The 114,423-nt window shown below is 42.2% G+C and overlaps 2 protein-coding genes across 9 annotated transcripts; one reads left to right on the top strand and one right to left on the bottom strand.

The window, feature by feature from the left end:
• Positions 1-8,844: 8,844 nt before the first annotated feature.
• Positions 8,845-91,606, bottom strand: LOC140905309 (dol-P-Glc:Glc(2)Man(9)GlcNAc(2)-PP-Dol alpha-1,2-glucosyltransferase). 4 transcript variants are annotated; one of them, XR_012156816.2, is made up of 4 exons: positions 91,118-91,605; positions 88,085-88,282; positions 84,817-86,354; positions 72,957-75,994 (listed from the first exon to the last, which is right to left on the bottom strand). XR_012156816.2 is itself a non-coding variant. In XM_073328386.2 (3 exons), exons 1-3 carry the CDS (start codon positions 91,280-91,282, stop codon positions 10,500-10,502), a joined length of 417 nt encoding a protein of 138 aa, XP_073184487.1. In that variant the 5' UTR covers positions 91,283-91,606; the 3' UTR covers positions 8,845-10,499. The 4 variants fall into 4 exon arrangements, 2 of the variants coding, with proteins under 2 accessions (XP_073184487.1, XP_073184488.1); XR_012156817.2 differs by lacking the exon at positions 91,118-91,605 and adding an exon at positions 89,851-90,114; XM_073328386.2 differs by lacking the exons at positions 72,957-75,994; positions 84,817-86,354 and adding an exon at positions 8,845-10,553 and having other exon boundaries at positions 91,118-91,606.
• Positions 90,710-98,651, top strand: TPRKB (TP53RK binding protein). Of its 5 annotated transcripts, none has more exons than XM_073328389.1 (5): positions 90,710-90,823; positions 92,988-93,131; positions 93,925-94,047; positions 95,732-95,908; positions 97,237-98,651. In XM_073328389.1, exons 1-5 carry the CDS (start codon positions 90,794-90,796, stop codon positions 97,321-97,323), a joined length of 561 nt encoding a protein of 186 aa, XP_073184490.1. In that variant the 5' UTR covers positions 90,710-90,793; the 3' UTR covers positions 97,324-98,651. The 5 variants fall into 5 exon arrangements, with proteins under 5 accessions (XP_073184490.1, XP_073184492.1, XP_073184489.1 ...); XM_073328391.2 differs by having other exon boundaries at positions 90,738-90,823; positions 92,938-93,131; XM_073328388.2 differs by lacking the exon at positions 90,710-90,823 and adding an exon at positions 90,869-91,365 and having other exon boundaries at positions 92,938-93,131.
• The last annotated feature ends 15,772 nt before the right edge of the window (positions 98,652-114,423 follow it).

The raw sequence follows: 114,423 nt of genomic DNA, 5'->3' as shown, positions 1-114,423 counted from the left end.
ACCACAGAAAAGATAAATTTCAGTGTAAGCAATATATAATATACTTTTTTTCCTTTAGGGACTGATTTTCAGCCAGGCTTTTGCCTGGCCTCAGATTTTGCAGGAGCCGTTTTGCACTCAGATTCTTGTGGCATAAATAATTGCATCTATAAATCTGGTAGTGAGATGTATTACCAGTTATCCCCACAGTTCACTGGGGATGCAAAACTGCATGTGCAGTTATTTGCATACTTAACATAAAAAACCTAAAACTATTAAGCAAATTGTAAATGCAGGAAGACCCTGTGGAAATAAATTATTGCTAAGATCAGGGAAGAGAACGTATACAGACAGGCTTATCTGGTTGATATTATTCCAAGGTTTTATTTTTAATATTTAAAAATATATAAGGATCATAAAAACTATTAGGCATTTATCTGCTTTCAACTTTAACAAATTACTATGCCATTTAGACATTAAGATAATGAAATGCACTACATACAAATAAATTATTATTATTATTTCTCCAGTGAATCACGCCTTCTCATGCAACTCACAAAAAACTATTAACAAAATAATTGAAATCTTTCATCTCACATTCCCATCATTTTTATGTACAGCACATAATCATGAGTATCACTTTCTCATACCTTTCTAGGCAGAGTTACAGATTCATTATTGTTGCTGGCATTTGCTGTCCTTTTATCCATTTCCTCTGCATTAATATCAAACAAGAAGCCTGTGATAGACTGTTGATCCTCAACCTCATTTTAATTAATTTATTTTTCCCATGGATCAGTCTGCTTTTCCACAACTTCAGCCCTGGCTTCTTTCTATTTAATGAAATGTTATCATTACTAAAGTCATCTTTCAAGTCACGTTGTGATGGTCTTTTCTCTGGCATCTTGTTTTCTCCTCTCTATGCCTCTAATTATTTCCTGGAATAGATATGTCTGATGTATGGTATTTGATTGCTTGTCACCTAAATAATTAAAACATTTTATATTTTTGGAGGGAAGGAGAGAGCTAAATGGGATCAATTTATAGTAGTGAATATTTATCGTTAAAATTCATAAGCCTTACTTGTCAAGCTAGAGTCTGATACTGCTTCCCACTCAAGTAAAACAGGAATTTTTATCATCGATGTCAATCCCCACATCCTCATTTATGTGATATTCTACAAAACCTTGTAGTATGTTTTGCGAAGCTTTGTGCTGTTTCTGTAGAACAGTGGTTCTCCAACTATTTTTTTGTGGACCACTTGAAAATTGCTGAGGGTTTTAGCAGACCACTTAATGATCTTTCCAAATGTTGTTTGTACCGTTAGCTAACTATTGTAAAGCGCTTAGGATAAAAGCACTATATAAAAAAACCCTTCATAATAAACGTTTTTTTGTTCTACAAATAAAAGCACACTACTCATTTTAATATCACTAGTCTTACCTTTCTAATGAGATGGATGTGCTCTCTCTCCCCCACCGCAGCAGCCCCCGAGCTGGGACTGGGAAGGAGCGGGGTCTCTCCCCCACCGCAGCAGCCCCCGAGCTGGGACTGGGAAGGAGCGGGGTCTCTCCCCCACCGCAGCAGCCCCCGAGCTGGGACTGGGAAGGAGCGGGGTCTCTCCCCCACCGCAGCAGCCCCCGAGCTGGGACTGGGAAGGAGCGGGGTCTCTCCCCCACCGCAGCAGCCCCCGAGCTGGGACTGGGAAGGAGCGGGGTCTCTCCCCCACCGCAGCAGCCCCCGAGCTGGGACTGGGAAGGAGCGGGGTCTCTCCCCCACCGCAGCAGCCGCAGCCCTGGAGCTAGGGAAAGTCGCCTGTTTCTCTGGCCGCCGCAGCCTTGTATGTCCCAAATTCCCCCCACCCCCTCTTCTCACCCCACTGCCCCCTCCCACCTACTCCCTATTCCCCCCCAAGGCCATCACTTCAGCTTACATGTGTATCTTCTCCAGGGTCCAGGCACCTAATTAGTGGAGCCATGCCTGTGTGGCTCCACTAATTAGGTGGGCAGCCCTTCATTCTCTCGTGTGCAGCTGCCCAGGCACGCACCTTACAGAGAACTATCGGCGGACTGGAGCTTGCGGACCACTGGTGGTCTGCGGACCACAGTTTGAGAACCTCTGCTGTAGAACAACAGGACCTTGTAATGGGGTTGCCACTCACTGCTAGTGCACCTCCTTGTGTCTATATCAGAGAATGTATCTCTTGCTATTAGGTCTCACTTGTTGCTTCCTCTGCAACAGCCTTCTGGCAACTTGGTTCTCAAGCCAGGTCACCATTTAGTCCACCCCTTCCAGGGTTACAAGGTCCAACAACAGGACCACTGTCCTAATGCTTCTCCAGACAGTGTTCAGCCCCAGCTTGCGGCTCTGTGCCATTATACCAGTGGCTGGCAGGGGAACCTGGGCTCACCCACTACCCCAGGTTCCAACCCATGGACCCTACAACCAGCAATCCAGGTCTTCTCCATCCTCGTCCCTGTTGCTGTTTCCCTGGGCTCCTTGCTGCCCATCCCCTGCATCTTATCTTACCTGTTTCTGGATTTACTGTGGGAGCCTACTCTACTGTCCATGGTTACTTCCCCTCCTAGCCTCTGTTGAGACACCTTACTCCAGGGCAGGATCCCAGTGCTCTCTCTGTGGGCTTCCTTCTTGCTCCTGATGACCTCCATCTGGGGAGTGACTGTAAACTCCTTCCCTTACAGCCCCCTTCTGCTTTTTTAGCCTCTTGGCTTTATAGTGCTAGGTCAGCCCTTTCCCAGCTGAGCTTCACTCTCAGTTAGCTCTGACCCTCCCTCTCTCAGGTGATGCCAGGTAACTTAACTGGTCTCTCAGGACCTCTTTAACTCTATTAGGGCTAGTGTGGGGTGTATACCCCATCACAGATCTCAATAGGTTCCATCCTATGCTATTTATGTTCTTATACTGCACTCATCACCATGGTATGTGACCCCCTGAAATATGGATAAGACAAGACAACAAGAATGGCCATACTGGGTCAGACTGTTACCATAGTTTTGGATTCAAATAACCCAGGGTAACTAGTTTTTGTTTTCCAGGTGTTGTTGTTAGGGGAGACATTGGCAGTGCAGCAAAATGCTTAGGCCACTGCTAGCACTGGAATAGCAATTATTATACTTATTGTCAAAAGCAGCTAAGCTAGTAGGCCTTTGTACCAGCCTTAGCATAACTAAGGCAAAGCTGGGAGGGAGGGGGGCAGTGATCACAAGGAGTGAGCCTGACTCCACGTCCTCCCTGATATGCTGGGGTAAGCATGTGTGAAAAACAGGAAGTCTCTCTCTTTATGACTTGTGTGTATGTGTATACCTATGAGACTCCAGACTGCAAAAACACATCTGTATAACTAACAGCTTAAAAAGTGCTTGCTTAATGGTTTTTCTTTGATTGACGTGTTGTTGATGTAATTGTACCAGTTACTAACATAAAAGGGGTAGACAAGGCTAAGAATTTGGATTTGACCTTCTGGACGTTTCTCGGAATCCCCAGCAATTGGCAGATAGCTGGCCAGTTGAACCTTGTTTTTAGATCATTTGAGACCTCTCCAGACCATAGGTAACTATTGTGTATTGTGTAACCCATTGTGTTTGTATGTGCTCGAGATTAAATAAAGCAGAGACTTTTAGTAAAGGCATTCTTGTGAGAGTGCTGGAAACTAAGTAAAGGCTTTAAGTGAAAGCACTTGACTTTGTGTGATTTATGCCAACCACCTAGCAGATGGATGTGCTGCGTCTCCATTGATTTATTTCTTTATACTGCCTTGCAGAGAGTAAAGTTACCAAGAGCTTTGAGTCTGGGGAATCCAGGCTAACAGTGTCAGGACATAAATCAGTGGGGGCACAGTTCCTCCATCTGATAAATGATTGGTACACACAAGAGTGCTTTCACTCAAAAATCCTTGCTTTCATTGAGTCCAAAGCACACATCTAAAATAGTAATAGTGTAGAGTATCCCAGGTATAGTTACTCAAAATCTGAGATGCTGTCTACTGGTCAGCAGCCCGGTTCCAGTGGCCAGCCTTCTTCCTAGCCATTGGGGAGTTGGAAGTCCATCTCTTAGCTCGCTGAAAACCTCTCTGAAACGTCTCCAAATTGCACACTCTGAACTAATCTATTATATGTTGTTCAAAACAAAGCACATCACTCATCGTGACCCCAATGGGGTAACAATTTCCCTAGCAACAGCATAGTATAGTTTCTACTTATCAGCAAAGCAATTCCCAGCAAGAAACTTACAGACACCCAGATACAAGGTCATTTTTCCACACTCCCTTTCATTCTCATGAATCTGTCACTTTATCTATCTTTGTTAGCTATCTTTGTACTGAAGCTGTACAGCTGTTTTGTCTGCCTAAGCAAAGGACAAATTATTCCTGACTACATGGTATTTGCTTCCAGTTTATGGTGGGTAAGTACACAAAATGGCTGCAGTTCTGTCAAGTCCAGTTCTCGTAACAAGACCAGTGGTCAATCTAGCTCAATATCCTGTCTTGTGACAGTGGCCAGTGTCAGATGCTTCACAGGGAATAAACAGAGCAGGGCAACTGAGTGAAACATCAACTGTCATCCGCTCCCAGCTTCTGGCATTCAAAGGTTTAGGGACACCCCGAGCATGGGATGGCATCCCTGACTATCTTGGTTAATAGCCATTGATGGACCTATTCTCCATGAACTTAACTAATTCTTTTTGAACCCAGTTATACTTTTGGCCTCCACAGCATCCACTGGCAATGAGTTCCATAGGTTGGCTGTGCACTGTGTGAAGTAGTACTTCCTTTTGTTTATTTTGAACCTGTTACCTATTAATTTCATTAAGTGACCTTTAGTTATTGTGTTACTTAAAGGGGTAAATAGCACTTCCCTATTTCTTTTCTCCACTCCATTCATGATTTTATAGACCACTATCATATTCCCCCTTAGTTGTCTCTTTCCTAAGCTAAAAAGTCCAAGTTTCTTTTAATATCTCCTCATATAGAAGCTGTTCCACACCCCTAATCATTTTTGTTGCCCATCTCTGTACCTTTTCCGATTCCAGTGTATTTTTTGTTTAGATGGGGTACAGACGCTCCCCGGGTTACATAAGACCCGACTTACGCAAATCCGCACTTATTGAAAAAGTTCTGTAAGTTAGAAATAGGAGGGGTTTTGAGGTGGGGTTTTTTTGGCATAATGGTCAGGTATATGTTTCCAATTTATGCAAAATTCAAGTTACACAAGGCGTTCCAGAACGGAACGATTGCGTAAGTCAGGGAGCGTCTGTACTCAGAACTGCACGTAGTATACCAAGTGTCAGTGTACCACGGATTTACATAGCAGCATGATGATATTGTTTGTTTTATTATCTGCCCTTTCTTAATGGTTCCTAACATTCTGTTCCCTTTTTTGCTTGTCATTGCACATTGAGTGGATGTTTTCAGAGAACTGGTAACAGCCACTGTGGACCTGATCATTTTGTATGTATAGTTGGGAGTATGTTTTCCAGTCTTCATTACTTTGCACTTAACAATGAATTTCATCTGCCATTTTATTGCCCTGTCTCCCACTTTAGGGAGATCCCATATTAACTCTTCACAATCAGCTTTGTACTTAAAGATCTTGAAGAATGTTGTATCGCCTGCAAATTTTGTATCTTCTGCAAATGTTGCCACCTCACTGGTCATCCCCTTTTGCAGATCATTTATGATTATATTGAACAGCACTGTATCCAGTATACAGTGTTGGGGGACCCTGATATTTAACTCTCCACTGTGAAAACTGGCCATTTATTCCTACCCTTTGTTTCCTGTCTTTTAACCAGTTACTGGTCCATGAAAGAACCCTCCCTTTTATCCCATGACTGCTTATTTTACTTAAGAGCCTTTGGTGAGTGACTTTGACAAAAGCTTTCTGAAAGTCCAAGTACACTACATCAACTGGATTACCCTTGTTCACATGTTTGCTGACACCCTCAAATAAATCTAATAGATGGGAAATCATGTCTCACCTTTTACAAAAGCTGTGTTGACTCTTCCCCAACGTATCGTGCTTATCTGTGTGTCTTAGAATTCTGTCTTTATTATAATTTCAACCAGTTTACCTGGGACTGAAATTAGGTTTACCAGCCTGTAATTGCCAGGGTTGCCTCTTGGATCCTTTTGTAATAATCAGTGTTACATTAGCTATCCTCCAGTCATCTGGCAAAGAGGCTGACTTAAGCAAGAGGTTCTACACCATAGTTAGTAGTTCTGCAATTTCATACCTGAGTTTCTTCAGATGAATATCATCACAATACCACCTGGTCCTGGTGATTTATTACTGTTTAATTTATCAATTTGTTCCAAAAACTCCTCTACTGACAACTCAATTCGGGACAGTTCCCCAGATTTATCATCTAAAAGGAATGGCTTGGGTGTGGGAATCTCCCCCATACCCTCTGAAGTGAAGAGTGATGCAAATAATTCATTTAACTTCTCTGCAATGGCCTTGTCTTCCTTGAGTGCTCTTCGGTCACCCACACACATATGGCAAGCTTCCTGCTTCTGAAGTACTTAGAATTTGAAGAGCAACTAGTTAAGGACACAAAAATCAAACAGAAAAAAAAGTTCTTGGCCTGCTTTATTGTAATTTTACACTTGTCAGAATTTATGTTTCTTTCTATTTTCTTCACTAGGATTTGACTTCCAATATGTAAAGGATCCTTCTCCCCTCACCAACTGCCTCTTTTATTCTGCTGTTTAGCCATGGTGTCATTTTTTTTGTTTTTACTTTTATTGTTGTTTTCTTTTGGTTTTATTTGTTTATTTTTTTATTTGGGGTATAGATTTAGGGTAAGCCTCTATTTTGGTGTTTTTAAATAAACCCCAGGCAGTTTGCAGTCATTTTATCCTTGTGATGGTTGCTTTTAATTTCCAAGAAACAAAGGTGGAGGTGGTGAGATAATCTCTTTTATTGGACCAACCTCTGTTGTTGAAAGAGAAAAGCTTGAGCTAGGCAGAGGTCTTCTTCAGGTCTGGGAAAGGTGTCACCGCTAACTCCTTATGTGTTCCACACTGCATTTAACACATGCAAGAGATCATTCAAGATGAAGTGGGCAGCCAACACCTCTACAGTCATAAGACCAAGGAGGGTTAGTGGGTTACAGATTGCTGTAATCAGCCATAAATCCAGCATCTTTATTAAGACCAGGATTTGGGGTGTTTAGCAAAGTTATGAATTTAAGTTTCAAGACTTGTCTTGAAGGTGGTCTGCAGGTTCCCTTTGAGGATGAGGACTGAGAGGTCAGATATGGAGTGGTCACTTTGTGAAAAGTGTTTGCCCACAGGTGATATGGTGGTTTTGTCTTATTGTTTTTCTGTGTGAGTTCATTAGAGAGTGTAGAGGTTGTCTTGTGTCACTCACATAGTCAGTTATTGTGGCATTTAGTGCACTGGATGAGGTACACCACATATTGTGATAAGCATGTGTAGGACCCATGGATCTTGAAAGGTTTGTTGTAGGGGCTATTGATTATTATAGCAGTGGAGATACATCTGCAGGTTTTGCATCTGTTGTTCTGGCAGTTACTTTTGTTTCAGTTTGTTTTCATTTCTTCTGCCACTTCTACCAGGCCTATTGACCTTGACATTGGTTTGACACAGCTGTTACATGGAGTACAAGTTCATTTTCTAACCACTCAAGGACCACAATTCTTTTCCATCTCACTCACAGCCATATTTAATTTAATATTTAGAGTTTAATATTTAGATTAGATAAGATAGTTCAGCAATACGTATGGTTTATCTACAAAGTTCTAGAATGTATGCGTCAATGCCAACTTCACCGCATTTCTTATCCCCCTCTCATTTTTTCCAAACAGAACCATGTGCTTTTAGTCTCAATGACTAATTTTTAGTTTTAGAGATACCACAAATGTAAACTCTCCATGAGAGAGCAGACTATTAAATGATGGAGAACTACTGAATGTAGAATATGAGTACCAGAAGAGGCTAATGAAAATGTCTTGTTTTTCAAACCCATCAACCTAATTTTCCCAGAGGAAGTTGCTATCTGTGAAATGATGAAGTACAAAGAGTTCAGAGATACAGATTACAGGTGCTATGTATCACCCAAATATTTGATCACATCATTACTGTTTATTTTTTGTACTGAGGTATGATTGAAGATTCTCAGTACAGGGCTTTTAGTCTCAATGACTAAAACTTACTGTGATTGAAATAAGAGTGTTTGTCAAACTGCAATTAAATTAATAAGCTGCAATGTATTTAAAGGAGCAACAGACTTAACTTCTGTGAGTGTTCCAAGAGAGGGCTGGACAGTGTAGGGACATGGCTCTGGGGAAACACAGGAGTTGGGGTTCATTGTTTGTTACCTCCAAAGGAAGGTTTGGCCTGGCACAGTGCTGAAGAGTTTGCTGGCCAGGCAAACAAACAATCTGGTGTGTCAGGGAATTGTCACACATCTTAGCAGTAGCAAAACTCTCACTTTTTGAGGCTGAGAGGGCTACCACAGTAACTCCCAATTCTGGGAACCTCAACAGATTGTCATAGTGACAGATGATTTTGGGGAAATTTGGGACTGGGAGGGTTAGGTGTCACTCTGCAAACAGTAACTGGGCAGTGGAAGCCAGTGTGTCATCTGCATGCTTATATGCTAGCTGTTGGTGTCAGAGCTGTGAGCCACAGTAGCATAGCATTTAAGGAACACAGTTGCAGGGAAGGCAGCAACACAACCTTGTACTGGTCTGCATTGAACACCAAAGCCTCACATCAACCAGTAACTGTGGAGACTGAAAGGGAGGAAGAAAGAGACAGAAAGGAAGAGAAGAAAAGAAAAGAAATACAAGGAACAAAGGAGGCTGTCAAAAACTTGCCATTTATGCATACTCAATTGTGTTTCATTGCTGTATGGTGCTTAGATATTATGGAGACAGGAGCCTTAGAAATGCATGTATATTTAGATACATTTTTTTTAGAGTTGCTGGTAACAATATAAACTGCAAAAGCTTCACCTTATACATACATTTTATGCACTTTTTTGGATTTCCATAAAATGTATCTATCCAATTACGCTAGAACAGGTCAATTAATTCAAAATAAACCAATTAGATATTAATTCGTCTCACCTGTTGTGATAACTGGGCTTACACATTTACCCTAATTGAGCTCAGTTGTAAAAAGTGAGTGAAGATTTATAAAAGTCACAAAAATATGTAACAACAAATGTTGATGGGAAAAAAGGGAAAAGGAAGAGAGACTGAATTAGTCCAAATAAAAGGCATACTGATATAATTCAAGGACTGTGTTAAGATAATGCCTACTAAACAAGAAAAGCATGGGACCAGAAATCAATCTACTAAAATTGGTGTGTTGGAAATTAGACCTAATGGTTGAACAAAATAATGAGGGGATGACTATTCCACTTATCATCCCCTTTTCAAGTTCTTAAAAGACAACTTTTGGAGCAAAATTAGTAGAAGAAGATGATGGCTGCCAACAACTGCTGCAGTGAGATTTACCATCATGGTTGCCACCCCCACGGTCTTCTGGGTCCTTGGGATCCACCATAACACTATGAGCATTTGTCATTCTGCTCCTAAGAGATTTCCTTACTAGACGGGGCCAGAGAGAGAAACCAGATGACATCATGACCTCCACTATCTCTGGCTAGCTCCCGAACACCAGATGGGATGTGAGACTTTGTTATTAAACAGAAGAAAAAAGAAAAGGGATAGAAAAGAGAAGAAATAGGGTGGGGAAGGAAAAGAACACATAGGGTGTGGGGACAATGACAGTCTGGCTTACCTAGCCAAGACTGTATTTTGCAACACTGCTCAAAGCCTGTGGCTAGAAAAGCAATGTCCTAAACAGCCCAATGCTTGTACAAATTGCCAGGTCTTAGAGTGGTGGTTTCAGGGAGACGAGGAATAAGCAGTCAGAACAGGAGTCAGGTCCAGTGGTCAGAGTCTGAATGCCAGAGCCCAAGGTCAAGAAGAGTCAAAGCATAGGGTCGGAGCTGAAAGTCAGAACCAAAGTCAGAGTTCAAATGCCAGAGCCAAGTGTCAAAGCAGACTCAGAACCAGGGGCTGAGATCAGAAGCAGATTACTGGAAGTCAGGAAAAGCAGGATCAGGCTGGTTCCAAGGCAGGAGCAAGGCTGCAACATGATTGGAATAAGGCTGGGCGCAGGGTAGAATCTAGGCTGGAGAAGGGGTTGGCACACAGATAATCCATGGACATGTGCATTAAGCAACTGCTGAGCCTCTGTAGCTGCTGGGTTGAAGAGCAAGCCACATGACTGCCTTGAAATATCAAGTGGTTCTGCTAGGGCACAGCTGTGTTCATTGACTGTCTGACGGCTGGGCAGGAGCACCTGCCGACACTCATTCCTGATAGGTGGATAAGACGAGGGTTCTGGTGTTTCTCCAGGTATGAGGTTGCAAATGAAAGTTAACAGAAGCTGCTTTTTTTTCCTCTTTGATGTTCTTTTTTCTCAGCTCTTGTGTGTTTGTCTTGTCTTTTAGGAAATGGGATCAGATTTCAGCAGCAGCAGCTCCAGCCCATTTCAGTGACCGTCTTCTTTTTTTCTGCAAAAAGAACAATTATTACCATCTTAATACCATCTGACAGACTGTCAAATTGGGGGGGTCCTTTTAAAATGCCTTCCAGTTAGAGGGAAAGGAACCAAGGAATGTTGTTAAAATGAAAGATTTACATAATATTTTACATTGTAAATGCTTTAGCTGGCTTTCCTTCTTTTCTGTATCTTTAATAAAATGTTTAAAAGATTTGTAATGATGTGTTTTCCATGATAATAAGCAGGATTAGGTGCTGTATATCAAACTCTGAACCTCATTTAAAACATGTTTACTGTTGGATGTTTGACAGGTTCACATTAACACCTTTGACTTTGGGGGCCATTTATTCCATCAGACATTAATACAACACTCCCTCCTGCCCGTTAGGCTCATTAGGTCTGCCCCCTCTAAAATCCTTTGTATCCTACATAGGCGAGCTACCTTTTGGAAACATGGGGAAACAAAGAGGCCTTGAAAGTCAAGACACTCAGGCTCTATCATAGCAAGGGGGAAAGTGAGTTCCAGAGTTGTGAGCCTGTTACAGAACCTTCCATTGAGCCAGGGAACCAGCAACCTCAGCCAATCCCAATTGTAGCTTGTAGGGAGATTACATTCCGATTTCATTTATCATTTAGACAAAATCAATTTGAAGTCTGTGTATGTACCATTTGACATGGGGATGGGGCTATGGGGTAGTGGTTTAAAAGTGGTTCCATTTACCATTGAAATTCAAGGTGCAAGATCAGTAATAAAATCTTTCTTTAGTGAACTTAAATGGCTATTTTGGATTTTTTTTTTTTTTTTTTTTTTGCTGAATCCATCAAACTGTACCAGTCAGTTATTTTTCAATTTGGTTATATTCAGTTTGCAACCCTAACTGAAGTGCATTTGGTGATTTCAGCCTTGGTTTTGGATGGCATCCCAGAATCTAGCAATTAGGCACTATGGTCAGGCAGCATGTTGACTGAATGTCCTATTATCACTGCAGAGAGAAAAGGTTGGGGAGGTAATATCTTTCATTGGACCAACTTCTGCTGGTGAAAGAGACATGCTTTCAAGCTTCACAGAGCTCTTCTTCAAGTCTGGGAAAGATACTCTGTATTTAGCCACAGCTAAATACGAGGTGGAACAGTTACGTAGTCAACACATATTTCGAGGGACTATTCCAGGTGAAGTGGCCTGTGGTCATAGAACAAAAAGTGGGGTTAGTGGGTTACAGATTGCTGTAATAAGCCATAAAACCAGGATTTTTAGTGTAACCCCTTGGGGTTTAGAGAGCATAGCCCCTTTAAATCTTTTTCCTATTGGGGAGGGGGAGCAGTGAGAGAAAAGAGGGAAACTTGGGGGTGTGGCTCTGGAGCCCCGGAAGAGAAGGGCTGCAGCAGGGAGGCCCTGGACAAAGTGAAGGAGAGAGAACCTGCCTGAAGCCTGGGAAGGACAGGGCGGCTGATCGGGGACACCCTAGGACAGGAGCCAGGAGGAGCACTGTGCTAGGGAGGAATGGCCCAAGAAGGACAGGCCGGAGCTGGACCCAGTATCACTGCTGCCCAGAGCTGCATGGGGCTGTGAGTACTGGGGCTTGTGACTCTGCATTGGGATCAGGAGGGAGGCTGCTAGTTAGTTAAGTGGGGAGGTTGTCGCTCTGTGTGGCTTTGCAGAGAGCGGCAGAAGAGGGCACCGGAGGGGTTTGTTGAGGAAAGTTCACTGGCGCCGAAGACAACCAGGAGCACCCAAGACTCAGCACTGGACTCCTGAACTCTGTGTGCAGACACATTGCTCAGTGTCTGCCCTTTCAGACTGTGCTACCACTGGGCCTGTGGGGCCTTGGTTTGGATGCAGCCCTATTCTACTGCTCCCCCTACATTTCCCCTTGTTGTTTTTTTCCTTTCATCCATCTGCAAATAAATATCTCCCTTTGTTATATCCATTGTACTTTTCCTGTGGGTGGGTGTGTTTCACTTTGGGGGGTTTAGAACAGGTGCTCCTGGGGTGGAAGGAATTTTTCCTGCTGCATTCCTGCATGCTTCATCTCTTGGCCAGCGCTGCCTGCAGAGCAGACTCCATCTTGGTCACGAGGGCGCTAAAGTTACATTAGTGTCTAGCAAAGTTATGAATTTAAGCTCCCTCGCTTGTCTTTTGAAAGTGTTGTGGAGGGTTCCTTTGATGACGAGCACTGAGAGATCAGATATAGAGTGATCGCTTTGTGAAAAGTGTTCACCCACAAGTGATGTGGTGTTTTTGTCTTTCATCATTTTCCTGTGTGAGTTCATTCGAGAGCGTAGTGATTGTCTGGTTTCACCCATAGTTGCTATTGGGGCACCTCATTACTCCAGTGTGGGATTCCCTTGTTTAGCATCCCAGGATCTCATTAGCTCTTTTGGCCATAGTGTCACACGGGGAGCTCATGGTCAGCTGTTTGTACACTACAACTCCAAATTCTTTTTCAGAGTCACCGCTTTCCAAGATAGCATCCCTCATTGTGTAAGTGTGGCCTACTTTCTTTGTTTCTAGATATGTACATTTACATTTAGCCATATTAAAATTCATACTGTTTGCTTGTGCCCAGTTTACCAAACAAGCCAGATAGCTCTGAATCAGTGACCTGTCCTCTTCATTATTTACCATGCCCCCAATTTTTATGTCATCTGCAAACTTTCTCAGTGATGATTTTGTGTTATTCCAGGTCATTGATAAAAATGTTAAATCGCGTAGGACCAAGAACCAATCCCTGCTTGACCCCACTGGAAACAAAACCATTTGATGACGATTTCCTGTTTACAATTACATTTTTAGACCTATCAGTTAGCCAGTTTTAAATCCATTTAATGTGTGCCATGTTAATTGTATATTGGTCTAGTTCTTTTGTCAAAATTTTGCATGGTACCAAGTCAAATGCCCTACAGAAGTCTAAATATATTATGTCAGAACTATTACCTTTATCAACCATATTAGTAATCTCACAAAAAATTGTTAGTTTGACAAGTTCTATTTTTAATAAACCCACGATGATTTGCATTAATACATTACCCTTCTTTAATATTTTATTAATCGAGTCCCATATAAACCACTCCATTATCTTGCAAGGGACTGATGTCAGGCTGACAGGCCTATAATTACCCAGGTCATCCTGTTTACTCTTTTTAAATATTGGCACATTAGCTTTCTTCCAGTCCTCTGGAACTTCCCCAGTGTGCCAAGACATATTGAAAATCAACATTAATGGTCCAGTGAGCTCCCTGGCCAGCATTTTTAAAACCCTTGGAAGCAAATTATCTGGACTTGCTGATTTTAAAATGCTTCACATTAGTAGCTGGTATTCAACATCCTTCAGAGATACTAGTGGAATGGAAAGTGTTATCATCACCATATGATAAGACTAGATCATCTGTTTTTTCCCCAGACACAGAACAGAAATATTTATTGACCACTTCTGCTTTTTCTGATTTATTATTGATAATTCTACCATTTCCATCTCATCATGTACCAATACCATAGTCAGGATTTTTTGTTTCTAATATATTTTAAAATCTCCTTATTATCCTTAACTTTACTGGCCATAGATTTCTTATTCTGTCCATTTGCTTTCCTTTTTTATTTTCTACAATTCCTATCTTCTGATTTACATTAATTACTATCAACATCCTCTTTCTTCCATTTGTTTTATAATACAATATAATTAATAATATATCTGCCTTCACTTCCCCTCTAAACTAGCTCATATTTTTAACCAGCATGGACTTCTTCCTCAGATGTGGGATTGTGGCTTTGTGAAATTGGCCATGTTAAAGCACCAAGTATATATATTACTGTTCTCAACTTTATTCTGCTTGTATATTATAAATGTAATCAAGTCATGATCACTTGTACTTAAACTCCCATTAATTTTTAGTTCTGTGATCTATTTCTCTTTATCTGTTAGGATATGGTCTAGTACAGAATTCCCCCATGTTGGCTGCAACACTTTTTGAGTTACGACATTGTCATCTATAATGTTTAGACGTTCCAAGGATGTTTTAGTGCTGGTAGCATGAGCTCTACAACGTGTGTCATTCAAACTGAAGCCCCCATGACCCTGCAGCTTTTCCCCCTACACATTAGAGATAGGTGCATAAGGAGGCAGTCATCCTGTTCTCTAGTGTGAACTGGTGATCTAGAGCAGACTTTATTTTAATTTGTGTCAGTCAAATTTAATCTGTGCCAGTCACCGAAGACCTATTTAGCTTAACTAAATTCCTATCGCTCAAAATCGGAGGCCATTCAAAATGCTACTTCTCTGAACAAGGATTAATGGAACATTCCATTGGTTAGATGACAGCTTTTGGCTTCAGTGAGATCAACTAATTAACTCTTTTCTTCTATTATCACTTCCTTTTTGGGGTAAATATTTCTATTTTTATCTTTTTCTTCACTCATATCTTCTTAACCATTTCCAGTTTTCACATATAATGGTATTAATACTTAGCATTTATATGCCATATTCCATCTTCACAAATATTTGATATTTACTCCATTAAGCTAACTAAACTAAGGAACTATTTATTGACATCTAGCTAAAAGGACGATGGCCAGTTGCCTATGATAGTGCTATAATATGAATATGTGCCATAGAGGGTTGCACATAACATTGTTCTCCCTTCCAGACCCACAGTGGAAATTTCAATTCTTTCTGAACAGCTGCTGGTTCTAAGCCCGAGAAATTGAGCCCACTCATTGCTTGACCTTACATTTTGTTACATTTCTAAGCTATTCTTTCCTTCAGCTTTTGTGTATGTGCATATTTTAAAAGCTCTAGCTGATTTTAAGGAGTACTTAAGGGAAGGGTAATTTTGTGTGAAACTCCTAAGAGCTTTAGAAAAAGTGAATTATGTGGGTACATTTGACTGCGAACACCTGCCAGTTATTGAGATTAAGCAGGTACAGCTGGTACGAAGTATGTGTAGAAACTGTGGGAGGGGAAGAGGTGCTGACTGATTAGATGTCTTTGCACATTGCATTTCATTCTTATTTTGGGCTAGGCTTCTCTAGCTCGCTCGCTCTCTCTCTCTCTCTCTCTCTCTTTAATTTTTACAGACCTAGTTAGCTGAAGAATTATATCTAAAATGGAGGGGAGAGGGGTCTCATTTGTGAACAGATCAAGAAATGATGTTCAGGGAACATGTGCCTAGTGTATGAGTGTGCTAATCATTTTGAGAGTAATACTGCCATGCTATGAAAAGTTTAAGAAAAAAATCAATATTTTTTCTTTGTATATTGTATAAAGGAGACATTCAAAACACAGCAGGAGTTTATATTGTAGAACACAGGAAGCTGAGTTTCTGTGGGCAGAACAGATAAAGAAAGGTAAAGTCACCTATAGTAGAAGGGTCAGACAAATGATAATTACATTGTTTAGTAAGTGGCAATGTTGGGTTTGGAGATGGACAAGACATAGAGAGAAATCTGGACTCTGCCCCAAGGAACTTACAATCTACATAGACAGACTAGTAAACACATAAACACACTGGGACATCCAGCCAGCGGTGCTTTCTTAGGCTTGGTCTACACTACAAAGTTAATGCAAGGCAGCTTAGGTCGACCTAGTTGTGCAAGTGTCTACACTTAAATTGGTCTCCCACAGCTGTAAGCGCCCCATTATGCCAACATAGTAACACCAGCTCCCCAAGTGGCGTAGAGCCATGGTCAATGTACGTAGGTCAACACAGTGCATGTGTAGATCCTAACTGTCCTCCAACAGCTGCCCCACAATGACCGCTCTGGTCACCATTGTGAACTCCACTACCCACGGGTCACAGATACCAGAAGTCCCCGCTCCCCTTTAAAGTCCTGCAAATTTTTGAAATTCCTTTTCCTCATTGCCTGGTTTGGCGATCACACCTAGCAGCTCTCCATTGTTGACTGCAACTGCCCAGACGACCATGCTGGCTACATACTCCAGATGTGCTGCTGCCTGGAGTAGACAGGAGATATTAGATTGACTGGGCCTGTGGGGAGAACAGGCTGTACAGGCACAGCTCTGAACCAGTCATAGAAACATTGACATCTACAAGCAGATTGCTCAGGGGATTCAGGAGAAGGGCTATGACAGGGACCAACAGCAGCACCATGTGAAAGCCAAGGAGCTGCAGCAGGCATACCAGAACCAGGGAGGCCAACAATCGATCCCGTGCCAAGCTGCAGACTTGCTGCTTTACGAAGAGCTGAATGCCACGCTCAGCTGAACCCCCTCCTCCCCTCTCCCCGATCCTGCCACAGCACAGTGGATACCTCCGAGAAGCCTGAGTCACAAACCCCTGCTGTGAACAGCAGGGAGGAAGAGGTGGTGGACATGGAAAAGGAGGAGGAGAAGGGGGGACAGACTCTACAACAACATATATTATTCTGGCTCATTGTGAAAATGGTCTTTTAAAGCCTACCTGAGCCATATAGGTCCACGCTGAGCTCTTCTAATAGCCCTGGTATCTGGCTATTCAAATTCAGCAGACAGCTGCTCCACCTCTGCCTTCCACCCTGGCAGAAACTTTTCCCCCTTTGCTTCACAGATATCATGCAGGACACAGCAGGCAGCTATAACCATTGAGATATTTTTCTCACTGAGGTCCAATCTTGTGAGCAGACAATGCCAGCAACCCTTCAAATGACTAAAGGCACATTCACCCATCATTCTGCACCTGCTAAGCTGGTAGTTAAATAGTTCATTGGTGCCCCCGCCCCCTATCTGACCCCCCCGCTTCTCGCCCCCCGACAGCCCCCCCGGACCTCCCCCCAACCACCACCCCCTGCTCTCGGTCCCCTGACTGCCCCCAGACTCCCCGCCCCTAACTGCTCCCCACCGCCCCATCCAAAACCCCTCCTTCCTGACTGCCCCCCCCAGGACTCCTGCCCCATCCAACAACCCCTTCTCCCTGACCACCCCCGGACCCCTCACCCCTAACTGCCCCCTGCCCCTAACTGCCCCCACCACCCCATTCAACCCCCCCTCTCCTTCCTGACTGCCCACCCAGGACCGCTGCCCCATCCAACACCCCCCGCGCCCTGTCCCCTGACCGCCCCCCCCATCCTGACTGCCCCCCTGGGGCCCCTGCCGCCATTCAACCCCCGTTCCACGCCCTCTGACCGCCCTTTAATTCTTCACTTGCAGAACAGTTAATATAGAGACTAAGGGTATGTCTATGCTACCATCATGAAATCTGATTGCAGCTTATGTAGACATACATGAGCTAGTTTTAATCTAGCTAGTTCAGGTACTGGAGCAGTGCAGCCACAGCAGCATGGACATTAGTATGAGCTAGCCCCAAAAGTAATTACCCAGAGTTGTACATCCCAGACTGAAGCCTGTGCTGTTGCGGCTTCACTGCAAGTGGTTCCTGAGCTAGCTAGATAAAATTAGCTTGGGTATGTCTACATGGGCTGCAATCCTACCCCATGACTGCAATGTAGATGTACTCTAATTTACTGTAGCAAACGAGAAAAGTATTCAGAGAGAAAAAAGTGGAGTGAAACTTATAACTTAGTCAGAATGGATGTGACTCAAATGAGCCATGTGTCTCATTCCATCCTAAAATTTGATATACAACCCCCTGAGCAAAGTGACATCTCAATTTGAAGATGATTTATTGATTCCAGTAACTCCTGTCTATTTCCTCCCAGATGAAAGCCTCCCACAAAGACGTGATTCTTTGCTTATTCCAGCAGTTTACATCTGAAATTCCAGTGACATTCATGATTTTAGTCATCCCATTTCTTTCCACTGTTCATTTCCTTAAGCCAAAGCAAGTTGATAGTCTGTTAATGGGTCATGCTGGGCTTCTGAATGAAACCTTTGGTGCCTCTTCTAATGCAAATGCATTTCCATGTTAAATTAATATACTTTCTGTGTGAGATTCAAGTTGCTCTTTTAGAAATGTGTTAGTTTGTCTTAAGATACTGTGCCATCTGGCTCGGTAATATGTCACTGTCAGCCTTCTGTCTTTTTAGCTTCATTCTGTTAAACAGTTCTTCAGTGAAGAGGGCTTTGCTTGGGTTGTATATTTATTCATACAGGTTAATAAGATGCTACACAGGTTCAAACAAACTTAGCATAGTGATAGCTTTTTTGCAGGATGTAAATGTGCATTTAATGACAGTAACTCATTCCTGTAAATTTGAAGTGTCATTGTGTTGGAGCTCTTAAGTCTAAAAATGTTGGCAAAGAGCAGCCAAGTATTGTGACTAATTCAGCATCTGTGCAATGGAAAAATATTTATGCTCGTGCTGCCAAAAAGGAGATCATGGCAACTTATTGAACTGAAAAGGCAATAGACCACACATTTATTTGATCTGTAAAACTCTGGCTCAATATTTGACACAATTTATTGTCTCCTAGTGCCAGTGCATGGGGCCAGTTTCTCTGACACACTGCAGCTGCTTTGTGTCTCATTGTCAGTGTTAACTGGCCCTACAGCCAGCCACAGTAGGATTAGTCCAGGATAAGGGTGATCCTCCAGTGACATCACTCCCCCTTTTGGCAGTTGGTGTAGCTGGGAAACGGGAGCATGGCCAGAGGAAATGAGGGAGGAGGGATCAAGGCTGGGATGCCCCTGTGACACACAGACTCCCATCTGCAGTTTTGGCTCCTCAGGTTCCTCCTTTGCTGTACTGATGTAAGTTAAACCAGCCCTAGACCTCTGCTATCACAGCACAAGGGGAGTAGCCCAGCACAGAGCTGCAGCATGTCAGGGGAGTACCTTTGTATACATATACTGACCTGTACTCAGTGCACATCATCTGGACCCCAAGATGTGACCCAGGGGCCAGCTGGCAGTTGGATGGGAGAATTGGTATCATAGAATCATAGAATATCAGGGTTCGAAGGGACCTCAGGAGGTCATCTAGTCCAACCCCCTGCTCAAAGCAGGACCAATCCCCAATTAAATCATGCCAGCCAGGGCTTTGTCAAGCCTGACCTTAAAAACTTCTAAGGAAGGAGATTCTACCACCTCCCTAAGTAACGCATTCCAGTGTTTCATCACCCTCCTAGTGAAAAAGTTTTTCCTAATATCCAACCTAAACCTCCCCCACTGCAACTTGAGACCATTACTCCTTGTCCTGTCCTCTTCTACCACTGAGAATAGTCTAGAACCATCCTCTCTGGAACCACCTCTCAGGTAGTTGAAAGCAGCTATCAAATCCCCCCTCATTCTTCTCTTCTGCAGACTAAACAATCCCAGTTCCCTCAGCCTCTCCTCATAAGTCATATGTTCCAGACCCCTAATCATTTTTGTTGCCCTTCGCTAGACTCTCTCCAATTTATCCACATCCTTCTTGTAGTGTGGGGCCCAAAACTGGACACAGTACTCCAGATGAGGCCTCACCAATGTCGAATAGAGGGGGATGATCATGTTCCCCGATCTGCTCGCTATGCCCCTACTTATACATCCCAAAATGCCATTGGCCTTCTGGCAACAAGGGCACACTGCTGACTCATATCCAGCTTCTCGTCCACTGTCACCCCTAGGTCCTTTTCCGCAGAACTGCTGCCTAGCCACTCGGTCCCTAGTCTGTAGCGGTGCATTGGATTCTTCCGTCCTAAGTGCAGGACCCTGCACTTATCCTTATTGAACCTCATCAGATTTCTTTTGGCCCAATCCTTCAATTTGTCTAGGTCCCTCTATATCCTATCCCTGCCCTCCAGCGTATCTACCACTCCTCCTAGTTTAGTATCATCCGCAAATTTGCTGAGAGTGCAATCCACACCATCCTCCAGATCATTTATGAAGATATTGAACAAAACCGGCCCCAGGACTGACCCCTGGGGCACTCCACTTGACACCGGCTGCCAACTAGACATGGAGCCATTGATCACTACCAGTTGAGCCTGACAATCTAGCCAACTTTCTACCCACCTTATAGTGCATTCATCCAGCCCATACTTCTTTAACTTGCTGACAAGAATACTGTGGGAGACCGTGTCAAAAGCTTTACTAAAGTCAAGAAACAATACATCCACTGCTTTCCCTTCATCCACAGAACCAGTAATCTCATCATAGAAGGCGATTAGATTAGTCAGGCATGACCTTCCCTTGGTGAATCCATGCTGACTGTTCCTGATCACTTTCCTCTCATGTAAGTGCTTCAGGATTGATTCTTTGAGGACCTGCTCCATGATTTTTCCGGGGACTGAGGTGAGGCTGACTGGCCTGTAGTTCCCAGGATCCTCCTTCTTCCCTTTTTTAAAGATTGACACCACATTAGCCTTTTTCCAGTCATCTGGGACTTCCCCCGTTCGCCACGAGTTTTCAAAGATAATGGCCAATGGCTCTGCAATCACAGCCGCCAATTCCTTTAGCACTCTCGGATGCAACTCGTCCGGCCCCATGGACTTGTGCACGTCCAGCTTATCTAAATAGTCCTTAACCACCTCTTTCTCTTTCATGGGCACAGAAGACAAAACAGACAGTTCCTCCTTGCCCAAACCTGCTGTGGTCCAATGGGGCTAGTGAGATCACTATCCCTGACTGGCTGTGTCAGGGGCTACCAATTAACCTGGAAGGAATGGCCAGTTTTAAAACATTGTCCGTTCTTCCCAAGTAACACAAGCATCCAGCCTGCTTGGCTAGTTCTTCCAGTTCATCCAATTGTCCAGTCTGTCTGTGGCAATATCAGTCCAGCAATCTGGGCAAAGTGAGCCTCCTGGAGGAATAGCAGAGGACAGCCTTATCAATACATAATTATCAAAAAATGCTTCTGTTTTCCTGGCCTAATTAATGTGGAAGATACTGTGTGCTGGAAATTCACTCTGTGCAAGTCTATTGTGGTGGACGAGCCCATCCTTCAGAGGTAACACACACATACTTGGACAAGTAATTATCCTGCAAACTGCAGTGTGGTGTATTGCCAAGTCCTGTTACAAGCCAAGGCTCTGGAGTCATCCATTTCAGTGTAGCGTCACACCAAAGTGAGATCAGAGTATATTTGACTTCCTGCCATTTCTGTTTTTGTATACTGTTAAAAAGTTGACAGTGGTGGAAACTTATTTTTATAGCTCAGAACTAAATTTTTAACTAGCAGATGCTTCCGCAGGAGAAGATTATTTATTTCCTAGGACTTTAACCATGACTCCTAAATCAGTGGTTTTCAACCTGTGGACCATGGACCTCAGAGGGTCAGCAGGCTATGTCTCAGCAGTCTGCAAAAGGTTGTCATTACCAAAGAACCATGGTTTTCAACCAGTGGTCTACAGACCCCTGGAGGTCCACAGACTCTGTCTCAGATTTCCACCTCCATTCAAAATTTTTAGGGCTCTGCAAATGAAAAAAGGTTGAAAACCACTTTCCTAGATCAATCACTGTGACCGGAGTCCCCGGGGAGCCAACTGAGGTCACTCAATTAGGGTGAACTACAAAGAATGGGGCAGACAATCCCCAAAGATGGTGAATATTCCAATACTTAGATTTACCAAGCCAGCTCAAAACAGTTTCTATATAATACCTCACTGGTTATCCAGAAGTCAACAACACAGTTCCTTTGAAGTAACCCTGCCTTAGGCCTCCATCCAGACACCCAAGCCAAATATGATGAGGATTACTGAAAATCTTATTCATCATATAAAAGAGTTTTACCAGTCCCAAAGGATCAGACACATTACCTCCCAGGTTAATGAATATTCCAGATCTTACCCAAATACTCGCTTATAGCCAATTCTTATTAACTAAATTAAAATTTATTAAAAAAGAAAAGAGAGAGAGAGTAGTGGTTAAAATATCAGTGTACATACAGACATGAGTACAATTCTTGAGATTCAGACTCATAGCAGAGATGGTGAGTTTTGTAGTTGCAGCTTAGGACTGGGATCTCAGCCCTATGACTTAAGCTTCTCCTGCATGAAGCATTATGCAGAACAGAGATAAAAAGGATTGGGGCTCAAGCCTTTTTCATACAGTTTCATACAGTTTCGCCTTCTTTGACGGGTTGGAGTCCTTCAGCAAACAATAGGCAATTATGGAGACTTATTTCCAAAGAACCACCGGTAATTAGTTACACAAATTAACACAGGGCAATTTATCCATTAAGCAGTCTATCACAAACTTCAAAGAGACATATAGACAATGACATTATTGCACCCAAGATTCATCTAAATGTTAATATTCCCTTTTGATCTCTGAATTAATAGCTTTAGTGACAGACAGGAACCATCTGTTTACATGGTTAATCATTAAACAACATATAAGTAAACATATACAATTAGTGATCACCTTGAATTTCTAACAATATAGGTTTGCATTTCAAATTTCGAATCTAGCCTATCTACCATGGAATGGCCCTAATTAGCATTCGCATACTGTTTTAACATGTCTCTAATGGTTGACTTACGGTTATTTAGCCTACAAGCTGCTTAACCCTTTCTGGCCATGTGTCATACTTCGTATAAGATTTACTGCAGTTATATAACAGTGGTAGCAACAATGGTTTACATGTTTACATTTTAATCAGATAACATCACAATCACACTTTGAATTCATAATTAGAGTGTGATGTCAAGCTATCATAGTTCTCTGATATTCAGCAATAGATAGCTTTGTCAGGAGTGGCAGGCATTGGCTCAGGAGGTCTGGGCAGCTGGATTGACTGGCTAAACTAGAAGGTTGCCCAGATTTTTGATGGGGAGGGTATGATGGGCTAGGACTAATCTATTAAGTCTAGCCAAAATCTATTACTCTCACATGGCTTTGTTGGGGGCTGCAGCTGACTTGTTTAAAAAAAGTTGTACCGAGCCCAGATGTCTGTAATGGCTGTGGGAATAGCATGCTGGTCCCATTGAATTGGGGAAGCTATTATTTATGTCCCTTGTACCTATGAGACTAACTCTACACCCTTGTAAGTCTTATTGGCTTAATAGCTTAATCCATAGATTCCCCTTCTGCATAAAACACCACAAAGGGAATAAGTTGGCCCTAGAACAGGGGTGGCCAACCTGTGGCTCCGGAGCCACATGCAGCTCTTCAGAAGTTAATATGCGGCTCCTTGTATAGGCACCGACTCTGGGGCTGCAGCTACAGGTGCCAACTTTCCAATGTGCCAGGAGGTGCTCACTGCTCGACCCTGGCTGTGCCACAGGCCCTGCCCCACTCCCCCTTCCCTTCCCCTCCCCTGAGCCTGCCGTGCCCTCGCTCCTCCCCCTCCCACCCCTGAGCCTCCTGCACACCACGAAACCACTGATTGGGAGGTGCGGGGAGGTGGGAGGTGCTGATCAGTGGGGCTGCCGGTGGGTGGGAGGTGCTAGCAGGGTGTGGGGGGAGCTGAGGGGGGGTTGCTGACGTATTACTGTGGCTCTTTTGGCAATGTACATTGGTAAATTCTGGCTCCTTCTCAGGATCAGGTTGGCCCTCCCTGCCCTAGAACTACACATTTCTCTAAGAACAGTGGCTTAAAGCTATTTTCCTTCTATTTTTTAGGACAGGGTGGGATGATGTGTTAGTAGGAAATAGGACTAAAACACACATGATTCCATGTCAAAGCAAGCCTTCAATACCATGGATCCTGCTTGACTCTGTCCCCATAACCCTTTTCGCTGCTGCCATTGGCCAGCCATGTCACAGTTGCTCTTTGTGAGGGTTGACAGGGCTAGTCATTGCTGAGTCCAGAGTGCAGTTATGGCTACTTTAGGCAGGATTAAATTGCCACAGCTTTTGCTGTAGAAAATATTAAGTTTTACTAGAGGAAAGAAAAGGAATTCCATTTTTCTCACCCTGCCATTCTCTTGCCCATCCTCTCTTTCCTTTTGTGCCACACAGATCTTTTGCAGAGGGAACAAAGGTGGCTGCACGGAAAAGCAGACATTTCCACATAGTGATCTTTCTCCTCTGCATGATTCTACAGCAGCTTGTTCCTGCTGCTGCAAGCAGGGGCCTTTGTACACCTTGAGGTCTACGTATGCAGGGGCACTGTGTGATGGGGTGTCCACCCCACACAAGTCTGATTGGAGTTAAGGTGGCTGAGTAGGCCAATTAGCTGGGAAGAGGGAGGAGTCTTTGGGGCTGCTGGGAAAGGCTGCAAGAAGGCAGGCATCAGTCACTCCCTGGGAAGAGAGTTTTTGGAGTTGGTACACCCAGAGAGAGAAGGGTAACCAGAATGGTAGGAAGTAGGCCAGGGAAGGGACAGTGAGGGCAGAAAGAGAAAAATCCCAGAACTCCTAAATTGAGGGTCTCTGGACTGTAACCTGGAGAAGATGGTGGGGCCAGGTTCCCCTACCAGCCACCAAGGGCGTGGCATAAAACTGAGGCAGGGAATGGGAAGACTGCCTAGGACTGCTGATGGACTGTACCCCAGAAAGGGGAACGCTGAGTGACCTAACCAGAGGCCTAAGTCATGAAGGAGATGCTGAGGGCTGTGGAGATAGAGGAGCTGCAGACCAGAGTAAGAGCTAACCACCGACTGGGTGTAACCATGCCTTAATGGATGCCAGAACTGAGGATGCCAAATTCAGGATGAACTGCTGAGAAACAGGGCAAGCACAACCCAAAACTGGTGGTTATTCTTTTATAAGATATACCAAACCAGCGACAAAAGTAAAATCCTGTTTCACCACACTGGCTAACAAGAAAACATAAAGGCAGTTTCCTCAGGCATTCAAGTTTTTATATCACCACCAAAAACACTGGATTCAGAGATGAGTGGTTCTTTACAACCAGCCTCATCAAATAATAGGTTCTTCTGGTCCCAAGGGACCAGCCACACACCCAGGTCAATATATAATTTAGATCTGACCCAAAAATCACGCTGATACCAATCCTTTAGTATTTAAAATCTAAAGGTTTATTTATAAAAAGAAAGAAAGGTGAGAGTTAAAATTGGTTAAAGGTATCAATTACACACAGTAATGGCACAGTTCTTGGTTCAGGCTGTAGCAGCGATGGAATAAACTGCTGGCTTAAATCAAGTCTCTGGAGTACATCCACAGCTTGGATGGGTCATTCAGTCCTTTGTTCAGAGCTTCAGTTTGTAGCAAGGTTCCTCCAAAGGTAAGAAGTGGAATTGAAGACAAAATGGAGATGTTTCCAGGGCCTTTTATAGCTTTTGCCATGTGGAGGGCATTCCATTGTTCTTACTGTGGAAAATTACAGCAACAAGATGGAGTTTGGAGTCACATGGGCAAGTCCCATGTCCATGCATTTCGCCTAGTCACAGCAGGGAATTTCATTAAGTGTAGCTGGGCATCTCCCATGGTCCATTATCAGTTAAATGTTCTTTCAATAGGCTACTCAATTTGAATAGTCCCTCCAAGATGTGCTAGCTAATTACTTCATGGGTGTTACCGCAGGAGCAAACATTTGAAATCCAAGTATAGACCCAATACTTATAACTTCACATACAAAAATGATATATGCATACAGATAGCATAATTATAGCTATCAAATCATAACCTTTTCATAGACATCTCACTTGACAACTTTTGTACAAGATTTGCTGCAAATATATAACTGTGGTTGCAACAATGATCTATATGGTTATATTGTAATCAGATAATGTCACACAGGGACGTTAGCCCGTAGAGCTAATCCCCAGAGTGACCAACCAATGAGGAGGCACCAGCCCAGTGGTGAGTGGAGCACACTGTGTCACACTGTCTGATTGAACAGTGTAATTTTCAACTTGTTGGCTTGTGTCACATCCTTCCATTATTTAATTGTTGGTTTTTGTATGTAAACTTCATGAAATCAGAAGAATAAATTAGATCTTGCGTACAGCGTAATGGCTCATTATTCACATCACCCAAGAATCCTCTAGCACATATTTTAACAAGACAGCTTTTATTCCACTGTACTTGAAGAATTACTACAGAATTGGTTTGCTTTTCAAGACTCAAAAGAATACCGAAACGTAGTTTGGGCATTTATATTATGGTGCTGAGTTTCTGCACTTAGGTCCCAATTCTACAAAATGCCAAGCAGCTCAGTTTCTATCAAAATCCATGAGAATTGAGAGTGCTCAATGGGCGTTAAGAGCGTTAACAACTCATAGGAGGCACTCAGTATCTTGCAGAATCAACCACCTTGATTGCTTTTTTTCACCTTAATAGTACAATAGACACTTGTTTGCAGCAGCACCTTATCAGAGTAAACACCGCTTACAAGAAACATTTTCTTTGGGAACACTTTCCCTACCATGAATTGTCCACTCAGTAACAGCAACATTGCCACCTCATAAGAGCAACATTTGTGATGTCACATCCTCCACTTACTTAAATCATTTTTTGGTGTCAAAAACTGACAAAATGCCAAGAAGTCTCCCACTGAAAGAAAAAGTACAGATTATCCAAAACTGTCAAACTCCGGGGGCTACTCAAAACCAAGTTGCAGTCAAGTGGGAGTTGCACGGGTCAGTTGTATGCAGAATGTGGAAGCAGAAGGATAAGCTTTTGACTAAATACAAAGATGAACAGTCAAACAGCTGCTGTGAGTGGGTGCGTGAAGAAAAAGACCCTGATGTCGACCAGGCTCTCTTTATATGGTTAAAGGAGAAGAGGACACAAGGAGCACTGCTTGCTGGGTCCACTATGAAGGAAAAAGCCCTTCAGCTTGCTACTTCACTTGGATTGAATGATTTTAAGGCAAGTGATGGTTAGTTTACCAGATGGAAGAAACGCTTTAGTGTCACTTTCAAAAAAGAACATGGTGAAAAACAGTCAGCAGACAGAGCAGCTGCTGAGCAGTGACAGTGCAAAACATTTCCTCACATTCTGGAAAAGTTTTCCCCAGCTGACATCTACAATGCTGATGAAACAGGACTTTATCTGAAAGGGTTCTGTGACAGAGGGCATGTAGAAAAAAATGAAAATTTAGAAGGAGGGAAAGTTTCAAAGGACAGAGTGACTGTGCTCACCTTTGCCAACATGGATGGGTGTGACAAACACCTGCTGCTCATGACTGGGAAGTCAAAATGACCCTGATGCTTTCTGAAGGATTTCAGGAAACTTCCCCTCAGTTATGTCAGTTCAGCGAATGCCTGGGTCACAGGTGAGATTTTCATCGACTGGCTAAAAAATGGGATCATCAGCTTCGCTCGCAGAGCCATAAAATATGTCTCTTCCTGGATAACTGATCCGTACAACCCCAAAGCAGGCTGTCTTTGGTCAGAGGACACTCCCCATAACAGCAACAGCCGCTTAGGAGTAACATAGTAAAAGGGCACTGATATGTTGCTACTAACGAGCATCTATTGTATTTACTAGTGACCTGAAGGACTCTTAACTACATTCTGCAATTACTGCCTTAGCTGACTGCTCTAAATCAAGCAACTTAGGAGGAGTGGGCATGAGTACAGGCGTAGTAGAATCACCTGATGAACCAGGCTGAACCAAAGATTATTTTACTTCCGGCAAGACCTCTGACATTTGTTTGGTTTAGGCTGGGAAGTGGGCAAGAACAGAAAAAAATATTGTTAATGGCAGCACAAATGTACTTTACTGGAAGGAAAGAGCTCTCTGAAAGCTGTGCAAGTCGGCCAAGGTTTTGCATGCAAGTTTCTTCACACATACAAATGTCCTTTTCACTGGGAGTTCCACTACACATTTATCTAACAGTGTAAAACCCAATGTAAAAATAAAAATCATGCACAATCTGTGAGGAAATTTGTGCTTTTATAAAATTTTAATATATTTCAGAAAATTGGCCACTTTCACTGGGCGCTCTCTTTAATATTTAATGAAAAGCTTCCCACTGCATTGGCCAGATCGCAAATCTTTTTTTACTTGGAGGACAGTGTTTTAATCTAACTGTAGCATTTTAAGATGATACAAGTTATCAGCTGAATTTAGTATTCTTGGGTTGCTCAGAAACACTACTTAGCACCTCTACCATCTGACTACTTAGTAGAACTTTGTACAAAAGGTGGTTCATTGTGTTTTGAAACATGAATAATTTCTTAGTTGAAGATTCATGGGTGTGGGAAGTTATTTTAAGTAGTCACAACACGAAACTGAAGGAACAGCACAGGGATAATTAAATGTATTGTATGCTGCCATAATTGAGGCAAGTGTTGCTGTAACCATGTTGGACCCAGGATATTAGAGAGACAAGGTGGCTGAGGTAATCTCTTTTCACACATATTTCAAGGGACCATTCAAGTTGGGCCAGTTAACTAGCCACTTCACCTGGAATGGTCCTTTAAAATATGTCTTAACTACTTATGCTAAACAATCTGTTCCACCTTGTATTTAGCTGTGGCATTTAGCTGTGTAAGCTCAAAAGCTTGTCTCTCTCACCAACAGAAGTTGGTCCAATAAAAGATATTACCTCATGCACCTTGTCTTGCTGTTGAGGCAAGTCAGGTAATCACTCAGTTTGCAGTATAGACTGCACATAGGAGAACATAATTTCTCTCTGCTGGGTGCTGTAATGATCAGTATTTATTATTTAAAATCAGCATAAGCTTTATGGTACCACGCCATCCAAGGAGAAGCATAAAGTTAGTAGTAAGGGAGTTATGATATGAAGAACAACTGAAGGAAAGAGGGTAATGGCCACCCAGATATCTGGTAATGAATTGCAGCTGTCTTAACCAGTTAAAGTGTACCTCAATTCTTTAAAGTCATGAAATGTATATGAAAAGCTCATGACTCACTGGTTATTAATATCATCCTGTAATGTAGATGCAAGCAACTGATGCAAAGTTAAGAATATAAACTGAAATTATAATTCTTAAAATGTGTTTGAAAGTCAAGCAGGAGTTATACCACCTTAGACAAAGTAATGCAGTTCTTCCACCCCAGAGTTACTTCCAAACTACTTCGAAAGACAATGAGAATGTGTTTACATATGGAATAAACAGAACCACCAAGCTAACAAGGGGTGGAGGAAACCTCACACTACCACGGTAGGGGAGGAGATTGACGGTCACCTGTCTAATGTTCATTCAGTTGCACTGGAGAGGACAGGAACTAAATCATTTGCATTTTAGCAAACAAACCCAGTGTGGGAAGAAGCAGCAGGACACTTCCTTCAAGACAGACTATATCAGGGATTGGCAACCTTTGGCATGTGGCCCATCAGGGAAAGCCCCTGACCGGCCAGGACGGTTTGTTTACCTGCAGCATCCGCAGGTTCAGTCGATTGCAGCTCCCACTGGCTGCGGTTCGCCGTTCCAGGCCAATGGGGGCTGCGGGAAGCGGCGCGGCCGAGGGATGTGCTGGCCGCCACTTTCCGCAGCCCCTTGGCCTGGAACGGCGAACCGCAGCCAGTGGAAGCTGTGATCAACTGAACCCCTGTGGACGCAGGTAAGCAAACTGTCCCAGCCCACCAGCGGATTTCCCTGATGGGCCACATGCCAAAGGTTGCCAATCCCTGGACTATATGTTGCCTACCTTAGAGCAGGAAATTGACTTTTATCTGGAGTTGTCCTTCAGAAGAATCCATTTTAAAAGATTCAATGGACTGTAAAAGAGGGGGTATAGAATCCCAAATTATCTGTCTTTCACCTAAGAAGACAAAGGTACCAGGCCTTTGACTTTAGGGGATAGATCCTGATCCAGGAGCGCTGTCAGCCATCTTGATGGAAATGTGGTGAGGATTTTACCTTGAACAAAGTCTATCTTATTAAGTTTTAGTTACAAGAAAGAATTTATCTTTATTTCTCTAGTAACCATTTCCGACTTTAATCCTTATATTTGTACTCACTTAAAATCTATCTCTATGGAATGAAATCAACTTGTTTTATTTTTATTCTAAACCAACCCAGCACTGTGTTTGAACTGAACTGTTTGACAACTCCAGTTAAAGGAACAGACTGTTGGATATCGACTCTTTAAAGGAGCAATGAACTTTAATATTTCTCTGATTGTTCCAGGACAGGACTGGAAGTTTCAGAAAACATGTTTGAGGGGAAATTCAGGGTTACGAAGAGCATAGGCTCATCTTACTAGTAGTTAACCAAGGCTGGTGGCATCCAGTGGAAGTATGTGGTATTACAGGTAGGCTCCAAAGCTTTGGAGCCTGGCTGCCCAATACATAGACATAAAGTGCATGCTTGTTGCTGATTGTGGGCATCCTAGGCAGAGATCTGCAGCAGCAAACCTTTAAGGAACTTAAAGGTTATAGTGTAAGAGTGACAACTCTTCACCAGTCTGGATTGGAACCCAGAACATAACAGGAGTATTTTAATATATATAATTTGTTAAGCACTAATTATATTTTTGTTCACGAAGTGCAGACAGTCCCTGTCCCAAATGGTTTACAATCTAAGCAGATATGCAGGTGAGGTTGTGTAATGTTAATAATGTGGGAGTGACTACCCAATGCCTGAATTATAACTCCTAGTATGTCTAGTGTGAAGTAAGTGTTTTCAGAAGCCTCAGGAATCTCAGACTGAACTGAGTACTTTCATGTAATTATTTTCATGTAATATTTCACTTTCATTTAATATTTCTTAGGTGTGGAGGATGCATGAGAAGGCTCCAGTTGTTTATTAGGATATGTAATGGAGACTGCTCAGTCAGATCTCTCATCTCTATTTTCTTGTTAGTTTATTTTTAAAAAAAAATATTACGAAGAACATGACCTTAATGCTCTTAAGGAGAAATTAACTTTGCAGATGAATTGTCCAGCCCCCAGTCCAAATATTGTTTGACACAGGACACAAGAGGTGGTGAATTTAAAGTGACAGATCTACAGAACACTGGTTTTCTTAAGGCAAATCTTGGTCACCCCTTCCACAGTCTCCCAATTACCTGAAGCAAAGGATCCCTGTTCTGTTCAACTGCCTAGGAAAGGTGACAGATGTGTGGAACCAATGCAGGAGTATGCACTCTCTGAATATGTCTATCAGGCAATATAAGCCCAGGGTTAGTAAAACTCGAGTTAGCAGACCCTGGGTTTGTTAACATACGGCTTGAGCATCTCATTTGTAACCTTAGGTTAGGAATTGTTGAACCTTGGGTCCCAACCTGGGGTTCCGGCATCTACACTGCATTATGAAGGCCTGAGCCCATCCACCTATATCCCAGACTTCCTTGTGCCCTCCCAAACTGTGGCCTGTCTAGGCCTTTGTTTGTTCAGCAGTGTGGGAAAACTTGACTGTCCACCAAATTTGACTGTCCAGAAGACAAAGAAAGTCAGCCCATGGGATTCCGGAATACTTTTGGTGCACTCCCAGGGTATGAGCCCAATGGGGCTATGTCTACCTTGCAAAGCAATAGGGCTTGAACACTGGATCCTGGCTTGACTTAGGATCAGATCCTCCACCCACAGGGTTCTGGAACCCTGGCTCCAAGCCCTGGGTTAGTGCAATTTGTGTGTGGATGTAATGGATATTAGCTTAAGCCTGAGTTTGAATCCTGGGTTTACAATGCAGTGTAGACATACCCTCTGCGTTCTTCAGAGCTGACCTCTATAGGGACAGCCACTGCATGCAGCCTCCGATGGATGAGGTAGAGCAAGAATGGTGGTGGCCATGACTGTGTAGATCTCATAGTCCAAATGCCCCATTTCCATGCAGGAGGCTTGCAGTAGCTGCAAGGGTCTTGAAGGATGAATACCTTTTCTTCTAATCACTGTAGGATTGGGCTCCTATAGTGTTCACACCTTGTATTATAACAAGTACAAAAATAAAACCTACAGAATAAAGCCATCATGACCACTCTCTTCTCTGTGCCCTTCCCAACTGCAGAGATCCACTCCATTCCTTAATAAATACATTTATTTAAAGAAACAGAGGCACTCTCCTTTGATCCCACTATGAAAGCCCATTTTCAGCTCTATCAGTTTAAACTGCATTTTAACAAGATTGAAAATATGGCTCTTCCCATTGCAGTTCTTAGGTATTTAATCCTGTCACTCAGAGTGAACATGAGAATAGCCTCTTCCAATGGCCAACAGCCCCTTCTTCACACTGATTTTAGCTGGCTGCTTCAGCACAGAAGCTGTCAGCTGTAGAACCAGTTTAGTGTTCAGTGTCAGCAGTAGCATTTTCTATGCAAGATTAACATGCAAATTGTCCAAAGGAGCAGACCTACAGATATTCTGGTCTGCTATCCTAAGTCTCTCAGAGGCCAAGAGATGTTTCAGAGGCAGATGGAACTGCTGCAGTAATGCACTTAGCCAAATGTTCAGACGTATGCTATGGCATGAAACACCTTCCTAAGCCTGGGGAAACTGATGATTAAAGGCAAAGTTTTCAAAGGAAACCACAACTTCGGGGTCGGGGTGGGGGTGGGGAATCCATTAGTTCCTTCAAACCAGTTCACCACCTGACAATAAATGTCCACCCATAAAATCAGGTCCATAAAATGTGGACTCTTGCAGGGGTCATAGGGGTCTGTTTATTTTTGCCAGCATACCCTTTGTATCTTCATTTGAAAAGCAGGCCTTGAGAGTGTACAGTAGCATATTACTGCTGTGAACTTCAATGATAGAAGAAAATCATTCCGTAGTGTGCAAAACTTCATTAAACAAAATCACTTCAGCTCATCTGCAAGGATAAGGAGAGCATAGGCATGAAATATGCTTTGAGGAGGGCTGCATTAATCGGTATTAGGGAGTAGGCATTCCTAAGAAGGAGGGTGTGCTACTCGAAAAGGTCTTCTTTCAATAGACCCAAACCTTGGCTGCATAAAGCTTCCCTTTTGGTTAATTTGATCACACACTAGGAAACGCTTGAAGCATTTACAACATTACCTACGTCAAGAGATCAAAAATCATGAGTCGGAACCCCTCAAAATCATGGAATTGGCCCATTTGAGATTTAATATGAGATTTAAACAAAAATTATGTGATTTTAAGTCAGTCTCTTGATTTTTGAACTCCCCCTGACCATTCCCAGGGTGTGTGCATGTGACAATTAGGGTTGCCCACTCTCCCACGAGTACTGGGTAAGGAGATTTTGGCCTGCCACAGGAGCTCTCACTCCTGCTGTGGTGCTGTATGATTAAAGATGATCATTTATATCATTCTTGCTACTACTGCTGCACAATGGCACTAAATTTGATACAAAGTGTATCATGTAAGGTGTCAATGGAAAAGTTACAATCTGTCAAGTTTCAGAGTAACAGCCGTGTTAGTCTGTATTCGCAAAAAGAAAAGGAGTACTTGTGGCACCTTAGATACTAACCAATCCAGGTATCATATTTGTATCAAAAGTTATGAATATTGGCTCTGTATTTGTACCTCAGATGTGTTGGTTCTCGGGTGACACCCACAAGGTAGCTTTTACATACTGTCTAGCCAGCCCAGTGTTGATGAACCATTCAGTTGTGGATGGACCATTTCTGTGGTGATTAAGGGAAATCAGCTCTTCAGTGAGTCTTCCTTCGGTTGCCCCAGACAGCAAGGAGCCAATGGCCACCCCTGTGACACAGCAAACATGTAAGGGCATGTGATATGGACATGTGATCTCAGACTCCATTTTTGTAAGTAACTTTCCATACATAGGGGCTGTAGGCTTTGTTTGGGACAGTAAATTTCAATGCACATGGCAGAGAATATAAAAGACACCGAGACATCTCCATTTTGCCTCATTCCTCCTCCAATTCTCTGGACTGTGGATTTACAACTAAAAGGAGCATCTTGAACTATGGACTGATGACCTTCCAATCTATTGGAAGTTACCAGAGAGATTTTACAAGCCAGCAGTCTACTCCATCGCTGCTATGATCCTGATCTATGGACACTGAAAATCAGTTGCATATATATGATTCTTTAACCATTCAATAACTCTCTTATTTTATTATTAAATCTTTAGTTAGTTTACCAAGGATTGGCTGACAGCATGATATTTGGGTAAGATCTGAGATACATATTGACCTGGGGGTAAGCCTGAGCCTTTGGGATTAGTAGACCCCCACATATGGTGAATTGGGTTTTCAGTAACCTTTCACTATATTAGACCTGTGTCTGAATGTCAGCCAAGGGTTGGAGTGCCTAAAAGGGACTGTGTTTGGCTTCTTGTTAACCAGGGTGGAGCTATAGAAGCTTTTTTGATACTGGATTGGTGAATCTAATTATAGAATAAGCCATCAGTTTTGGGGGGCTTGTCTGCCCTGGTTCTTGCAGTCTGCCCTGAGTATAGCATTCTCACTATGGTTCATCTGAGGCACCCCATCACACTCACATCTGCCTGTCTTCTGTCTAGCAATTAATCCTGTCCTCCAGTCCCCCACCAGTTCTGTCCCCACCCAACCCTGCTCAGTTCAGCCACACATCCCATTGATCCCCCACTGTCCTCAATTCACCCTCTCAGCTCTCACCCCATCTGCTCAGAACTCACCATCAATACAGCCCTCCCACCCCATCACTCCCACCCTCCTCACTTCAGCCACCAGGCCATAGTTCAACCCTCCCAGCCTCACCTCTGCTTCTCTTAGGGTTCCTCCCCCTCCCTGAGCCTGGGAGGGTCTGCCGTGAGATCCTCTCCCACTTCCCAGGCTGACAGGGGAGCAGCCACCCTCTGTGATAGCCAGAGCACACACTTCTGGGTTCCCGCTGTCTGCTGTGGGTGGAGGGGACAGAGGAGGCTGACAGCCGGAGGTCCAGTCGCCCAGGGCTGACAGCAATTTCTAAGTAAAATTAAGCCTCACTCATGATCTTGAGACAGCACTCTCAAATGTCAGGATTTTTTTTTCAGCTATGTCTGAAAAAAAACCTCCTGATATTTCAGAGTTCTGTCATGAGATCATGAGTGAGGCTTAATTTTATTTAGAAATTGCAGCTCTCAAGATAAATTCACAAGATTTGGCATGTCTGCATTTAGTTTAAATCTCTGATTGCAGAAAGTTTGTTGTTAATTTGAGCTGGATCACACAAGCTTTTCACATAGCAAGGACTAGTGGTCCTACCTGTCGCTGGTCATACACACAGTTCTGATATAAATACACTATACTCTGAACTCTCTAGCCATGCCTGAGCCAGCTGAGGGTGCGAGCCTTCCTCCCACTGAGTTCAATGGGAGATTTGTCTGAGCGAAGGATGCAGGATTGGGCAGGAGGTCAGGAAGTCTCCAACATGAAATCTTTCATCACTAAATGTGAAAGCAGTTCTATTAAGTAGAGACTTAATTAAGCAGAGACCGTTGTATTCAGCAGAGGCGCGAACTGGGTTTCCTGTTATACAGAAGCCTTCTGAGATATATACTATCCATCTGTTGTTCATAATTTTTAAATAATTGTTTTACTTACAATTCAACTGAATCCTGCTTCTTTCCCAACTCTCCACCAGTTTGTTATTAAATAGTTGTTTGAGAATGCTGGGCCACTAGTGCTGATTTAAAGAAAAGGAAAAGAGAGGCTTGCTTTGTAGACAAAGAACTGAGTGGATTGTAATAAACAGATAAGAAAAATAGCAGTAGGTCAATGTCCCTTTGAAGGCATGTGAAGTATATTTCCATATTGTTTTTCCATTTTCCTTTACTTACAATAGCCTCTCAAAAATGGGAAGAGAATATTTCTTTTGCTAACACTTTGTCTTCTTCTTGCAATATTTTATCATACATTTCTCATAGAGATCTACTTCAGTTATTGGCTTACCCTGTTTGCCAACAATCACCACACAATTAGCATAGCGAAAAAAAAGAAAAAAGTTTTAGTGAACTCCTCTCTGTTGGATGTCCCAATAGCAGCAAAGCAAAACAATAGTATAGGTCCTACATAAAGGCTGAGGGCCTGACTCACCGCTACCTTGCGCTTTTCATAATCATTTACTCCTCTACAAAATGAGCTTAATCCTTAGCTCCTAATCTGACTGCTCTGTGCTACCTCAAGTGGACAAGACAGCCTTAAAGGGACAAGCCAAAATTCCTCTGACACAGGGCAACCCTCGAATCACTGGCAATATGCCACTCGCTCCCCACCCCCTCTACATAGGCAGCTCCTCAGGGAAGAGGAGGAGACATGCCAGAGGCTGGAAGGATCAGGCACAGCACAAAGCACTCCTCAATCCTTAGACAGCCCTATGGGACCACAGTAGTTGGCATAATTTAGAACAGCCCTTTGGTTACTCTAAAATAGGGAGCGTCCATATTGGCCTCCAGCCAACCCAGGAATGGGAAAAAGGAAAGAGGCTTAGAGTCACCTTCCCTGCTACTCTCCTCAATTGCACTAGATGTAAATTGAGCTAGATAGTTATGACGTGGATGTAAATTCCTAGCAGATCAGAATAGAAGCATTTACATCAACTTTGCCCTCTATTTGTAAAGAGGTAAATTATCACATAAGCTACACAATGACAAGGAACTGGGAGGTGGATATTTTGTTTAATTTCTTGGGGTCACAGGGTTTCTTCTTTCACAGGTATGTGATGAAAGATGGGGTGAGGAGTGGGAACTGGGAGGGTTAATTAAGACAAGTAAGTTAATTAAGTAAGTCTCTTTACAGGCAACATGTTCTGAAAAGGCTCATTGCCATTGTGAGAATACCACAATGCTACCCTTGCTACCCAAAACCTAGCACTGTGTGGCACTTCAGATCAGCTGTATGTGCCAAACAATGGAAACTTCCTTAAAACTGTGGAGCTGATGGCTCAGTTTGATGCTGTACTCCAGGATCATCTAAGAAGAGTCACCACCCAAGAAATGTACACACACCACCACCTTTGAAAAACAATTCAAAATGAGATCATACAATTACTAGCAACAAAAGTCAAACAGAAGATTGTGGCAGATCTGAAGTCAGCAAGATATTACTCTGTTATTCTGGACTATACACCTGGAACAAATGACTTTAATGGTGTATTTTGTAACAACAGAACCTAATGAAAATGTCCCTGCAATGGTGACTGTCAGAGAGCATTTTCTAGAATTTATTGACATTGATGATACCACAGGCGCTGGTATGACAAATGTGCTTCTTAAAAAGCTGGAAGATATGGGAATTGCAATAGCTGACATGAGAGGTCAGGGCTACGATAATGGTGCCAACATGAGAGGAAAGAACAGAGGAGTGCAGACACGGATCCGAGAGTTAAACCCTGGAGCTTTTTTTGTCTCATGCAGTTCTCATTCATTGAACTTGGTGGTCAGTGATGCAGCATCAGCTTCCAGTGAGGCTGCTGAATTTTTTAATGTAATTCAAAGTATCTATGTATTTTTCTCCGCATCAACTCATCAATGGCAAATTTTGCAGCAACATCCTCTCTGACACTGAAACCACTGAGTGCCACACAATGGGAAGTCAAGTGGAGGTGATAAAGCCTATCGAACACCAAACTGGGAAGATAGATGATCCCATAGTTGCCATTATGGAGGATAATGCTATGACAGGAACTGTTCATGGGAGAACAGTGGCAGAGGGAAATGGAATCACCAGAAACATACATAACTTCAAATTTCTGTGTGGCTTAGTGTTGTGGCATGATGTACCATTTGAAAGAAATGTTGTAAGCAAGAGACTCCAAGGTGTTGACCTTGAGATATCTGGAGCAATGGAACAACTGGACAAAGCAAAGTCATACCTACAGTTTGATTGGTCAGATGAGGGATTTCAAAACGTTCTGAAGAGTGCACAGAAGTTGGCAGAGGAACTTCACACTGAAGCTATTTTCCCACCCATTCAAGAATACAGGAGTCACTGAAGAAGAAGACATTTTGATTACGAGGCACGGGATAATCCCATAAGAGACCCCAAACAAGAATTCAAAGTTGAATTCTTTAACCAGATGCTAGATTGTGCAATACAGTCAGTTGAAGAACGTTTCATGCAGCTCAAGGAACACAGCAGTATATTTTGGGATGTTGTATGATATTCCAAAACTCCTACCTGAAGAAGACCTACACCAGCAATGCAGGGCACTAGAGACAGTGTTGACACATGATGACATGCGCGATATTGATGCGAGTGATTTAGGTGATGAACTGAAAGCCCTTTCAAGATACATTTCAGCAGGATCAACTCCAAAGGCTCTTCTGGAATATATGTGCACAAATAAGATGACCACCCTCTTTTCAAATGCTTTTGTTGCTCTGTGCATACTTCTAACACTTCCTGTAACAGTTGCCAGTGGAGAACGCAGCTTCTCCAAGATGAAGTTAATAAAAACAGATCTACACTCCACAATGACACAGGAGAGGTTGGTTGGCCTTTCGACCATCTCAATAGAGCATATGCTGGCCCAGACTGTGGACCTTCAGCAGGAAGCAGTTCAAATCGTTACAACCAAAAAGACACAGAAAGCACCACTTTGATTATTAAAACAGATAAAAATGTCAGTAATTACTATACAGACAAGAAAAGTTACATTTGCTGTTCCGGCATTTGAAAGTGTTACTTAAAATTTTTGAACAAGGCATTTTAAGTTGTTAGTTCTCCTTTATTGGGGTAGGTAGCAGAGCATTACCATGAGAGGAGTAGAACAGGAAGAAGGCAGAATTGAGACCTTTCAAAGTTTTGGCTCAAGCGAGGGGGCATGGGGACATCACTTGAGCTCACCGCCTCAGGTGCCAAAATGTTGTGGGCCGGCCCTACATCCCAGAGAGTCATGAATGTGACTATTGGTAACAAATGCACTCTCTCCCTCAACTTGATAGACCACAGAGTTTATGTAAGCATTCACATAGAATTCTAAGTGATTAATTTGCATGCAAACTCTGTCAGCTTCTTACTGTGCTACTTGAGTTACTCATGAAAAAATGTGTTGAATATTTGCTCCCTTGTCATAGGTACTTTGTCTACATATAAACTTTTCAAATTTTTACCAGAAAGAAATTCTTATCTACTGTATACCTTTCAAGACAAATCTAGCAGAACTGCACTGATTCCCTCTGGTTCTTTAGAATAAAGCACAGTTTGATCAATATTGCTGTTATGCACAGAATAATTTGCTAAATGTTTTTGCAGTATTCAATCAGCTCTGGACTCTAAATTAGTCAGACTATGAGGTACAGACTTCGGGTTACAGAAGAAAGTCTAAACTTGAACCAGTGCAGATATTTGTTCCCTTTTTTCGTACAAAAAAAGCATGTTCCTTTTTATATATGCTTTGCAAAAGAGGTAGGGGGTGTGTGTGTGTGAGTGCGCACAGGGATTTGAATAGGAAGGTTGTGCATCAGAAGGCAGATGGAGAGAGTTTTGAGGGGTAGGACAGAAGACACAAAGAGTGTGAAGAGTGTTAAGAAGTCATGCTAGAATTGTAATAGAACTTAACAGAAGCCAGTGGGATGTGCTGGCATGAGAAGACCCTCTCATTCTGACAAGTCTTTAGTCATGGACTCTTGCCCCTTTTTCTCTGTGTCCCTCCCACACTTTCTCTGTGGTAGACTCTGGGAGGTGCAGCAGCATAGGTGAGACACCGAGACCTGCGCTCTGTCTAGGACCCACTCCCCATCTTCATGAGCCTCTCCCTCATGAAGTCTCCCTCTTTGTCCTTGTGGAAGTTGAACAAAGAACCCCATTCATGGGCAAATCTCTAGGAAAAAATGAGACTGAAGAGGGGGTCTGGACAGCCCCAGAGTGGTGAAAAAGCCCTGAAGACATTCCCACTGCCCCAGACAGGGTACATGGAGGCCGTGAACTTCTCATCTGCCCTAGAAGCAGTGGGTGGGAAGGAGAAGGGGGAGTGTAAAATCTATCAACAACCCCATTGACAGAAGCAGCAGGGGGTGAGCCAAGAGCTGCACAACAGCTCCCTCTGGTGCAGTGACTGTTCAGATGGCTGGGAGTTTGCAGGCCTGAGTCCTTTGTTAGTGTGTGTGAAGCTCTTTGCAGATTAGAAGTGCTAAGTATTCTTACTATTGTTTCTTGTTTAGTATTTGCCATAGTCTGCAGCACATTCACCAAATTTAGTTTGTTTGATTTCCATTTACTAAACACAGATTTTTTTTAACAATATTAAAACTAGATCTCAGAAACAACATATAATCATTTTATAAACAAATTATGTACCCAACAATTTGGTATGGATTTCAGTTTCCTTTCAGTGTGTAGGATCTTCAAATATTTCCCAGTCTAGGGTTTAACAAGGTGGGGGGTTTTTTAAAAGTTATTCTTATGGTTTCTTTCCTTGATGCCAAGATACATTTTAAAATTATTTTTTCTCTTGATAAAAGGTGCCAAACAAGAACCCAAAAAGCAAATCTTAAAGAAATGAAAATAAACTAAGAAAATATTCACGTTTCTAATATTAACATATTTTAAATAGCATTGGTATGCAGGTGGCTGGGTCTTGGCCGTGATTCATAAGCTTTTCATAAACAGCAGGGAAATAATAGTTGCTCTGCTACAGCATATATTTTGGCTTAAAAAAAAACCTGTACCATGTCAGTTAATAGTAACTATCTGAGCCAAAAATAACTGTCACTTTTTCATTTTTAATTGCTGCATCTGTTTTTCCATTTACTCTTGGCGTGATAGCACAATGGGACACTGACAAATCAGATATAACACCTATTACTTTGGAGCTCATAAAGAAACAGTCAATGGACTACCATAAATACAATATAAATCTACAGATGGTTTAGGAATGGTGAATAATGCTATTTCATCTGTACGGAATATTCTGACACTTCCCTCTTAAAGATATTTTGGTCGCATTTCTAATTAAAAGCAGCCACATGCTGTGAGTTATGTAAATATGCTTTTGCCAGATTCCTGATTATTATAGTTGTCAGGGTTCCTTCCCCACTCTGAACACTAGGGTAAGACCCCCCTAAGCTTATTTCTACCAGCTTAGGGTAAAACTTCCCCAAGGGACAAACTCTTTGTCCTTGGAGGGTACGCTGCCACCACCAAGTGATTTAACCAAGAATCAGGGAAAGGACCACTTGGAGTTTCTGTTCCCCCAAAATATCCCCCAAGCCCTTACACCCCCTTTCCTGGGGAGGCTTGAGAATAATACCCTAACCAACTGGTTACAAAGTGATCACAGACCCAAACCCCTAGGTCTTAGGACAATAGAGAAATCACTCAGGCTCTTAGAAGAAACAGAACTTTATTAGAAAGAAAAAAGGTAAAAGAAGCACCTCTATAAAATCAGAAGGGAAGCTAATCTCACAGGGCAATCAGATTTAAAAGACAGAGGATTTCCCTCTGGCCAAAAACTTTAAAGTTACAAAAAGAAAACCAGGAATACACTGTCCTCTCAGCACAGAGAAAATCACAAGCCAAACCAAAAGTAAACTAATGCATTTCCTTGCTAGTACTTACTAATTCTAATAGAGTTGGATTGCTTGCTTTCTTGATCTCTCTCCAGCAAGCACACAGAACAGACAGACAAAAGCCTTCCCCCCCTCCTCCCGCCCCAGACTTGAAAGTATCTTGTCCCCTTATTCGTCCTTTTGGTCAGGTGCCAGCCAGGTTACCTGAGCTTCTTAACGCTTTACAGGTAAAAGGATATTGTGCCTCTGGCCAGGAGGGATTTTATAGTACTGTATACAGGAAGGTTGTTACCCTTCCCTTTATATTTATGACAGTAGTGCTGACAGCCTTTAACTCTCTCTAAGGCATTGCCCTCCAGTGTGGAGAACCATCTATACTAAATATACATTGCGTGCATGTGTGTGTACTTCACATGGTGCTTCCCACCAAGAGTATCCAAGTGCCTCACAAACATTAATGATAATCAAGTTGGGCCACTTCCAGCACAAATCCAGGTTTTCTCACCCCCCCCCCAACACACACACACAAACTCACTCTCCTGCTGGTGAGTTTGTGTGTGTGTTGGTGGGGGTGTGTGAGAAAACCTGGATTTGTGCTGGAATTGGCCCACCTTGATTTTCATACACATTGTAAGGAGAGTGATCACTTTAGATAAGCTATTACCAGCAGGAGAGTGGGGTGGGAGGAGGTATTGTTTCATGGTCTCTGTGTATATAATGTCTTCTGAAGTTTCCACAGTATGCATCCGGTGAAGTGAGCTGTAGCTCACGAAAGCTTATGCTCAAATAAATTGGTTAGTCTCTAAGGTGCCACAAGTACTCCTTTTCTTTTTGAAGAATAAGTTGTGGCCTTTAGATCATACTGAGTGGGTAAGAGAAGATAAAGTCTTTAATCCGTACATGAACGGGTAGAGGCAAGATGTTAATGTTACCAGCTAACACAAGGTGTGTAACCATAAAGCTAATGTGCCAATATTTTAAAAGGGCAAACAGGACATCCTGAGTAATTATAGGTCTGTCAGCCTGACTTTGATCCCAGGCAAAATAGTGGAACAACTGACATGAGATTTGATTAATAAAGACTTAATGGAAGGTAAATATAATTAATGCCAATAACATGGGTTTATGGTAAATAGATTAGATGGGCTCTTCAGACTCCTAAATTCTTCCATAATGCAGATATTGCAGCTCTCATTTTTTAAAGAAGACCTAGTGATACTCTCCTCTCTGGGGTACATCATAACATAAGGTTAAAGAAGTCTAAGTTTCCAGTTAAATGGTTATTTTTTCCAGTAATATAAAAGAGTATTTTGACAGGGAAACTTTCCAGTATTCTTGTTAGCTGCTCTTAGTACAATTTTATTTTATTGCCAGGTGCTGGTCTCTCTTGGGTGTCATTTTAAATGAGAACATGTCCAGAATATTTTATGATAGAGTTGTTTTGGCAATTAAGTCAGCCACCGTAAACGTTTCACTAATTTTGTTTACCAAGGCATGTACTGCAACTTCAACTTTCTAGCTTAATATCTTCAAGCACCATCATTGTCCTGACCTGCTCTAGTACCCCTTCTAAGTATTTTCACTTTGTCTTCAAATGCTATGCAGCCCACGCATTTTTCTACACGTCAGATATAGAAGATAAAAATGTTTATTTCCCCCCATTATAAGATAATTAAGTCTGTGGGGAATGCTGGAAGCTCTTATCTGAGATGTAGTGGTGCAGAATCGATGGAGGAGAAAAACCATCCGAGCACAACACTGAGAGAACTAAGAAAAAGACGGACTGAGGAGCACTCAAATAATTGGCTCCCAGTGGCAACAAAAATACAAAACAAAACTCTCTTGCTGGCAATTTAGAGGTAAAAGCTTTGAGTGATTTTGTGTCTTCATTTAATCTTCAGACAGGTCCGTTTGCACTGAAGTCAGCTGAATTATACAGCTGTATTCACCACTCAGGTATATCTTTTGCCAAGAGCTGAACTGTAAATAAGTTGATGGTGTAATTGAATGGGCTTCTGTAAGGTGGTAACAAAGAGAGAGAAAAAAAAATTCACTAACAAGCAAGACTCAGAGTCTGACCCACCTACATGCTTATAAATATTCTCAATAAATTCTTGGCTTAGGTTCCACCAATTTGAAACTTAAAGCTATGTTTTCCATTCATCAAATAAAATTGTCTGGTGGAAACTACTTCAGCATTTCAAGTGATGTATTTATCTGATGAGGTGCATTTTTGGCATTCTGAGAGCATTTCAATCAGCAACGAAAACATACCTCTCTTGAGTATATTATAGCAACAGATACAGAGCTCCTGTATCATATGTTATAACAAGAAAACAACTAATGTTTTGGATTATCTTTGAGGCTTAAATAACAGTGTTAAAGGCAAGGAGATAAACAAAGATATATTTGATATAAAGTTAAGTGTTTGTTTCGTTTCAAGAGAGTCTTCTGTTCAGACACTAGGCTGAGTAGGTTTGATGTGGATTATGAATATGAACTCATGACTTAATTAAATGGGCTGTTTGAGAGCTTATGATTAAGGCTATGTTTTAGTAAAAGTCATGAACAGGTCACAGGCAGTAAACAAAAATTCACGATCCGTGCCCTGTCCATCTCTTGTACTATACACCCCGACTAAATCTTGTGGGAGGAAGTGGCCTGGGGTTGCCATGGATGCTCTTGGGGGAAGAACCCTGAAAACCCCACTGGTGTTGAGGGGGGATTGGTGGGGTTGGCAGGCTCCCTACCTGGCTCCACACAGTGCCTCTGCCCTGAGTGCCAGCTCTGCAGCTCCCATTGGCTGGGAACCACAGCCAATGGGAGCTGCAGGGGCAGTGCCTGTGGGCAGAGGCAGCATGCAGAGCTGTTTGCTAGGAGCTGAGGGAGGGGGATGTCACCACTTCTGGGGAGCCCCCGAGTTAAACACCACCCAGAGCCCTCACCCCCTCTCATGCCCCAACCCCCTGCCCTGAGCCCCATCCCACACCCAAACTCCTGCTGCTGCGGGGGAAGGAGGGCACAGTGGCCCAAGACTGCCCCCACAGCGTCCAGTGTGACTGGCCCAGGGGCTGCCTGAGCTGCTCAGGAAGCCCCCGGGCCAGCCATGCCAGCTGCTTCAGAAGTCACGGAGGTCCTGGAAAGTCATGGAATCTGTGACTTCCATGACTTCTGTGACAAATTCGCAGCCTTACTTATGATGCTGCTTATGTTGCATTTCTACATGTTCTTTTCCAGGCTTCCACCCCATTCCACACTCCACCTGAGTTAAAGCCCAAATCAAACTTATGCAAATACAGATAATTGATGGGCTCATACAATACAAACTTCATCTAAACTTTTCTATATTAGACAGCCTGTGATAGAACCAGATGTCCGTGCATTGCCCCTGCCCTCCCAACACATACCACTCTAACATACCTGTAGTTGGAAATATATTGGGTTGTGGTTCTGGGATAGACGCTATCTCTAATGCTATTCCTGTTCCAGGCAACATTCAAGCATTGGAGTCCCTTTGGAAAGTTCCTGGAAGCAGCAGTCACTGGAGCCCCAGATCTGAGTAAGCTACCTTTAACCTCAGGGAAAGGCAAAACACTTATACCCTTGTGGCAACAGCTGAAACGTTTCAGAGTAGCAGCCATGTTAGTCTGTATCCGCAAAATGAAAAGGAGGACTTGTGGCACCTTAGAGACTAACAAATTTATTTGAGCATAAGCTTTCATGAGCTACAGCTCACTTCATCGGATGCATTCGGTGGAAAATACAGTGGGGAGATTTATATACACAGAACATGAAACAATGGGTGTTACCATACTCACTGTAATGAAAGCTTATGCTCAGATAAATTTGTTAGTCTTTAAGGTGCCACAAGTCCTCCTTTTCTTTTAACAGCTGAAACGACACCCAGGATAACCGTTTCATTTCCTTTTAAGTCTTCTCACAAGTGCTCCCAGCTTTTTTAGCCCCACACCAGTAACACTGAAGCCTGGCAAGCCTAATCCAAGAAATTTAGAGCTGGGAGAAGCTTTCCAGGTTTTTATGTCCATAAAACAAGTAGATCCTGTTTAGCCTGGAGGAGACACTTTGATTCTCTTCCCAAGCCTCTTCTATTCTCCTTGAGTCCAGCAAGAGTCAACCTTGTGGGGCTCAATGTAATGACTCCTGGACTTAGGAACCATTGCCCATGTCTATCTGGGCAGGATGGACTTTGGTCCTTCTTTGGCTATTATGAGTGCCCATAAATAAATAGGTGCAGGGGGTGGGGGGGGGGAAAGGATTTCATTCTATCCTGTATTAGACTTTCCATAATGGAATATTTAGAACTGCTCCAGGAGTAAAATTCTGGCCCTCTTGAAGTCAATGGGAGGTTTGCGATTGATTTCAGTGGGGTCAGGATTTCTCCCTAGGTTTCTTGCCTAAAGAAGTTTCTGTCAGCTCTGTCAGGCCACAACTCTTGTTATAAGATGTCCTAAATTTACTAATTCTCACAAGGCTACAGTTAGATTCCTGCAGAACCACCAAATTAGGATTAGGAAGCAAGGTCTCCTATGCTGGAAAGAACGAGGGCCTGAAAGCTTCAACATCAAAAGTATCCTAGAACCACTGAAGGAGGGTGGGAAAAAATAGCTCCTTCCAATCACAGAGCACATTCAGCAATATCAGTCTCCATCTCCTGGGCAGAAAGAAACAGAGTAATATGAGGAGTTTTGCAGAATGGCCATGTGGCAATCTCTACATTCCTTCACCAGATACTATGGAGTAGATTTGGTTTCTTCTTCAAATGCTAGGTTTGGTTGATGGGTATTAAAGGTGCTGTTCTTCCCTAAACTTTCTTTGTTTCCTTCTGTTGTGCCAGCTGCTTACTACATCCTGTCAGACAGTCCCAGATTAGAGGATTCTCTGTGTATGAAAATAGACAGTTTGAACTGTAAATATGTCTCCTAACAGAAGAATCTTCCAGTCTACCTTTATTCCTACCCTTGTAAATAGCGATATATTTTATAGCTTATTAGGTGGGGACAAAGTTTGGCTGTTGATTATCTGTGTCCATATAAAGGCAGAATCTTAGAAAGAAAAACAAACAAATTTAAGGCAGTAGTTCTCAAAGTAGGGCTGCCGCTTGTTCAGGGAAAGCCCCTGGCAGGCCAGGCGAGTTTGTTTACCTGCCGTGTCTGCAGGTTCGGCCGATCGCGGCTCCGACTGGCCGCAGTTCGCCACTCCAGGCCAATGGGTGCTACAGGAAGGGTGGCCAGCACATCCCTCTGCCCGCGCTGCTTCCAGCAGCCCCCATTGGCCTGGAGCAGCAAACTGCAGCCAGTGGGAGCCGTGATCGGCCGAACCTGCGGACGCGGCAGGTAAACAAACCAGCCTGGCCTGGCCCGCCAGGGGCTTTCCCTTAACAAGCGGTGGCCCTAGTTTGAGAACCACTGACTTAAGGGAAGGCAGGAGAATATTTGATATATGACTGTAAGAGAAAAATCTCTTTGAACTTTGCCAGCCTGGTGCAAAGGTTGAGGATCTCTCGAGACATCTAGATAGACTCATGTGTAGTGCTGGGGAGGAGCTGGAGGTAGTGGTACATGTAGGTACCAGTGACATAGGAAGGATAGGAGAGAGGTCCAGGAGGCCAAATTTAGGCTGCTAGGTAAGAGACTGAAGTTCAGGCCCTCCATGGTAGCATTCTCTGAAATGCTTCCAGTTCCACGCACAGGACCAGTGAGACAGGCAGAACTGCAGGGTCTCAATGGTGTAGGGAGGTGGGGTTTAGATTTATTAGGAACTGGGGAAACTTTTGGGAAAGGAAGACCCTATACAGGAAGGATGGGCTCCACCTAAACCAAAATGGAACCAGATTGCTGGCATTTAAAATTAAAAAGGTCGTAGAGCAGTTTTTAAACCAAGGGCTGGGGGAAGCTGAGAGGTGTGGGGGAGCATGTGGTTCAGACAGATGCATCCCCTTAGACAATCTCCATTAGTAGATCTTCCCCTATGTCCTAGTAAAGAAGAAAGAATGGAAGATGATAAAATATGGGTAGGATCTGATGAGAAACAGTCAAATGAAAAAGAGTCCCATTCAATTACATCATGTAATAGCAGACAGCTAAAAAGTGACAAGTTTTTAAAGTGCTTATATACAAATGCTAGAAGTCTAAATAATAAGATAGGTGAACTAGAGCGCCTTGTATTAAATGAAGATATTGATATAATAGGTATCACAGAAACTTGGTGGAATGAGGATAATCAGTGGGACACAGTAATGCCAGGGTACAAAATATATCAGAAGGACAGAACAGGTCATCCTGGTGGGAGAGTGGCACTGTAAGTGAAAGAAAGCATAGAATCAAATGAAGTAAAACTCTTAGAATGAACCAAATTGTACCATAGAATCTCTATGGATAGTAATTCCATGCTCTAATAATAAGAATACAGCAGTAGGGATAATATTACCGATCACCTGACCAGAATGGTGATAGTGACTGTGAAATGCTCAGGAAGATTAGAGAGGCTATAAAAATAAAAAACTCAGTAATAATGGGGGATTTCAACAATCCCCATATTGACTGGGTACAAGTCACCTGAGGATGGGATGCAGAAATAAAGTTTCTTGACACCTTAAGTGACTGCTTCTTGGAGCAGCTAGTCCTGGAACCCACAAGAGGAGAAGTGATTCTTGATTTCGTCCTAAGTGCAGCACAGGATCTGGTCCAAGAGGTGAATATAGCTGGTCCGCTTGGTAATAGTGACCATAACATAATTAAATTTAACATCTCTGTGGCGGGGAAAACACCACAGCAGCCCAACACTGTAGCATTTAATTTCAGAAAGGGGAACTACACAAAAATGAGGACATTAGTTAAACAGAAATTAAAAGGTACAGTGCCAAAAGTGAAATCCCTGCAAACTGCATGGAAACTTTTTTAAAGACCCCATAATAGAGGTTCAACTTAAATATATATCTCAAATTAAAAAACATAGTAAGAGAACCAAAAAAGTGCTACCGTGGCTAAATAAAGTAAAAGAATCAGTGAGAGACAAAAAGACATCCTTTAAAAAGTGGAAGTTAAATCCTGGTGAGGAAAATAGAAAGGAGCATAAATTCTGGCACATGAAGTATAAAAATGTAATTAGGAAGGCCAAAAAAGAATTTGAAGAACAGTTAGCCAAAGACTCAAAAAGTAATAGCAAAAACATTTTTAAGTACATCAGAAGCACAAAGCCTGCTAAACAACCAATGGGACCACTTGATGATCAAGATACTAAAGAAGCACTCAAGGACGATAAGGCCATTGTGGAGAAACTAAATGAATTCTTTGCATTGGTCTTCAGGGCTGAGGAAGTGAGGGAAATTTTCAAACCTGAGCCATTCTTTTCATGTGACAAATCTGAGGAACTATCCCAGATCGAGGTGTCATTAGAGGAGGTTTTGGAACAAATTGATAAATTAAATAGTAATAAGTCACCAGGACCAGATGGTATTGACCCAAGGGTTCTGAAGAAACTCAAATGTGAAATTGCAGAACTACTAACTGTCATCTGTAACCTATCATTTAAATGAGCTTTTGTACAAAATGACTGGAGGATAGCTAATGTGACACCAATTTTTAAAAGGGCTCCAGAGGTGACCCTGGGAATTGCAGGCTGGTAAGTCTGGCTTCAGTACTTGGCAAACTGGTTGAAACTATAGTAAAGAACAGAATTGTCAGACACATAGATGAACATAATTTGTTGGGGAAAAGTCAACATGGTTTTTGTAAAGTGAAATCATGTCTCACCAATCTACTAGACTTCTTTGAGGGGGTCAACAAGCATGTGGACAAGGGGGATCCAGTGGATATAGTTAAACCTAAGTTTTAGTCACGGCTATTTTTAGTAAAAGTCATGCACAGATCAAGGGCAGTAAACAAAAATTCATGGGCCTGTGACCTGTCCATGACTTTTACTCTATAACCCTAACTAAAACTTGGACCTGGGGGCGTGGGTGCTCCGCAGGGAGGTCCAGGGGTGCTGCGGCAGGGGGTGGCCCGGGACCGCCACTGATGCTGGGGGGGAGGCGGGTGGCCGGGACCAGTGCTGAGGGGGTAGAGGCGGGCAGCGGTGCGTGACCAGGACACCCGCTGGTCCTGGGGCAGGGGAAGTTTGGCGGGGCTGGCAGGCTCCCTACCTGGCTCTGACCAGCATGTCCCTGCAGCTCCTAGGGGGAGGGGCGGTCAGTGGGGCTCTGTGTGCTGCTCCCACCACAAAGCACCGGCTCCACAGCACCCACTGGCTGGGAACCGCAGCCAGTGGGAGTGGCACCTGCAGGCACGGGCAATGCGTGGAGCCCCCTTGCCCCTCCACCTAGGAGCTGCAGGGCCATGCCGGTGGGAGCCAGGAAGCCCTCTCCCCAGGTAAACACCTCCCTGCTGCCCAACCCCATGCCCCAGCCCTGAGCCCCCTCCTACACACCCAAACTGCTGCTGGCCGCTGCAGAAGTCATGGAGGTCATGGAAAGTCACAGAATCCGTGACTTCCGTGACAGACACGCAGCCTTGGATATAGTGTATTTAGAGTTTCAGAAAGCCTTTGAAAAGGTCCCTCACCAAAGGTTCTTAAGCAAAGTAAGCTGTCATGGGATAAGAAGGAAGGTCCTTTCACGGATTGGTAACTGGTTAAAAGATAGGAAACAGAGGGTAGGAATAAATGATTGGTTTTCAGAATGGAGAGCAGTAAATAGTGGTGTACTCCAGAGGTCTGTACTGGGACCAGTCCTATTCAGCATATTCATAAATGTTCTGGAAAAAGGAATTTTGATCTCTAATCCCTTTAGGATCCATTAACCGTTAACCCGGCGGAGCGACTTCTCAGGGAGAACAAGGTTTTAAAAGCCAGTTCCTAAGCGACCGGTGGAGCTACCAAATAGGAGTTTTCAGAGGAAGTTTAGAGAGGGAGTGTGAGTCAGATACACCTAACATTTTGTAAACTTAGGCCAATAAACACCGCATCCCCAAAAGTAAAACACAACAACAAAACTGCAAGTGTAAAAAAAATGCAGCCAGAAGTCCAGCAGCTACCCAGTTTATTGAACTGAAGGCAGTATGTATGATTATCTGCCTTGTGGGCAGGTGGTACACGTGTGCATTCAGTGCAAGATGCTCCTGGCCCTTGGAGACTGTGTATGGGCTCTTGAGACCTGAGTGGCTGAACTGGAGGAGCTAAGGGAGACAGAGAGGTATGTAGATGAGAGTTTCCGGGACACAGAGTGATCCCATCCCTAGTCTGAGAGCCTCTGTGCTGTTGAGGAGATGAAAGTCTTGGGGAAGGAGACCATCATACTGGAGTGGAGGGAAATGATCCCATAGTTGGGACCCCAAATGATCTCAGTATGAGAGGATTCCATGACGATCTCTCTCCAGAGGAGGAAATCCCAGGTATTAGGAAGAGACAGATAATAGTAATGAGAGATTCAATCATTAGATATACAGATAGTTGGGTTTGAGATGACTGGGAGAAATGCATGGTGAATTGCCTGCTGGGTGCGAAGGTTGCAGATCTCTACAAACATCTAGACAGACATATGTGCAGTGCTGGAGAGGAGCTGGTGGTCTTGGTACATGTAGGTACTAATGACATAGGAAAAGGTAGGAGAGAGGTCCTGGAGGCCACATTTAGCCTGCTAGGAAAGAGATTAAAGTCCAGGCCCTTCATGGTAGCATTCTCTGAAATGCCTCCAGTTCCACACGGAGTCAGACAGACAGGCAAAACTGCAGGGTCTCAAGACATGGATGAAACAGTGGTGTAGGGAGGTGGGTTTGATGTTTATTCAGAACTGGAGAAACTTTTGGGAAAGGAGGAGCCTAAACAGGAAGGATGGGCTCCACCTAACCAAAATGAAACCAGACTGCTGGCATGTCAAATTGAAAAGGTCGTAGTGGAGTTTTTAAACTGAAGCCTGCGGGGAAAGCCAACAGATGCAGAGCAGCATACGGTTTGGACAGAGACATCCCATAGGGAAGGATCTATTAACGGGGATTCTCTATAGTCTCATAAAAAGGAGAGGGTAGAAGCTAATAAAGCACAGATAGGAACTGATGAGAAAGAGTCAAATGAAAAAGTCCCATTCAATTACATCACATGAAGGCAGACAACTAAAAAATGACCAATTTTATAAGTGCTTATGTACAAATGCTATATACTAAGATGCATGAACTTGAGTGCCTGATATTAAATGAGAATATTGATATAATAAGCATCACAGAAACTTGATGGAATGATGACAATAATGGGAAACTGTAATGCCGGGGTACAAAATATATAGGAATGACAGAATAGGTTGTGCTGGTGGGGAACTGGCACTATATGTGAAAAAAAGGCATAGAGGCAAATTTAGTAAAAAAAATCTTAAAATGAATCAAACAGTATCATAGGATTGCTGTGGATTGAAATACTGTTATTATTCAAGCATGGAATAACAGTAGGAATATACTATCAACCTCCTGATGGTTATGATGATTGTGAGATGCTCAGGAGATTGGAGAGGCTATAAAAATAGAAAACTCAATAATAAGGAGGGATTTCAGCTGTGCCCATATTGACTGTGTGCATGTTACTTCAGAAATGGCTGCAGAAATAAAGTTTCTGAACAGTATTAATGACTACTTCTTGGAGCAACTAAGTCCTGGAACCCACAAGGGAAGATGCAATTCTTGATTTAATCCTAAGTGGTGCACAGGGTCTGGTCCAAGAGGTGAATATAGCTGAACAGCTCAGTAATAGCAACCATAATATAATTAAATTTAACATGGGGGGGGGTGGAAACCGACCACCATAGCATTTAACTTCAGAAAGGGGAACTACACAAAAATGAGGAAGCTAGTTAAACGGAAATTAAGAGGAACAATCACCAAGAGTGAAATGCCTGCAAGCTGCACAGAAAATTTTTAAAACCACCATTGAGGTGGCAATAGAGGAGGTTTTGGAACAAATTGATTAATTAAACAGGAGTAAGTCACCAGGACCAGGTGCTATTCAGCCAGAGTTCTGAAGGAACTCAAACATGAAATTGCAGAACTATTAACTGTGATATGTAACCTATCACTTAAATCAGCTTCTGTACCAGATGACTGGAGGATAACTAGTGTGATGCCAATTTTTAAAAAAGGCCCCAGAGGCAATCATTGCAGTTACAGGCCAGTAAGCCTAACTTCAGTACCAGGCAAATTCGTTGAAAATATAGTGAAGAACAGAATTATCAGACACTATTTGAACATGATTTGTTAAAGAAGAGTCAATGCAGCTTTTGTAAGGGAAAATCATGCCTTACCAGTCTACTAGAATTCTTTGAGGGTATCAGCAAACATGTGGACACGGGTGATCCAGTGGATATAGTGTACTTAGACTGTCAGATCCCTCACCTAAGGCTCTTAAGCAAAATAAGCAGTCATGGGATAAGAGGGAAGGTCCTCTCATGGATTGGTAACTGGTGAAAAGGTAGGAAACAAAGGACAGGAATAAATGGTCAGTTTTCAAAATGGAGGCAGGTAAATAACGGTGTATCACGGGACCTGTACTGGGGCCAGTATTGTTCAACATATTATAAGTAGGGAGGTAAACAATGAGATGGCAAAATTTGCAGATGATAATTATCTTGAGTAATTTTGTAAGTCCAAAGCAGACCGCAAAGAGTTTACTATGCAGTCTCATAAAACTAGGTGACTGGGGAATAAAATAGCAGATGAAATTCAATATTGATAAGTGCAAAGTAATGCACACTGGAAAACATAATCCCAGCTATATATACAAAATAGGGCTGTCAAGTGATCAAAAAAATAATTACGATTAATCATGCAATTAAAAATATTAATCGTGATTAACTGCACTATTAAACAATAACAATAATAATAGAATGTTTTGAGATAATCACGTGAGTTAATTGTGATTAATCGACAGCCCTAATAAAAAATGATGAAGTCTAAATTAGCTGTTGCCTCTCAAGAAAGAGATTGTGGAGTCATTGTGGATAGTTCTCTGAAAACATCCACTCAATGTGAAGCAGCAGTCAAAAAAGCAAACAGCATGCTAGGAACCATTAGGAAAGGGAAAGATAATAAAACAGAAAATATCTTAATGCCACTATATAAATCCATGGTATGCCCACATCTTGAATACTGTGTGCAGTTCCAGTTGCCCCATCTAAAAAAAAAAGATATATTAGAAATGGAAAAGGTACAGAGAAGGGCAACAAAAATGATTAAGGGGATGGAATACCTTCTATATGAGGTGAGAATAAAAAGACTGGGACTTTTCAGATTGGAAAAGAGGCGACTAAGGGGGAATAATTATAGACATATATAAAATCATGAATGGTATGTAGAAAGGGAATAGGAAAGTGTTATTTTCCCCTTTACATAACACAAAAGCCACACAAGAAGATAATAGGCAGAAGGTTTTAAAACAAACAAAAGCAAGTATGTCTTCACAGAACGCACAGTCAACCTGTGTGACTCATTGCCAGGGAATGTTGTGAAGACCAAAACTATAACTGGATTCAAAAAAGAACTAGATAAGTTCATGGAGGATAGGTCCATCAATACCTATTAGCCAAGATAGTCACAGACGCAACTCCATGATCTGGGTGTCCATAAACTTCTGACTGCCAGATGTTGGGACTGGATGACAGGAGATGGATCATCTGATGATTGCCCTGTTCTGTCTTTTCCCTCTGAAGCATCTGGCATTGGCATCTGTCGGAAGACAAGTGTGACACTGCACCACATATTCTTCATAGAGATATTATTATGATATGATTATGGCATAACTATGATGTATTTTATGCAAGATAGGTCATATGAGATGTCATTGAAAAGTTTATAAGTTTAGGTTGCATGTTTTGTTTATTTGCTAGGTAATCTGATTTAACTTGATTGCTATCCCTTATAATCAATTAAAATCTATCTTTTGTAGTTAATAAGCTTGTTTTTGCTTTTTCTAAAACCAGTGTGTGGGTGTGGAAATCATAACTCAGGGCAGAAAGCTGTTGCATATTTCTTCTCCACATTGAGAGGGGGTGAATTTCATGAGCTTACACGGTACAGTTACCTGTCCAGAGCAAAATGGTTTAATTTTGGGTTTACACTCCAGGGGGTGTGTGTGCCTGAGTAGCTGTGAAGTTCCTCAGCTGTCCCCCTATCTGTATGTGTGTTGGTAAAAGTGTAGGCTGGAGTCTGGGAGAGGGCTTGGCAGGCTGGGCATAGCAATACAGTGTAAAGGGAGCCCAGGCTGGTGCTTCCGGGGGCCCAGTTCCAGGTGGCATCCCGGGGGGGAACCCATCACAATAAGATACTGGGCTAGATGGAACATAGGAATGGCCATACTGGGTCAGACCAATGTTCTTATATTTCCCAGGTATTAGCAGTAATCTGTCAATGACAAGTTACATTCCATTAAAGAACAGGCATCATACATTGAAGTCACAAAAACCCAGACACCTGATGAGCACTCACATATATTTCCCTTCCCCACCAACGTCAGGAGAAGAAAGGGAGTTTATAGGGCCATTTTATTAGGATTTGGTGAGGCTTCTGCATGTCACCCAGACAAGAGGGTAGGATCTCCCCTTTTCCTTCTCCACCCTGGGTAGTGCAGCCCAGCCAGCATGAGTACAGAATGTCCTTAGAAGAAAATGAACAGACAGAAGACTCGCCCATAGAATACCCCTTCTCCCAGACAGGCACTGTTGCTGCATCAAGTTTGGAAAGGATCAAAAGCTCCTCAGGCAGGTACTAGTTACTCTGGCTGCTCCTAACTTCCATGTTTTCTCCAAACCTATTATTAAAAATTATCTGCTCTGCAAGGATATTTTAAATGAAATGACATATTGAGAAACCAAAGGCATTTTATTTAGAGATACAGTGGTTCAACACACTGTCTTGCTCTCTAGTTGTTTCATCTGAAAGGACTACAATGTCTCCCCAGTAAAACTGCCTCACTTGGACATTACTATATACACCAGTTGTGATTATGTTAGTTTCCCCATCTTAGTTGTGAAAACCCATCTGTCTGTGTCACCCTTTAACTACAGAGTCTAGCAAAATAATGGGGCAAAGAAACAACAGCCACATATGACTATTAAAGCTCTGAAATGGTCTAGTGAATATAGATTCCCACTGAATAATAAATTCACCTTTCTCATAAATTGTGTGCCTAGGAGTGAGTGCCTTCTTGACAGTGTCACTTTAAACAGATTATGATATTGAAATCAGGAACTGTCTCACAATCCTTCTGACAAAATCTGTGGTTTTATAAATCACATCTTATTGCTCAATCTTTACCTTTGTGAAAAAACATGAGAAAATATTCAGAGAAAATATTGAAAATGACTGTACACACAATACTGTTAAATACAAAGATCTATTCTTTGTTCTAATCACTGTTATAGCAATCAATCTATTGTTAAGTTTCAGAGTAACAGCCATGTTAGTCTCTATTTTCAAAAAGAAAAGGAGGACTTGTGGCACCTTAGAGACTAACCAATTTATTTGAGCATAAGCTTTCGTGAGCTACAGCTCAAATCGGTGAGCTGTAGCTCACGAAAGCTTATGCTCAAATAAATTGGTTAGTCTCTAAGGTGCCACAAGTACTCCTTTTCTTTTTGTAAATCTATTGTTACAAACACTTAAAAGAAAGTTCAGAAAAGGGTGATTTTATGTTGACAAGAGAGACATACACACACACTCTTCATACCTGCCTGAACAACAGTGAATACAAACATCAGTAATAACTTCTAGCTTCCCAATGAGAAGTACACGTTTTGCTTTGCTCAGTGAAGAAAATTTTTACAAGAAAGAAACAGCTAGTGACAAAAGCTATTTTTCCTCCCATTAGTGTATTCTGCTCCCCTGCCCCGCCAAGTTACATAGAAATCTTGTGCCATATCTGAATGTGTTGATGCTTTGTAAGATGTTAGGAGTCACAAAGCCCTACACACTCCAGTGCAGAAGAAGAAAACATTGGTTTCAGGCACTTATTAGTAATTTGGAACCACAAGCTGCACTGAAACAAACTAAAAGCAAGAAGTGTGGCTTTCAGCCTGCGTTGCAATGTCTGCATCTCAGGCTCAACATTCAGATGTGAATCAAAATCATGTTGCATATCTCACCATAGCTAGATGTTAAAAATTAAGATAGCCAAAAATAAGTCAAGGAACCTTTACAGCACTCCAAAGCATTCTGTAGCATTCCTTAGAAACACCATGTATATTTGCAAACTAGACTTCAAAAAGGTTTGGAATCTGGGCTTGGTTCAGAAAAGCATCAAAATCTGGATCCTTAACCAAAGCTGATCGAACTTCTTGAGCCTGGAAAATGTTCAGCCCCTTTGTGCAACAACGAACTTCCTTGTGAGATACCAACTCCTGTTCCTGATGCATGAGAATAGTGCTCCTTGTGGTATAATGGCACTTTCAACTTTGGTGGGAATCCAGGAATGCAGAGACACAATAATGGGGGTAGTGAGGGCAGAGACATTAGTTACATATTTCAGAATCACAAACACAGCTTGGTTTGAGCTGGGTTCCCAAAATGAGGAAAATTTACAGAAGTGGTTATTTTTTCTGGACCTGTTTCACCCATCCATTTACTATTTACCATGACATTTGCAAAAGCAGTGCCTAGGAGTTTAGCATGTGTGAGTCCAATTTCAGTTAATAAAGAACCCTAAGCAGCACTTTGAAAGTGTAGCTGTTCAAGTTAGGTGTCAGGTTTTTAACTGGAACCCCTGGTAGAAAAGGGACCCTGGCAGCTCCGGTCAGCACCGCCGACCGGGCCGTTAAAAGTCTGGTAGGTGGTGCTGCCCAGCTAAGGCAGGCTAGTCCCTACCTGTTCTGACACTGCACTGCGCCCCAGAAGTGGCCAGCAGGTCCAGCTCCTAGGCTGGGGGGCTACAGGCTCCACGCACTGCTCCTGCCCCGAGCACCGGCTTCACACTCCTATTGGCCAGAAACCGGGCCGGGCAATGAGAGCTGGGGGGCAGTGCCTGCAGGCGAGAGCAGCGCGTAGAGCCAGCTGCGTGCCTCCACCTAGGAGCCATCCATTTTTGGGGTGCAGTGTGGTCCATGGTGCCAGGAGAGGCAAGAAGCCTGCCTTAGCACCCGAGCCGTGCCACTGACCAGGAGCCACAGGAGATAAGCCCGTGCCGCAATTCCCTGCCCCAAACCTCCCAAACCCAGAGCCCCCTCCTGTACCCCAAATCCCTCATCCCCAGCCCCATCCGAGAGCCCTCACCCCCACACACCCTAACTCCCTGCTCCAGCCCAGAGCTCCCTCCTACACCTGAACCCCTCATCCTCGGCCCCACCCCAAAGCCTGCACCTCCAGGCCAGAGCCCTCACCCCCTCCCACATCCCAACCCCTGCCCCAGCCCAGAGCCCCCTCCCATACCCTGAACCCCTCATCCCCGGCCCCAACGCAGAGCCAGCATTCCCAGTCCAGAGCCCTCACCCCTTCCCAAACCCCAACCCCTGCCTCAAACAGCAGCACTCTCCCATACTGCGAATCCCTCAGCCCCATCCCCAAGCCTGGAGCCCACTCCTGCACCCCAACCCCCCTCATCCTTGGCCCCACCCCAGAGCCTGCACCCCCCAGCCTGTACCCCCCTCACACCCCAACTCTGCCTCAACCTGCAACCCCCTTCCACATTCCAACCTCTCTGTCCCACTCCCCAGCCTGGAACCCCTTCCTGCACCCCAACCCCCTGCCCCAGCCCAGCGAAAGTGAATGAGGGTGGGGAGAGCGAGCCACCGAGGGCAGGGGAAATGTAGTGAACAGGTGGTGGGGCCTCGGGGAGGGGGCAGGGCTAGGGTGTTCAGTTTTGTGCAATTAGAGTGTTGGCAACCCTAGTTCAAGTGCCAACACCAGCAAAAACTATTATATTATTAGTCTCTCTAAACCAGGGGTTCTCAAACTGGGGGTCAGGACCCCTCGGGGAGTTGCAAGGTTATTACTGGGGGGGGGGGGTCACAAGCTGTCAGCCTCAACCTCAAACCCTGCTTCGCCTCCGGCATTTATAAGTGTTTAAAAAATATATGTAAGTTTTTAATTTATAAGGGGGGGGGGGTTGCACTTATAGACTTGCTGTGTGAAAGGGGTCACCAATACAAAAAGGTTTGAGAACCACTGCTCTAAACTATCAAATTCTATTTAAAATTCACTTCAGCAAGGCCTACAGATAACGAGCCTGCCAGTGAAGTTCTGTAATTAAACAAACAGACACTCATCTTGTCCATTTACTCCTTGCACCTGGAAAATATCCACAAGAGGGGCTAGGAGGTGAGGGAAACTTTTGGTTTTCCCAGTTGTTCCATGATGGAGATGTTCCTCCTCACAGAACAGAGGCAGTTCTACCTTCAGAGAACATTATTATCTGTGAAGGGGCTGTATGCCCCTGCATCAGCTCTAACGAGAGGACTCCTCCCACTGTCAGCATCCACTAGTACTTTCCCTCACCTGACCTGAACCTGACCTTCACAGAGCAAAGGGTGACTGTAGAAAAGTTAATGAACCTGTGGTAAATGAAGGGGGTGGGGGGTAGCTCCCTTTTATGGACACCCAGCCCTCTTAGTAGCTGTTCTCTAATTGCTCTACCTGTAAAGGGTTAAAAAGTCTCACTTCTATACATAGGTAAAGGGAAGTGAGTGGGCACCTGGCCAAAAGACCCAATGGGAAGGCTAGAACTTTTAAAAATTGAAACAAGATTCCCCTTTTGTCTGTCTGTTGCTCTCGGGGAGAGGCAGAAAGGGAGCAGTTATGCTGTGAGAAGCTTGGGCCAGGTATGAAAAATCATCAGTATCATACCTAGAATCTCATCTAAAACCCCAGATGTGTAAATACATCAAAAAATGTCTAGGAAGATGTGATTAGGTTTATCCCTTTTATTTCTTTATGGCTTGTGGATTCCTCTGTGCTAACCCCAGGTGTTTTTGTTTTGCTTGTAACCTTTAAGCTGGACCTCAAGAGAACTATACTTGTTGCTTGATCCTTGTAGGTTTTAAGTTCCCAGATGTATTTTCTTTTTATTAATAAAATTTACCTTTTTTAAGAACAGAATTGGATTTGTGTGTCTTAAGAGGTTTGTGAACATGTTGTTTAATTAGCTGGTGGCAACAGTTAATTTCCCTTTTTTTCTGAGCTCTTCCCCAGAAAGGGCGGGGGGTGGCAGTGAAAGGCCTTGAGGATACCCCACAGGAAGGAATTGCCAAGTGCGCCTTCCTGGGCTCTCAAAGGGGTTTTGCACTTGGGTGGTGGCAGCATCTGCCAGTCCAAGGTCAGAGAGAAGCTGTAACCTTGGAAGTTTAATACAAGCCTGGAGTGGCAAGTATTAATTTTTAGAGTCCTTGCGGGCCCCCACCATCTGCACTCGAAGTGCCAGAGTGGGGATTCAGCCTTGACAGAACTTAAGGCTGTTACCTCTTAACAATTCCCCACATGACTCAGGGAAGCTGTTGTTCATCTAAAGCCCTCTCTCCTGCCCTAGCCTATTCACATCCCAGGCACAAATCCCAACTCCATGGAGGGCTCTTCATGGGGAATGAAATAAGGAGCAAGACCCAGTGCTATAGAGGTGGCAGACCTATCACCTGGTCCTTTCTGAAGAACAAAGGGAAAGAACACTAACAGAAGGCTACTAAAATTGCCATGATGTACGAATCTCAGGATATTAGCATCATCTTCTGGAAGTCCAAGTGCATCTTGTGTTGTCTACCTATTTCAATTTTAAGATCCTTGGAGGACCTCATTTTGTAAGGAGTGAAATAAAAAGTAGCAATAATAATCATCAACTGGAAAACAAATCACCTACCCACACTGTGATAACTTCAAAGAAGCAGAAAATTAAGAAATTTATTTAAAAAATATAAAATCTAGTCTTGTAAACTATTTCCTGCCTTTTCTGTGCATCTTCCTCAAAAGAGTATTCCCCCCACCCGCATACACTAGATGCCTTTAAAAATAGCTCCGAGATTGTTTCTTCTAGCAATTGTGATGACATGATACAAGGTTTTTTCCTACACTATTTTGTAGGTGATAAAAATAGAACGACTAAAGTGCTACTCGCTATAATTTTAACCTCCTACACAGGATTGTTTGTCCCTTCCTCTCCTCCTCCTCCCCATATAAATTACAGGCCTTGTAACTAAAATTGAAAATGAATTTGTTGAAGCATGCATACTAGAATCATTGGCAACTTTATCTTCCAATCAGTTTGAGTTTACATAGAAAATACAGGCTCCCAGTTACTAGATGAGGCACTATACTATTCATGTCTTTTGAAAGAGTTATTTCAAAATGATTCAATATTAGAGTGGCTTTTTTATATATAAATGTCCAACTAAGTCTTAAGTTTTAATCCTGATACATTAGGTGAATCTTTCATTATTTTCCCTCCCTCCCAATTATTTTTGGGAAAGTGCACTTAATAGAAAATACCTGTACACAAATTTTATTTGACCAATGCTACAAGAAAGATTTAATTTGCACTATTGGCAAGATAAATTTAAATTTTCAGAGAGAAATAAAAAGTGGTGGGGGAGGGGCAGTTGGAATGCCAATGTTGCTAGAATCTAAAATTAAAGCACCTGCCATAAAGCAGGGTTGGTGCTAGATTTAGATGTAGTACAAGACTTTAGGGGGGGGGGGGGAGTTATAGAATAGAGCTTGATATCACACTATACTGTGAACCATTATAAGTTAGATTCCAACAATGAGATTCTGATACCACTTACAATGGAGTAAATATGGAAAATGAAATCCTGGCCCTATTAAGGTCCATGGCAAAACATCTATTGACTTCACTGGAGCCAAGATTTCATCCAGAGTATCTCCATCAAATTCAATGAAATTAGTTTGGATTTACACTGTGGTTAGAAAGGTCAAAATCTGGCCCAACTCTGTGTGCATCTTTGCAGAGGACTATTATTAATTACTACTATTATAGAAATTCCAATTAAAACCGGTTGGCCTTGGGAATCAGACTATGATCTTGAGAGTATAGTATCTTGTTTAAAATCCCATTGGGTTAGAAAGTTGTTCTGGTGTTATGTTGAAGATAAATTTTAATCAAACTGGATTCTTTCTTGCCAACCTGCTTAGTCACAGCGATGCATTCAAGGGGATCTGAGAATATCTGGAGCCTGTTATGACTCTGGAGGAGCTAAAAAGAAAGGAGGAAAAAAGGTAAATTTGGAGAACCTAAAAGCTGAATCTCCCTCTTACCCTTGCTGTCTGGGGAATTCAACACATAATAGCAGGTGCAGCAGACAAAATTAATTTTAAAAATAAATATACATCCAAAAAAAAAAAACTGTTACAAATCATTTGCCACCAGAAATGATCTATGCATCGCTTCTGACCACAGAGACATGACAAACCTACTTTCCTTTGATCTTTTTTAATTAATAAAGCTGAAGAAGAATAGGTTCAGTGGCAGCAAGGACCACTCTGACACTAGTGACAGTCCAATGTGTGCTTAGTGACCTTGCTCAGACAAACTCTGCCTGACCAGCTCTTTCTGGCTAACTAACATCCCTTGGGTGCTGTCTATGGGTAACAAGGTATTTGCAGAACAGATAGGACTTTTCACAACACATGCCATGTTAAATGAAAATCTTATACTGTTCTCCACGGGAGAAAAAAACCCAGATGATCAGCTCTGTTAAGGAATTTCCATTCATAGGGTCCTATTTAGTGAATTACGGGTTCCAATGCATATAGTAGATACCAGGCTCTCATTGCCATTAGGACAGAAAAAAAAAACCACTTTTTGAGCATGGATTGCTTTTTGTTGGAGAAAAATCAGAGATTTTGTAGCATGGACATGCTATAGAACTGCTCATACATTTAAGGGAAACATAGCACGTTTTACAATGAACTGGACGAGTGGGCTGACAGGTTTGTTGTCTAGGTCTCTGTTTATCCCTTATTGTTACAGTAGCACTGAGGAGAGAAATTGAAGTGTCAGTTTAGAAATAAATGGCTGGCATGCCTGTGGCCTTTAGCAATAGGTCTCCTACCCTCACACAGATTTGGGCTGTCAGCAGTTATTTTAAATTACACCGACGTGAAATCATTTGTGTCAGTCAGAGTGAAGCAGTGCTTCACAGTTGCTGATGAATTGTACGGTTCCTTAAGTTTCCTGAGCTCAGATTGGCTGTAGCTGACTGATTTGCATAATGACCATACAGCTATTTAAATAATAATCAGAGGAGGTGACTTTTATTATTAATTAATAACAGTGTCCTGGGCTAAACAAACTCTTCACCTGAAGGTGAATCTATTGCTTAGCCCAGGATAAACTTACCACCTTGTTACCAGGGAGCGCATCATTTTTATTACACTAAAAGATGCATTCCCTCTTCTCACTCCTGCACTCCGCTGACTACTGTTCTCCTCTCCCTGTCTACAAGCCCACAACAAACACGAACATACTAACATGTAATTCACCTCCCCATCCTCTCATGCTACCAAACCCCAGGCTCCTCAATATTTCCCCATATACAGCCATGTCTCTTTAGGAAGAGATGGTCTGACCCTGCCCTTCTATCATTAGAGCAATTCCTTTTTAAAAGTAATGTTACTTCTTATCTTGCATGAAGTGTGGTGACAGGGTAAGGATGTGGGGAGGTGAGTAGGTAGAGGAGCCATGCTTGTTATGGGCACATGGGTGTGGTATTATGGGAAAAGTGGCCAAATCAGAATGCACACCCTATAGAGTTAATTGCTCAGTAGTTACAGGCAGAAGGACAAAAACCTTAATGTAAACATTCAACAAGCTTCTTGCACCAAACCAATTAATCCTGGAGTAGTTGTAGAAGAGCTATATTCCAGAAAGATAGGTGAGAAGAAATACCACAGCAAAAATGCCAAACAGGTAATAACCCCCATTGCAAGTAGGAGAAAATGCTACATTTCAGCGAGAAAACGGCTGCCAGCCTGCAAAGCTAACTGTCTGCATTCGGATCATACACCATAACCAGGAGCAGAAAACAGGCTCCAGATGGCACAGCCACCTCAGTAGCTGAGCAAGCTACCACAGAAAAAAATATTTTGAGAACAAGTAGAAACTATATTCTCAAAGAGTCACTGAGGTTCAGAAATACTTATTGACAGATGTCCAGTACTCTGACTTTTATCCCAGATTTGTGTGTTTTATTAATGGGCTGTACTGGTTTGTGGTTGTTATTTTTGGTTCCTAGGCTCCAAGGCCAGAAGGGACCATTGTGATCTTCTAGACTGACCTTCTGCATAACTCAGTCCACAGAACTTTAAAATAACTCCTAGAGCATATATTTTAGGAAAAACATCAAATCTTGATTTAAAAGTTGCCAGTGATGGTACATTCACTGCAACCCTTGGGAAATTTTTCCAATAGTTAATTGCCCTCACTGTTTAAAAAAAAAAAAAAAAAAAAAAGGTATGCCTTGCATCTGGTTGATAGGATTTCTTGTTTAAAATATATTTTAAAAGGGAAGGTGCAACAGAAGCCATAGGAGTCAGGGGATATTGATCCCTGCCATGTGAGAGGGGTATAATTTTTGGTAACTTTGACTTTTGTCCTGCAATAAGAGACAGAAGCTAAAGCTTAGTGTCTTACCAGCACTGCTGGTAAGCCAATATTTTCTTCAAGTCTGCATAAGGAGGCTACCACTCATTAGCTTTGGTTTAAAGAGAGTATTGTAGATAATGTTTTCTTTATTTGTATTTAATATGAATATTTGTATACTAAGCAACTGTGCAATATTCTTTGACAGAGCTTCTAATGAGACCTAAAATACCAGAGTTTAACTAAAATGGGCCAAATTTTTACTTTAAATAGAATTGTAGGTGTTCAACACTTCTGAAAAATCAGGCCCAATAGCACTAGGTTGGACTCTAAGACTCTCTGAAAAGTCCATAGATGACAGAACTCCATTTTAACTCTTTGCTAAAGCACAGGCTGAAGAGCAGGAGGGAAGAGTTCTACATAGTTAGCCCCAATCTTCTAGTTACACACATTAGAATGTGTTTTTGCTGTAATCAATGGGGGGGGGGATAAAGTTTCCTACTTTTTTTTGGCTAAATGTCAGCCTTAGTAAGAATATGTATTCAAGAAAGGATACGTGCAGGGAGAGCAATTTGCCATGTAATGTAAGTAAAATATATTAAAGAAGCAGGTAGTTAGGATGGAGTATAAGCAAGAAGTAGCTGGCAAAAAACCAAAAACCCCATTGTTTACTGACATCAGCTTGCTCTGCAATCATGTATTGTAAAGGGTAGCAACTCCTAGTGAGACACTCCAGAGAACCTTGAGATAGGAGAAACAGTATATTTTCTTTTATTCCACATAAGGACATATTTATATGCAGCAATGCAAAGTAGTTTTTATTTTCTACTAATATTTGTAATGAAAAAATGTCCTTGTGTGCATAAATATCTAGTATCTACTGTTGAGTAGGAAACAATACAGGACTCAAATGATAACAGTAAGGAGAAAGAACAAAAGCTTACTGTGTTATTGTGTGAAAAACTTGACATATCTTTGCCTCCCATATCCATTTTCACTCTTATTTGAGCTATATTTAGCATATTGACTGAGATATTGAGAACGGCCAACTAACGTCATTTGCTCCTTTGATTTTCATTAACATTCTGGGTAGATTTCCATACACTTCATTGTCCTAACATCAGAGCCTCAAAAACACAATCACAATACCAGGAACTAATTGTCTATTTGCTCTGAGTAAGTTGAGGCCATGGGAATTTATTTCAGCTTTTCTTTTCCTTCACAGCCCTTACAGCTCCCCTTCTTTCACTCTGCTCTATATTCTCTCCATATTTAGCCACTTCTGGAGTTACTGAGACGAAATATGATCATGTTGCTCTTATAATAGGAATCATGTTGCCTGAGGACTTTAAGACAATATTTCAGATTTGGCTAATTTAGGTTGAGATTTTCAAACTTGACTAAGAGATTTAGCCACGAAACTGCTATTACTGTCAATGGAGTTTTGCGGATCTTTTGAGACTCAGAAGTTGCTTTTTGCTTGTCTAAGGCCATACATCTGAGGTTTTCAAAGATGACTAAAAGGGTGTTTTTCAAAGTTACAGGTGGGAGTTAAGTGTTGAGATGCTTTTAGGCACCTGGGGGGAGGGGGGAGTAACAACAACCCTGTGATCCACTAAGTCAGAGTTAGGCACTTAGGTTGCCTATTCGATGAATGGAGAGAGATAGGTACCTCAGAACGCAATCCACAAGTCAGCATGCTAGGTGAGGAGCTGCCTAAGCTAGTGAAAGAGCTGTGCTGACAAGAAGCTTGTGCCCTAAACTCCGCCCCTCTCACAGAGCTAGATGCCTAAGGCCAGGCTGCAGGGAGGCACCTATCTCTGTTTGCCAACCCAGGGAAGATAGGTGTTTGACTACCTAACTCATTGTGGCATCCGCTCCAGTAGGCGTGCTCAGAGCCTGCATAGGCCTACACAAAACAGCTGGGGGAAGAGGGAGGAGACCAACCTCCCTTAAAGCCTTTAGTCCAGTGGTTAGAGCACTCATCTGGGATGTGGGAGACCTACATTCAATTCCCCTTCTGCCTCAGAAGAAGAAGAAGGGATATGAACAGGGATCTGTTATACCAGAGATGAGTGCCCTAATCCCTGCACGATAGTCATTTTGGTGGGGGGTTTCCTCAATCTCTCCTATTGAAGCTGTTCCACTTTAATTGAATAATTAAAATATTTATTGGGCTAGAGAAGAGTGAGAATCACTCTATACTCTAGTGCAGAGGTTCCCAAACTTTTTTTATTGCGTACCCCCTTCCAGACCTACCAGCTGACCACATACCCCATCCCTTCTCCTCAGGTACTTTGTGTTCTTCTTAACACTACCTGTCGTTAGCCATCTGTCCATATTTCACTGTTACAAACAGATATACTTCTAGTGCAACATATACAACTGAAAAAAACCCCTGAATAAGTTCTGAGCTCAGCTAGAATGGACAGTTGCTGGGCAACTGAACCCATGCTGTACGGTGATTGGAAGTGAGGGCTCTGTACATCAGTGTATCTGTGTTCTCATTGGAACATCGACATAAATTAACTACTGTCTTTTATATACTAAATTCCCATAGTTTTAAAGCTCTGAGTAGCCTATTATGAAAATGCAATAAATAAAATTAGATAAAATCCACCATTACACAATTTCTCCCATGTACCCCCAGAGATGTCTCACGTATCCCCAGGGGTATGCATACCATGGTTCGGGAACCCCTGCTCTAGTGGTTAGGGCACTCACCTCAGGGGTGGCAGAACCCTGTTCAAATCCCTGCTCATCAGGCAGAAGGGGGACTTTAAGTACTGAACTAAACATTGTAAGAGGGCGTTATCATCTCTGTCTCCCCCCGCCCCAAGCTGTTTTGCATAAGTCAGGGCACCTCTGAGCACATCTACTAGACTGGACCTCATGGGGGAGACAGGCAGTCCTCCATCTATTTCCCCCATAGTTCGTGAAGCACTCTGGGGCTTTGGTGTGAGATAAGCGCCTGGATGCCTACAGTGAAACAGCAGCGCACTTGCTCAGAGGCAGAAACTTAGGCATTGAGGGAACATCTATTGCCAAACTTAGGTGGTGAGTGAGTTCACTTGACTGTTGCCTAACCCTAGACACCTGGAGTTTGGTGGATTGCCCTGGCACCTAAAAATGGGACAGAGTAAGCACCTGTAGAAGTTGTGCCTAATTCAGATGAGAAAGCCAGGCTTGGGTCATGACCATCTACCCCCAGCTGCAGGGTAGGTGCATCCTTAGAATTTACAGCTCATGTAGATGTACCTACAGTATCTTTGATCAAGCTAGCATACTTAAAAATAGCAGCATAGATGCATACCACCTGACCACAATCCTCCCTGACCTCCATGGTAGGAATTTGGATAGCTAACCCATGCCACCACCAACACAGCTGCAGCCACAATGCTATTTTTAAGCATGCTAGCTTGACTGAAGTTAACACAAGTATGTCTACTTGAGGCTCCTAGGGTAGCCAGCTTTGTAATATTTAAAGACTGGACACTCCAGGAGGAGTGCTGCAACCTCCCCAGCCCCGCCTCTTCCCCGGGACCCCCCCGCTCGCTTTTCTTCCCCTACTGTGAACATAGGGTAAAGCAAGGTTGGAGAAGGGACCTTTATCTATATCCTTTGATATTTTAGGTTGCACCATTAGTATTGTTTTAGTTAAATGTTTTGTCTTATTTATGCCTGCACTATGCTTTAGGACAGTTCTAATGATTTTAAAATGCCCACATAGTAATATATTCTCTATATGTGCAGATACACTTCAGTTTTTCACTTTGAAAAAACAAAAATATGCAATTCTTTATTGGAGAGCCACCATATATAACTTCAGTAAGGGAAGTTGCGTTCGGTGAACCAGAGCTCAAAAACTATAAAATAGCATTCACCACTGGAAATCCATCATAGCAAAAGCTGTCAAAGCTTTTAAACCTATTTGGTAAAAGAGAAACATTCGCTACAAGAAGTTGCTTTTGAGATGCTGTTTTCAGAGTTAGCCGCAGACTACAAGAGTTCATACACCAGGCTTTAAAGGTTTGTTTACTGCCAAGTGTTTGGCAAGAAAATTTGGATGAAACAAGTTTGCTATAATATGACTTACACACTAAATTATATGCAACAGCTTTTTGCTAGTTTCTAATATCTTTGTGGTAAAGAGTAAAGATAAAACATGAATCAACTGCAAAGAAATCCAGCTCAAACTTTTATATTACTTACTAAAAAATGTTTTGACAGCTCAGGAGCCAAGATAGATAACTTATAGAATTCATCAAAAGCAAAATTGAGTTTTGGACTTACATTTCAGATCTTGCACCATATTATATTATGGAGGTGCATGACAAATCAGAAGCAGACCCGGAGGCATTACAGTTACTAGAATGTATACAGTATCGTCATGAACTGAATTAGTCAACTATAAAAAGATGAAGTATCCTAGTTACATTAACTGGTCATTTCAAAACTTGTATAGTAATGTTTCTTTAAAAATGAACATGAGATTATTCAAGCAAATAATCCTTATGTTCACAGGGCAACCCTAAGCATAAAATTAAATTTTATAGTTGGGGCTGCTGGCTGTCTCTGTAGAAACAGAAGGAACTGAGAAATTTATACCATTTGGTGGTTAACAAAACAAAACCCCACACAAAAACAAGCATTTTAATCATGTAGATTTCCAGATTGTTCAGAGTTATACTGGAGGATTCCTCTCCTGCATAGGTCTTCTGAGGCTTATAAAGTTAAAGTGGGTGGTCAGCCAAAGCAGCACTTAAAAGTTAATGCACTTAAAACTTAAGTGCTGAAGCACTTAGAGGCCAAGCCAGTAAACATCAACTGGCATCTATACTTTGCGATATAGTGAATTCATCATTACTTGTAGTCTTCAAATTGGGTGCATGCATGTCTAGAAGATAATGCTCTAGCTCAGCTATAAGCTATTAAAGCTCAGTACATGTAACCCAGGCCTGCTTGGTGTGGTGCTCTGAACCCCTCTAAGGGCACCTAGCCAAGACTGTAGCAAACTCATCAATCTCTAGCTGGGCTAAGAGCCATGTGGCTATTAACTCATGCCTTTAGCTCCAGGGGTCCCAGGTTTGATCCTGCCTGTGGAGGACCAGAGTCTATCAGCATTACATACTCACTTACATAATGTGGAAATAATTTGAGTCTAAAAGGCCTAGTGTTATGCACGAGATAAGACTCAATCTTAGCACTACCTTCTGGTATTTTTAAAATGTTTGAACCAAAAAAAAAAAAAAAAAAAAAAAAGCCACACACAGAAAAGTTGTAGCATTTAGCCTGAACAGAAGCCCAAAGCTCCTTGAGCATAAGGCAAACCAAAAAATCCCAAAACCCTTTAGAGTCAAGCAAAGTCTCAAGTTTCTCCTATTCATCAGGAAAGAGCAAAAGTACAAACATGAATCAATTACAGAGAAACCCAAACAATGACATAGTTGAACATTTATAATACCTCCTAAAAATGTTTTCAGCTAATAGCCTATCCTTCTTGCTTCCAGAAAGGAGAGTAGAAAAAACTCCCTTTTCATCAGGAGTTAAACAGAACCCCCAACTCTTGAAGGAGGATTACAACTGTCTTTTTTCAGCACAAGTATATAACTCCTTCTCACAGCAATCACAGAACTTCCTCTTCCTTTAATATGCTTCAGGCTGTCTTCCTGAGAGCCTAATGGGCCCCAGCTGCTGCAAAGCCCTACCTATTAACTCTTTCTGCCCTAATAAAACCTTGTCTGGAACTCTAGGGTTTCCTCACTCAGCCACCTTTCTAGGCTCCACCACAAACATGTATGTATCTGAATTTTCAAGTTTTAAAACAGCTCCATCCCTTAGACAGAGTTAGTGAAAAATTCTTGAGAAATGTGATAGTTTCAATGGGTAAGTTAAAGCTTCTTACAAATATGAAAAGTTTATTCCACATATTTAAAATTTATAGCAAAAAAATGTATCCTGCATATTATAAAACATTTCAGAGGGAAATGTTGTTCCTGTGAAAAGTTAGAAGGGTGTGAAAAATATTTCCCAAACTAGAAGTCTGGTTGCAGCCTTAAATATGGAATGACTGCATGATCTTATCACTTTTTCCATTGTCTTTCTTCCCCATCTGTATTTTTACAATTGGTGCATCTTGTCTGAAATTACATTGTATGGCCCAGATCCACAAAGGGACTGTGGTGTTGCAATGCTGAGTGTCACGGTGCCTAAATGGAATAGCAATGGGATCATAAACCACAAAGTTTGGTACCATACAATGAGAGGGGAGAGACAGGCAGCTAAGAATGCCATTCACAAAAGCCAGCATGCTAGGTAGGAAGCCATCTAAGCTAGTCAATGGGAGATGTCAAGGAGAAGGATGTAGCCCACCTCTCATGGAGTTAGGTGCCTGAATCCAGGATGCAGTGAGGTGCCTATCTCTGCTTACAAAATCCACAGCCAGGAACCCTCCCCTGGAGTCAGAGAGCTTAGGTGCCTAAGTCATTTACTGAGAAAATAAGTCAAGCACCTGTCTCGCTCCACACAAAACAGCCAGCGGAGGAGTGATGGTGCTGCTACCAACCTTATAACTTTTATCCCAGTGATTAAAGCACTCGCCCATGATATAGAAGACCCAGAGTCAATTCCCCCATTACCTGAGTAGGGATTTGAACAGGGGTCTCCCACACAGAGGTGATGTAAGGGGGTGGGGGATCACATTCCCCCCCAACCTCCGATTTCTGCCAGGGTTTATATCCCCAGCCCTGAACCCTGCTGCATACCATCAGAATCTTTAAATTGTGCCCCCCTCCACCACTATCAACAGTTATGCATCATCTTTACCAAAGCTTTTGATACGGTCTCCCACAGTATTCTTGCCAGCAAGTTAAAAAAGTATAGATTGGATGAAAGGACTATAAGGTAGATAGAAAGCTGGCTAGATCATCGGGCTCAATGCATAGTGATCAATGGCTCGATGTGCAGCTGGCAGCCAGTATCAAGCACAGTGCCTCGGGGCCGGTTTTGTTCAGCATCTTCATTAATGATCTGGATGATGGGATGGATTGCACCCTCAACAAGTTTGCAGATGACACTTGAGGTAGATATGCTGGAGGGTAGTGATAGGGTCCAGAGCGACCGAGACAAATTGGAGGATTGAGCTAAAAGAAATCTGATGAGGTTCAACAAGGATTAGTCCAGAGTCCTGCACTTAGGACGAAAGAATCCCATACTCTGCTATAGATTGGGGACCGACTATCTAGGCAGAAGTTCTGCAGAAAAGTACCTGGGGATTACAGTGGACGAGAACAGTGTGCCCTTGTTGCCAAGAAGGCTAACAGCATATTGGGCTCTATAACTAGAAGCATTGCCAGCAGATCAAGGGAAGTGATTATTCCTCACTGTTCAACACTGGTGAGACCACACCTGGAGTATTGTGTCCAATTTTGGGCCCTTGACTACAGAAAGGATGTGGACAAATTGGAGAGTCCAGCGGAGGGCAATGAAAATGCTTAGCGGGCTGCGGCACATGACTTATGAGAGGCTGAGGGAACTAGGCTTATTTAGTCTGCAGAAGAGAAGAGCGAGGGGGGATTTGATAGCAGCCTTCAACTACCTGAAAAGGGGGTTCCAAAGAGGATGGAGCTAGGCTGTTCTCAGTGGTGGCAGATGACAGAACAAGGACTAGTGGTCTCAAGTTACAGTTGCGGAGTCTAGGTTGGATATTAGGAAAAACTATTTCACTAGAAGGGTGGTGAAGCACTGGAAGGCGTTACCTAGGTAAGTGGTGGAATCTCCATCCTTAGAAGTTTTTCAGGCTTTGACAAAGCCCTGGCTGGGATGATTTAGTTGGGGTTGGTCCTGCTTTGAGCAGGAGGTTTGACTAGATGACCTCCTGAGGTCTCTTCCAACTCTAATATTCTATGATTTCTGCTCCCCACCTTGCAAATAAGTGCTCTAACCACTGAGCTTATGGGATATTCTGATGTGGGGCTTCCTAAGTTTCCCCCGATTACGCTGTTCCACTGTGGATAAATAATGAAACAGTATTTAGAGCAAGAAGTCTGGGCTCTTGGTGTCCCATCTCCAATGTGGGCAGCCAAACCACCAGGCTAGAGTGTCATTCTCTCTCTCTCTGGCCCAATAACTAATTCATACACAGTGGAACAGCTTCAACAGGAGGGACTGGGAGAGCTCCCACATCAGAATATCCCATAGCTCAGTAGTTAGAGCAACCTCCTAAGAGGCAGGAAACCCCTGTTCAAAGCCTTTCTTCCTTCTTCAGCAGAGGGGGAAACTGAACCTGTGTTTCCCAGTGATTTAGAGCACTAAAGAAAAAAAGTTGTAAGGTAGGACATGTGATAGGTTCCTCCAGGGTGCCACCTGAAACTGGGGTACCTCTGCACCCACCTGTCCCACCAGCCTGGGCTCCCTTCACACTATATTGCTGAGCCAAGCCCTCAGGCTTCAGGCTGCACTTTACCAGCACACACACACACACAGGTAGGGACACATCCAGCTGCAGTTTCACAAAGATGCTGAGATCAGCTCTGCATGGGAAAGCTCAGCTAAGGAATTGCCCAGTACTCAAGTGCACCCCCCTCCTAGAGTGTAAACCCAAGATTATGTCATCTTGCACTGAACAGAGAACTATACAGCATAAACTCACTGAAATTCATCCCCCCACCCTCCCCCAATGTGGAGGAAGATATGAACAGCTTTTTGCCCCCCCTCCCGAGTTATGAATTCCACAAACTGGTTTTAGATCAAACATAAAAGTTTATTACCTGCAAAAGATAGATTAAGTAATTATAAAGGGTTAGCAAACAGATCAAAGCAGATCACCTTAGGAAATAAACAAAACCACAGACTGAGCTTAAGATACTGGAGAAATCAGTATAAGTAGCAAATTCTCACCCTAAATGTTGTTTTAGGCAGATTGCAGAGATTCTTGAAGGTCAGCTGCACTGACCTGCAGCTTAAAACTTCAGATATTTCATTCACAGGCTAGACACCCTTCCAGCCTGGGCTCAGTCCTTCTCTCCCCACCCCTTCTTAGTTTCCTAGATGTTAACAGCAGTCATCCTTGGTGGGGATTCAGTGAAGAACCAACCACAATTATAGCACTCCTCTGCCTTAAATAGGTTTTACATATGGCAGGAATCCTTTGTCTTCCAGTATGATTCCCACCCCAGCTCAGTGAAAAAGTACTAATTTTATCATGGAGTCCAGTATCAGGTGATGTGATCACATGACCCTCCAGCCACAACTAAAAGTCTGTTTGCAGTGTCCACAGGAAGGTGGGAGATTAGCATCTTCAAAGACTATTGTTTTTCCTAATGGCCCTTTCCAGCCTGCAATCTAGACTGATTGCATTCTGTCTAGTGGGCATTCCCCAGGTGTAAACAGATTTGTAATAGGTGCATAGACAATATTCCTAAGGTCAGATACAAAAATGATACATGCATACAAATATAATAATCATAATTAGTAAATCATAACCTTTCCAATGATATCTCACATGACCGATCTTGTGTAAAATACAATCTTAGATATGCTATAATCATATAACAATATTTCTATGAAGAATATGGGGCATAGTATAACAGGACACCTACACCTCTGGCCACATTTTGAATGGGACCCACGCTGGAAGGCATGCCCACTAGATCACACATGAGTTAGGCAGAGGAACATTTAATCTTTCCATTGTTTGTGGACTGCACTGGGAATTAAGCAGGAGAAAGGCATCTGAACACCTTGCATGAGGCAGCAGTGCACATGCCCAGAGGCAGCAACTTAGACATTTGAGGAACTTTATTATGAAAACTTAGGCCCAAAGTGACTTTAGGCACCTACAGGGTCAGGCAGCAGCTGAACAGAGGGCTTGTGGATTAGTGCTTACATCTGGTACTTAGGTGACTAAATTCCTTGGTGGATCTGGGCCTTAGTTCTTTGGGAAAGGGACTGTGTCCTCCCTCTGTGTTACTTTAGCAGGTACCAAATGTGCCCACATCCTGATCAGTTCTTTTGGGCACTGTTATAATAAACACGACTGAAATGTAGAACCTCTGGGGTGAAATGTGTCCACAATTCAACTGTGCATAACTGCTTACAGCAGGAAGTGAAAAAGAGCCAACAAACTTCAAGTGTACTTTAAAAAGCCTAATTACCCAAATTGCAATTAGCCTAAGACAGGGGTTAATGTTCTTACTCCTACAAAAAGGATGCTCCCTAACACAATGGGGTAGCACTTCTTCAGTTCAGAGAACAGAGTGCCAGCTCTGAAATCAACAACATCCCTTACTGGTGTTCTCTTGAAGCTGCATCTAAATACTAATTCCACCAGCCACTGCTCAGTTTTAGATATCTGAAGAGATCCCAGTAAAATTGACATGATTTATGTATTCTAAATCAAGCTGGGTTTTAAGCAATACTCTAAAATTACAGCCTTTGTAGATAGCAATCATCAAAAATATTCTATTTACATTGGGTAAATGACAAGCTTTTCTATAGCAATTGTAGTGGGGGCTCCTCGCCCCTAGAGCACCCCCCAGCAGCTCCATACAGGGCTGCCGTTGCACCGCTACCTCAGTTTCCCAGGTGTTTTTAATTAGTCCCATGAGGCTTGTACATTGAACAGCACCCTTCAAGTGTCTAGTTTATTCAACCCCAAAAGCAGATCATCACAAAAATAGACCTCCCTCTCAGCCTCTCTGGCACCTACCAGGGTGTCTTCAAACCTGTGCTCATAGTTTCCCACAGCTCTCTTCCACTGAGCTGGAGCTATGGTTCCCTGCTAATTCAGGGGCCCTGCAGAAGCCTTATTGCTCCCTAAAGTGTCTAGTCACCTGCCCTGCTGTGTGGGAGGAGACAGCATTATGCTGGCCCCTGCTCCCAGGTCATTTCTTATTGCCTGGGTCAGAGGGGATACCTGCCTCACCTTCTCTGCAAGGCTCCAGGTCCTTAAAGATACGCTAACGAGATTCCTTTTAACTGCTATTTTTTCCTCAGGACCCTTTTCCCCTCTGTCCGTATCTCCTCAGTCCTTATGTGTAAGACCATCCCCAAACTCTTAAAGGACATGCATGTGATAGGGAGGACTGACTGGTAGCAGAAATGCTCTTAAGCAGACTACCCCATCACAACAATATATTTTGGAGACCTGATGGGAACAAATGGAATTCACATCTTATTAAAACAGATATGAAGGTAGCTAAAGAGTGTTTACATCACTGAAAAGATGTACAACAATATTTTTAATTAATTCAATGCAATTTGAATCAAACATACAGTGCACACAATGCCAAAAATTGGTAAAATATACAAAGAACCATTTATTTATTTAAAAACACAGAAAATATGTTCACGGCATCCCTTTGAAAGGGATCATATATATATACATATATACACACACATATAAAAACAGACTTGGAATTTGTATTTATTTATTACTTTATAAAACATCTACATTAGTCTTTGGAGGATGAACAATATGAAAAAACATATAACAAAAGCATAGCAGTCACAAGTCCAATTAGCATAATACTTTTCTTGACAGCAAAGAGGCAGATTATATTTCTTGTATTTAACTATCGTTGTTTTAATAATTTGATGAACTATTACAAAACAGACATTCAGTGACGTCAGTCACACAAATGAGCAGACCTGTACCAGGAGTACTTCCCATTCCAAAGGGAAATTTCCAGAGGCTGTCAGCCACTAGTAGATTAAGAACTCCCCCCATCTGGCTATATACGTGAAGCAATCACTGTGCACCACCAATGGGAGAAGGTATCCAAAAACCAGCATGAATCACCTCTCTCCGCTTCTGCTCCTAGTAGCAACTCTCATTCCATCTGTAACAAAATTACAATAATGTTTTCCTTCTGAAAAATCTCTTTCTTTCCTTTTAGCTCCTGCAAGGAGCATCTCAAATTCTCACTGAAGACAAAGGAAGTTCAAAGAGTTCAGCATATTGCAGGACTGAGAACAAAGTCCTTAGAGATTAAAAGTGAAGCCCCACGGGCATTTTATCCAGATCCAAATGTCAATACGCCTGGGCTAGGCAAGCATTCATGTCTTAGAAACAAACTCTTTATTGCTAGAAAGAGTGAGCAACCAATCTGATTATGCTGGCTTAGCTCTAAACCACTCTTACTAAGGATATTTTGTAAGCAAATATTGTACAAGTCACTGAAATGCACATAAGGGACAGACACTAAAGCAAAAAATATATATTAGTGAGCCAAAACTTTTTTAAAAAATTAAGATTGTTAATACAGCACAAGAGTTAGAGATATGCAGGCAAATATTCTTGAGAAATTCCTGGCTCTACATATTTCAAGTACACCAAAAATTAAGTGACATTTAACACATAATAAGTCTACCATATGGCTCAAAGCCCTTTGAGTATACATTTTTCAAAAGTACACAGTCCAACAAAAAAAGCATTAATATTTTAGAAAGACACCACCTGTGCCAGTCTCACAAACACAATTACTTTGCTTTCTTTTCTCAATGTGTCTGTTTGCCATATTTGTATCTCAGGTATGGCAGAATGGCTCTCTGTCTAAAATATGGATGGGGTGAAACAGTTAACTCAAAAAATCAGTTAGGAAATTAAACAAGTTTCCTACTAAAAAGCTATTTTGACATTACACACCATAAAATACTATGTAAAGTAAGTACCTCATTTCAACAGTGAGCTTTCAGGCTTAATTTCTGTTTTTTCTAATATCAAGTATGAAAAGAGATCAAGGATTTCACAGACACAAAATACCAAATCTTGCTAGAATTAAAACAAATATTTTTAAAATAATAAGCAAAAATACATGGCTTTCAGAAACCTAACAAAAAGGTTAACAAATTAAGAACACAAACATTGTAGCTACACAAGTTATTGAAAAAGTTACATAAGGATATATGCTAAAGTACTTTAAATGTTTTAACTCTTGAACAGGAACTAAGGATAGGAAACATGACACTATAATTCAAAATATCATTAAAATAAATACCTGGTCATTTGAAAAAGATGGTTCAAGGCTGCCACCTTGTGAGGATTTTTAAAAGTGTGTATCACAAGACAAAATTAACCATCCCTCCTCAAAGATTACAAAAATGGACTACATCATTTTCAGAAAATAATTCTGAACATAAATTATGTACATTGTATGAGCTATTTACTATCAAAAGTTATTATAGTCCCCAATGAAGAAAATTTTATGAATGCACCTATCTGTAGTAGATTTTGCATCTGAAATGAACCAATATTATGTGTTGTTGAAGGATTAAAGAGGAATGAAGCAAGTCAAGTAACACTTCTAAGCAAAAGAAAATAGAATTACTCCTACAGGACTAGTCACACACTGTTGTCCAAAAGACCCCTGTAAATCTTTGAAACAATAATCTCATTTTTTGATTAAGAACTGTATGCAAAGCCCCTGTAGCTCAGCCTCTATTTGCTGACCACCACAATTATTTTTATGTAAAATATGTGCTATATTTTCCCACATTATAACAAAGCAAACACATTATTGTAGCTAATTCAATTGTACCTGCTCTTCTCTTGACTTTAAACTACATACATTGTTGAGCTAATAGGATCCACATGGCACAATGTTCTGAAGATTCAGAACAGGCTGCCCAGTGGGGACAGGAGGACAGTGAAGAAATTTGGCAGCATGTGACCTCCAGAAGAAGTAAGGGGAGCGTCCATGTACCAGCAACTCAGATACAGGTAAGTAACCATTTTCATGTTCTCTCCACAGGTACTAATGCAGAGAGTGGACTAGATGATACATCGGAGGGAAGGGAACAGAAGGAGACTCCGCCGATTGGAAGGCATGAGATGCACTGTCCTAGGGTTGGGGGTTCCACGACCACCGCTCCCAAGAGAAGGAGGCGGGTGGTGGTGGTCGGGGACTCTCTCCTCAGGGGGACTGAGTCACCTATCTGCCGCCCCGACCGGGAAAACTGAGAAGTCTGCTGCTTGCCAGGAGCTAGGATTCACGATGTGACGGAGAGACTGCCGAAACTCATCAAGCCCTCGGACCGCTACCCCTTCCTGCTTCTCCACGTGGGCACCAATGATACTGCCAAGAATGACCTTGAGTGGATCACTGCGGACTACGTGGCTCTGGGAAGAAGGATAAAGGAGTTTGAGGCACAAGTGGTCTTCTCGTCCATCCTGCCCGTGGAAGGAAAAGGCCTGGGTAGAGACTGTCGAATCGTGGAAGTCAACGAATGGCTATGCAGGTGGTGTCGAAGAGAAGGCTTTGGATTCTTTGACCATGGGATGGTGTTCCAAGAAGGAGGAGTGCTAGGCAGAGACGGACTCCACCTAACGAAGAGAGGGAGGAGCATCTTCGCAAGCAGGCTGGCTAACCTAGTGAGGAGGGCTTTAAACTAGGTTCACCGGGGGAAGGAGACCAAAGCCCTCAGGTAAGTGGGGAAGTGGCATACTGGGAGGAAGCACGAGCAGGAGCGCGCAAGAGGGCAGGGGTCCTGCCTCATACTGAGAAAGAGGGACGATCAGCGAGTTATCTCAAGTGCCTATACAGAAATGCAAGAAGCTTGGGAAACAAGCAGGGAGAACTGGAAGTCCTGGCACAGTCAAGGAATTATGATGTGATTGGAATAACAGAGACTCGGTGGGATAACTCACATGACTGGAGTACTGTCATGGATGGATATAAACTGTTCAGGAAGGACAGGCAGGGCAGAAAAGGTGGGGGAGTTGCACTGTATGTAAGGGAGCAGTATGACTGTGCAGAGTTCACGTATGAAACTGCAGAAAAACCTGAATGTTTCTGGATTAAGTTTAGAAGTGTGAGCAACAAGGGTGATGTCGTGGTGGGAGCCTGCTATAGACCACCGGACCAGGGGGATGAGGTGGACGAGGCTTTCTTCTGGCAACTCACGGAAGTTACTAGATCACAGGCTCTGGTTCTCATGGGAGACTTTAATCACCCTGATATCTGCTGGGAGAGCAATACAGTAGTGCACAGACAATCCAGGAAGTTTTTGGAAAGTGTAGGGGACAATTTCCTGGTGCAAATGCTGGAAGAACCAACTAGAGGCAGAGCTCTTCTTGACCTGCTGCTCACAAACCGGGAAGAATTAGTAGGGGAAGCAAAAGTGGATTGGAACCTGGGAGGCAGTGACCATGAGATGGTCGAGTTCAGGATCCTGACACAGGGAAGAAAGGAGAGCAGCAGAATACGGACCCTGGACTTCGGAAAAGCAGACTCTGACTCCCTCAGGAAACTGATGGGCAGGATCCCCTGGGAGAATAACATGAGGGGGAAAGGAGTCCAGGAGAGCTGGCTGTATTTTAAAGAATCCTTATTGAGGTTACAGGGACAAACCATCCCGATGTGTGGAAAGAATAGTAAATATGGCAGGCGACCAGCTTGGCTTAACAGTGAAATCCTTGCTGATCTTGAACACAAAAAAGAAGCTTACAAGAAGTGGAAGATTGGACAAATGACCAGGGAAGAGTATAAAAATATTTCTCGGGGATGCAGGAGTGAAATCAGGAAGGCCAAATCACACCTGGAGTTGCAGCTAGCAAAAGATGTTAAGAGTAACAAGAAGGGTTTCTTCAGGTATGTTAGCAACAAGAAGAAAGTCAAGGAAAGTGTGGGCCCCTTACAGAATGAGAGAGGCAACCTAGTGACAGAGGATGTGGAAAAAGCTAATGTACTCAATGCTTTTTTTTGCCTCTGTTTTCACAAACAAGATCAGCTCCCAGACTGCTGCACTGGGCAGCACAGCATGGGCAGGAGGTGACCAGCCCTCTGTGAAGAAAGAAGTGGTTCGGGACTATTTAGAAAAGCTGGACGAGCACAAGTCCATGGGTCCGGATGCGCTGCATCCAAGAGTGCTAAAGGAGTTGGCAGATGTGATTGCAGAGCCATTGGCCATTATCTTTGAAAACTCATGGCAATCGGGGGAGGTCCCAGACGACTGGAAAAAGGCTAATGTAGTACCCATCTTTAAAAAAGGGAAGAAGAAGGATCCTGGGAACTACAGGCCAGTCAGCCTCACCTCAGTTCCTGGAAAAATCATGGAGCAGCTCCTCAAGGAATCAATTCTGAAGCACTTGGAGGAGAGGAAAGTGATCAGGAAGAGTCAGCATGGATTCACCAAGGGCAAGTCATGCCTGACTAATCTAATTGCCTTCTATGATGAGATAACTGGCTCTGTGGATGAGGGGAAAGCGGTGGACGTGTTGTTCCTTGACTTTAGCAAAGCTTTTGACACCATCTCCCACAGTATTCTTGCCAGCAAGTTAAAGTAGTATGGGCTGGCTGAATGGACTATAAGGTGGATAGAAAGTTGGCTAGATTGTCGGGCTCAATGGGTAGTGATCAATGGCTCCATGTCTAGTTGGCAGCTGGTACCAAGTGGAGTGCCCCAAGGGTTGGTCCTCGGGCCAGTTTTGTTCAATATCTCCATAAATGATCCGGAGGATGGTGTGGATTGCACCCTCAGCAAGTTTGCAGATGACACTAAACTGGGAGGAGAGGTAGATACGCTGGAGGGTAGGGATAGGATACAGAGGGCCCTAGACAAATTAGAGGATTAGGCCAAAAGAAATCTGATGAGGTTCAACAAGGACAAGTGCAGAGTCCTGCACTTAGGACGGAAGAATCCCATGCACCGCTACAGACTAGGGACCGAATGGCTAGGCAGCAGTTCTGCAGAAAAGGACCTAGGGGTTACAGTGGACGAGAAGCTGGATATGAGTCAACAGTGTGCCCTTGTTGCCAAGAAAGCTAATGGCATTTTGGGATGTATAAGTAGGGGAATTGCCAGCAGATTGAGGGATGTGATCATTCCCCTCTATTCGACATTGGTGAGGCCTCATCTGGAGTACTGTGTCCAGTTTTGGGCCCCACACTTCAAGAAGGATGTGGAAAAATTGGAAAGAGTCCAGCGGAGGGCAACAAAAATGATTAGGGGACTGGAACACATGACTTATGAGGAGAGGCTGAGGGAACTGGGATTGTTTAGTCTGCAGAAGAGAAGAATGAGGGGGGATTTGATAGCTGCTTTCAACTACCTGAAAGGGGGTTCCAAAGAGGATGTATCTAGACTGTTCTCAGTGGTGGCAGATGACAGAATGAGGAGTAATGGTCTCAAGTTGCAGTGGATATTAGGAAAAACTTTTTCACCAGGAGGGTGGTGAAGCACTGGAATGCGTTACCTAGGGAGATGGTGGAATCTCCTTCCTTAGAAGTTTTTAAGGTCAGACTTGACAAAGCCCTGGCTGGGATGATTTAGTTGGGGATTGGTCCTGCTTTGAGCAGGGGGTTGGACTAGATGACCTGCTAAGGTCCCTTCCAACCCTAATATTCTATGATTCTATGGTTTTTCCCTCATATATAATTCAGCAGAAGTAACCTCAAAAGTTCAAAACTCAGTCTTTTCTCTATATATTTCTCTGTTGTCTGAGGTGCAAGTTTTTTTGATTTTCCCAATACTGACTGTGGAAGATCACCCTTCACTTTCCTAGTTTAATAAAAAAAAAAAAATCAATCTAGAGTTACCACTTTTGGATGCTGTTAAAACACGACGTTAGCTGCCACCCAGGACAAAACCATCTGCTTCAACAAATTAGCATGATGAAATTATTTTTTAAATGGATGCCTCATTAGAAACATTTACATTAATTCATTTTTATAATGCTTCAGTAAATCATTTCACCTACAAGACATTTTGGGGCTGAGGATGTGCCCCTCTGTTTTTAAAATTGCAGGCTGGCATTATCTCCCACAATAAATTTAAAAAATTGAAATATTTTAGGGGCAAAAGACAAAGATTAGAATTTTTCAAAACAGAAACTATTCTCTTCCAGGATTATTAAAATCACAGAACCTTGGTCCACTAAAAATAGATTAAAACAATGCCATTATTAATGGTAGTTGCAGAATTTCAAATGTGATTTCAGTAAATCTTGAAACCTTTCCTATGACTGATAGCATTGTGACTACGACCATATCTATTTCTGAAAAATACAGTATTGCTAAAATAATATTGCATTTGTTTTCTAAATTCACTGTTCAGGAATAAATTGAATTAAATCCAATAAAGAGCCTCTAGCTCATCAGCAAAAGTGATGTATATGTATACGTATTTATACAAAGTGAATGTATATTTGAAAGCCTTAACATCTTTCTCTCTCTCATATTCTGTGTTTTAGTAACTTACTAATGCATGAATACCAGAACTCCCTTGGTTGGGAACATTATTTGAAAGAACAGTGAGCTGTTAAGAATGCCAAATGCCTTTTTTTAAAAATGAAAAAGTAAGTATTTCAATTCCATCCTGCTTTTAAATTAGTAAGATACATAAGTACGGCCATTCTGGGTCAGACCATCTAGCCCAGTATCCTGTCTTCCGACAGTGGCCAATGCCAGATGGTTCAGAGGGGTGAATAGAACAGGCAATCATCAAGTGATCCATCCTGTTGCCCATTCCCAGCATCTGGCAAACAGAGGCTAGGGAGACTTCAGAGCATCAAGAACAGGAAGTAGCACCCTAAAGTATTCATTCAAAATGCAATTAACACATTTCACTGGGGAAGAAAATTCATGGTGTTAAAATGTTCAGGTGTTTCAGTTTGTAAACGTCACCCTTTTTATTTTAAATAGTTCCTAAGACCTATGTATAAGTCATTCATGAACTGCTTGATTACTAGTATCCTGTACTAAAAAGCCCATCAGAAAATTCATGGTGCTCTGAGTTCAGGGGGCTTCTACAATGGGTTCCCTTCTCTTTACAGGACCAGAAGAATATGACTGCATCACAATTTTTCTATGTTTAAATTCACTCTTTTCAACTGAAACACAACTGAGCTCTCTCAATTAAGGATAAGGAGAAAGAGAGCACAAAAGCTATCCATCCTTATGTTTATCTGAAAGACATTCAGATACCACAATATCAAGAGAGATCTACACAGAAAATATGTGTACATGGACTATATAAATTCAGACCCACTCTCCTTCATCTAATCAAGGAAAAGCCAGCTCTCCCATAACCCAAACATTCACAAAAGCTCGATCATGAAGAGGTCAGAATTCTAGACAAAAAACTACTTGAACCCCCTTGGTTAGCCCTTCCATTCTCCCCCACAACAAAATTAAGGAGTGTGTGTTTAAAGTTGTATTTAAAGCTTACGCACACACCTTTTACATAACAACATTAATTACTGTTTTAATTAAACAAGCATAATGATGGGAGCCATGAAGAATTCTCTCCCATAAACTGTCACATTGAAATCGTAAATTAAGACAGTGGTACAGACTGGGCTTGGAAGCAATGATGTGTGGAGTGCTAGAAATGCAACCCAGCTCATGCTTCTGCTATCTCTTTCCCAGTTGGTTCTGTTATGTGGAATTATCTGAGTGGGCTTCCCTATTCAAATGCTACATACAGATTAACAATAAATTACAGTTATTGGAAGCAGGGCAAGAAAGAACCCAGGAAGCAGGGGAGTGCTTTAAATACCAATACTCAAAAGAAATTACTCACTGAAGGGTGGCTCTAAGCCTTCCTCAAGAGAAGTGGTGTGCGAGTATGCTGTGAATGGATAGATGGGATTCCAAGCCAGAGTGCAACATTTTGCATGCTGCACAGCTGAGAAATGACAGCTGTGGGTCAGTAACTACACATCTCTGACCTTCTGAGAAACAATTCCATTTCAGAATAATTGGAATGGTAGTCGTATAGGTTTTACAGGCTGAATTTGCTGTGAATACACAGACCTGACTGCAATATTTCAGTCCCAGAACAAGGAGTAGCTTGGAGACACTTCATTCTAGGGCATTCTATTTATAAAGCTGCTTTATAAGCTATTAGAAATGTCCAAAGAATGCTTGCAAGTCTAATTAAAGTAATTTACTGAGGGGAAAAGACACACCATTCTTTGATTCTGAAAATACACAAAGGTGCTTTTTTAAAAACAAAAATTTCCATATACAGTACACCTTTGTATGAAAAAAGTACTAGTTCTATATATATGGAAAACATGTAAAAGTACAATTAAATAATGCCATTGGTACTTTTTTAAGATTATATGTCAGATCTTAGAAACAATCAATTCTACTTGGGAGAACACTTACATCCCACTTAAGTGCAAACTTGTTAAGCACATAACCTCAGGACAGAGAAAGCCTATTATTTTAAAGAGTGTTCATTATACTAAGCTCCACAGTGTAATGATGTGTTTTAGAAACTGCTCCCTTTTTAACACGTCATGTTATCAAATGCAATCTTTTGTTGTACAATTACATGTATTTATGAAAAAGAAGGTTCATGAATAAGGTCTGCATTATGAGTTTATAAATACTGATCTAGGGTAAAATGTTCAAAACACCTAAGTGACTTAGAAGCCTAGGTCACATTTTCAAGAGTAACTTAGGCACTTAGCAGCCTAAATCTCACTGAAAGTCATTGGAAAGTAGGAACTTTTGAAAATTTTACCCCTGAAGAATCTGGGGTGAAATCCTGGCTCCACTGGATTTAACCCCTGATCTCTAACAGGTATGGATGGAAATGACCTATGCTGCAGATTTTTACTGTTTATGAAACCCGGTCATTACTGTTAGACAAATATTTAACTGCTGAAATACTTTGGAAACAAAACCCTACAATCTGAAATCAGAATGCTTACCAATTAATTTGCAATTTTTTTGGAAGTTTTATTTGTGCTGGTCTCTGGCCAAGAATTTAACTTTTACTCCAACATTTCCAAGTATCACTGTTACGTCTTTCTTCAGAGCCCCCACTAGAGGAAAAAGTTTTAAATATTTACCATAGAACAACAGTATTATTATGAAATATGACCGTAAACATCTCCCTCATTTCATATTAATTGCAGAATGTTTGGAAACACTTCTGTATTTTCCCTGATGCCATATTTATTAAATCCAGGACTCTAAAGCCTTATAAATTTGGTGTAATACCCTATCATGCAGAAACAGTAAATCAAATCTCACATTCATTTCCAAGAATATAAATATCCAACTCACTTCAGTCCCTACACCGTCCACAGAAAAGTTACATATAGCAATACACTCTACTTAATTTTAGGGCTCGTAGTCACTTATTCATTGCAGAAAAGGCACAGAATTGAGTCTTCTTAAGAGTACAAAATCACCACATGAACCTCTGGATTTCTTCACTATTTGGCCACTGAAATGTTTTGTTCAGAAATAAATGAAAGCTTACTGCATTCACAACAACATATAAAGTCAGCTCAAGGAGAAGCCTGGAAAGAGGTGGAACTGGAATATTGAGCCTATATATTAAAAATGGCAAAATGAAGTAACGAAATTCCAGTAGCTTTTGAGGAACTGTGACAGCAAACACACATACAAAATATATTAAGTTCCAGAAAATAGATTTTGATTTCAGTGAGTCAGCCAAACTCCAGCCAGCAAATATATAGGCTGGAACAAATATGTATTTCACAAGGTCATGTCTTTGGAAGACTTTTCTCCATACATAAAATGTGTAATGTCTGTTATCTCCAATCAAGTATTTATGAACATATGTAAATTTCCAGACCAGGAATAAAGAGATGGCAATGAGTATGCTATATTGAATCAAGTGCTTCCGTACTGATCGAAGGAAATTTCCAATTTTATTAGGTGTCATTAGATGAGGAAAGGAAAAAAAGAGAGTAAAGGAAAAAAAGTAGAACAGTTGAGGGATGTGGAAACAGGCTTCATGGCTACTCCTGTCACCAACAACTATTCCACCATTGATTACCACAAAAGCAAAGAACACAATTACTAAGAGGATGTACGGCCAGGTCAAAACAATAAGAGTTACTAGGTTTTTAAATGACATGATGTACTCAGTAAGAAATTGTACTACTTTGATTAATTCTGAAAATGATCCCTTCGTTGCTGAAATCCTTTCTTCTTTTTTCTTCTGTAATTCTGTCTTCCAAGCTTCACTTAGCTTTTGTGCAACAACACTTCCCCCACAGAAAATAGTCCATATAATATTTGTTTGACGAAACATAAAGCCACAAAACCCGAGTAGGGCTGAAGTTTTATGGTTACCATAAAGGCACATTAAATATGCAAACAGAGTAAAAAACACTGATCCTGTGTCTGTATAATAAAGGAATGTAAAAAAATAGAGAGTAGGAAACATTGCAAGGGTTAACGTAGATAAGATTCTCTGGAAACCAGACACAGTCTAGAGAAAGAGGGAGAAAAAAAACTATCAGTAGTATTACTTCCATCAAGGAACAAAAATCACAATTATTTAAAGGGTACCATTCTTTAGAATCCTCAGTACCATAAAACAGCATCTCTTCTGAGCTGAATCAGTTTTTATTACACCAGTATGCACACTGCACTCAATTTATTGTCAACCTTCTGCTACACTAATATGGAACATAAGACAATAAAACATAAGAGAAATATGAGTATGTAGAATATTAGAGCACTGCTGGTGATTTAAAAGTAAACTGTGAAGACAATAGGAAAATTACATTCATTTCAATTCTATTTTAGGTGTTTATATAGTGTCTGTCATGGTATATCTAAGGCCCCATCCTGCAACTATCTTACTGCAGTTCCCTATGACATCCAGAATGCACCATTCTCTGACAGCATAGTTACCATAACTTCTGCTGAAACTGGCCATAGAGCATCATTTAAACCTATTTAATCTGTGCTGCAGTTTCTACAGTTCCTTTTCATTATTATTTTATAAAGTAATAAAGAAACTTTGGGGAAAAAAAAGTCTTATAGTTGAAAATACTAAAGCCAACACTTTCACTTATATACCGGGTACTTTACATTTATATTTGCATCTACAAATATAAAATAAAAGCTATTCCAAAAGAATGAATTCTTTATTAAATTAGACCCTGACACATGCAAAGATTTATGCATGTGTTTTTTAAGAGATGACTTTATCCTGGATTGAGAATATCTATATGGAGAGATGATTTCTGATGATAAAGGGATCCTTAATCTAGCCGACAAAGGCATAAACTGATCTCAAGGTTGGAAGCTGAAGCTAGGCAAATTCAGACTAGAACTAAGGTGCAAATTTTTAATTAGGGTAATTAACCACTGGAACAATTTACCTAGGGATGTTACTTGAAATCTTTATATCAAAATTAAATATTTTTCTAGACAATAAGTTTTAGCTCTGTAATGCTCAGACCTCAGTGGTTCAGGAGCCAAATTAGTGATTAACATTTCCCAAAAGAGCCACAGTTGTGTGAATTCATTGTTTCATTTGCTACAGTACTATATATTCATATTTAAACAGCATGACCGGGGAAATATTTTGTATGTATGTATATATAAAATTATTCTAGCAGCAAAATGACTGACCAAGTATTATTATTTTATCAACTACAATTGGTTAATAACATAGTAAAAACATCCTGATTGGTTAATAATTAAATCACACAGTGTTTTAATATTATGTGCTGCAAAGAGTCACAGAAGACACATTAAAAAGACGCCTGTGGCTCACAAGCCTCAATCTGAGTATCACTGTTCTAGCTCAACCCCAAGTTATGGGCTTGATGAAGGAATTACTCGGTGAAGTTCTAATGCCTGTGTAGTGCAGGTCAGACTAGATTGCCATAAGGGTCACTTTCAAGCTATACAAATCTATTAATATTAACTTTATAAATACAGTAGTCCCATCAACTTGAACAGGACTGTTCAAATGTGTAAAGTTGAACACAAATGTAAGTCTTTACAGCATCAAGTCCTAAGGGAAGGGAAAAAACCTGGTTTTAGAGAAGAAGGAAGGAGCCAATAAAATAATCTAAATGATATAAATATTTGTTGCATAAAACTGAGGAGATCTGAAACTCCTCATATAGTAAGGGATAGCTTAGAGTTTCATCAAAATTTGTATTTATTACTGTATGTAATTCTAATGGATTCAGAGTGTACCTTGTTTTTATGATGTATCTTGCACAAAAGCAAATACAGTAAGTAGAAGTTCCCAACACTGAAAAGGAGATTAATAAATCGGAGCATTCCTGTAGAGCACACTACACTTCCAGACCATCCAAAGAGCCAAACTGCAGGTTTCACTATTCCAACCGACATCAAGTATAAGCCAGGCAATGTAGTGATCATGGGGTCCCACTTAAAAATAAAAAAAAAACCAGGGGATTAAAGGATTGGGAAAACCCAAAGATGCATCACAGAAACAATTAAAAACAATAATAGGTTTATAAGTAGTTCTATCTTACATTCCAACTCATTAATTTTCCATTTAGATATGTTATATTGTAAAGGTGAGTATAAATTCTGAAAACACTTTTGCACACAACTAACGTGTTTCATGCAAGTAGTTCCATTAAGTTATCGGTCATCTTTATATTCAGTATTAGTCAGATCAGTAAACAAAAACAGTCTCATCCTACTTTCAATCACAAAAAAAAAAGTTTTAGTTTTTTTTTTTTAGTATTCTACGGATTTTGGTTTTGGAAAAAACAATCAATCATTTTTATCTGGAAGAGCTAAAGACAACATGAAAAGGAAAAGAAATTGCACCTATGCCCTTTTTTTGCTTCTTTATGATGTATACAAATGTTTCCTCTCCACTAACCCAGCCATAAAAATGTGTATTTTTCTGCTTGGTTTTTGTTTTGTTTTTACATGACTAGACATTTAGGTTTCTCTACCCTATTATTTTTCTTTAAAACTTTATGGACAACCAACTGACAAACCAAAGGACTATGTCACTAAGTGCACCAAGCAAGTGAAACTTGACTGCAAGTAGAAACCAGACATCTATTAAAATCTCAGTTTTTGTTAATACCTAACAGACAACTGTTAGAAGAAAAGAGGTAGATAAGTGGTAGATGCCTAGTTGCTTCGGAGATTGACTGGATAGATTTTCTAAATGGAATAACCCTGCAATCCTGGCAGAAGGTGGACTAAATGGTTTTGATTTTGTTTTCTTTTTTCCCATTCCCTCCACCTTTGTCCTTTATTCCTCTTTGTCAATGATGTCTAGGGTAGATTTATTCTCTTTAGTTTTTACTTTTTCTTTTATTTTTTCCTCCATTTTTTTTCTACCCCTCTGTAACCTCTGAGAACAATTCCCATCTACTTCCCCATCTTAGCCAAACTCAGGGCAGACCATTCTTGGCATTACTGATATATCGTAAGTAAAAATAACAAGCAAGCAAAAATCCTTAATTTTAAAAAAAATGCCAAGCCTTCTTTATATATCATAAACAAAAAAGGGCCCAAGCAATATTTTCCTTCCTTGTGGTCACCCTTAAGTGAAACATAAGTACTGTACATGCATTCCTCAAACTATTGTTATTAACAAGCACTTATTAGCTGAGAAATTATGACTATAATTATACCATCACATTTTTCTGTTGCTAGCTAAGGCCTGACAATTGCTCCCCCTCAGAAATAACTTGTGCGGTCCACCAACCAGTAAGAATTGTTAAAAGCTCATCTCCACTTCTCACATAATTTGAGTGCCAAAGCAGTTTAATCTGCTCCAGCAAATAGGAGGCATATATTCTAGAAAAAAGGTTATGTCTACACTGCACATTTCTTTCTGTGGCATGAGGAATACATACACAGGTAGTCCCCCTAGAATGCATATCTATAGCAGCACAGACATTAGGACATGACTTAAGCAAGTAAAGACACACCTGAACGGTGTTAGTATATACCCGAGTACATACCCTGTACTCTCTACCTCCCAAGCCATACATCACTGCTGCTGGAGCCTCTCCTAGCCACAGGAAAAGACTCCCACAGCAGGGAAAGATTCTGGCAGGGGGGAGGCAGACAGGAAAGAACCCAGTAGCTCCATGCTGTTGGAGTCTTTCCCTGCCACAAGGAAAGACTTCTCCAGCTCCCCACTGCTAGAGTCTTTCCCTGCTGCTAGGAAGGGCCCTGGCAGGGAGGAGGCAGCAGGGAAAACCTACTTTTCCTGTTGCATCCCCCCCCCGGCCGCCGCCGCCGCCGCCGCCGCCAGAGTCTTTCCTCACCACAGTGAACCGCTGCAGCAGTGGCAAGCTGCTGAAGCCTTTTCCTGCCAACGCCACCAGAGCCTTTTACTGATATGCATAGCTATATACACCATACTGCGGGTGAAGCCTGCTTTCCACTGTGGCCTGTAGCTGAATACACCCTACATGCCGCACCTGTGGTGCTCAGTGTGTAGACATAGGTAAAGACAGCTCCACCGCTCCCATCCAAACAGAACAATGATTGATACCAAAAAACAAAGAGGTATCCAAGGGTGCTGGAACAATTGGTATAGTGCTGGTGCTGAGAGCCCTTGCACCAAACTGTAAAATCCTGTATGTGCTGGAAACCACTTCAAGCCAGGGGATGCTGCAGCATCCCCAGCTCTCCTGGTTCCAGCAAATGTGGAGGTCCCATAACTGACTGTATTATGCCATGTCAGGATGGCGACAGAGAAAATACAGGAGGATCGTGCTCTGAGTAGTGTCATTCCCTCCACTGGAGTGTAACTGGAGTGGGGGAGGAGATAAGGAGCAGGACAGCTTGAGACCCTGCCTCGAGCTGGGGCGTCCAGAGCTTGGGGCTGTCACGACGGCCAGGCTCCGGCTCCCAGGCCAGTCTGAGCGCTAGGCTCCCAGCCACGCAGCAGGCACCATGGCGGGGCGGGGCTGCGTTTCCACAGAGGTTCGTGGAAATGGAAACATTCCGGTTTGGGCAGCATTTGCCCGCAGACAACCCGATCGGACCAGCCGGCTCTCCGCAGGCTCCTCGGGGAAGGCCCCGGGGGCGGGAGCTGGGGCCCGCTTAGCGGAGCAGGCGGCGCCCTGGGTAGGGGTGGCCCAAAGCCGGGGCTGGGCCGTGGCTCGGCAGCGCCCTGTCACAAGCGGCCCCGGCGGGGGCGGAGGTGGGGGCCCGTGCGGGCCGGGCCGGGCCGCGCCGCGGCCCCGGGGCGGGGCCGCCGGGGAGCCCCGTACGCACCTGCTGGAAGAGGCCCTCGCAGTAGGCCTGCGCCTGCGGGACGTGGAAGGCCTCGTCCATGTAGGGCGCGCGCTGCTGGCGGTTCAGGGCCGAGAAGAGCAGGCACGCGAGCAGGAAGGTGCCGCTGATGGCGGCGGAGAAGCCATAGGCCTCGGAGCGCTCCATGGCGCGGGCCGGCCGGAGCTCGGGGCGAGCCTGGGTTTCCGGGGAAGGAAGGGATTGCCCGCAGCACGCGGAGGAGGAAGCGGGTAGGTCGGGCGGACGGACAGACGGACGCGCGGGGAGGGAGCGGCTGAGCCGGACGCGGAGCGCTGCCCACGCCGGCTGGCAGCTGAAGCTCCCCCTGCTCTGAGCAGCCCCAGCGGGAGCGCTCCGGGGTGGGTGATGCCTCAGGCAGGTGCCTGCGGGAGAGGGCTGGGTACTGTGCAGGGCTGAATGCCCCTGCCCCGTGTCCCACGATGGGAGGCCAGAGCCCCTGGAAGTGGCACTGTGGCCGCCCCTCGTCTGGCGTCTCCGGTCAAGCAATGGACAGACAGGCAGGCAGAGCTCGGGAGCGATCGGGGTGAACTGTGACGGGAGCTGTAAGACCTAAAGCTTTTCTCTGTCCCTGCCAGAGCATTGCAGAGCCACCTCGGCCCACTGTTACACCACTTCAGAGGCGCCTTCCACCTCCGGCCGGCGGCCTGGAGCTGATGATAATTGGAGCTAATATTGCTTACGCTTTTTTTTCTGTTTTTTGACTAAGAAAAAATTCTTAGTAATGATATGATGATTTTTTGTCTTGGGCATATTCAGATTAATCACATACAATGGATTCAATTTCTAAAGTTAATTTTTAACTTTTTTTGTCCGAGTAAAAATAACAAATGGAATATTTTACAAATCTTTTTACAATGTATTAACTTTTACATAATGATCGTGTTTACTTATTTTATTAAAGAAGAGAGAAAAGGAGGAAAGAAAGCATATGTAAAACTGAATCAGACCATAGTCACCAAAGGCCTGTGCAGTAATTATGTTTATAAATACTCCAGTGTGCTTTCAACTCCCATTTAAGAGAAGGGCAGGTCAGTACCTTGTTAAGATCTTAGAGGACTGGGACCTTCCAGTGGACAGCTGACTGGTCACATACTGCTGCCTGGGCTTCCTTCTTGTTTCCATCTGCCAAACTTTCATCTGCCAGTACTTCCTTATTATTTTTTCCATATCAACTACTGAGATGTCATCTGATTGTGAATGGCTGGGGAAGTGATTTGCACAATCCTGAGTAGGAGAGGTGGTGGTCCATACTAAGAAAATATTTGCAAATTCCTGTCTTAACACATAGGAGTGGTTATTTTATGCAGTATTTTTGTAGCTGTGTCAGTCCCAGCATGATAGAGATGCCTGCTGGGTGAGGTAATATCTTTTATTGGTGAGCAAGACAAGCTTTCTACCTTACACAAAGTTCTTCTTCAGCTCTGGGAAACTTAATCAGAGTGTCTCAGCTAATAACAAGGTGGAACAGATTGTTTAGCACAGTGCTTTTCAATCTGTGCTCTGTGAACCCGTGCGGGTCTGCAGACTATGTCTAAGATTTCCAGAAGGGTCCACACTTCCATTCAAAATTTGTTAGGGGTTTGCAAATTTAAAAAAGGTTGAAAACCATTGGTGTAGCATAAGTAGTTAACACATATTTCAAGGAACCATTCAAGGTGAAGTGACCCATATTTTATAGTATTTGCCACTTAAGCTTCATTAAGAACTTTGTCTCTTTCAGAATAATGTTTATCTTAAGTATTATGAATCCTGTGCAGTAATTATGTTTATAAATACTCTAGGTTTGGCTGTTTTATACTGGTTCAAGGCAAACTCACTCTTTTGTTACAAGATGCAGCATTTCACACGTCAACTGGAACTGTTTCCTGACTGTAGTGTGACTCTTGTTTTGTTTAATGATGTCAAAAATGCTGTTGCTCTAAGAAAAAAAGCAATGGAAGGATCTATTGATGGAGCATTAATAAATCCTGCAATGGTAAGCAAATCACCAAATAATTACACATTGTAACTGTTTATATTGTATTACAGTTTTGTAAGCTATAATTCCTTCTCTGGATATGTTTGTATTCCTGCAAGCTTCTGCATATGGTTGGACTTCTGTGCCTATCCACAGCCCCATGGACTTCATGCAAGTGTAAGGGTCCACCCATGCAGATCTGATTGTAGGATTGGGCTTTAAGAGTTTACAGCCTTCTGTCTTTGATTCACTTCACCTCCTAGATGTAGCTATTTGAATGATTTACTTCCATCTGTCAAAGTAAATGCTAATCATTTAAAGATTTAGTTCCAGAAATACAGTAGTTTGAATAGTCTTCATGTCCTAATATCTAACATCTGGAGCCTTCATTCTTCTTTAACTCCATAACTATTTTCAGAACCTGCCATTACCTTTTGTTAGCAATAGCAAAGCAATGGTTGGAGGAGAGAAAAAGAACTTTATTAAATAATCCTGACACATTAGATTACTGGATTTTATTCCAATTCTTTGATTTGAGACGGTTTAATCTGTGGTGTTATTCATCCATCACTAAGGGACAGAGTCAGTCATCCTAACAGGATGAGTACTACCTGTCTCAGTGAGTAGTCCCATTGACTTCAATGGGAAGATCACAGAATAATCTTCTGCTCAATGTAAGGATGGCAGATTTTAGGGCAGTAAACCAGGAGTGATTGAGTGAGAAAGTTAACATTATTAAGATTATATGATTTGAATGGGGGAAAAAACCTAATTCTTTATAGTTTTAATCTATTCCTATTCTGTTCTGCAGATTGTTGATCCATTTCAGATACTTGTGGCAACAAACAAAGCAGTTCACCTACACAGGATTGGTAAAATGAAGACTAGAACTCTTAATGCAGAAATTATTTTCAACCTTTCCCCAAACAACAATGTAAGATTTACTTTGCTGAACAAATGTCTCTGTTGCCAGATGAACTTTCCAAAATCCACCCAGCCAAGCTGAAAATAAGCATTAACTGAATACTGTACTTGTCTCAAGGGCCCAATTCTGTGAGGTACTGAGCTCCTTTCTTAGATCGCGACAATGGTTAAACTTCCGTGGTCATATTTCAGTGCACACTTATCAGCTCTCAGTGTTATGACCTCTACTCTAGGTCATCCCTGAGAATCCAGGAATACTCCTGATTGGCCAATTTTCTTTTTTTTGTGGACTGCAGGTGGTAGCAGCCCTTAGTCTGACATAACAAATAAGTTCAGATTTTTAAAATTACCACAATACAAAGAACAGAAAATACAATTTTGGCTTTTCTCATTCAATTTACACTTTTAAAACACTGTGGAAAACAATATACGAGGATAAACTTGCATAAAATTAATGATCAATTGATCCATTTTGTCCATAGCAAAATTAATTTCATACAATCCTTTATTTTTGCCACCAACCAAGCAAATATGAGAACTGTCCAGATAACCAAACTATTATAATTGCATAACAAATATTCTAATTTTTGAGTCAATAAGACAAAGGACTTCTGAGCCAAAACTGGAAAAAACTTGTATTTCTCTGATGACAATAAGCGCTACAAAATAATAAGTAATGTGGCAAATCTTCAACATGGCTAGACCTACATGTGCATAAACAATTGTGCCTCCCAGTGCAAGCTCGCTTCCTTTTTAAGAAAGCCCCCTTTGTTTGAAAATTGTGTGTTTCTAATTAGCTTATTATTAAGATTTCCACATACTTCTCTATTATACCCTAAGTTCCAGAAAACCCCAGGAATGAAAAAACTAGTGGACTTGCAAAAGCAAGGGCAATTTTAAAGTTTTATACTTATTAAGGTGTTCCTCCAGAATGTAAATTCACATTCTGAATGCATAACCAGTCATTAATATAGAGGAATTGTGCTTTTGGTTGAGATAAAGCATTCACTCACCTCTGCCGTAAGTAAGAGTTGGGACAGAATTAGGAAGACCAAACATTTTCCTCAAAAATATATTTTTGCACTATCTCTAATGACCTAAGAACAATTTTCAAGTCCCAAATTTCTGTACCACTGAATATTTGAGCACAAACTTTGCCTTAAACGCTCTGAGCACTGAAGCAATTAAATTACCTCCATGTATATATGAGGAAAAATAAAGAACTGCTTGTATAGACTTTAAGGCATGCTCCTTAACCTTCTGTATATGCTTATCCTATTTATCACTGCATGTAAAAAAAAAAAATGCCCAGATAAGAAAAGGACTTGATTTGTTCAATACAGTGGTCATTGTCCATTTACGCAACTTTGGTCTGTGGCCAAAGGTAATTACTTCAGTTTTCTGATCATTTATGAATATACTCTCCTGTTGAGGAAAAAAAAAAAAAAAAATTCTCAACAAACACTTTAGACACAAAGGTATTTGGGACAACAAAATCATATGACTTACTAAAGTAAAAATTGGGTCTGTATTCTCTGCTGCTATAAACTGGCACTGCTCCACAGGTGTAGAACTATGCCAGTTTACACAATTAGAAAATTTAGCAAAATGATTGAAAAGATTATACCAGATGCTTGCTTCCATGTAATAAGAAAATGACCAATACAATTTCAATATTTCTCATTTTATCTTAGATTTCAGATGCATTGAAAAAGTTTGGTATTTCAGACAATGATTCTGCAGTGCTCATTGTTCTGATTGAAGATAAAGAAAAAACTTTAAATCTGGAAGGCATAATATCTCAAGTGGAAGGTCAGCAGGTTTCTTTAGCAGAACTCCACAAAATAACAGATATAGCCAAAGTTAAAAAGGTTTGTAAAGGCTTGTTTTAAGAATATATGAAATATGACTGGGGCTGGTATATTTTACTTAACTAGCTCATTAAATCCAAATTGGCTTCTAAAGATTCCCAAATCTGTAGTGTGAGTACTCATTACTTTTCTTTCACCTTGTGGGTTTTCGTGTATGTGATTGGAAACTTTTGTTTTAAGTGGAAATAGAGTATTTGTTTGCTGCTGCTTCTGTTCAGGGAATTTCATTTTTCAATCCAGCAGCATCCAAAACTGTCACTGGCTTCAATGAGAGTTTTGGATACACAAGGAATGCTAGGTTGAGTCCTTTTGAGGTTTCTCACAACAGCAGGCCCAAATACTGCAAAGATTTACCCAATTTCTTAACTTAAGGCATGTGAATAACCCAATTGGAGGGTCCTAAAATAATAATATTGAGTTGACAGGCTGCTGGCAGTTGCTTTAGAAATCAAAAGATTTTGCAATAATGTCATAGCCTTTATTTTAAGTCCTTGCTGCTTTTTTTGACGTGTGTTATAGACTTCTGGAAACCCAAACAGGAGTCTGGTTAACTGTGCTAGAAAATAAAACAGCTGTTCAGTGCCTGAAACTCTTCATCATATAATAGATCTATTTAAAGTAATGGATGCAAACCCATTTTCATATTTAAACATGATCAGCAAAGGACTTTTTAAAAGCTGTTTGTGCCCTTTTTTCTTTTCTATAATATGTAAAGAAGACTTGGGCTATTTAAAAAAAAAAAAACCTCCTTTTTTTTACCTTTAGAAATATCAAGAATGTCAAGTCTAGTATTCCTTGCTTTTGCTGGAGAAACTTTCATAAATCTTTGAGATGTGTGTTGGGAGCTCTCACACTTAAATGAGGGGCAAAGGTGTTAAATATGTAAGAGACAGATCCTGTGCGGAATCCTGGTCCCATTGAAGACAGTAGGAGTTTTGCTAGGGTGAAGATTTCAGTCCCAGTTTCCAAAATGCTCATTATGTTAAAAAAAGTTAATGAGATGCAAACCAAAAAAACATAAAGCTCTTAATTGCGGGCTAAAAGTCCCATTCCTGCCGTTTCTTCCTTTCACTCTCTTGCCTCCTGTGATGTAAAAATTTGTCTAGGTCCTCAGTCTCCATCAAGTCTAGCCTGAAAGACAAGATCTACATTTCTAATGTTTAAAAAAAAAAGGGGGGGGGAGAGAATCTTCAAAAATACTTAAATATCTCCTTTATAAAGAAATGTGTTTTGTTGTTTTGGGGGGGGGTTAAGAAAAGGGGTACATGCCCACCTTTTTTCTTTTCCGTGTAACCTTTACATGTTGGGGGTTTTTTTTGTTTCTACAGATATACAAACTTACTCCACAGGAAGAAAAAATTGGCACGTTACTTGATGGCATCATTTGCAGAATGTCAACAAAAGATATTTCATGAAAACATTCAAATAAAATCCATTTTAAAGCTACAGGAACAACTGTTGCAACCATTCTTATTAGTTTTGGACTCTGTCTCAATTCTAAAATACTTTGCACTCCTTTATTTTGCGTGGAAAAGTAAGAAGAGTCACTAAAACATTCTGTGAAAGAAACGGTCAGGACCTAAACCACTAAAGGAACACTGAAGCAATATTTTATCTTCAGCTTCATTCAACTTCAGAAATGTCAGTGCAGTACTGAGCAGAGTTTGAATTCTCACAACTTGTACAGATTCTACTCAGTGTTTTATTTAAAAATATTATTTAAAATTTTTCCCAATATCTTTTAACTGGTCATAAACATAAGGTTTCAAAATCTATTACTACTTACCTTTGTAGTAAAGTGCTTTAAGATCATCAGATATGCCACGAACAGTGCAAACTATTTTTATTTTCCCCAAGGGCTGCAATGACTTGGTTTGCATGGGCACGGAGAATAAAGGATGATATGGAGACATTTTTAGCTGCTAAGTGTTTATGTATATATCATACTTGTCTAACCATCATTCACTAGGAGAGCATATACAAACTGCTTCTTGTGATTTCCTAACACTCACAAGTGTCTGTCAAAAACACACAGAAAATGGGTCCCTGCCCCAAGGAACTTACAATCCAACTGAGAGATTTGACAAATGGGGATAACACATACACTATGGAAGGGGGAGAGGAGAGGAAGGAAGCAGCTCATAGAGCTGTGTTTACATTGCTATTCTGTATTAGTGATGCACATTTAGTAGGTTCATAAACTTTAGTGTAAATGCACTCATTTATTTGTAGATACTGCAGAAGTTAGTTTTTAGGAAGGATTTGAATGAGGTAATTGTGGAGGCTTGAACAAATTTTTGGAAGACATTCCAAGCATAAGAGCTAACAAGGAAGAAGCCACAGAAATGTTTGCAAGAGTAGATGTAAGGGGTATTGAGGCTGGTGTCAGTGAAAGGTCAGGAGCTGATACAACCTGTCCTATGGAAGGTTTTCTCAACAGTCTAGCTATACAGCTATTGTGGCTCATAATTTGAGAACCCAAAAGTAGTCAGGATAGACATGGGTAAAGATTTTTTTTTTCCATTCAGCTTGTGATGAAAGAAGCAGAAGAATGTAGAAGCATACAAAAAGAAAGTTGGAGGGTTCTTGCCTTCAAGATATCTCTAACAAAACTACAATAGCGTGTAGTAAGAAAGCCAGAGGATCTTCTACTAATCCATCTAAACTTCTACGGGTGCCTGTGGTTTCATCCATGACATTCTGCTTGCTATGCTTTTTTGAATAAATGGTTGTCTTCTTTCTATGCCTTTGCCATATCATTCTTCAACAATTTATTTCTCTAACACCACTCCCTTATGAATTGCTCACAGTCGCAACTTTGTTCCTCCCATATATCCCACTATTAATTTTTCTCCAAAGATGTCTTTGACTGAAATGAAGAGACACTGCTCGAGTCCCCCTCAGGTGCCTGTTTCATCAGCCTTTATTAACTCCTTTCTCTGCCTGTGTTTTGGTGCTTGGGTAAGAATTCTATATAGTTCTTAGACTGCAGTCATCACTGTAGTACCTGAGCACTCAGCAGTTGTGCATTAAGCAATGTGACTACACATTTGTCATGTGTTCTCTCATCCCCTCCTAAGGGGAGAAGCACGTCCTGTGGAATGTCTTATTTTGGTAGAGTTTTAGGTTTTTGTTTTGTTTTTAAATACCATAGGTTCCACATATTAGCAAGTCCTCGGTCTTCAGCAAAAAGTTGCTATTATCCAGCAGTTGCTAATAAGTGGAAGGCAGGTTTGCAAGACTACAGCCAGGGAAGGTAGCTCTCGGATGTGCTTTCCCTGGCTGCAAACCAGCTTAGGCAAAGCAGCAGTAGGAAGGAGGATTGCAGCCTGGATGCCAGGGTTCTCTATGGGGAGTGAAGGCGCTAGGGGTCCCATGGGACTATAAGTACCTCTCCTTTCCTCTATGTGTTGGGGCTCAGCATGTCCCATCGCTTGCTTCCGTGCATGCAGTCTCCTGGCAAGATACAATGAAGGCTACCATGCAGCTCAGCATCCAAGCTGCAGCCTCCTTTTCTGCTACTGCCTTGCCCACAGCCTCCCCTCCCTTACCTTACCTCCTCTGCATGGGCAAGTTTGCTGAGCTGCAGGCAATTGCCATGCTGTCCGGAGTGGTTCACAAGTGTGAGTGCCAACTTCAGGGCATGCTGTCAAGAAGCAGGGCAGACACCCCAAGTTGGTTGTATGTTTTATAATTAGATTTTACCAATCCAGTAATAAATGTTTACTCCTAAAGCACTATGACAGTTTTACTGTGGAGTCACAGACAGTCTCCTTGGGCATTCCAGTCTATCTTGCCTCCCAGGCAAGCTGGACTTCGTGATAATTGGTTCTATATACCAAAAATCACAAAAATTTCAAGTTGCTTTCAGTCCTAAGGGATCAGTCACTTACCCCAGGTAAGCCAATGTGTACCTTCAGTTTCTCACCAAAGACAACGCTTGTAGCCAATTCTGTAATAAACTAAAGATTTATTAACTAGGAAAAAGAAATTAGAGAGTTATTAAAAGGTTAAAGCAAGCAAACATATACCTAAATGAGTTACATTTTGTGGTTTTAAAAGGTGACAGCTATAGTAATGTTAGCTCTGAATCTCTTTTAGGGCTAACCCAGGCTGAATGCGGGGATCTTTGCTTCTCTTTCATAGCTCTGGCCTGGTGAGAGTCCAAACGGGAAAAAAAAAAAATCTTGTGAGCTGTTTTTATTTCCTTCTTCCAGAATTTAAACTGGTGGGAAAAGCCCTTTTTCACGTAGCTTCTTCATGGGTTTGAAAGGGCAGTTAACATAGCCTTTGTATGGCGATGTCCCACAGTGGCTCATTTAGTTTTGATAGGCCTCCTTGACAGAAGACAATTTCTCCTGACTCGGTTCACAGTTTGTGTCATAAATATAAAGGGAAGGGTAGCCACCTTTCTGTACACAGTGCTATAAAATCCCTCCTGGCCAGAGGCAAAATCCTTTCACCTGTAAAGGGTTAAGAAGCTAAGGTAACCTTGCTGGCACCTGACCCAAAATGACCAATGAGGGGACAAAATACTTTCAAATCTGGAGGGGGGGAAAAAGGTTTTTGTCTGTCTGTGTGATACCTTTGCTGGGAACAGATCAAGGATGCAAGCCCTTCAACTCCTGTAAAGTTAGTAAGTAATCTAGCTCGAAAATGCGTTAGGTTTTCTTTGTTTTGGCTTGTAAATTCGCTGTGCTGGAGGAAATGTGTATTCCTGTTTTTGTGGGAGTTTTGTATCTTAAGGTTTTGCCTAGAGGGATTCTCTGTGTTTTGAATCTGACTGCCTGAATGATTATCTTCCATTCTGATCTTACAGAGTTGTTCTCTTACCTTTTTTTTTTTTTTTTTTTTTTTTTTGTTCTTCTAATAAAGTTCTAATTTTTAAAAATCTGATTGGGTTTTTTGGGTCTTAAAAATCCAAGGGGTTTGTCTCATCTTTTTATTCTCAAGCCTCCCCAGGAAAGGGGGTGTAAGGACTTGGGGGAATATTTTGGGGAAATAGGAACTCCAAGTGGTCCTTCCCCTGTTCTTTGTCTAAAACACTTGGTGGTGGCAGCGTTTTACCTAATCCAAGGGCAAAGACTTTGTGCCTTGGGGAAGTTTTAACCTAAACTGGAAGAAATAAGCTTAGGGGGTCTTTCATGCGGGTCCCCATATCTGTACCCTAGAGTTCAGAGTGGGGAAGGAACCTTGACAGTTTCAGAGCAAACATTTTTTACAGTTATAAAGCAGGAACTTAAATATTACCTCCTAGCATGTGATAAAGAAATAATAAGTGAGAGTATTGCATGCAGCAATTTACAAGCATTTCATAAAGTCTAAAAACATTGTGACAAGTTCAATATCCATCTCAACCATACTAACACACAGGTGAAACAGACTAATTTCCAGAAATGAATTTGTCAGTGTGCAGCTGACACCTAAAGCCTTGGCAAGCACCGGCACCTAGTCTGCCAGCATCACACAGCCCCAGAAAGACGTGCTGGGACAGGCTGAGCACCGGCAGCGGGCAAGTTTGAAGGGCTGCAGCTTGGGGAGGCATGTCCTAGTGCTTCCTTCTCTGGCTGCAGCTTGCAAACCTGCCTGCAGTTGTGGCCTTTCTTCCCACAAAAAGATGGGTGGCAGGTATCATAGGCTCTGGGCGCTGTGCCTCCCCAAACAGCCTGGAATGGCCCCACCTACACTCCACCCCCAAGTCCCCTCCTGCAGTTCCCGGCACTCTGCTGGGACTGGGGCTGGCTGGCCTGCCGCAGGAACTCGTGGTGACTGGTGCTCGGACTGTGCGGCCCAGCGCACCAGGGCTGGGGATACTGCAGCTGTGCCAGCTGGCGCACTGGGGCTGAGGGCACTGCTGCCCACCACTCTGGGGCTGGCCACCCAGTGCACCTGGGCTGGGGGTGCTGCAGCTGTGCCGCCAGGCACTGGGCGGAGGGCTGTGGTGGGGGTGCTTTGGGCTCCTGGCGGTGGGCAAATGGGGAGAGGCAGACAAAGGGGTAGGGGTCAGGGGCTAGCCTCCCCCAACGGCCAGATCACCGGCTGCCCATGCCCAAAACATTCTTAATAAGCAGTATGCCATTGCCAGTATCGAAATCCTGTTTACACTGATGTTAATGGGAGGGGATTGGTTCCCAGAAGAATGTTGCCATCAACCAGAAAAATCTACTGTATATACATTTTGCTGTGTATTTGCATTTTAAAAAGGTGAAGTCAAAGTAATGCACCTGGAAGGTAGTGAGGTTTGTGATGGTTCTTTGTTTCTGGGGGAGTTCATTCCAGTCTTGGATCAGCTTCCAAGGAAGTTCTATTTCCTGCACAGATGAGCTTTATCCTTATAGTCGAGAATTCCATTGTGCCAGAGGAGCATAGTTGTTGAACACAGTCTTCATGCTGGAGCATTAGGCAGTCTTTTAGATATCCTAGGCCCAGGCCATGGAGCACCCTGAAGGTATTAAAGGACAGAGGCCTTTAATTTGATTCAAATTTCTATGGGAAGCCAGTTTAGGGAGTGGAGAATAAGTTGGACATGCTCACTGTCACCAGTGTTGCTCAGGAGGTGCACTGCAGCATTCTGTACGAGCTGGAGTTTCCGAAGTGCTGAAAGCTTCGTGTCCAGCTATAAGAAAAGGAGTACTTGTGGCACCTTAGAGACTAACCAATTTATTTGAGCATGAGCTTTCGTGAGCTACAGCTATGTTGCACTGCTGTCATCCAGCCAAGAAGTGACAAAGGCATGACTAACTGAGGCGAGAGCATCCTGTGTTGGGATGGAACAGTCTCCTAACTAGCTGGGGCATTAATCGTTGGTGCCATGTGAAATCAAGTATCAGTGGGAAGTGAAAAGTGCTCCTAAACTACAGCCTGAATTAACCTTATGAATTAACCTTTGTCTTATGAAAGGAGACTCAAGGAGCTTGGCTTGTTTAGCCTAACCAAAAGAAGGCTGAGGGGAGATATGATTGCTCTCTATAAATATATCAGAGGGATAAATACCGGAGAGGGAGAGGAATTATTTAAGCTCAGTACCGATGTGGGCACAAGAACAAATGGATATAAACTGGCCATCAGGAAGTTTAGACTTGAAATTAGACAAAGGTTTCTAACCCTCAGAGGAGTGAAGTTCTGGAATAGCCTTCCAAGGGAAGCAGTGGGGGCAAAAGACCTATCTGATTTCAAGATTAAACTCGATAAGTTTATGGAGGAGATGGTATGATGGGTTAACATGACTTTGGCAATTAACTGATCTTTAAATATTCATGGTAAATAGGCCCAATGGCCTGTGATGGGATGTTAGATGGGGTGGGATCTGAGTTACTACAGAGAATTCTTTCCTGGGTATCTGGCTGGTGAATCTTGCCCATATGCTCAGGGTTCAGCTGATCGCCATATTTGGGGTTCAGAAGGAATTTTCCTCTAGGGCAGATTGGCAGAGGCCCTGGGGGTTTTTTGCCTTCCTCTGTAGCATGGGGCTCGGGTCACTTGCTGGAGGATTCTCTGCACCTTGAAGTCTTTAAACGATGATTTGAGGACTTCAATAGCTCAGACACAGGTGAGAGGTTTATTGCAGGAGTGGGTGGGTGAGATTCTGTGGCCTGCGTTGTGCAGGAGGTTGGACTAGATGATCATGATGGTCCCTTCTGACCTTAATATCTATGCGTCTATGAATCATTTGTGGGTATGCACCTTCAACCAACGGAGGCTGCATTGTGGCTGCAAACTCTTTAAATGTTTTCCTCTGCCCACCAGCATCACTTCTGTCTGTAGATAACTTAAGGCCCTGATTCTTGGGTTTGTCCAAGCTACACTCTGCCCAGGACTTGCTTTGCATCACCTTGGCAACTCCCCGATTCTGGGGTGGGTAAGTGGTCATTTTAATAGCCACAAATATTCAGAGCACAGTGAGGCTCCAGCCACACCCTCTATGCCAGACTGTTGATAGAGTGGCTTACTTGCTCACCACCAAATGGTGATTTCTCCTATACTGTGGGAAATGCTGGGAGGTCAGTTAAACCAGGCTCCTTTCACTGTCAGAGCAGCACAAGGAAGGGCCATAGCAGATCTAAGAATTAGGCCTCAAATTTTAATTTATACAGTTAACAATGGGGGAAGTATGCACAAATCCAAACTGTTCAGCGTAGCATTCTGTAAAGCATCTCTGAAGTTGAAGAGCAAACCCTCAGCCTCACATGAACAATATCTGGGGAAGGAGGAAGGGGAGAGATTCCACCACGTTCTAGCTGATGGCTCTACAAATGCTTTTCACCCTAATTTTCAAAGACAAATGTTTTGATTATATAGTAAAATTCTTTTGAGTGTGGGTGCCCCTTTGGATAGCCCATCATCCCAATTAAACAGATTTCCCTATTGAGAGAAGATGCCTTTTTTAAAATCAGAAATGGTTCTCAAATTCCCTTACTTCATTCACAACAAACCTGATAGCTCTAAAGACTGAAAGGTCTCCCACTGACAAAAGGCTTAAAGTGTTTGTTCCCCAAAAGGAGATGAAATAAAATTGAAGGAAAGAAATCCACCGCCATAGAGTATTAGAAAAGTCTGATGATACCAACTTAAAGTGAGCTTATTTTAAATGATGCTTGGAAAGGGTCATTGAAGTAATTGTTTAATTGAACCTGTATTAGAAAGGGTCTTTAGAGGAAAGACCATGTGTTTTCAATAATCACCAGGTCCCTATGTCAATACCACCTACCATATGGAGGCATCCCTATTTAGGCAGCAGTTCTTACCATTGAGTATCATTAGGCTATGTATCTTTCCCTGGAAAAGGTCATGTATAGCACTGCACAACTGTCTGCATTTTTTTCCATTTTTTCCCCATTCTCTGAGGCACTCAGAAGTAGATACTGACAGGCTAACAGGAAGGTGCAGAAGAATAGGTCATGCCTCAACTTTTTGACTGCTAATGGTTGAAAAAGAGTGTGTGTGTTGAGGGAGAAGGAGGTAGGAATGCCGTGAAGCGTACTCTCACTTTTCTTTGTCCAGTCTGCTGCTGAAAGTAATGAACTGACGTCCTGATCTGGTTAAGGTGCATCTTCTATTCCTATATTTAATATGGAACTCTCTCCCTTCCAGATTTCTGACAACTGTCCTGTTTTTGTGATCTGATATCTGTTAGGGTTTTCTCCTCCTCTACCTTTTAAGTAAGCAGAACATAACGTCCTCCTTTTTGTTGAACTTGCCATTGATTTGATTTGCATCACATCTCTCAGGTGCATGAAAGACATGCCAATTTACAGAGCAAAATAAGTATCATGAAATTAGATGATTAACAAGTTTAAAACTCATTTCATACTACTTCCAAACTAAAGCCAAGATTTTCAAAAATAAGACCCTAATGTTAGGCTCCTAAAAAAGTGATTTTCTACTGCTAACATCGTTCCCATTCACTTCAGTAGAAAAAAATAAGCTCCTATTTTTGAAAATCTTGGTCTCAGGAAACAAACAGAAATGCAGAGGGCCCTGAGAAACAATATTTATAAATTAGGACCCATGTACAAAGATGACAACAAAGTTTTGGCAACAGAAAAGGTCCAAACAGAAAAGAACCAGACGTATTTTTGTGCTAAATACTATGTTTTGGAACATGCTGTCTTTTTTAAAAAGGGAGAAGTAAGACGGTATTGAAGATGGCGTAGGGAAGAGTTTGAAGCTTCTGAAATAAAACATTCACAAGAGCAGCCTGGGACTATTATCGTGGAAAATTAAAGACTTGTTTTCATTGTCTGACAAAGCAAATGGTACATGGAATATATCACCAGGCTTGTTGGCTGAAGTGCTGACGTTGTTTTTGGTAGTTTAAAATAACGGCAGACAGGTATGTTTAAATCACATCCTTTTTTGAACATGTGCAAAAAATCAGTCCAAGCCCGTTTAACATAAACAGACGAATTAATAAAAAGATCACTACGTAATAACTGACACATACTTTCCAAACTTGTGTTCGCATTTTCTCTTTTTCGTCAGTCATGTCCATAGGTGCGAAAAGTATAAACAGCTTATGATTGTGTGCATTTTTATGAACCATTTTAGTATTTAAATTATGCTGCTGTTGTGTCTCTTGGGTTTAAGTGCTGTCTTATGATTTGCTCTGAGAGCTGAATGTATTTTATCCTTTTAACATAAAAAGGCTATAAATCCTTTATAGAATCAAATGTTAGAGCCCAGTGGAAATTTTTGCACTGTGGGGCATGAGATTTATTTAGTTAGTTTATTTATTTATCAATTTTAAAAGAAGCACATCCAACATAGTTATGTTTGGGCGGTTGAATACACTAGACGTGAATAGCCTGAAATCCAGAATTCAGCTGTTAAATATAACACAGATTTTCACACACCTCCTATTGATCCCCTCAAGCAAAAATCCAAACAGATGGTTTTACCATGTGACTTGGATTTGAGTCCCGGTGTGGGCTCAGGCTTGGGACTCTCCTAAAGAGCTTAAAGCTCCCCTCCACAAAACCGGTGAAAGGAGAGTTAGGTCAGGAGAATGGGATAGGTGTCACACAGTAGCTATTACATTCACCTTTACCACTGCTGTGGCTACAATGTAAAAATTCATCTCTCCATGTTACATGGCATGTCTGGCCAGGATTGGGAAACGTCAGGAACCAGATGCTCAACACAATGTGTTCCCTTTTCAGGACAGCATAACAGTTCAGGGTATAAGTGTGTGCCTGCTAGCCAGGGAGACAGCTGTGCTGCAGGGTCTGGAGAAGATGGAAAGGCCACAATCTATGAGAATCTGCAGCTCTAAGGCTTCTTTGAGAATTGACGTTTATGGCCATTCCACTGCACTGCCAGCCTCCCATCCTGCAAGGAACAATGCAGTAACGTAGAAATAGAATAGGAGTCATTAAGCAATATGTAGACACCCTCCTTTACAAAACAGAGAGGATCGTCATCGGGGAGAGCTGTCATCTCCCTGAGAAGAGTATCTGATACTCAACAGTAACCCCTCAGCCAGGAGCAGTTAGTCTTCAGACTAAAGGATGGTTTCTGTGGCAAAGAGGAATGAAGGAGTGAAGTAAAATTGGAAAATATCAAGAAATCCGATCCTTTCAAAGAGGAAAAAAAAATGGTTACCTATCTTTCCGGAACGTTGTTCTTCAAGATGTGGTGCATGTGCCCATTCCAATGTTGGTGTTTGTGTGCTCCAGTGCACCGTTGTCAGAGAGTTTTTCCTTTAGTGGTACCTGTCAGGGCAGCATGAGCATCCTCTGCTGCCTCATGCACCATACGCAGGCATAAAGGGCCAAGCCACCCCGACGTTACACCCCATATTCTTTATGGAAATATGCTTATGATATGGATATGGCATAACTGAGATATATTTTATGCAAGATGGACCTTGTGAGGTATCATTGGAAAGGTTATAATTTACTGAATGTGATTATCCAATTTGTATGCATGTATCATTTCTATATCTAAAGTTAGGAATATTGGCTATGTAACAATTTCAACTGGGTGTGTACTTGGGAAACAGACAACAGGCCATCAGCCTTGATGGGCCATTAGGAAGAAACAATAAGACTTTGAAGATACTAATCTCTCTCCTTCCTGAGAAGCCTCCTGGGACGTTGCTTTGACACAACAAGGTCAGGTGGTCATGTCACCTGGTACTAAAAACCACTTTGGACACTGCTAGTACTTTTCCACTGGAAACAAAGACTTCCCGCCTTATGTACATTCTATGTAAGGCTGGGGAGTAATGCAAACAGGACTCTTCTCCATTGCCTTCCTGCCCAAGAAGAAAGAGTACCTGCAGAGACAAAGGAACTGGGCAGTGGGAAAGGCAAGGGCTGAGTCCAGACTCAGACAGGAATCTAGTCTGTAAAGAGAAATAACTGGAACTCTAAGCTACAGAAACTCTGCAACTTGCCTAAAACAACATTTAGGGTAAGAAATTACTTATTGAAACCAGTCTCTTTAAGATCTTTAGCTCGGTATGTGTGTTTTGTTTTATTTGCTTGGTAATATGCTTTGTTCTCTTTGTTATCCCTTATAATCACTTAAAATTTACCTTTTATAGTTAATACATTTATTTCTTGTTTATAACATAACCCAGATTGTGTAACTCATATCTGTGGGGAGGGGAGGGCAAGAAGCTGTGCATATCTCTCTCCACATTGAGGGAGAGGAAGAATTTTTATGAGCTTGCACTGTGCAGAACTTTCTATACAGTGCAAGACAATATTATTTTGGGTTTACTCCCAAAAAGGGGGTGTGCACTTGAGTGCTGGGCAATTTCCTAGCTGAATCTCCCCACAGAAAGCTGCTTTCAGACTCTATGTGATTCTACAGCTGATGCTTCCCTACCTGTGTGTGTGCTGCCAGAGGCCAGAGAGGCTGATTCAGCAAAACAGGGAAAGGGAGCCCAGGCTAGTGGAGCAGGCAGGCTCAATGAAACCCCAGCACATCAGGTGGCATCCTGGATGGGGGCGTCTAACTCTACACAGGTTCAGAGTCTATTTGGACATGGACTAGAGGGTCTCTTGTCCAAATTTAGCATTGTCTCTAGAGTTTTGAGAGATAAGTGTAGTGAGAGGTAAACATGTGAAGTGACACAATGACCAGGTTGCCACTTTGCAAATGTCTAATATTGGCATGGCATGTTAACCAGAAATGCTGCAGAGGTCACTTGGGATCTAGTCGAATGACCCAATACTCTATCCAGCGGCTTCACATTAGCCAAGAGGTAACACAGGCGAATATAGCCAGATATCCATGAAAAAATCCTTTGCGTGGAAAAAGGACTGCCCTTCTTTCTGTGTGCAAATGCATTGAACAATTGAGATGAAGACCTGAAAAGTTTAGACTATTCCAGATAAAACTCTAAAGCTCTTCTAGTGTCTACAGTATGCAGTCTCACCTCCCCCTTATTATTATGAGGTTTTGGGATGGTCAGTAAGAAAATGGCTTGGTTGATATGAAAAGTGGAGATCGCTTTCATAAGAAAACTTGGATGGGGATGAAGGTAAACTTTATCTGCGTAAAAAAGATATATAGAGGATCTGATACTTATGTCCTCAACTCCCCCACTCTCCTGGTCGATGTAATGGCTACTAAAAATGCTACTTTCATTGAAAGATGCAACAGAGAGCAGCTAAAAGGGAGGCCCCATCAGCTGTGGTAAGGCTCAGTGGTGGAATAGGGTTCTGTATATACGCAACAGTCTATCCAAACCCTTTAAAAATCTTACAGCCATTGAGTTGGAAAAAAGGGAGAGGTTATCCACAGGCGGGTGAAATGCCGATATAGCCGATAGGTGTACCCTGATCAAGCTAATCACCAAATTCAGAAGATAGTCAAGCACATGCTGAATATAAGCAAGAATAAGAGAGACACATTTAAGCCATGACCAGATGGAAAACCTCTTCACTTTAGCAAGGTAAGTTGTCCTAGTTGATTGTTTTCTACTATTCAGCAATACCTCCTGCACCTTTCCAGAGTAGAACTTCTCCGCTGATGCTAACCATGAAGCCTCCAGGCCATCAGGTGAAGGGCCTGAAGATTGGGGTAGAGAAGGAGGCAGCTGCGATTATGTAAAATTAGGTCTGTGTGAAATGAGAGTGATGGTGGGGGACTGATTGAGACCACTGCTGATGGAGCCATGCTGGAGCAATAAGTGTAAGATGGGCCTTGCCTAGAACTCTGGGCAGAAGAGGGATGGGGGAAAGCATACATCAGACTCTCATTTTGGCAGTAGAAAAGGGTCCATCAACAAACCCAGGGTGCACTTGGGGACTTCCCCAGAGCTGGAAAATGAACCTTAGTATGTTTGGGTGAAGGTGGTTAATAAAAAACCTGCTCAGGTGATCTGCTCATGTATTTAGAATCCCCAAGAGGTAAGAAGTATAGAGTTGTCAATGCCGAAATCCCAGAGTAGTGTTGCTTCGCGACACAATAGTGAGGAACGGACTCCCCACTGCTTGTTTACATAAAATATTGCGGTATATTGTCAGTCAGCACCAATATGCCCCTTCCCTGATAAGGAAGGAACACCATGCAAGCTAACTGGACAATCCACAACTTCCTGATGTTTATGTATAGATAGAGATCTTGGGGAGACCAGAGACCTAGATTCTGCAGGGGTTCCAGGTAAGCCTCCCAACTAAGGTCCAAAGCATCCATGACTAAGGTAAGAGATTGAGGTGGGGCAAAAGGAACGCCCTTGCAGACATTGGTTGGGTCTATCCACCAATCTAGGGAGGATAAGATACGACTTGGAACATGCACTAACATGTGCAGTATGTGGTGCCTTCATGGAGAATACATCTCTGCCAACCAGCCTTGAAGAAGCATGAAGTGCAGTCTGGCATACTGGACTGCACAAGTGCACACTGCCATGTGCCCCAGCAGCCTTAAACAGTTTCTCAAGTTGGTGAGAGGGTAAGCCTTTAAATCCAGAATGAGGGTTTGCATTGCATGAAAACTGGCCTGAGGTAGTGAGGCCCTAGCCATTGTTGAGTCCAGGACTTCTCCAATAAATTCTATTTTCTGTACTGAAGACTAAACTGACTTGTCTGTGTTGATCAGTAGGCCAAGCACATTGCAGGTGGATTGGATTATGTTCGTACTGTATGCCACCTGTGACATGGATGGACATCTTATCGGCTAGTCATCCAGTAAGGGTAGACATGGACCCCTGACTTACGAAGGAAAGCTGCTATCACTGCCATGCACTTTGTAAAAACACATGGGGCAGCTCAGAGACCAAAGGGGAGCACTATGAACTGATAGTGGTGACCAGTGACGGTAAATCTCAGAAATTTTCTGTGTCTCTGATGAATTGCCACGTGAAGGTAGGTGTCCTTTAAGTCAAGAGCAGCATACCAGTCTTCCAGCTCCAAGGAAGAAATAATGGAAGCTAGAGGGACTGTCTGGAATTTTGATTTTTTTTTCAGGAACTTGTTTAACTGCCTTACATCTAAAATACCCCTGAGATTTCCTTTTGCCTTCAGGGTCAGGAAGTATCGGGAATAAACTCCCTTTCTCCCGAACAAAGGAGAGACCTCTTCTATAGCTCTGACTAGGAGGAGCAGTTGTATCTTTTGGAGTAACACTGCCTCATGCAAGAGGTCACTGAAGAGGGACAGGGAAGGGTGGGGGTAGAAATAAATTGGAGTGTATATCCCAATTTCACCATGCTTAGAACCCACTAATCTATTGTGCTGTGGGCCCAAGCATGACAGAAGTTGGACAGGTGGTTTGCAAAAAATTGGAAAAGAACAAGATGGCACTCTTAGAACTGGTGGTCTGCTCTTGACCTGAACATCAAAATGAGCTCTTGGAAGATACTGCCTGATTTGATGAACCAGCGGCTGCCAAAGCAAGGGGAGATGGTGAACATCTTTTGTAACCTCTGCTCCTTCTGCTTGGCAGGCCTTGGACTTGAGGGGCAAATCCCTGAAAATACTGGGACTGATGAGAACAGAACACTTTTTGCTTCACCGCTGGGGTGATTTCAGGGTTGCTCTAGAGTCTTTGAGACTCTGCAGAGTCTTGTCCATCTTTTCTGAGAAGAGCAATGCCTCTTAAAAAGGTAAGTCCTTTTGTCTGTTGCACCTGTGCAGGGAGGCCAGAAAAGTGTAACCAGGATGAGCACCTCACTGTGAAAGCAGAGGTCATGCTGTGAGCTGCAGAAACTGCTGCATCCAGGCTTGCCTATAGAGCTGTTCTAGAGACCAACTTGCCCTATCGTATTAAAGACTATAGCTCCTGTTTTACCTCATTTCAGAGTTTGTCTTTGAACTTTAAAACGGTATCCCACAGGGTGAAATCACAGTGACACAGCAAAGCTTGCTAGTTTTCAATACGAAGCTGTAATCTGCTTGTGGAATAAAGCTTCCTCCCAAATAAATCTATCTTCACACCCTCTTTATTTTTGGGAATTAATGCCTCGTGCCCTTGTCTTTCTTTCTCATTGGCTGCCAGCGTTACAAGGGAACCTGATTATATAGGTGCTTGAACCTCTAAGAGGAGACATAGTATCTCCTCTACACTCTTCTTGCAGTCAGAGACAGGGAAGCTGGGGTCTGCTGGAGGACCCTGGTAAGATCTAAGATAGCCTCATTTATAGGCTATTCTAACTGGAGCCACAGATGTCAAAATGTCCACCACCTTGTGGGATTTTTCTTGGACCTACTCTGGGTGGATGTCTGGGGCCACAGCCATCCTCCTCAACAATTCCTGGTGAGTCTTAGAGAAGTAGGCTCTACCACCATTGCCTCATCAGGAGATGAGGAAGAGGATGCCAACAGTACCGGGGGCTGGTCCAGTTCCTGCTCCTCTTGTGGTTGCTCATGAGAGGTATCCCCAGCACCCCTGGTTCCCGCACCGATGGGCAGTAGGAAGGAACTGGAGGGGGCCTAGGTGACTTGGCCCTTTATGCCTATGTGTGGTGGGCAAGGAAACAGACGTGCTGCCCCAACGGGTATGGTTAAGGGAAAAACTCTCCGACAACTGCACTGGAGTGCGCAAACGCCTGGAATGGTGGAATGGGCATGTTCAATAACTCAAAGAACAAATAAAAATTAGGTCATTACCTCCTTTATAGTTTCTTCTAAATAATTGGTTTTAATAAGGTCATTCAACCAAATCTACTATAAGAGAAGACTACTTAAATATATCAGTTGATATATTTTCCATTAAAAAAACCCAAAAATATTCAAAACACACTGAAATGTGGCAAAGTCATATTAAATATACTACTGTTAAAGGGGATAATCTTGCACCAGTGGGATAAGCACAATAGAAAATCTAGCTAAATGTTATATATCTATTCATATATCAGGTTGCTCATATATCAGATTAACATCTAACACATCACCCAACCTATCCCACACATTGCATCAGTCTTATATTTTCCACACAAAAAAGTGTGAAACTGAAAAGTTATTCAACTATTTTTACTCAGTGAATAAATATAATCAGCAAATCATGGTTCTTGTTATGTGCCTGTGCAAGGGAATAAAGAGCCTCTTCACTCCCATAAGGGGTTAGTGATTTTACAGTTGTAACACAGTGGGAAGAACAGCTTCCTCAGGGGCACTACCTCTCATCCCATGCAGATGGGTAAACAGAGATCCCAACCCCTGAGCCCCAACACACTTACCAGCACAGTTGTTCTGGCACAGAAGAGGAGTAAGCTACACCAAGAAAACAGCTTACTTCCTACCAGTGTCAAGGGGAAACCCGGAACTAAACCATGGCTCTGTGTCACAATTCAGTCTGTGAGCTACACTGCCCAAAAAGCAGACACCTGGTGCCCCTTTATTCAGGGCTCATAGTAACTGCCTCATTTAATCTGATATCTGTACAATTTATGTGAAGCGTAGCTGAGCTCCAGAAAATATACAGGCTAGAAAAAGTATGAGATGAGGCATAGTCCTTCAGATATATCTCAGGATATGGGTTAGGAGTTCTGGATTGTGTTCTAGTTTCTGCCACAGAATTTCTTAACTTCCAACCAAAATGGAAATAACAACAATTACCTGAAATAGTACTGAGAATTAATTAACATTTGTAATATGCTTTGAGGTCCTTGAATGAAAGGTGCTATAGATGTGCAAAGTAGGAAGAGTATTACTGAATATATATCTCCTCTGAACTATGGAGGAAAGATTAAGTGTAGGATACCCTTTTATCAGGGGGTGGTGAACTTTCATATCAAGAAATAATAGATACATTTTAACTTAATAAGACAACTCAGTTTAGAACTCTCCACAGAACTTTCTTGTGGTGCATTTCTGCCAAAAATTATCATCATTTCTCAGGAACTTGTGAAAACAATAACATAATATTTCCCCTTGCAACATCTTTTCATAATAAGTTGAACATGGAGCTAGTGAACTGGCTCTGGGCATACAGGTACCATAAAAGTTTCTAAATAGACTTGTTTACTATACTTATGGGGCACTTAGTTACCATGGAGGGGGAAAATTATGCAAAAGCTTCAGACAATTTCATTAGCTACCAAATATCCTTCACTAATGGGAACGGAACATTTTCAAAATGTCAATATTTTTTTGCAGCTGTTAGTTGTTTTCCTGGCCTGTGCCAACTGCCCTGTGAGTAACAAGGAATCCATATGAAAGAAGAGGGGGTCTTATTAGCTTTCATCTTTAAGTGTTAGCATCAATATAGCAGCAACAGCAGCTAAAAAATTTTAAAATTATACTGCCCTTTTCTAGGATGAAAAAAGAGTGAAGGTCTCTCTTTAGTATGTAGTTTATGCCAGTGAGAGAGTGATTAAACATTGGAACAAATTACAAAGGGAAGAGGTAGATATTCCATTTCTTGAGGGCCTGGGATCCAGACTGAATGCCCTTCTAAAAGATATGCTTTAGTCAAACAGAAGTTATTGGGCTCAATACAGGAGTAACTGGGTGAAATATGAATGGCTTGTGTCACACAGGAGGTCAGACCAGATGATCTAATGATCCCTTCTGGCCTTAAAAATCTATGAATCTTCTTAGCTAAAAATCTTTCCCCTTTCC

Source organism: Lepidochelys kempii, chromosome 1, assembly GCF_965140285.1.
Source record: "Lepidochelys kempii isolate rLepKem1 chromosome 1, rLepKem1.hap1, whole genome shotgun sequence".
NCBI classification, from domain to species: Eukaryota; Metazoa; Chordata; order Testudines; family Cheloniidae; genus Lepidochelys; species Lepidochelys kempii.
This window is presented reverse-complemented; position numbering and strand designations above follow the sequence as displayed.

What these genes read in the sequence shown, in the direction of transcription:
- TPRKB (XM_073328388.2), top strand. Translation starts at nt 91,281, where the DNA reads ATGGCGCGGGCCGGCCGGAGCTCGGGGCGAGCCTGGGTTTCCGGGGAA. An exon ending in GCACGCGGAGGAGGAAGCGG is followed by an intron (nt 91,366 to 92,937) that starts GTAGGTCGGGCG and finishes TAAATACTCTAG; the next exon opens with GTTTGGCTGTTTTATACTGG. An exon ending in CATTAATAAATCCTGCAATG is followed by an intron (nt 93,132 to 93,924) that starts GTAAGCAAATCA and finishes TCTGTTCTGCAG; the next exon opens with ATTGTTGATCCATTTCAGAT.
- LOC140905309 (XM_073328386.2), bottom strand. Translation starts at nt 91,282, where the DNA reads ATGGAGCGCTCCGAGGCCTATGGCTTCTCCGCCGCCATCAGCGGCACC. An exon ending in GCGAGGGCCTCTTCCAGCAG is followed by an intron (nt 88,283 to 91,117) that starts GTGCGTACGGGG and finishes TTTATTTTTAAG; the next exon opens with TGGGACCCCATGATCACTAC. An exon ending in AGATACATCATAAAAACAAG is followed by an intron (nt 10,554 to 88,084) that starts GTACACTCTGAA and finishes TTCTTTTTGCAG; the next exon opens with AAAAAAAGAAGACGGTCACT.